General features: G+C 41.3%; 1 protein-coding gene across 2 annotated transcripts; it reads right to left on the bottom strand.

Annotated features, from left to right (window-relative positions):
- Positions 1 to 1884: 1884 nt before the first annotated feature.
- On the bottom strand, positions 1885 to 116931 carry IGF2BP3 (insulin like growth factor 2 mRNA binding protein 3). Of its 2 annotated transcripts, XM_034063376.1 has the most exons (16): positions 116715 to 116931; positions 115990 to 116211; positions 114670 to 114730; positions 91401 to 91449; positions 46090 to 46141; positions 45939 to 46002; positions 37831 to 38115; positions 35580 to 35714; positions 34905 to 35027; positions 32338 to 32473; positions 30371 to 30502; positions 14849 to 14968; positions 10707 to 10781; positions 6932 to 7063; positions 5533 to 5646; positions 1885 to 4600 (listed from the first exon to the last, which is right to left on the bottom strand). In XM_034063376.1, the coding sequence occupies exons 2-16, from the start codon at positions 116162 to 116164 to the stop codon at positions 4499 to 4501; spliced, it is 1755 nt and encodes a 584-aa protein (XP_033919267.1). In that variant the 5' UTR covers positions 116165 to 116211; positions 116715 to 116931; the 3' UTR covers positions 1885 to 4498. The 2 variants fall into 2 exon arrangements, with proteins under 2 accessions (XP_033919267.1, XP_033919271.1); XM_034063380.1 differs by lacking the exon at positions 116715 to 116931 and having other exon boundaries at positions 115990 to 116248.
- Positions 116932 to 121754: the final 4823 nt, after the last annotated feature.

Raw genomic sequence — 121754 nt, 5'->3', positions numbered from 1 at the left:
TTCCCTGGGAGCAGGCTAGGACTTTTACAGCTGTAAAGAGGTGGTAATCTAAGGCAAGACAAAGAAAAGTGAAATAAAATGAACTGAGGAGGCAAAACCCAGTAAAATAAAAAAGAACTGAATTTACTGCCGAAGCACATTGTGAAGAGGAACAGTCACTGGTTGGTATTAAACAATCAGAGCTGCGGGCTCAGGAAAAGAACTGCCTCATCCCACATTGAACAGAAGTGGTCATAATCTGTGCTGAGCTACTGCCATTCTTCAGCCAGGTTACCTGCCTGTCTAAGGGAGCCTTTGACATAGGATCTAGAAATTAAAGGTGCTTTAGATGGTCAGTACTGTGGAACATGAAACCCCTTTTGCAGGGGAAGCATTTGGGAATGGTTTCAGTTCTATGGGTCAGGTGATTTCTGTGTGAAATAAACAGAGCAGCTTGTCCAGTGAGTCTAAAGACTCATCATTCAGTCCTTTTTACAGAGATAGGTGCAGGTTTGACTCTGCAGGATACCTTGATGATGGGATGAACAGGAGAAATAGTTATCAGGGTGGAACTTAAGTAGTCATTTCACTGAATTCCTGCACTGCATTTCAGTAGCTTCGTTATCAAGCACTGTGTGTCCATCAGTTGACCTAACATCTGCTACATACAGCCCAGCTCGAGTGCTTACTCTATGGTTTTTCACATTCCTTTAGAAGTTCTATACCCTTGTACATCAAGACCATGCTGTCCTGCACAACATACATGCTTTGTTTAATGGAAACTAATACAAAGAGCGCATGCCTTTGGAATTGCAGCTTAGGAATAAAAGCTTTGGAAGGTTAGAAGCAAATAAAAGCATCATGATTAAGCAAATGCTTAAAACAGTCAGGGGTTTAGCTGTCACAAATGCACCAGTGATACAGAGGGAGGCATAACTTCTTATGTTGCTCAAATAGCAGGGATGCTGGTTCTGAGAAGATAGCTCTGTACTGGCATGGCAAATTGAGCCAAGAGTTCCCTGTGAAATGCAATACCCTATGCAGTGTCTTCTGCAGACATCATTTCTTCAATTCCCTCTTTCTGGTGGGTTGGCCCCCCAAAAATAGGTTGTGAAGACAAGTAGGAGGCTGCAAGAGTCTGGAAAACAAGTTTGGTTTTCCACTCCTTTTTCAAGACACAGAATTACATTATTCACAGCATTCCTTCATTCTCCAACCCCTCTCTGTCACTCTAAAGCAGTCACTTAAACATCTAGTTTCGTTTCTATTCCAAATGTTAAAGAGGATCTAAATGGAGAGGCCATACCACCTCACTGGCAAGCGGTGTATGTTTAGGCATGGTGGTAGGAGTGAGATACAGGCTGCCTGCCATCACATTTCCTTGCTAGTGGGACTAGTTCTGCCTATCCAGCTTTCCAGGGCCATGTTGACTACACAGCCTCATCAGGCTGAGGACACCAAAAGTAATCTGGGTAAAGCCCAGCCCCCAGAAATCACTGCAATTCAGATCTCAGTTCAAACCTGTTAAAGATTCCTTCTTGTTTGCCCTCGGTCAGGACGGTCAAGCACACATCCCTTCCACAGCGAATCAGCCTCAGGGAGCTGCATAAATCTGAAACCATCGACTAAGGTTGTACTACAAACTGTATGGCATTGTTGCATGGGAGGATGAAGATGAACTGGAAGTGACAGAAGTCACTGCTTGTATTAGGAAGTGCAAACATTGTAACCTGGCTGCTGGCTGCCCTGGCAGCTATGGAGTGAATACCTGTGAATGACTTCATCCTTATCCAGTTGTTATTACGGACAGAAAACCACCTTCAACCAAAGTACCACATAGACTGAGAACAGTCTGTCCCTATGCCTCATTAATTTAAAAAAACACCACACGACTTTATCTGATGATAGGAGTTAAACTCTTTATTCCATTCAGAGGCATCTGGCAAGTGGAGCTGCATTGGGGGGCACATTACAGATGAAAAATGATCCATACTTTGTGGATATTGAAATCATTTACAGTATTTACTTTCTAGCTATTCCCAAATACTCCATATTCCCAAGTTTCAGTTGAAAAGAAAAACATGATTTACCATATTAAGTCTAAAAATTTAACAAGAGATGACAGTATTTAAATCAGCAGATGTAAATGCAGCACCTATTTGTAAAGTAATTTTTCTGGAAAATCATGAAGTCAAATCCTTCTCAAATGTTATGAAAGGAACGTCGGACTGACTTAAGCCTCAACAGAAATTAAAACGCTATGACTTCTCATACTTCAGTAATTTTAAATTCATTGTAAGAACAAAAAACATTATCCTCCTAAAGGCTAGATGAAGGTCACTGTCAAAAAAGGAAAAAAAGAAACTCATTTCTCTTTGCTAAAACTACAACATAAGTTTGTGGTTTTTAAACCAATTAGTAAAGAAGAGATGCAGGAAAAAACCACTTCAGACCATTTTCAAAATTAGCTAATCTGTACAACAATGATCTTTGGGAAAATCATCTAGTCTATGTAGTAATGCCTCTATTTCAACATGAACCTAAGAGGTAGATAACAAAATGATGAAACAAATGTTTTTGCTCGTTGTGCCCCTCAAATCAGTGCAGCATGGTGATTCTGATCATCTCATGCACAAAAAACATCACAAAAAAAGGTTCAGAGGTAATAGCATGGCTCTGTCGACCACACACACAGGCGCGCGCGCGCACACTCACACACACACAGCAGTCTTTATGCACCATGTGTTGCCACATACTTAGTTTTTTTCTTTTTCTTAAACTGAGGTAGACTGAAGTTTATTGTAGAAACTTGAATGTGTCACTATTACCACAATCATCATTCAAATTACATTTGGAAATTCAAAAATTTGGTAACTTTCCTGTTATCCCTGCCTTTTGACATTTAGGTTTGTTGGGTTTTTTTTTCTTCTCCTCTAATGGTTGGTTGCAGAACGTGCATAAATCCTGCTGCATCTATTATAAGCCAGGCTAGAGAGGTGGTTGGTTTTGTTTGTTTTTTAACTTGTAATAGTTTTTAAAACCTTCAAAGTGGCTTAGTGTGGCCCATAACAGCGGCTGGATATGTAAACTTAGCCTTTCATTATCTTTCTATGTGATCAAACACTGTTTGACCTTCCCCCATCGTGGTAACTGAAAGCAGTATGATGTGATCTGCAGACAGCGGAGACCCTCCTGGCCCCAAATAGGCTCCGGCAGATCAAGTGTTCTATCAAACTGAAGATGAAGCTTGCTCTTTGAACAAAATGGCAAAGTCCAAATGGGCTGCAAATGGTTAAATGTAGCATTATTAGGTAGTGATGGTCAAAGGCACAAAGGGTTCATGCATTCAATCAAGTAGCATAAAAAAAAATTCAGCCTCTTGCAGCCTTCTAATTTTTTTCCCCCAACCCCAGCCTCTTGCCATCACTTCCTTGTCCTGTTCCCAATAAAGTACCGTCACAAACTTTTTCATCCCATCTTAAAAGAAAACTAAACGGCATTGCTGCTATCAGAATGTTGGCATCATTCACTAGCTTTTGAACATTCACTGAATTTTTTTTTTCTCCTTTAAACAAATGATGGTGTTGAAGCCCTCAGCAAACCTGAGGCCGTGTTTTTTTTACCCACCTTACTCCCGTCAGCCAGCAGCTAGAAGTGCTCTGCTATATTTTTCCCCGATAAGTCTGTAAGTACTCCTGGCTGGTGGCTGATCAAATTTTAGTCTTTTTTTTAAAAAAATAAAATGCTCAAGAACTATTAAGCTTTATAAAGTATACAAAATACCAAAAAAAAAAAAGCAAAAAAGGAACAATTTCTCATTGAGGTACTAAATGCCTGAGGTAGTTTAGTAAAAATGCATATTTATCTTTTTATGCCCTGGCCAACACCATTCAACACTTCCCTTAGGTTATTCATGGCAGTGTTATGTAAAAATGCAACCAAATTCTTTAAAAAATGCCACTTGTTTCAACGTTGGGACTAACACTTAAACTCTTGTCGATTCCCTTGCTCTAACCCTAGCCCACCCGCAATCCCACCCGCCAAATGTGGTTATTCCTTGACAACTGGACCTATAAGAGCAATGCCTTTTCTTTTTTGTTTGTTTTTCTTTTTTTTCTTTTCTTTTTTTTTTGTTGTGGTTTTTTTTGGGTTTTTTTTGTTTTTTTTTACTTTTTAAACCAGTGAACTCAGAAGAGAAAGCTTCATTAAACCAAGTTCTAAAATTGTTGGGGAATAATAAGAACAATAAAAAAGACTAACGAGTTTATGTTAAATTGTGAGAATAGAACAAAAGGGAAGTGAAGGGGTCCTTATTTTTAAAGCTGGGTTTCAAAAGTTTGAGAGAGCCTAAAGAATACATTCTCAGAGACAGCGTTCAACGGTTGCCTGGTCCTCGAACAGGTGATTGGCTTGGTGGATCTTCTGCATACAACTTCAACAGGTGCTCACCACCCGTCTCTCTGTCGCACAGTCTGTCTTTGGTCTGGCATCTGTCTCTGATGGGCCATTTCCTAAACCTTTATTTCCGTCTCGGCTGAGGCTGTCCACTTTGCAATGTTTTTTGCTGCTGCTGCTGCCTTCTTACCTGAGCCAGTATTTCCTGAATTTTTCTCTGAGCAAGCTGAAGGACAGAAAGAAGAAACAACCCATCATGATGCCATGCTGCAGTGACAGCTGTCTATAGCTGACTATAGATGGTACTGGGAGTAAGAAAATCTGAAATAACCAAGTTTCTCGTACTGACAAGATTGCTCATTAATTAAAATACACTTGGGTTAGTCATGATGCACAACTTAAGGTTTAATTGTTTTTCTTTTTCCACCTGGCACAACTACCTGTATGGTCAGTTTTCACATCTGTAATACAGAAAGCATGAACATAGGAAGGCGACTACCCACACCAAGATTATTGGAGCTACAGGCTACTTGCATTTTACTCCTTTGGGGATCCTAATGTTTTATAAAAACACCCATTGTTTTAACAGGGAGTGGACAATGGTTTTATACACCAGGGAATCCAGAAGGTCAGGCTAACAGGGCTTACCAGCCCCACCCCCCCATCTTCTTCCTGAACTACAAGTTACTTGTAGCAAAGTATCAAAAGGAATCAGTCTAAACTAAGAGTTAAGTGAGGGAAGAAATCTTGTGATCCTTTTCTTAATGATATTGAATCAACAGATTGGGTGATGTGGACAAATCACATGTACAGGCGCAGTCCTTGCCAGGTACTATGAGATGCCTTTTACCTCCCGTCTAAATTTCAGTCCCATCACAATCTCACTTTTCTTTTGCTTTAAAAGTTTTAGCAGTGCCAGAGCTTACATATATCAATAAGAGAATTTAAGAAGATTGTTTTACATATGTAACAGTGCGATATTGGTATAAAACTCTCACAAGCATGTGGGACGTTTATTGCAGCAAGACAACTACAGGAGCCTGGCAAGCAGTGCCTTCTGTATCATAAGAGTCTTCTGTCCCTTGGCTCTGAACATGGATAGGAAAGAAAGATCATGAAAACCTCAAGGCAGCACAAGTTCATTCCAGTTCCTCCTACCTGGCATGCATAGAAGTGACCAGTTATTTTCACAACCACCTGATCATTTTCATCAGGTGTCTGATCACGAGGGACTACAACTTCTGCACTTGTCAAGTTTTGAAGCTCATTTACCTATAAATAGATAGTAGAAAATTGTAAACAACCACCAAGCCTCAGAGATACTGCTGACCACAGAGACAACATCCTCTAAATGATGGTTTAAAAAAAGAAACCCCCTGACAGAAACCCTCTTTGTGCAGCAGTGTGCGCTTTGCAAGATGAGCCTTCTTGTGTCTCTAACATAAATTAGCACCCAGTTCTCTAGGTTTGTGGAAGTGTTTTAAAGACTAAATACAACACACAGAAGGTGTTAAATATACGACTTAAAAAAGCAAATAGATGCCACAGTGTTTACAGTTAAGTTTACAAGTTTAAGGTCAGCAAACTCATGCAGTGTGCAATGTAGGGAAGAAAAAAAAAGGCGAAGTATTTATATATTTTTCCTTGAAAAACCTTCACAAGATGGAGAACTCCAAACAGAGCACTGAGAAATATCCAGATTATTTTCAGTAGCCTGTCAGCTTCCACAGTGCTAAGGAGAGGTAAAGTTGGAGTCTTTGTCCTGGTTACACACGTTTTATTTGAGAAACATGTAGCATTCAATAAAAATGGTTCAGATAAAAAACTTTTCAGAGATGTTTGCCCTGAAGCCCTTTCACCACTGCAGGTAATGGAAGAGGCCATGTTGCCTCCTGGCACTTAACTTCAAGACCCCATTGCACTCAAGGATGGAGACCCAAGACTGAACCATTTCTTTGCAAATATCAGCCAGCTCCTAACTCACAACCATATGAGAATACTGCAGTACCAGCACGTTTTCAGGACTGATGCTATTTTATGCAATAAAGTAAGCCTAAGAAATGCCATCAATTAAGCTGAAGCAAAAATAGAGGTTTTTATAACACTGAGGTCTGAATATGTCTTGATTTCCTACCAATTATTTAGAAGTTATGCTCTCATTCAGCTGTGACCAGAAATGACATCTTTAGGCACAGTGGATTTGATCTTTATTTAATGAGATCAGTGAAGTCTTTCAGCTAAATCTGGCATAGGTTAAGGTTCACAGAAGCAGGTCTTGAGTGGAAACATTCACTCTAAACAGCAGAACTACATTTATATCAATAAAGCCCTGCAGATCTGACTCTGGCTATTGATTTTTGTTAAGAGTATTGGCAAGAGATTGGCTTCTTTTGACTCCTCGGTAGAAGAAAGGAAAGCTTACTAAGTACAGCAAAGAAAATAGTCCCTGCTTTAACTTAACTTCCTAGGATTAGGTATTAGTTAGCCTAATGTTTAAGACTTATAGATACACTGAAATAAGAAAAATAACATTGCAAGTATTATTTCAGCTACTTACTGTTTTGCCTCCTTTACCAATAACTCTACCAGCAGCGTAGGATGGCACTTTTATATGAGCCTCAAGTTTCACTTCTTCTTTAGGTCCAAAGAAATTTTCTTCTTTAAGTTTTCCATAGATTCTCCCTTGAGCCTGCAAAAGTGCTTTCAGTTAGAGAATGCGCTTACTGAAATCCAGTTAACTGCAAAAAACTCCACAGAAAGGAGAATTCTCAGTACACAGCCCTGGCAAAGTGTTTTCCCTAAAATAAAAATGCTATAACTATTTCTTTAAAAGAAGCCTTCCTACCAAACTAGGAAGCACCACTGCCCAGCCTTAAAGATTGGAGGATAAACCAGGGAATCATGGAGCAGTTTCACAACAATCATTATTATTCTGCTTTTCAAAAGAAACACAGATTTTAAAAGAAAGCATTGCTCTTCGGTTAAGAGTGGTGGAGAGAAAAACTGACTGAAGCAGTTCTCATTACACCCAGAAGCACAGAATGCAATTAATTGGCTCAGGAACCCATTCTTTTAAGGATGTTAAACTGGGAAAAAAAAGAGAAAAGCCACAACCCCCCTCCCGCCCCCAAAAAAGTCAAGGGATAAAGCCTCCAGTTACAGCAAACAGCTCACTTCAACAGTCCATTGCAACGCATTGTGTAAAAACAAACAAATCTGAGCTTGCTCAGTTTTCTAAAGTGAAAAATCAAACTGCCAAGATCTAAACAGTACCATGGGATCAGTATTACTCCGAGGAGCACACAGTTCCCTCTTCTGGGGAGCACACAAGTGACAGCAAGAAGAATATCCACTGAGACTAAGCTGATGAACCTTGCTGATTTTTAAACACATTTATATCTCTTATTCCCTGTCACTGATCAGTGAATAATCTGATAAATGTGATAAATGGTAACCAATCTTCTACTCTGCATCTTCTAGAGGGATCAAAAGAATATTTCGATTGAGATACTAAAGAGAGATGCTCTGAAAAGACTATAAGCCTAGGATCACAAAACCTTTTCAGTTCAGATTTTTTGTCACCTTCTTTAAATCATGCTCACCAGCCTATCACTGCATAGATGCTAAATCCAACCATTTTACAGGCCACTACTGTAATGAAATATGTACAGTCCGAGAAGATTGTATGATGTGATAATTATTTTACATAGTGCCAGTTTATTTTATCTTATTTGTAGCTCATCTCCTAAAAGCCTAAAATTCATACTGCTCTAGAATGGGTAAGATGAAAGACATTTTGTGACCTTAGAGCTGAAAGCAACTATGCAGAAAAGCCATACAAAAACTCAGTAGAACTAACACATTCTGGCACCATCAACAGCCCTAGAATCAGATTCCTGCTCCAGGAAGGCACTTCCAAAGGGTTTGCGAAGAGCAGATAAAATTACTGCTCCCAGCCATCATCTTGAGCTGGAGATTTTGGAACTACTTCCAAATTTGTTAGAGACAGACAGGAACCAGCATAGCTCTTTCATTTTAATAGCAACACTTTTTGTGTGCGTAACACCTTGACAACCTGCACAGGCTGGAGGGCTCAGTAGGAGAGGTACTGTAGGAAACATGTGTTACTACTGAATCACAGAACAAGGTGGGACGTTAACTTTTTTAAAGTCATAAATGTATTTTCAACATCCCAAATCTTTTGGCTCTTGAAAGAGTCATTAAGGAAAGGAAACAATCTAACTGAGCTGCAGCTCCTTCATAGTAAAATAGTGGCTGCAGTACATTGGCTAGACTAGACTCCACTTCGCTTGCAAGTGGTCCAAGCAACATGGTAATCTCTGAATACTGGTGTCACGGGTACACCGAAACTCTAGGGAGCACTGCAGCAGAGGCTGTAAACAGTGGCATATTCTCTTCCCATTGCCCTGCTAGTAATAGCACTGCATACCACAACATCCTCAGGCTACTGCAGCTGAGAAAGAAAGGGGTGCAGCCACTGCAGCTACCACAGGCATGAATCAGACAGCAGAATACAATTGTAGTAGGGAAAGGATGCCAAACTCACAGGCTCTGGGGATGACGCCACCTCTCCAAGTTACTTATCTGTGCAGCATCTATTCCCTCTTCAAGTTGTCATGCACCCATATTCTTGGTGCCTACCAAGCAATACCTTACACTCAAAGATCCTCCTTAAACAGAGTTTAAGCATGAATGAGGCTTGGCTCTGACTGTAAAGCATGCTTCACATTAACAGTGGTGATAAAAGAAAGGGCTGAATCTGCTTCTGTCCATCTAAGTCAGGAGTGCATTGCTCAGAGTCCCTACAGACTACAAGGACTGGAGCTGAAGAGGGTCTCAAGGTATAACCCTTCTTCACAAGATCCAGGAAGATCAGCTGTCCTAGTACACCAACTCTTCCTTGCAGGGAGAAGCCCAAGTGTAGAGAAGTGAACGACTGATGTGGTTTTCACCAACATATGGGCTGCAGAAAATGGAGGTTTTCTTCCTTGCATGATCTAGGTTGAGGAGAAAAGCTGGCAAAATAGCTCTGTGGACTTGAAATCTATCTTAGGAAAGACACCTGAGGTCAAGCCTTTGCCTACAGTAACAGTCAGGATAAGGGATAATAATTCTATTATAAATCTATATATGTTTATATATATAAATATATGTATTTATCTAAATACAGATTTATATATATTTATAGATTTATAATAGATTAATATATATCTTTATAGATTTATAATCTATTTTGTTCTATTACTCCTTGAGAGTAAATGCAGTGATACCTGATGGAAAGAAAAAGTAGCCAGGATCTGACCTTGTGCTGATCCTAGGTCACAAGAGCACCCCATATGTGGAACATATCATGTGGACAAGTCCACATGCACACAGGAAACCTCAGGGAGGCAGAACTTCTAAATTATGCTGTGGCTTCTCAAATGCAAATGGTAACTGAGCATTAATTCCATGTGTATCTAGTTCACAATTACCACTGCAAAATACCTGCCCTGGTACAGCTCCAAAACTAAAGGCATTAGTAAAACTGATTCTAGATATACCTGAAGTTTGTGCACCTCCTTCTTGCAAGATGTCCTGAAGCAAAAATATAAAGACAAAAAACAAGAACAGGCAAGAGAATGATGCTAGGACATGAACTCTCAAGTGACTTTCTACCTGCTCTGAGCCTTATCTGTGATGAAGCCACTGCTGCACTGCTTCACTGAGCTGTCTGCATCGTTCCTAAAGTGGTCAACTCCTTTTGGGGTAACTAGATTTATCCCTTGGCACTTAAGGGAAAAGGCCACTCCAGAACTCAATTTGAACACAAATGGGATAATCAGATTGAGCATCTCCTTGTAGTTGTAGTGGAAATACAATTAAAAACCTTGTATTTATCTGTAGAGCTACCCAAAAAGCATTTTCCATTTGGCACGCAACAGTAACCTGGTAAGACTCAGTCTCTCATCTTGTCAGCTTTGTTATTTCAATTAACTACACCAAACTGTATGTATTAAAACAGACTAGAAGGACTGAACTATTGTGCTTGCAAATAAAAGGGAAAAATGGGAATGTAATATGGCCATATTTTCATGCTAGACTTGATTCTAATGTACATGAAACTTGCACCAGGTTTCAGGTGACCAGAACAAGGCTTCTGATAGTACTGCATTACTCATTCATACAAGATACCTTTCAGCAAAAGGGAAGCAAAAATCAAGTGTTTATAAAATTCTTAATAAACTGGTGCTTGGAAACAAGTGGTTTGTTTTCAGTATTCCTTGCAGTCCAGAGGCCACTACACACTGACAAGTTTTTACATACTGTACCTTGAACTGAGCTTCTGGAGGTCCAGTGATGATAACCATTCTCAGCTTGGCATCTGGTCCTTCAGCAGGAGCAATCTGGAATAGATAAACATAGCTTTTGGTAGCTGTCTTTTGAAGGAATAGTTTAAAGCCACCTCCTCCCTGTTTCAGTCTCACATTCTGTTCAAGAGTGAAAAATTATTCGTTACAGCAGTAGCTTTACACTGCAGCCATGACAGGTTTGTTCTCTTTAAAGTGCATTAATTAGCCATAATGAAATACAGAGAAATTGGCTAAACCATAAGCAAATTTACTTCTGAAAATTAAAAGCATAGCTACTCATCCACATATGGCAAAACCTCACAAGCCATTTTCATGTGTCTATGAGTGGTGGTATATATGTAGCCTTCAAAAAGACGAATATGGTTGGTGGACCATGACTTTCATCCCTACCCACTAGCTTTAATAATCTAACAAGTTTAGTTCATTAGCAAAAGTTTGCAACCATACCCTTGAAAAAAGAAGATCATTTTCCTGTTGTAACTGATCAGATCCAACACTGAATCAGATCCCTCTGTTCTGGACAATGAGTTAGCAGTTTCTAAGTGGTTTCTATCTACAGATACTTGTGTGACCCATATTAAAATTAAGCTCCACCAGAGCTGAGACAGAGATGCCTGTAGGATCTTTAGCAGTTCATGTCACCACAAAAGTAATATCTGTGGATGCTGTTCTCGGACTTCAGTGGCATTAAATAAATCAAACTAGCCTCTGACATTTGGGATGAATCTTTTGTTTATCACAACTGACATTTCCATTGTTGCACCTAGTATTAAATAGCTGCTGTTAAATGAACAATATATTAAACACTACAGGATTTCATCTTAGCTGTTGGCATGGGGATATTATTCATATTTAACAGCTGTAGCTTATTTCAGACAAATTACCGGTCATCATGCATCATTTTCACTAAAGGCTTTTTTTCTAACAAAAATTTATGTAGTTATTCATATTGTACCCTCAGTTGCAGAAGACATTACATACTACTTATCTGGTTTGCGTATTTATTTTTCATATGATTTCTGCATTCCTGTTAGCTGTAACCTAAAAATACACGTTCATTTTGCAGTAGTACATTTATATGACATGAGGTTGTGGTAAGGGCAAGCACAGACTAAATCCCTTTTATTCTTTGAAACACAACTGTTTTAGAGGGGCAAAATGTCAAGGCACATCTAGAGGCAGCTGACTGAACACATCTCAGCCTGATAACTGCCATTCATGTAACGTGGACACTGTAGTTTGCCTCGTCGTCACCTCATATTTTCCTACTGAACACCAGTACCTGTATTGAAATTTTAGGACAAGTATTTTCCATCAAGCCTTAGTTACATCTTACATGTGTTAAAATGTTCTGGGATTTTTCTGGTTAGCTTTTATCTTAGAATGTCCTGTTCTCAGAAGCTGGAGTAAAACATAGCTGAAGGCTGTGAAAGAAACACGTACTGACTAACATTTCAACGTCTGAAGGGTCAGCATAAGAGACTTCAGTGTTAATTTTGTCTGTCTGCTCTTGGAAGGAGAAGTTATATACATACAAATAGCATCCAAGTGGTGCATTTTTAACTTCTGAGAGAAACAGTTTTACATTCCTAACCAGAAAAAAAAGCAGTCTTCCATATGTCAAAGCCACAAGCTGATAACTTCATACACCCAAAACACTCATTCCCAACTCCTCTGGAGACAGAAAGGGCTAATCTGAGAGTAATTTATAACCATGAAGATCCCAATGGTTCCCAACAGGTCCCAGCACTGTAGTATGGGGGGGCAGCAGGCAGCCCAGATATCTCTGGCCTGTCTCCTTTGCTGCAGCCCCACACCAAGCCTACATTACCAAGCAACCACCCCCTCCCAGCAAAGGGACACAACCTGAGCTCATCAGAAGCCACATGCACCTCTGAAATGATGGGCTGGGCACTGCAGACTTAACCAGAACCTCTGTGTATCTGCTTTTCATCTCATCTTACTTTGTGGCTAATGAGTTTCATCAGATCTACAAAGCTCAGCACATAGGGATGCAAAAAGTTTTCATCTGCAACAACCCAGAGCACTACTCAAAAGTTCAGTGTCATGCACAAAGACTTACTTCCTCCACAAAGTACGATTACTACAGTTTGGCAAGTTAAAAGTTACACAGGCAGCACTCCCTCCAACTCTTAGCTAAAAGTACATATTCCTTGAAGATCACAATTTATTCTTTTGTTTAAAAGTTATGATAAAGGGCAGGTGGTCATCAAGAGGGAAGTTGAGAAGTTTTTAATAAGTTACCACTAACTGTCATCTTTAACACTTTCACACAGAAGCAAGCACATTGCTCCATGTTGTTCTGTCAGATTACAAAGGAAGGTGCATTTTTATTTTTACTGCTAAGCATGCATGCAACTTCCCAATTTATAGCAAGCATGTGCATCTGTACAGTTCTGTTACATCTGCATAGTTCTGTTACAAGTGCATCTGTACAGTTCTGTTGACATTTAATCCTATTTCCACCAAAAGCTTCTTTACAATTCCTACTGAAGGAACAAAAGACAACCAGAGGTTTAGCAAACTTAAATGAATTTCAATTAATACAGATATGTTAAATGCACTGGGTAGGGGGGTGCCAGCCAGTAGAAGCAGCCTGAGGCCACTGTTAGCCAGGTGCATAAGAAGCACGGGAAACTCCCTTTCCACTAAACCATCTTCCAAAGACCAACTAAAGAACTAGTTCGGACAGGTTCTTGGAGGTCCAGGTTGTTTCACATTTCTCTCTCCACCTAGCAGTAGTACCTTTTATATGTCACTTAATCTATAGATACAGACTATGGGAAAGGAGAAAGGAAGATCGCACCTCCACGCAAGATAGGTTTGATGAAGAAAAATCAATACCACTTTCTTCTATTCCATTTTTTCCCATAAAATATGATTATTAGTGCTCTACTAATGTGAACCATCTGGGTAGTATAACTACTATGTAATGTACTGTTCAACAAAGGATGGAATTGGGCAACACGCCAGTTGGTTGACTGGCCAGTAAATGGATCGGCATCCTGCAAACCACACACAAGGCTCATTCATCAGGGTTCCCCAATTACTTAGCTCTGCACACTTAGATGAACACCTTCTAAGCCAAGCCTAGCCTCACTGGTTTCACCAAGGTCAACTCAGCATAGCCAGCTTCCAGCCCTCTACCCTCGACCTTTGGCAGATCCCTTCCATAGCACTCAATAAACAGGCCACATCTGAGCAGAAAGAGAACCGAGAAGAAAATGTTTCACGTTTTCCTGCTCAGGAAACAAATTAACTTTTTCTTTTTTAATTTAGGTCAAAGCATTATCTTACATCATAGAGCAGCAGAACTGGCTATTTACAAGAAAAAATCTCAAGCATCTACAGAAGATACTTGTAGTTACAATGACACTAGTAGCCGAAATCCAAGACCTTCCTACAATTGCAATAGGTACCGACTCCTATACACTGCCAAGGAGGATTTCACCAAATTTGCTAAAATTCAAACCTAAGCTTCCATTAGGTCAACTTCTGCAAACCTTCTTGTTCTTAGCTACACTAGAGCACCAACAGCTGGATGGTAAAGCATCAGGGTGCTGAGGTAAACATAATGATAAAGAACTGGCTGACCCCACGAGCTTGGGGTTCATGGGTGATATTAGAACATACACACTTCAACATGGAGCAAGCTGGGCTTCACAGCCCAGACCAGTCCATCTGGAAAAGAGCAAGAGCAGCCACAGCAGTAGGAGATTTCACCTGTGCTGCTGTTTGTAGAAGGGGAATTTGCCTCTCCAATTTTCACTTTACTGAATGCAAGAAGAAAGCCTTTAAGCAGTGCATCATTAAGATATAAGTCTGTTTCTAAGAAATCGAGACCACCAAAGTAGTTTTCTTTGCAGCTTATATTTCACACCTCAGGAGACGTTTGAAAACATGCTTCTAATTATCTTGTCTCAAAGAAGATTAAAAGATGATTTATAAACACATGTACCATTTATCATATCACATTCTAAGCACGGAGTGGGGGAGGACGTTCACGAAAACACGGCTTGTGCAAACTTGCGGAGAGTGTCACGTAGAATAAGACAGAAAGTTAGTCAGTGTAATAATACCTTAATGGATGCGCCTGCAAAACGAGAAAGTTGTTTGATGTGCTGTCCCTGCTTGCCAATAATAGCTCCAACTGCCAAGGCTGGGATGAACAGATGAACAGTCTCAGACTCAGGCTGTTGCTGTGGGGAAGAAAGAAATATGCAGTGAATGTTTTTGAACATTACGATTCAGGCTGACAGGAAAACGGGTACTGAACAGGCATGCATGGAAACAAGGGGGAAATCTTATGATGCTCTGTGATGTCTGATTATTAAGGGTATGGCTTTTCTGGGAATCACAAAATCCACAGAACATGAAAGAACAGTTTAAGCCAAAAGAGGATTCTTTCATCTTTTATGAAACAGTTGCAATTTTAACGCTTAGATCTTTAAAAACATTATTGAGGTGCTGCTTCTTTGCGAGGTTTTCATTCTTACCTCTCACTGGATGCTCTTCTCCATGCAAGACTCTGCCGATGAGGCTGCTATAAAGCAGAAGGGCTACAGCCTGAGCAGGCAAACTCTTTCTAGTTTTCCTAGTTATTTTTTTTAATTTTGGATTGTGCTGAGAGCAGCACAAAAACCCTCAGTTACATCTACACTACAATTTCCTTTGTGTGGGAGTGATCTGGAATGATAGCCAGCTTGAAAACTGCCAGCGATTCCTCCTGTGTAACATTATGCAACAGTTGGAGCCTTGGCAGCAGGCCTCAAGCAGGATAGTAAATTAAACATCAGATTAGGCGTTCTCAAAAGCAAAAGGACCCTAACATTGTACCCACTGTGTATCAGGCACCACTGCAACTTCCTATTGCTTTTAAGCAGACGCCCCAGCTGGAGAGCGCAACACAACACTTGAGATCCTCTGTACGTGCTACATAGCAGCAATCAGACCTCAGGGTTACATATGCCACAATAAGCCGCAACTATTCTACCAGAATAGCTCAGAATGAGCTCAGAAGAGCTCATCCTGGGCTAACAGATCACTGCTGAGTACCCAACTATGCCACTGTAACATCAATCCATCCACTCATGTAAGGGTTACTTCTCAAAAGCATTTCGCTCGAGCCCTTCTTTGAACTAGGACTCCCCCCATTTCAAGTATTTCTTCCTCCAAGTAGCCCTCTTACGTACTTTCAAAGAGGTATCTGAAGACAACACAGCCATCCTCATTCCTCCCTTTCTCAATGCCCACCATGCAGACCAGCCCAAGCATCACTGAGTGGAGCACATGGGACAAGCCATGCTCGCTGAGCTTTGCTTGCTTATATATTTTGGTAGGGATACAGACCCACATACAGAAGCTCACTGAAGCAGCTTTTTCAGTGATATTTTCAGGAAAAGATATGCTATACGCAACACAACAAAAAGCAGCTGCAATCCTAAAAGAAGCTCTCTCCACTTATTTTTAATTTCAGTAACTTCTTTTGGGGTGAAGCGAAGTCCTGATGCATTAACTGTAAACAAATCAGAACAAAATGCTTGTTTCCAAGTTTTACCACTTTATTTTTGGTAAACACAAGTCAACTGTTACCTCAGGGGAAACAAATTCCAGGCACAGCTCCATGTACCAGGTGAAGAAACCCCAAAATAGGATATTGAGAATAGAAACACATTCTGCTGGTTGCTTTAGGTGCTTTCAACAGTTACACAATTTACCCTGTGTTTTCACACATACAAGGCATCAGGATTCGCAGTCAGTTTAAGCTGGTTTAAGCCCACGTTTTCCCTGGATACAGGATGCAGCCCTCCACACCCACCTCCCCACTGCCCTTCTATGTGCTTTGTGGGCAGCAGAACTGCGGATCCAGCTGATTCTTAAGGTACACAGCGGGTCCGTGACCTGAATAACCAGAAAGCCGCACCAGCGGCAGTCCTGGAGCAAGGGAGGAAGCAATAACAATTAGGTCAGGGCACAGGAGCATCTTTCAATCTGCCTACAGATCAGCTTAAAACGATCCCAAAACTATGCCCTGAAACAATGTGTTTGTAATGAAAGATACCAGTCATTTCAGTGTGTTTAACCACTTTCCAGAAGATTACTCACTTTCTCCTCCTATTACAAACATCCTTTGAACACGCTCATAGTAAGCCCTTTTACATGTTCATTGTGAATCCATCAAGATTTCCAGTAATGTGGAAACGCTACTCTACGTACCTGGTTGTTGTCACCACTTCTGAGAACTGTTTCTAAACTGATACAAATTCATGAGGCATTTGGGCTTTTTTTCTGGACGTGTTACAAGGACCCATACTAAGACAGGTTAGCCACCCCTTGCTCATTCATCCCCTTGACCCCTATCTCCACCAACACTCCAGCTCCTGCAAAAAGCCACTGCCAAAGTCTTCCCTCCCAAGTGCAACTCCAGCCACTCTCTTCCAGTTAGGATTTGAGCTAACACACACAAACTCCCCAGCTAAGTTACATAACACTGCTACAAACAAAACATACAACTTGACTCAATTTTCAAGAATTTGCACAACTTCTACCTGAACCCACCTCCAGAAATTTCGCTACCATAGGAACGAATCAAACTTCATTATATTTTTTGCAGATAGTCCCTGCCTTCCCTCTGTTGCTCATCTGCCTGCAGCAGTTTTCCTCTCCTCTTACCAAAGCTTGATTTGAAGCCACTTTCTTGGCTAGATTCAATTCACCACTGAAATTCCTTTGTGCTGCCTCACCCTTAAACATGGAACATGGGCAGCAAAGGCAATGGAAGACAGAAGATGTACAATCAGCTCACTGTAGCCCTCTCTCCCCATCCCTCCTCACAGTTTTGACTTGTTGATGCATTTCAACTTCTTTTTTTCCTAAAGGACTTTATCATTATTTTGGGGAGAGGCTCTTTAATGTTAAACTTCTGTTCTGGAGTAATAGTAATCTGTGTTTATTAGGGAGCAGTGGAGAATCTGTTGATAGGGAACTGTGTCTACATTGTCATTTCTCAGGTTCTTGCCAGCAGAAGCACAGTGGCACGTGTAAATAACCAAATTGGAACTTGATGATCTTAAGGTCCTTTCCAACCCTAGCTATTCTGATTCTAAAATCTCCAGTATAACATCATGCAGGATTTAGAGAAATTACTTCAATTTCCTTACCCACAGTGATTTTTAACCACTCAAAACCCCACACTGTTGGATTTGTTTTAAAGCATGAACATCAAACACAACAGCTTTTTTTTTTTTCCCTTCTGGCAGAAATGAAGTCTAGCTAAAGCTTTTAAGAGAGTATAACAACACCAAGGTCGATTTATTATCTGTCCACCTTCTTACCCACAGTAATTTTAAAATCCTTTTGTATTTACTGGAAGACTGTCCTCCAAAAGAAACACATCAAAACATAATGCAATGACTACACCACCCATCAATCTTCCAGATGCTTCTGGGGATCTTAAGATGGAAGAAAATCAGCTATAATTTAATCTTCCCCATGCCATGCCACATAAGTCATAGAGCTTTCCAGGAACTTTGAGTATGAATTATATCAGAAATAGATTCCTAGATCTTAAACATATGCTAGATGTACTAAATTTAGGAAGCTGATTTCCCACTGTGAAATCTGAGCTTCAACGTTCAGTCCCATAACAAGGCCAAGTTTGCTTAACTTAAAATTTAAAAACTAAAATGTATATCTCTATATACGTATCTCTCCTGGAGAATATCTGTCTGTAATGACTCTAGAAAGCATCAGGCAATTCCTCTTTTTTGCTTCAAAATTTTAAAGGCCTTCATGGTATACTTACAAACTTCAATACTTTTTGGTCTAAATGTTGAAGAACTGGAGTTGTAAAGTTCATTAAGTCATAGAATTAATCAGTAATTTTGACAACAGTAAGGTTTCCTGTATATGGAGAATTCTGTGCAATTTTGCCCTCTTCCCCATTCACTTTATTTTCTCACCACATAATAGTTTATTCAAAACCAGCCCAGCCCTGGGAACTGACAGATACATGTGAAAAAATAAATCCATTAAATATGTAACCAAGGTTCTTCAAGATGGATGGTCCATACATCCACCACAATTCACAAGTAACTGTCTCAGAGGTCTGTGATACACACACCACCTCTTCTGCCCTAGCAATATTTGTGGGACAAGCTCAGGACTAGTCCACCCTAACACTGAGCAGGTCCAAAGGTCCAAACAACATAAGGCAAGCTACACACACTTCTGGGCCATGGAGCGAGAGGACTCTCTCCGGGGAGAGAAGTTGTGTCTCATGTAGCAGGGACACACAATTCAACACCAGGATGTTGACTCAGATGGAGAACTTATTTCTCAGAATTAAATAAAGGAAAACCAACGTCCAGAAACCAAAATTCAGAAACAAGATTTCTTAGTTCTAAGAAGCAGATTCCTGAAAAGCACAGTGGCCAGAAACAATTAATTCAGCTCATAAGCAGTCGATAATACTTGCTTTGTTTCTCCAAAAGTCAGTATGCTTTAGACACAAACAAGGCTTGATAAGCATTTTTCATCTATACTCAGCACATTTACCTAATAAAAACAATTTTAAATGCTGGTTTTGTTCATTAATTGGATTCCAATTTCGACCCAAATGTAGCCTGATGAAAATCAGAAAGTGAAAACTAATCAAAAATAAGAAAAAGACCACTCATTTTTTAACAGAAAATGGAAAAAATACATTAACCAAAGCAAATGGTAAACTGCCTACTTGTTTAAATATATTCACTATGTTAGCAAAGGGTAGCTGTGGTGGCACAGACTACACTAAGGCTTTCAGAAAGGTAACTAAAGTACGATGTAAAACTTGATAAGTCAACTTGAATCAGATTTCCTGCTTGCTCATTCAAATCAGGGTTGAAAACAGTGATCTAACACAGAGACGTAAATTAACCTACTCCATTGGATGAAGCTAAGCAACTGCTTCTGCACACCAGTAGCTCTAACATTTTAGTCTATTCCAACGGTTTTTCCTGTGGCAGCTTGGATACACCTCCTTCCATACCTCCTGCAAGTCCCTGAACACCAGCCATCTGTCCCTAGCCTAACATACCATGCCAAGGGTTTCTCTTTTAAATTCCCACCACCTCCATCCAAGACCTAGCCTCTTTTATTACTAAATCCTGTAACCACTGGCTGCTTCCCTATTACACTACTGGGCTCCCCTAGAGCCCCTGCGCTGCAGGTACCATCAGGATGGTTCCCTTCGCTCCAACTAGACTGCACAGCCCTACACAGAAGACTTTCCTAGGAGTATCACTTCTCTGCTGTCATCCCTACCCATGTTATAGTTTACTCTTTGCAAACTGGCTTAGCAGAGCAGTCATTTCTTAGTTTTCAGAGCCTCGGCTGTGGTGAGGCTCTTCCCCTCCTTGGGATATTGCCCCATGCCCTCCCCTACACAAGAGCTACTGGTCCACAGGAGAGCTACAAGCTGAGGACTTGCAGCCAAGAAAAAAATGCAGATTCACTCTTATTTCTGCAACTTTTGCTTGCAAAAGATCTGTAGAGCACCAACATGGTGCCCTTGGAATAAGCTTACTGTAACACTTCTGCCAAGGCCTGGCGCATCAGTCCTACAAACTGCTCAAAATCATACACAGGAAGGAGAGCTTTTTCCCTTACCCAGTAGGTCATCAGAAGGAAAAGCATTCCTCCTCATCTTGCACTTGCATAACAGCCAACGCACAGCCATGCAAGAATGAAGACTCAGAAAAATGAAGCTATGATTCTTCAGACGAGGATCGTGGGAGGTAAAAAAAAAGTAGGTCTGAAACCACCAGAGTTGGGGAAGTAGACACTGCATTTGGGAAATCATACTTAAAAATAAATAAATAACAATTTAACACCCACCCTCCCCCCCCCCAACCCAAAAAAAACCCCCAAAAAATCAACAAACACACAGACATAAAAGTTTTGCCTCCTCTGTTTTTCCCCAAGACAAACCCCTCTTTCTTTCATCTGATGTTGCTGCCTGATCAGTCCACAGCTTCCCCAGTCACTATGAGCGTGTGATCTCACCCACTGCAGGGCTGGTAAGGGGACATGTTTGTCATTTATGTCCCTCATATTAACTTCAGCATTAATCTCAGTCTTTTTCTGCAAGCCTGCCAACAGTACAATTTTTTTTCCAGTCATGTTTTTAAGTGTCTCCATAGACCCCTTGCTCCATCAAACGCATGTGGTTGGTAAATCCATGGCAACATTTGGGATAAGGCTGTAAATCTTTAAAAATACTGTACCCACTGAAGTAAATAGGATTTTGTGCCAGACATCAATGGGAACAGAATCAGATCTTTGCTGGTTTCTATGCCCATTATGCATCTCCAGTACATGTTTTCATTTACTCTAAATGCATTGCAAATGAATTACCTTAGAACAAGACATTTATTTTAAGTCACAAAGTCATGTTATCCATTTCTAGCCAGCATAATTTTTTTTAGCTGCGAGGGAAATAATTAAAAGCTATTTTAAGCCTTCATGGAACATTCTCAGCCAATGTTTGGCTACCATCTAGCCTAGTAGATTACTGGTGGTTCTTTGTTTTTAAACAGTAAACAAATCCACTGTGTAAAGTAAACACACAGCTAATAGATGACTGCATTAAATTCTCTTTTGCCATTATTCCCCTACCTAACTGCCAGGATCACCGTCACCAGGGCAAGGCAGAGTTACAGATGACTCACTTGGTCTTCAGAATACCCTAAGTTTTGCCAGGAAATGAGGTATCGTTTTATTCAAACCCCCTACCAGACCCAAAGCCAAAATTTAAACCACGTTTTTGCAATGCACTGTGAAGAATTATCCTGGCCTACAGCTATGCTAAATGCTCTTATTTATTTAGTAATGAAAACTTGCAGCAAGGGGAAACCAACTTTAAGCCAAGTATCCTTGAACACATTCCAGTAGGATTCAATGCATTAATAAAGAATAAGCTTTTGACACCAGTGAAAGAAATTCTAATGTATTCATTTTCCAATAGTGACACTAAAAGTTTAAGCCTTTGTTGGAAACAAGAGGCTCATTAAGGAAAACCTATTTAAAGTCTTGGTAGATACATCTGACATGATCAACAGTTTTACAACATCCTTGTAAATACCTCTTGGGGTCACAATCTTTTACATCAGCTAGATTAGTGCTGCCAGTGTAGGTTAAAGTGAAGCTTCACCTCCTCCCAGCCTCCAAGCTTTCTGGCTTTACTTAGAACTAATTTAAGCCCATGCTGTTAGAATTTTCCTGCCACATTCACTCCCTGAAAAGCCAGGACTATATACACAGAAGGTAACAGAGTTCTTTACTGCTCAATTTGATCATTCAAGAGTTAGGAAAACATAAATGAATAGCAGCAATGTGTATTTTTAACTTTCCTCCAGACACCCTGAAGCATCACCCGTTTTCCCATGCACAAGCTATATTGCCACCATCCACCCAGGGCTTCATCTTCATCCCAGATTGATGCAAGAAGCAGAGGGGTGGTGGGAAGGATTTCCAAGTACAACATGGAACTCCCCCACAGCAGCTTCAACATAACACTTGCAGCAGCCTTCTAGTGTGGCCAGGAGATCTTTGTGCCACCTCCTTCAGCCATCAAGATCCCTAAGCTGGTGGCTGATGAATGTCTGCTGTGTTCAGAGCAGAGCTGGCTCCCCCTCAGCCTGCAGGCATTACTGCTGCATGACCAAAGAAGCACTTCTGTCACTAGATGAACCAAGAGTATGAGCCTTTCTGAGGTAATCAGCTCATGGAAAAGCCATGCAGCTACACCTGTGATCCCCCCCCCCCCCCCCCCCCCCCCAACAGTCCTGGACACCCAGAAAGCACATTGTCCTGGAGGGAGCCCTTTGTCCAGCCACCTAAGCTGGTCCTCTCCCCTTGGTTGAAAACATAACAGATAACCCCTGTCTGCATTTCCAACCTGGGACTACTGCATTTCAACACCTGAAACTCAGACACAGCTGGTTATTACACAGTGGTCAGTACCTTATGTGAAATGTTACTAAAATCATCCCACTTAGTACTACGACTCACTTCACTTCTTGGCTCTCAACTTCAGTACTTTTCATCACCATTGTCTTCTACCTGGCAAGCCACAAGGATCTCCTCAGAGTACTAGAAGTCACTAACAGGACCGCACCTATCAGAAGTGTTTCCAACATGAAATCCTAAGCCAGGAATGAGGGGGTAGAAAACACAGAAGCAGAGAAGGAATATTTTCTGGCAGGTTGGTTATAAGGCATTTCACAAGCAGGAACAGGTCTGACATATTTCTGAACATGGCATGAACTTTTTGTTTTTGCAAAATCTGATTGGCCACAATGCCAAAAAATGCAATCTGCCACCTTTTATTCTGAATAGACAGCCAAAAGCAGGAATCAACATAAGGAACAGATTGTGAAACTACGTAAGCAAGAATTTTGCTGGTCATTCACAAGCAGTAAACATAGGTATTTGGTGTTGCAACACTGCAAACATATAGAAACATTTCTACTTCAAAAATCACAGCTGTGACACACCAGCCACATGGGTACTCCAAACTCTTAGAAGCTGCCCAGGAAATGTGTGGCTTTGAAAAGATACAGGTATTCATCAGTTCTGGTTTACAGAGGCACTGCTCAGATTCCTTGGCAGCTGCAAGGAAAACAGGTTGTGAAAACACAGAAAGGTCGCTTATTTTTCCATTATGTTTAATGAACAAACCAACCAGAGATGGAGCCAAGTACACCAGAATGAGGACTTGACCTATTTTTGTTTCTGGCCTGAAGGAGATCAGCACAGTCTAGTAAGTAAATATTATCTGGCACCTTAAGGAATTAAATTTCCTATTTACTTTAACATCCAGAAGATGCTGAGCCTGGTAATTAGAGTTTGGGAGTCTGCGATGTTCAAGGGAACACCAATTAAATCTTCTTCCCATGACAAGAATCTGGTAGCATGGTACCAACAAAAATTCTTCTCTCTTGTCCCAAGGAAGTATAAATATCACATGTACTCAAACCTGCAGCGAGGAAGAAGCCGTTTTCATTTTTAAAGTGTGCATTACTAGTCAGTGGGCGATCCTATTTGCATTCTGACAACCTCAGAACTGTGGAAAGAGCTATTAAGAATAACTGGAGGCTTCAACACCTCAGGAAAAAAGAACCATACCAACTGTAATCTTGCCAGATCTTTGTACATCACACAGTGCCAACTGCATTTCTGCTTCCCTCACTGGGGGCCAGTCCATCTCCAGAGGCAGAATAGTTTCTGATTACTCCGGATGTGGCTCCCTGCCAACACAGCATGGTAGGAGCAGAAGACTTTGAGGCAGTGGGAGGACCAACCTTTTTCTCCATGGGTCAGAACAATCCCACAATGTTATGTACCATGGAGCAAACATCTTAGCTATCAAAAAATACATCATTAATGATTTTAAGAAACTAAGCAGCAGGAAAGGTATATTCAAGGCATTGAGGTTAGAAGCTTCAAAAGAAGCCTAATTAGCTGGTAGTAGGTTTTTACAGTCAATGCTGTTGTCCTATAATGCTCTCATCAACATTGTGTGTGCTTGCACATGTATGGTTTTCATTTCATTGATATAAAACCATTTTGCACAAACACTGGCAAATCTTTCTTCACCCCACAAAACCACATCCTCTTTTGGCTGTAGGACAGCTACTCACAAAATCTACTGCTTAACAAGCTAGCCAAATTAGGGCAAAGCCACTTACAACTACACACGTTATAGGTATACATACATTGCTACCCTGAGTAGCTTAGGTGTAATAGTTGCAGGAGCTAATCCTTTCAAACCCAGACATCCAAAAGAGCCCAAAATGCCACTGATTAAGAGTCAATACCTGGAAACATAGGACAGTTTTTCCTCTTCCTTGTCTCAGGGCATCAAATGAAGGCCCTCAATGAACCAATTTTTCATTTTAAATTACTTTCCTTTCCTGCCAAAAGCACAGTACAGTTATTTCTTCTCTTACATCTATGTGATATTGAAGATCTCTTCTTTACTATTATTGTTTAAGAAAATTACTGGAGAATAAAGAAGGAATCTCTTTCTTGACCACATCTTTTAAGGAGGAAGTTTTCCATTGACATATTCCTCACCTGCAACAAAAAGCTTCAGGAGATGGCAAAAAGAATAAAGCAAAGCAACCTATCAGCCTAGTTGCCCAAGATGTTTTTTTGTGATCAGAAAAAGAGTGGCTTGATCTCTTGTTTTGTTTACTGTAGGAAACTACCTATCCCCCCCACACCCTTTCCCCTTCGCTTCCTAGAAGCTTATATGCACATCACATAACCTAAAAATTAATTGTGACACTCAAGAAAAGGTTAGAAAGAGTACTTTTTGAGGGTAGAGACTCAAGAAGCTACAACTGTTATGCAAAAGGACCAGTAGAGAAAGCAGTCCTACTGCAAGCACAGGCACATCTCTTAGCTAACTTTCATGCAGCAGTTCAGCCATCTCTTACAGGACCTTACAGATGCAGGAGTCCAACCAGCATCAACTCCTCTTGAGGAAGAAAAGTGTCTATACTTCTTACCTTCCTATACAATCCAGTATATGTGCCATGCAATAGATAGCAAGTGAATTAATTCTAGCACCCTGTTTCAGGACACTGAAGTGCAGGATGAGCTCCCCACAAGTTAGCCTACCCTTGGGATGCCAAATTTCTGACCCAAAGGCTACAAAAGCAATGCAGTCAGATTTACAACTAAACACACATATTTTCAATTATAAAAAGAGTGCTACCCACTTAACCCCAGTGGTTGAGCTAGGTGGTTTTATTGCATGACTGCACAGTCAAACTTTAAGACAAAGATTTCTCATTTGATTGGAGCTTTAAAATCTTCAGTGTTGCATGGGAACAAGCTTCTATTCTTGGGAGACAACTATGTGTATATTTTCCCCAGAGCTCAGAAGACAGAAGCAATGACTTCATCAAGACAGCTTTGAGCAGTAAAACACCACATCTGAAGCAGTTTGGCTGACATACTTTCCAAAACATTTTTTTGTGGTAACATCTCTTCTGGAAAACGTAAGCACTGGGCATATCTACTTCTGCAGAATCTTACTGTACTCGTACAAATCCCCATTCTTTGCGCAGGTGCTCAGGTCATGATGCTCATCCCGAGTGACAGTGGGCAGGCTAACAAAACTATCTGTGACTGTTTCAGAACTGCGACACACACAAGCATTTCAGTGCAGAGTTAAGTTTGCTCACACCAGGGCACATATTCATAAAAAAGCCCCATTAATTCCATCATATTACCAGGATCATAAGAGAATATCATGCCCATTTGACAGTAAAAAGACTTTTTAGCTCCTGATATTACTAACTGAGACATTTCTTAAGTCCTACATTTCCATTAAACCTTAAAATATTTCAATGATTCCCACATGTTCCCATTTGCTTGCATTTTAGGAGGCCAGAGAAAAGTATACAGATGTTGGTTTCTGCAAAAAGACAGGAAAATTGAGGAATCAAGACAATACGTGATTCCATTGCACCCATTTTAAATAGCTACGCAGAAGTGAGCGCTTTAAGCAGGCAAACAGAGCTTGAACTTTGCAAACAAATTATACAGATGCAGCATAAAGAATTATTACTAGTGATAGCTAAATATAAATAATTGAATGGCTAGCCTGCACTGGGTGCAGCACTCAGACTCTGTTAGCCACGTGCAGTGGATGCGCACACACGTTTATTATACCTGTACACAGACAAGGACAAAGCCAGTCTGTGCCTTCCTGTATAGACTCCACTGCCAGGACAAAGGGTAAAGCAACAATCAGGTTCTTAGTGAGACAGAAACTGAATCTCATTAGGTTAGATGAGAGGAGGTTCCACACAATAAGACATTGGTGTTACACACCATTGTGAAGCATCATGGAGATGGAACATTGAGAACAAAGTATCTCAGTCACATGGAAATTGTTCTTCTGAACATGACCCAGTCCAAGACATTAAACACAAACCAGCGTTTGATAACGTCACCATCTCCAAAGTTTGTGACACTAGACTATTTCTGTAGCAGCTGGATAACAGTGTTTATGCTCTTGTCAAAAACGACTTAAAAAGCATTGCACGAAGAGGGATAGGATGAAGCATCACAAAGCTCATGTTAACACAGCTAAGCTTATCTAATTACTCATTCCCAAGTTCCTGAATACTCCATTTTAGGAATACTTGGCTACGGCTGAATATATGAGTGTTCAGACCTGTCACTTCAAGCTCTAGCAATATAACAAAATCCTAGATCTGTTTACTACGCAGATTCTTCTCTTTCCACCCATATGAAAAAGCAGCCTCAGGAATGTGACAGACACTTGTTTCAATAACTCAGATGACACCTCAGTTTCTTTGGGAACAAGTCCTACAAGGTCACAGCAACACCTTGTCATGAGAAAATAGTACATATAAGGGATCAGGTCCATATGGAAACTCTTCTGCAAATGCAGAAATCTCACCCACCTACCTCTTCTGACCCAAAGGAGAGCCATTTTTGAGTTCATCCCCACAACAAGGTGAAGAAAGTGTTCATACAAAGATATTAAAACAACAGCTTCATAACCCTCAAGCACATCATAGTGGGGTCCCAGTGAGCACTGTATGGTTTGTAAGCATGCATTCATAAAAAGACTTCAATGACATTAGATGCCACGAGGCCCCTGTTAACAGTGCAGTTGAAATTGCCGAGGAACACACCTTTGCTCAGCTAAACAGGGGACAGGGAAGAGCCATTTGTGTCCAGCCCTGAGCAGAAGGCAGAATTTTCACTGGCAAAAATAAGCAAGATTCACTTCTTACACCCTGATGCCAGCAGCACTTTCAGAAAGGATTTCCAGCTGCCTGAAAGGGATATCCTCAGTGCCAGCTAACCAGTGCTCCCAAGCGTACAAGAACATCCACTCAAAACAAGCTCAAGGGACTTGAGTCACCCAAATGCTTTTGCCAGAACAAGGAACTTAGTAATTAATAGCTCATAGCTGAATGGACATAAAGTCTCCCTGTGATTTCTTTATTAATGCTTCTAAGACCTTCTTTCCCTGAAGCCTCTTTTACTTACACAGATTATTCTTTACTAATTTTGTTTTTAAATCCCTTATGAGCTCTCCTAGATCCCACCCTGCAGCTGCCTTCAGCCTTTCAAATTGTTTCCATTTCTTCTTCAAAATGTAGACAGCTCTTTTCTTTTGCTTTCTACTTCTACATGTCCCTATACCTTATCTAATCACTGTCTTAAAAATCCTTCTGGTAGAGGAAAAAAAGAATGATTAAGAGGCATAAAACTCAGACATTACAGAAACTAACTTCATGCACAAACACGATTTAAAAGTCTTTGTAAAATAGAGTGAAAAAAGAATAAACTATGGAAACTTTATTGTCTGGAAAATCACAGCCATTAAAAGATAAACTCATACTTCTGTTTCCTCTCCCCAGTGAGAGACAGCTACTCCAAGTAATCAGAGGGGCTGACTTGCCTGAAGCTCACAAAACCACCTGCTCTTTTTCCAACCAAGGTCAGAAGTAAGTAAGAAAAGGTGAGATAGTTTCAGTTGTCCATGCATGTATTTCAGAAGCCCTTAGTATCACATTTAGAGGCTGTTTTGGTACCAAGACAACCTCAAAAAAAAAAAAAAAGCTAAATTTTATCCCCCTTTTTTTGCATGTCAGCTTCTCATACTTCTAGACTATCTGCAGTGGTAGCTTATTCAGAGGACTGAGCATACAGGATGAACAGGAGCAAGAGACAGCTCAGACAGTGTGGTTCTTCCACCTGCAATGCTTCTACACTTTTACACAAGGACAGTAGTTTCCTGATGCCATTTTCCAGCTGTTGCCACTATCCTGTTTTCAGAAGCCACAAAACTGCCAGAGATCCTAGCAGGACAAAAAAAGGTGTAACTGGGGTGGGGGAAAAGGTGCACTAGCAACAGAGGGACAGACAGGAAGAAGTTTAAGTTACGGATTTAAATCTTATTTAACATGCACTGTTTAGGTGCATGTTTAAAGCAAAAGCAATAAAGAACCACAACAAAATGTGAAATGAAAATAAACCAAGTGAGGGACAGAACTGTAGGTTTGTAGTATAAATCTCAAGAACAGCAAAACAGTTCACACATCTGGAGTGAAAAAAAAAGAAAGAAAAAGCTAGACTTTTCATTACCACTAAAGAAAGTTAGATACTGTTAAGGAATCACCCCTAGTTTCTCTTAAAAAAAGAATAAATTGCGGCAACCCATTACTACAGATGACACTTTACACAATATAATTAAGCAAAAACCTGTATTTTTCAGACCGCTACTCTGAAATCAAAGTTCAGAGGGACTTTGAAGGAGAGAAAAACTGTCCTAAATAGAGGCACCCCTATTAGCAGTAAAATAACGGAGTATCAACATATTGCATTGTAGTTTTCATTCGAGCACTTTTTCCTGATAAAGCCGCTATTATACTCCATTTAGTTTACCATACATTCATAACACCCAACTTGTTCATTCCCACAAACAATGATGCGAGTGTGGATTTTTTCCTGTTCCTTGCAGTGACATTTTCTTGGCTGCTTCCTCTGGGAAAAATGGTTAGGCAACAACTACCCTTTAGTGCAATATATATGTAGACCCACTTGAGTTATCTGATAAAGTTCAGTGTGCTGTGCCGCATTTTTCACTTTTCTAGTTCATGAAGAGTCCCAGACTTAGCTCTCTAGATGTCACTGTTGAGCAAAGAAGGGGGCAAAGTCAGCCACGTCAGAGCTTGTAAAGCTCTGTCATCCACCTGCTACAAGTTCATTTTGAAAATTCATCTTCCATTGAGCTGCTAACACCCACCATAGCAAAGAGATGAAAAATTATCCTCTGTGTAATGAGGTTGTCTTTTCTTCAATAGCAGAGCACCACCTCTTTCCAGAAAGGCTCTGGAGCTTTCCAATACAATAACTATCTTTTACTCTTAGCAAAAGACCTAATTTATGATTACTAATCAGCACTTGATCTGAATAAGATCCTATTGAATTCTTTTCATGTATTTCTTAGAGAGTAATGTGACAAGTAAATCACAGGTTTCTGGAGATCAATCCAGGTAACTGAAATCCTATATATACAGCAATACTACACTCAACAGTGCTTGTACATTTATAAAACTACTACATCCAAACAGATTTTAGCTACAAAGAGATCCCTATTTTATGACAAGACCATTTTTTTTCCTTCCATATCAACAGGAATACTATTGCAGACTAACATTAATAGCAAATTCCAGCAATTTTTAAATTCGGTTTTATATGAGATTTTTCTGTAATAATTCAAATCCTCTAGAAAACAGGATCTAACACACTTTTCTAAGAATCACCCTTTTCTGGTTTCACTGAGCATTTCACTAAATGACCAACGAGTGCCTCTTCCCAATAGCAGCCACAGGAAATATTTCCTATGTACAAGCAGGAAGACCAACAACATTTAGAAAACTCACAACACAATTCCCAGATCTCTGGGGCAAAAATACAGCAAACTGAATAGTTTTGAACAGCAGCATTGTACGGATTAGTATCACCATCCACTAACCATCAAAAGTCAGAGATTCCCTTACCCCAAATGGTGGATATGAAGCAGCAGCAGCAGCAGAGGCAACACTCACTGCAGGAGGTGGTATTCCTGAAGAAGAAGGTGGGAACAGACCCAAGGCATTCAGATTTAATCCAGGAATTAAATGTGCTTGAAGCTGCAAAGGCAAAAGAGTTGTTTAAGATTTACAATCCTGGTTACTAATTTAATCAGGATTGTGGTTGGCACAGGCTATTAACCTCTTAAGAGATGTCAGTATGTTATTTAGAAAGAAGAAAGAAATTCATTTCCATTACCCCAAGGACTCTGCTTCAAACCCTGACACATGCACAGACCAGTAACTTTAAAAACACATAGTGGGAAAAGCAGCTGGGAATCACTTGATACAGTTTATCCAGTGAAAAACATTACAAACTTTACAGCAAGAAAATCTGGCAATAGTGGTATTTGCTTCCAGAGTGAACAAGATTATTAGATAAATAAGATAGTAATTTTGGCTTTATACTAAAAAAGACAGTCTGTAGAAACAGAAAGCCCATGCACACGTTCTGACTTCTCATACACTTGGGTGTATATGCCGCAGTAAAACCCCATTCTCCCTCCTATATATTTTTCCTCCCATGTCTTGCAAGAGATGAAGAGAGATAACCCCAACATTTACTGCAAAAGCATCAAGTATAAAGTTTATGTCTGTTGCTTGACCACACCTGAGAGAAGTGGCAGCATCATGCAGTAGGAAGCATTTGTGGTCCACGATACAAAATCTGTCAGTACCCCTTTCCACTTTTCCAGATTATTGTCCAATAAAATGACTATGATTCAGAAATACCTCAGCTAGAGACTGACACCATCTCAAGCCATCAGCATGAGCAAATCATGAGACACCAAAATATCCCCAAATTTCACCAGTTGAAAACCTACCCTAATAATCCCTACAAACTGAATTTTAACTCCATCCAGTAACAGAGGTAGCTTTCTGCTTACCACACCTTTGCCAAACAGAAGCTCACCTTGTGTTCCTGCTCACAATATGAAGCAAAAATATACCACTATAAAATACTTGTATTCTCGTGTGTAGTTTCTGTCCTGCAATGTGCTTATAAGATGAGAGGGAAGGAAAAGAAGCAAGGAGAATGTTCTCTGCAGCCAGCAGGAAAACCATGAAGAATGGCCATTTCTAGAAAATCAGAGATCACTGCAAACTGAAAACAGTGTTTCCAGTCTGAGTCTAGACCATAAGATGTGGACACACAAAAAGCTCCTCATGGCTTATCAAAAAATCTCAATCATTTCTCAATATGCATTAGTAACACTTTGGCAAACTAACAAGGTGTGGGTTTTTTATTATATAACCACCAATCATCTTTGAGTAACTAAATGCCTTTATCATCTATATCAAGAAAAACTTGAATAAAGCCTTCTTAAGTTACTTTTTCAAGAGCTGGAGATACCTTTCTTTATGCTGTTGTGCTTTGAAAATGAAGACACTGGGTGAAGACACAACATATGCAAATTAGAACACATAAACCACAACAGTGCATAAAACCACATTCCTTTTGGCTTTTGCAACAAGAAGTGAAATGCTCATTCATTTCCTCAATCTAAATTAATTTCTCAGTTCCCTTACTCAAAACAAATTAGAAAAAGCCTTCATTAACATTCATACATAAATAATAAAAACCCTCACCCAAGTGCCAGCAATTAATGCAAGATGCAACAGAGAGAGGCTGCAACAGAGAAGTTCTGTTGTGATACTAGGAAAGACTTTTCACCATGAGAGCAATGAGACAGGACACAGGCTGCCCAGAGAGACTATGGGCATTCTACCCATGGAGACGTTCAAGAGGGGACAAGTCCCTACATAGCCTCATTTAACTTTGAAGCAGGCCCTATACTGAGCAACTGACTGCTGGGCCAGGTGACCTCTCGAGGCCTCTCACACCTTTCCATGGCTCTAGCTCCAGAAAGGGCCCATGCCACAAGACAACTCACATTCATAGCAGCAATATCATTTTCATAGGACTCCCTGATTTTCTTCATAATTTCTTCCTCAGCCTTGGCACAAGTTTCAATACTGCCTTTAACTGTAATGGTCCTTTCCGGATTATAGAGTGTCAAGTCCTGCAATCTGCAAATGAAACAGAAGTACAGGTAATTAGCAAACAGCAGAGAGTAATCCAGGTTTATCATCTGAGGGTGGTGACCTCCAAGCATGTCATGTTTGCTCTCCAAAGAGCACAGTACCAATTCATAACAGGCCTCAGACAGTTCTCAGAGAATCTGGAGAAACTCTGTCCCCACAGCAAATGCAACAAAAAACACCACATTGAGGTTTGCCATCAGATGCTTGATATGTGCTTAGGTGCAACACAAGATGGAAACCATCACACTCTGCAAGAACATGAGCTACAGAGCAGTGCAGCACCCCTCAGCTTCGCTCTCCACACCAACCCTGCCAACAAAGGCAGGGCTTCAGACAGTTTTAGACATCCCAGAAATACACAGGAAACTTTCTTTTCTTGAGAAAAACTGTGAATCCCTGAAGGAAGGAGGGGGAAAAAAGCCCAACCCTCAGTGAAACTGCAGGAGAGCCTCCAAATCCTCCTAAGGGGAAAACCAAAAGCTGTGTGCAAGTTAACATTTGCTGCAAAACACTAGTGACTCCTCAGGGAAAGTGAAAGGGTCACCACAGTAAACTAGTTCTTTATTCAAACACTGGCCTACTATGGCAAAGTGGAAGAAACCGTCTGGGAAGCCATGGCATATCCATGTACTGAGGAAATGTGAGTTGAACGGGTGAGGACAAGAAGAAGAAAGGATAAAAGAAAGAAAACAGAGCAAAATGCAGGCAGAGCAGGGAGGCCCATGGCAGGAAGGAGAAAGAAAGAAGCATGCAAGGCTTGCTTTCTTGCACAGCAGGCAGCGTGGCAACCTGAGCATCTTAGTCAAGCAGCAGCAAGCATGAAATGCATCCACAAGGCAATCCTTAAGTTTCCACTGTGTGAGCACTGAGTTACTGCCTCAGGAAAGAAAGTGGTGGAAAACACCCCAAAGAAGAGAGGAAACACTTTCCCAAACCAGCTGCCTTTAACTTTATGAACAAGCTTACCAAAAAGCCTAAATGAAGAGATCAGGAGAAAGACTAATTAGACAAAACAGAATAAATGGGCACATATGCTCTCTTTTACACAGCAGTCAAACCAGGCAACTTAATGGGGCAATTCCAGGCATAGCATAAGTATAATCTTGATGCCATGATTTTAATGCAAATAAATCATTAACTTGCTAAATTAAAAATACTCCAAGTGTTTCTAGACAGTGTTATTTGTGTCATCATCAGTAAAGACAAGTGGGTTTCATGGAAGGAAGACCATTATCCCATTTATCCTGTACATTTCTCCCTCCCCCCCCCCCCCTTTTAAGAAAGGACATGAACAGTCTGTGTACTGTCTACAAACAAAATGTTTGTGCCAACACATTTAAGAAAGCATGCTGGTCTTACAAAACCTATTATTGAAACACTTATTTGGGTTCTTTTTCTCCAATTGATTCACTTTTCATCTGACTAATTCCATTATCATTTACATATCTTCAGAAATGTCTCAGCTTCTTCCACCCAGTTCAATTCCCTCTCTTTAAGGAACCTCATTCACTCTTAGCTTCCTTGCCTTCAAGACTCTTTCTGCAGTACACCTTTAGTCTCCTGCATGTACTCACAACGTCTTCCTAGATCTTCATCTGTCTTCCAAATTTTCTCTTTCCTACAGTTTATAAGCCTTATTCTCATCCTTTCTTGCTAAAACCTAAGTCCATGGTGGGTTCAGATGCTTGAAAGTTCACACCAGAGTACTCATTATTCAGAACAGGAGGTTCTCTGAAGACACTGCACCACAGTAAAACTACTATTAACAGCCAAGCTTCTACAGAGATGTTGATTTAATCAGTGAGGTGCAGATTTCCAGTGAAGGTGAAAACTCTTGTTTAATCTCAGCTAAATCTGAACAAGTCTCAGTTACCTTCACAAGCTTGGAGACCAAAAGCTGTTACTTTGAAGCTTACTAGTCAACCTATCCCCGTTTGGCTGCTAGTGGCCAAGAGGGACAGAACTGCTACTAAAATTACTCTCTGCAGTATTCATTTACTTTATTTCCTTCCCCTCGTCCAAAAATTTAATCTGTACCAGGAACTAAAACATCACTAGTTTCATTTTCACACATAGCTCAGAACTCATCCAGACTTATAGTTTCAAACACTCATCATTACATATGGTATAATATGTTAAAAACAACTGACACTTAAAATAGTCTAACACAGGCTCTACATAGCCTATGTTATTTTTAGGCTTGCTCTTGACTTAGTTTACAATGAAGACACACTGTTTACATTAAACGTAACTGAGCTTAAGTAACAGTTTAATCCACATTATAAAAAGGCCTCAGAAAGGCTGTTATCTCAGCCTTCAAAACATACATTTCTATAAGAACCCTGTACCTGAACGTATCAGAGCAGCATCGCTATCTGAGACATCTCACCAAAAGATTATGCCACCAAAAACTTACGGAGATATCGTGATTTTAGTATCTGTGTCCTGTTCAATTTTCTTCAGGTTTCTTCCTTCTTTGCCAATCAGTCTGCCAACAAAGTTGTTATGTGCCAATATCTTCAAGGGAATTTCTTCTGTACTGTAATGGAGGTTACATCCAGTGAGATTTTTGGAGACCAAGTTTTTCTGCATGTTATGGATAAATTTCATAGAATTGTCTACGACTCCCATCTACTTACACATGTTTATACTAAATGCAGAACGAGTCCAAGTGCAATGCACATTTCAGCACTATGATCTACAGCTTCATACCTGCTAAAGCTCAGACTGAAGTAGCAAGAGCTGTTGGGAAGGAAGAAATATATCTTAAAGCTTTCAGTGAGCACTCACAACTTGTTATACTGACTCTGATTAAAAGCTATTAGTTGCTCAAGAAACTTCAGTATTTGCTCTAGTTCACCTTAAAATCACAGCCAGGCTATGGCTGAAAACATTGATGTATTCTGGGACTAATTAAACAAGTAGACTGTCCTAAAGAAGAAAAGTCTTGGTTCCTTTCTTTACCTACTCAAATGTGGATAACAGCAACAAAAATTCACTTGTTAATGGTTTTTAAAGACTACTTCTTTAAATAGAGTCAACAAGAATTCAGAATTTTTAATGCTTCCACCATGAAATGCCTTTTACTCACAATTTAGTATCTTGAGCTTCCTTTTGCATGATCTCCATAATAATTTTACAAGCCGTTGAGCAGCCTTCAGGAGTTGAGTGGATGGTAATTGGTTTCTCAGCAGCACCTGCATTCTCTTTACGATGAATATCAATTCTAGAAAGAAAAGCACTAACTATAACCATGTACTATACATTAAGCCTTGCATATTTTCAACTCTCATAAAGCTAATTAATTTTGAGCTAACACTGACGACATGTAAGTGGCTTAATTCTGTAAAGTATACAACCAAAACCTCTCAAATGCTTTTTGTGTGTGTGTATGTTATAAAGAGCCTGTCCTACCCTGATTTTACCAGCTAAACCCCATCTTTGTGGATACTGGGATCTGTTTTTCTCATCAAACTCCCCTCAAGTTGTTCAGGGGAGCTGTTAGACAATCTACTGTAAACCAGTGAAGACAAAATTTCATCAAGCTTTCCCAATACTCCTCCAGCCCTGTCACTGAGTGTGCAGCTACAGGACAGTCAGGCTTTGTTCCACCTTGTCTTTTCTAATGACCACAGCAGCAGTTTCCTAGCATTTCTCTGCTAGCAAGTAGCATTGTAGAGCTTGCATTCATCCTCAAGATTACTTTCCTATGCTTTAAACTGAAAGTTTGTCCTGACATTACCTTTTACTAACTCCACTTTAAAACTACAAGCTTCAGTGTACATTATCATTTATGTATCTCTAGGAATTTTGCAATAACTAATTAGGATCACATCAAGATAATGCCTTGGATATTATTTGTCCTCTGCCAATAACTTGGGTCACATACTCTTCCTACTTCTGCTTTTTGCTTCCTCCCCTCTCCCCCAAATAAATAGCTGTTTCCAAACTGAAACAGCCATGCTGTTTTTCAATAAACCCTTTTATTTTTTTTCCAGTTCTTTTTGATATTGAAAATTTACTTTGGTTTACAATGCAGCATTTTCTAAGAAGCCTATGGCAATCCTTGGTGCAACTGAAATTAGATGACATTTCTTTTTTATCCCCAAACCAATGAAAACATCATTCTTGAAGTCAGAAAACCGTAAAGTTTGCAGTCTGCAATTATTGCCTCTCAATCCAGCCTTCTTGTAAGAGATAAAAACTTTCCTTATGCTGGTCTTTCAGGATTTTTATAGTCCAGGAATTAGATGGTTTAGATCTCACCTAAAAAATTAGTTACCCATAGGCAAACTACAGCCAAGTCTTGTCAGGACACCACAAAGCTCTTAAACCTGTGTTATTAAACACAGCAAATAGTCTCCTGGGTTACAACACACTAATGAGAGGTTGGGAGTAGCATCATGATGATAATCCTGGAGTTGGGGGCAGAAGGGGGGGAGCCTGCTTGCTGGGAGGGTGGGAGTGTAATTAGAGAGGACTCCCTTATCCTCATTAACTGCTCTCAAAACTGTAGCCACTCCACCCTCATACACCTCATTTCTAGGTCCTGCCTGTTGTAACTAGAGCCAGAGGCTCATACAGGGTGTACTGCTGAAGACAGCATCTTTCATTCTCTGCTTGTAGGGGTACCCTAGAAGTATTCTTTGAATATGGTCCCCACCTCCCACTAAGCCCTTCCTTGTGGGTAGGGATTTAACATGCACTGAAAATCTCCTCCAGCATCTCTAGATCCTAGTGCTCTAAGCTTCTTAGGTCACTTGGCAGCTTGCTTTTTGCCTCCCATACATTTTCTTACTCTGTGTTTTGACGTGGTCTGCAGCTTGATAGCACCAAGTGTATTCACCAGAAGTACATGCAGATGAGGTATAAGGGGCAGTGAGAGGAGATAAAGAGGTTATCCCCCCCAACTAAAACATGTATAAGACCTCAGAATGCCCTAAATTAAACTAAAGATAGAACACTTAAAAGACTTGGATGCATCACCACACTGACTGTATGTCCCACAGACCAACATATTACAGCTCTTTCACTTCCACTTTTTGAGCAAGAATCTTATTAGTACATCTGTAAGCAAACTCCCTGGCCTCAAGCACCATCCTATTAGCACTGCCTAATTTCATGGTTTTTAAAAAAAGGAAGAAACAAGTCAGATAGGATGTGAGCATAAGTTAAGGACAGAAGCCAGTCCTTAAATAAACCTTGCCAGAGATTTTCTATCCACTGCTATTTTAATTTGTTCTCTGACCACACAGGTTATGAAGTTTTACAAGTTTCCCTTTACATGGAAGATGAGGACACAGTCTTAAATCTTACAATTACAGTTCTGTGAAATTACTTACTTGGACTGAGTCTGTTTTGTAATGTTCCTGATTGTCGCTCCTTCTTTCCCGATAATGGCTCCTACAAACTGCGTGGGAACCAGCATCCGCAGAGGAACGTCTGACTGTGGTTTCTGCCTTGTGGTTGCACTGGGTGACCCTTGCCTCGGAGGACCCCGCTGTCCAAATCCACGTCTTCCTTGGGGATGCTGTTGCGGGGGTTGCTGGGCTGCCATTTCATCAGGGATGTATGCAACTTTCAAGGAATAGTTTTCAAGCTGAAACCCGTTCAGTTTTTCTATTGCTCTGTTTATTTACAAAGGGGAGGAGAGGAAAAAAAAATAAGCCACAATCACACGCAGGGTCTTATAAGTGATAAGTCATTCAGATAGAGACTTCTGCTCTAAATCACATGACAAAGCTAAGAACTGGCTCCAAGATTAAAAGTTATATCTAAAATTCTTCAGTGAAGATTTTGATTAAAAAAAAAAAAGAAAAAAAAGTAGTGTAAGTCACCATATTAAGGACTGCAAGTTAGTTCTTGCTCTCTCTGGGCTTCTGTGCACTTAAAAGCTTTAGCTGGTGCAACCCTATCAGCAAAACCTCACAGGAGACAGAGCTTATACACTCAAAAGCATTCTTTTGCCCGATTTAATTTAAACCAGTTTCCCAAATAGAATTAAATCTGCACCAGAGGGAAAACTTTTGAGCTGCTATCACAGCACCTTCATTAGGGTTTTTGCCAGCATAGCTATTTGGCGGGAGCTTTTGCAATAACTGACGTAGCTATGACAGGACAAGAAAAAAAAAGATATGAAAACCACCTCCTGCTTCATTCTCAGCAGCAAAGAAAGTGCTCAGAGCTCTTCAATGGCATTTGAGATGCCATTTAGCAAACTATGACAGCACCTTGCAACTTAGCAGCTAGTCATGTTGTAAGCAGGTTTGATAGTTAATCAGGAAATTAAAGCCAACATGCCCAATTAAACTCTCCACAAATGCAAAGGTGTTAGAAGGCATTTAAATGGTGTTTCAAGTTATCTTGTGATTTTAGGCAATGCAGAGCCCTCATAAATATCACAGAGAGCTACTGCCCAAATGCACACCATGGTCTGTCACACTGAAGAGCTATCTGGTCTCTCAGCATTCCCTTTGCCCGACCCTCTTTCTGACCAAGGCGGGGTTAAGTCTGAAAGTCAAGCTGACCTGCTGGTCATCTCCTCTTGTCTGAAGGAGCACAACTTTAAACTTAAAATTTCTGGAAGGTAGAAGACTCTACTCACAAAGTAGAGTCTATGATTAAAGAGCCAGGAAACAGCAGGAATAACTGAGCTACATGTAGCACACTGGTAAGCTAGTGGTATAAAATTAAGAAGTTTGCACAAGAAAGGCATTTCAAGTTCCATTGTAGAAGGCATTATTATTCAGATTATTAGTGATACATCAATATCATCAAAACACACATTGATTTGGGGTAGTTTATAAATGCTAGGCTTAATCTTGGACCAAAGATTACTGATAGTAATGTTAAAGATGTTAAATAGATGTTAAACAAAATCTAAATTAAAAACAGGAGTGAGAGGGAGGAGGTTTCCATCTTTCATTAAGAACCTATCAACATTTTCATTACAAAGCTCCAATAACCATATGCTCTGCAGCAAGGCCTCTGAAATTCAGGAACTTAACTCAGTACCTCGTTGGGGGGACACACATTTGCAGGTGGTTACTGTCAGTTTAGCAAACATGGCCCTCATCAACACTTTTACTCCTACCTCTACTGCAGAGATAAAGGATCACACTAGCCAATCACTTCAATTTTCAAGGGTAGCCAGTGACAAGTATTATTCATCTCCCAAGTGTCCCATCTGGCAGTCTGGGTCTCAAGCAGCTGTCAAAGCCAAGCAGCAGCTTTACAGGTAAGAAGTAGTATATGGTACAAGATAGCACATCCCTCAACTCCCAGGGGTTGGACCAGTGTTCTCTAAATATTCCAGTCGGAGAGTAAAAAGCTTATGAGAAAACAAGCAATTTGTGTATTTGAAGCGGTGTTTAATAAGGACTAATAATAAATAAGGCCCAAGGCAACACCAATGGACAATAAGGAAAGCAAAATATTGAATACCTGATCACTGCTCATTAAATACTTCTGTTCACCAAATGAGACACAGGCCCTTTGGGAACAGGGCAAGAGTGTAATTGCTCCCATAACAGAAAAATGTCTTACAGCATATGGCAAAAGAGAGCTGGATTAAAATTTGCTGAGGCTATTTCAGAGCTGACATTTTCTAACTTTTACTCCATGGACTTTGAAGAGCATTTTATTTTACAGAAAGTAATGCTTACAAAACAGCAATGGCAGTGAGCAGCCAGACTTGTGAAACTTGTGTTCTTATGGGTTTGTCTCTCAAGTGTTAGTTTCTGCAGAGATTTCTAATGCTTGAAAGGCATTTCGCTGAAGATTCTCTCCACGGATATCCTTATCTTGGAAAGGGCTCTGGAGCCTTTTTATGCAGCCTGAACATACTAAGTTCTTGTGGTTGCAAATAACTGAGACCTCTATTTCTGGGTTGAGTTTTACTGAAATCAGCCAAAAAGCTGAACTGCTGCCAAGGAAGGAAATGGCACCACCAGACAATGCAGTTGCACAAGCCCTGTTTCTTTTGGAACCAAACCTCAAGATGTTGGAAAGATGAGCACCAACAGTTTTGTGAACATGCTGGTAGGCTCTGGCTTGACATCCATCCCAACTCATTCCCTTCCATGCATTCATTTGACAAGTTCAGACATTGCTTCTTTCCCAAAATGCTTCAGTCTCCTCCGACTTAAAAATGTCTTAGATCAGAATCCCAGCACTAACACAAAACCTTATATTAAATCAGTGCACAAGATTTCTCACTCTTCCTTAAAAGTGATAGGGGAAGATAAGGCTTTTTGTTTGCAACCAACCTATGTACCGATCACAGTTTCACACCACATATAGGAACAGCTGGCACAGGTGTATAGATACATAGATACATACACCATACCTTTCCTGGAAAAAGGTTGGAATTGTTCTATTTAAGAACAATTTAGGAATTGCTAAGCTGTTCTATATGATTATAAGTACCCTAAATTCAAAGCCAACTGAGAATTTTGCCGTTGTGGAAAATCAATTATTTCAGCAAGGAAAAATCCCTGGCCACCAAAGCCGTATGATAACAGAAAAATAACAGTATGAGATGGACTGGTTTAGGGAAAGTGTTTGAAGGCAAATCTGCTTTAGAGTTCACTGCTCTAGTTAGATACTAGAGATACTACAGTATAGTACTATCACTTGTCTAGGTATTTCTAGAGGAAACTAACAATTCACCCTCTGAGCCAGAGTTCTCCATGTCTTATAGGCTGAACCTAAGAGGAAAGCAAATGACTGGTTCCACACAGCACTAGTGGTACCGGTTTCAGTCAAAGCTATCATCACTCTTCCAATCCACCAAATACATGTTAAATCCAGCTCCTTTTGTGAAGCATATACTCGGCATTGGCACGCCACAGCAACACCACCTCTGCCTTTCTGCAAACCTCTCTGCCTTCCCAAACAGGGCTGGAGTCTCCCTCCATGGTCACGAGTTGGTAAGGGCTGTGCAGGTTACCCCTGTCAGAGGGCACTATTGGTACCTACTGAAACAACCCACAAACCATCTTTTACACTAGGGCTAAAAACCTCAGTCACTTAATGAGGTCAAAGATGGAGAAACTAAAAATCCAAATTCAACAAGGACTGCAGCAGCTACTGCCTATGCTCTGCTAAAATGTATAGTAGTCTGGTTTATGTTCACATGATGCCTGCTTAGAAGAGGATCACTACATAAAAATTAAGCCTTTAAACAAGTATTTTCGAAATCAGTCACCCCATCAAAGTGACATCTCACTAACGTCCTCTCCCAGCTCCCTGTGAGAGGATGTTTGCCCAGCCTTCCCCTTTGGATGCTAGTGGAGGTTAAACATCTTAGATAAATGAATATAGTAAAAGCACCAAGTCTTGTGCTGGAAATCATTCATCCATTGATAGTGTAATGACACTAAGCACTAGATGGAGAACATATTTCACTCCCACATGCAGCTTGTACATACACCACCTTTCTTTTTTCCTCCCTGAACAGATACATTTGCATACTGAGAAGACAGATATACACAGTAATTTTTCTTTGGCATAGTAACGTTTCTGTACATTAAATAAAAACATTCATTAATATTAAAATAATGAAATTAAAGTTTCATTACTATTTCTGAAAATAAAAAAAAATAGCTTATAACCATACACCACTGAATTTTCAGTACTATCGTTCCTATGGCAACATTAGCCCTGACCCACAATGGTATGTGAAAGTATTAGTTGCATGAACTCTTATTCATCACGGATACATGTTGTGTGCACACAGCTTTGTGTTTCATTGAAAGGGTGGGGGGAAAGGAATACTTTCTTTTTGCAAGTATTTTAATTACAAGGTGACCACTAGTGTGTTAACACTCAAAGTAATGCACATACCCTGAGCTCCTTATGTTCGTTTAAAATACACCACTAGTTATGAGATACAACCAACACACACACCTTGTTCCTGAGCTAAAAAACAAAAACCAAACACACAGACCCATACTAAGCCAATATACACCCAGTCCATGTATATGTGATGCCAGCCTTGCATAAACTTTCCCTTCCAAAATCTTGGGTGGGGCTAAATCCTGTAGCAAGCACTACACCTACACAATGAACATTCTGGGGAGGGAAAGAGAAGGTGGTGTAACTTCTGAACACAACAGCTATAACTGAGGTGGCAGCATGTCACAAGGACAGCATCAGCACATCCTGTTGGTTGCAGTTAGGGATCAATATTGGGAAAAGTGGGGGTGCGCTTTGGCAAGCAGGTCCCGAGTTTCCTCAGTAGCTACACATAGCTGCTTGTGTGTTCAAACCAAACCATGGGCTCCAGGCTCAGCTGCTTCTCCTCTGAACTTTTCTCTTCCAAATATTCCATAACTCACCATGACATTCAGTAATTGCATATGCCATACCAAGATGCACATGCTTTGTAAGGCCCTCTCCATCTTCTGGGAAGGACAGCAGCAGACATAGTTTCTGAGTTGGAACAACTCCCTCATCCTCCCAGGTGCCTCCAGGAGAGAACAGGAGGAATGGGATCACTGCACTGGCTGGCGGACCCAGCCTTCTTCTCACTGTGCATAGTCCCAGAGAGCAAAGGATGGTTTTCCCAGGCCTGTGCATGGCTCTGTGCTTGCTGTACCTCTCTCCACAAACCTACCAGCCATGCTGGCTCCCCTCCTCGGCCTCAAAAGAAGCAGCACCCTGCTTTTTCTGCCAAAACAACCTCATGCCTGTGCAGCTAGAAAAGAGAGGCAACACTGTGACAGGTCAATGTCACTGACCTTCATTCTAGCTACAAGCCAATAATTGTCTTAGATTTTGGGTGCTACATGCTCCGTCCAAGACATGCTTCTCAAAAGGACTGCAGCATTCTTTGCCAGTTTCAGTTTCCAAGTTGATTTTGAATGCAGCCCTGTACTCAATATGCAGCAACTGCAGTTCCAGCCTAGAGATAAAAGCACACCTCTGCCACAACAATTAGACTTGCAAGACAGCTCACTTTCCCAGCTGGGTGGAACCTAAAGTTCTGTTCAAAAGTAACATCCTCCAAGCAATGCATACCACACTTGTTTAGAACTGCTTATCAAAACTATCTCCAGATTGTGCTTAAACACCTTCACCACACAGCACTGCTGGTACACCAACAGGCACAGCAATGCCATACAGTCTATTCAGCAGGAAAGTAGCCAAAACTTTGCCTGTTTCATCAGCCAGCACTAACTGTGAGGTATGTGTCACAGAAAGTGCACAAAAGACATAATTATAACTGGGAACCCACTGTGTGTGATAGCACAGACACCTTCATGACACAGTGGCTTGCTCCAAAAGTCACGGCTAAAAGCATCAGTTACCCTAAACAGCTAAATTTCAAAATGCAAAGCTTGTTATCAGCTGTTGATTCTCAACAATTCTAAACAGCTTTTGACATAGTCAGCTCTTGCTACTCTTTGCACTGCATAGGGTAATCAACACTGCCTTTTATCAGCTATAAGCTATTGCATACCAGTCCCCTTCCACGGCCACTGCTGTATGCCACAGCCAGTTCCACAAAGGAAAGCTAGGTCATGGCTGGAAAAGCCATTCACGTGAAACACCCACCACAGTCACTATGGAAATACACACGTGCACAGGTCCTGTAGTGACGCTCCATTGCAATTCCTCTTTTTTTCCTAGAAAAACCTCTATTCTGCCACTTTTTTACTTAGGGGTTTCTAAATGGTTGCAAGGCTGCATCCTGAACCCAGACAATCTGTACAGAAAATGGTCTCGTCCCCTTAGAAAACTGTGTCCATATCAAACCATTCACAATAGCAAATCAAGGCTCCTCAACTTGCCCTACCTGTTCCAAGGCAAACAAACTCTATGTCATCATTCAGCCTGTATCACTTCAGGTCCTCCTCCAACAATTCATGCTGGATGCTAATTCACCTGCTTCAGATTAAAGATGTTTTCAGTTATTGTCACAAAATTCTGCTTTGTGTGAGAAATCACATCTCAGACACTTCTGCAAAAATCTTAGCTTATCTCAGCATTTCCTCAGGATTGACCTTAATAATTAACAAGTAGAGTTTGAAGATAAACTGTACAATGTTGGTTTTGACTTTAGAAGGGACTGCACAAGTCCAGGAACCCACACCACAGATGACAGACAGCTCAAAAATACACATCATGCTTCTTTCCATAGTATTTTAGGTACTTCCTTCTTACACTTTCAAAGAAGGAACTGGCACATGGAGCATTAATTTTTAACACTGCCACCACAGGTTTCTTTAGACCTAAAAATTCAACATTTGTAATTACTGAACAACAGAATTAAAACCAAAAGAACCTGAAGAACCTGTTGAATGATTCTGGTTTTGAAAAAAGTTAAATGGTGAATTCAGACCAAGATTGCTTCCTTCAGCTCTAGTGTACACAGGAGACACCACTGACACAAGTTTCCCATCACATTTGTTTAGAATACTCTAACAAGTAACCTAACACTTTGAAAGATTAAATACATGTGTTGCATCCAAGTTACACAGAAGTCATAATTACTTAATTATATGTACAAATATAATTTCATTTGTAATTTTAAATTAATGTATACCATAAGTATACTCTGCATCTTAACTGCTGATCTCAGTTAACCACAAGGTGGCAGAAACTTCAAAGATAAAAAGATCATTATAGGCTCCTCGGTGGGCTTGGTTTTCTTTAATATGCTACAACTAGAAAAATGGGGAAGAAATGTTTGTGTCACCAGATTTAAAACTAAGGAGCACACAAGTCCTTTTTCTACCTGTGGTGGAAAATAAAAATTAAACCTATAGCATAACATATAACATGGAGGTTTGAAGGAAAGTGATATGCAGCCACTAATAAAGCATGATGGTTTTCAATTTTAATATCTAGATTGAAAGTTATTGATTACTAAAGATATAAGCAAGCATAAAATATGTGGCCCAAAGTTAAAAAACCCAAATAAATTATTTTAGGTTTCAGATTATGAACTTTTTTGTGTTTGGAAACAGCACTAAATTTTCTAATTAAAAAAAAATATTTCTTAAGGGAATATTGTAGCAAAATAGCAAACAAATAGGGGAAGAATACAGCTGCTAACCAGATATACACAGAACAACAAAGTAAAAGAGCATCACAAAGCTTTTTAAAACATAGCTAAGAATCATCAAGCAATAACTCCCATCATCTGTCATTGGCAAATCACTAACTTTCTGCCCTTTCCCATCAAACATTTTTACCCAAATTTTCACTTGTCAAAGTTATTATTTTTAATCAAAGTGTAGGAAAAGTTAATAATAAAATATAACAACTAAGGATAAAGCACACAAGGGCTGGCAAGGGGAAGACTAAGAGACTGTCTTCAAAGTTAATGCTTACATGATCATTTTATCAATCACAAATGAGAAGGGAAGTTGTATATAAAATCACAACAGATGAATCACAAAATGCAAGTCAGACAACAGTAACAAATACATTAAAAACTTACTGTCTAGCCTGGTCCTTATTGCCATATGTTACATTTACAACTGCAGTCTCCGTGTCAGTGTTCACTAGAGAGAAAAATGCAACAAAAAGAGGTTCAGTGTATGCTCACTTCCCACTCCAAATTTAAAAGCAGTTTGAGAGTAGAGCCATACCTTGCTCACAGTTCTCCACTGTTCCATACTGAGCTAACAAACTGTCCAGCACCTATGAAGAGGTAGAAGAAATGACAGGTTTCAATTTCAGAACAGATTAACAAACAACAGCCTATAAAACTAGTAAAATATGTAATAATCTTATTAGAATATAAAGCATTAAAGGCATCTACTCCAATAAGGAAGAAATGTCAACTACTTTGGGAAGAACAAGCACATGTTGCTTTTTTTCTTCCTCACATCAGACAATCTGCATGTAAAACCTCATGAATGTGAAAATATAGAATGTAATTCCAAGAAGTCACATGGCACTGCAAGTCACAAACTGAAAATAAACTTCCAAGTCACCTATCCTCACAGTGGGCTAAAGTAGAGGCAGGAAGAATCAGAGAAGAGCAAATCTGGAGTAAAACCTTTCCATGCATCCCAAGCACATATGTGTAACTTTGCTGCTGTTTGGATTTGTCTTTTTTTTCCCTGCCCAGTATAAAAATGTCATTCTCTTACTAAGAGGCAGTTTGTCTATATAGAGAAGTTAACCAGAATAACCGGTACATAAAGAGCTGTTCTGTGATTATTTTAACAGTTTTCCCAAAGACCTATTCCAGAGAAACCACTTGCACAACAGTCTTTTCATCGTTATTAGAAAGAAGCAATTTGTCCTTTGGCAAAAAGGTAGAGAGGAAGGGGTAGAACCATATGATATAGGACAAAAGAAATCCAAATAAAGTGATTTGGCATATGTTGGTTTATTCTAGTCAAATAGAGGATGAAGGGGCAAGAGACAATGAGACTTTTAGGAAAACCCAACTGCCAGAATATTACAGTAAAAACAATACCCACAGTTGTATCTTCCTAAATTCCCACTGTATATAATTTATTTTCTTCCTGGTAAGAAGTAATGTGACAGTGGCAGTAGCTTGCACAGAACACAAGTACATCATTGTGGTTTACTGCATCCTAAATGTTTCGTCTCAAGAATTAAAATGATGCTGGAAAAGTTCACTATTTACACCAAGAAGTGAAAAAGTAAACGTGCAATATCTTCTGTGACCAACGTGTCATTCTTCACTTTGGTCAGTCTCTTAGGACAAAATGTCAGTACAAAATGGAAGAACCCCTTTTGGGAAAGGAACAAAACAGGGAAGCAGGGATAGAAAGAAAGCAGTAGGCATAAAAACACATCTGTGAATCTTCTCACTGCAGTACAACCCCATTTGGTATAACCAACAACTGTGTGTGTACAAAACCCCAGTCCCTAAAAATGTAAAATTCAGAGTCTACATCCTCATGAGATTAAGAATTCAAAATTATAATTTATTACTGCACCATACACTTTTACTACAATATAAAAGACATTTTTAAGATAGATTGCAGTTTATATGCCCAAACTTAATGACAACTTCCACCAGTATAATTTCCAATCTTTACCACCTACTAAAATGGAAATTGCACAGATATTTCAAAGGTAACGTTTCAAACCAGGTATTTAAAAGACAAAGCACTTCACTACTACTTCCAACTGCAGAATTTCCATATCTTTCTTGTACAGGGTCTAATAAGTTTTGTTGGCAACTGTTTTGTTTTCACAGACAAGTTGTTAATTGTCCTCTCCTTCTACAAATAAAGATTAGCCTGCTCAGAGTTTGCCTTTTCAATCCCCTAAAAACTAAATTTTTCTGCCATAGCCCAGGTCTGAAAATTTGAAACTATCTAAAGTAAAAATTGCCCTGAAATCTCCTAAATATTCCCAAAGCAGGGATGCTCCGGGGGATTCAAGTAAATTAAAAGGCTGTGGAAGAGCCTTTCAAGACAATTGAATGTTGGCACAGACTAGTAGGAGAGTTGTAAGGTCTTGCAGGGTCTGCAGCCGTACTTCCAACACAAGCCAGGAGAGTCACTGCATGCAATTAGAGGAAAGCCTTCTTCCATAGACAGCTTAAGTGGTAATTGTGCCTCCACTGAAACCAGCGGGTGAGCAGAATCTCAGGTGGGGGTCAGGGTTCTAAAACACAAAAAGCAAAGTAAGTTCCTGGCTTAGAGCTCATTCTGAGATGTTTACTTGAAATAAGATACTAAAGAGTTCATTAGTCTGATAAAGTAATTTCTTTGTCCCTACAGTATTTCAACACCCTAACACAGCAGATCGTACTACAATGTGAGCTACAGTGTTTAGTTAGTTTAGACAAATTTTTGTTACTTTCCAACCGTGCAGATCACCAGCTCATGCCACTCTACCCTAAAGAGGCACAATAGTTGTTCAGTATCACAGAATTCCATTGCCATCCTTAATCATACAGGAAAAGACCAAAACTGGAATGCCAGAGTTACCACAAAACTCTGCTACATAATTATTTACTAATATTTTGTAAGCTATTTCCATATCAAATTTATATTCTAAGCTAAGCACACCTTTGCATTAAGACATACATGTTATTGTCATGAGCTTCAAGAAACTAAATGCTTTAAAGCTAAAGCCATTAAAGTTTTTAAAGATACTATCTTTTCTCAAAAAACTACTACTTTCAGCATGTTTCTGATCAGTCATCAGAAACCTCTCAATCAACTAGTCTTGCATCTGCTCCAAGAAGCCCAAGAGCCAAGAAGGTCCTTTGCTGTTAATACCAAAGAATAGCTCAGAATGGCACACAGAACATCCCACCCATCTTCACCAGTTTTCCACTCACTCTACTCCTTACCCCTCTTCTGAGCCACATCAGTCAGAGACACTGTACATATGGGCTTTAATCCAAGTGATTTGAGTTCCCATATTCTTAAAAGAGTTGCTTTACTGAACAGATTTATGAGAAGTTTCTGTAAACATTTGGAGTATTCTTTAACCAAAATGAGAAAAAATCCTCTTAGGTTAAAGACACTTGTTCTCCACAGCACTGTTCTTACTGGAGGCTTGTATTTTCATCACTATCATTCTTAAGCAGCAAGGTTTCAAGCGTGATCAATCACACAATTAGCCTTTTAACCAGGCTGTATTTAAAACATACTAGTAAAGTTTCAGCAGCAGTTGGGATATATGCATGTGCGGAGCAAGCTTCATGGGTGAGAACACTTTCAAGTGACCCAGCTGATTCAGCTGGGAGAAGTCATTACAACTGTCTTAGAAGCCAGACCCTCTATTGTAACTTACTTTCAAAACACACTACTGAACTCCTGCATGTGTTTCTTGCTTCACTTGTATTTACTGCAATAGCCAGTTTCTATTCACATCCTTAGTTTTTTCCTATTTCTCTTCACACTCTCTTTCCCTTCTCCCCATTTTTTTCCTCTCTAGCCCAAAGCCTCTAGCTCTGCTGCAAAACAAACATGTTTTGTTTAAGCTGCTCTTCCGTAACACTCTTCATGTACAGCCTTGTTGGGCAATCAGAACAAAATTCAAAGCCAAGTTGGTGGTGCAGCAGCAATTCTGATGAGCAGCTGAAAAGAAAAGTTTATTTGTACAAATATTTAATCTAAGCTGGAAAAAAAAAGTCTTTCCTTTTCTTGAGCTCTCCTTCTAGCAGTTGTCTAAATTGGGTCTCCTGCTCTTGTTATAGCACAGATGTCTCTCTCACAAAAAGCTGCAGTCTTATACTGTGGACTTTCATTCATCAAGCTCTAAAAGCCAATTCTGACTTCATTATAAACAGCATTACCCTACACCAAGCCCCACAAATTGAGGCTGCTTTACAAGGAAAAAAGAAACAAGGAAACGTTACTCTTCAGTAGAGCCAAGAGCTCAAAGCACACATTAAAATATCCCAATTCTCATACAGATTTCACAGGTTTAGAAGTAACACCTTTGAACAAAGCAGAGCAGTTGCTTTCTGCACTTTCAGAACAGACTATTTCATACACATCATCTTATGGTGCTGTAGGATTTCTGCCCTACGCCATAAGCAAATTAGTCTCAAGACATCTGGTCCATAAGCACAGTTTTCCATATTGTTTCTCTCTCACACATGCACTTAGCGATGGGAGCTTCGCAGTAGTGCTGTAGAACCTGAAGTTATTTTCTCTACTCATGTAGAGCAAATCCACTAGACCATCACCCTTGTTTCCATGACTCCTGCCACATTGATTAGGAGTTAAAATTAGACAACACAACAGAAATCACAAATAGCAGAGGCAAAGAGACAGGAGGATTAGGATAAATCAGTAGAACATCACGTGGAATTTTTTGGCTGCAAAGACCTTGAGCATCCTGGGTAATTTAACAAAAAGGGGTGGAGGGGGAGTGAGGCAACAATATGAGGAAAGAAGAAGTTATTAGTTCAAGTGGCTTTTTGATTTGAAAGAGGAAAGATGGGTTAAGAGAAAACAAAAGAGACAAGTAAGGAAAGGAGGGGACATCACTCCAGATAACAAGCCTGGCTGAAACCATTAATATGATCTACACAGTTCAAGTACTCTGTTGCTATAATTAAGTCCACAAGCAAAAGACAATATTCAATTATTTATATTAATATATATGACTGGCCTGGTGTGACACCCAGTGTGCAGTGCAGCACAAGCAGAGCTGCCATTTTGCAACTTCCATGTGTGAAACAGGACCTCCAAAGCCACCACTATTCTTGCAGCCCCACCAGCTGCCAGCAATTGATGATACCAAAAAGGGTCTTTGAAGCACCTTCAGTTTGGCCTAATCTTTTCATTGGTAGAAAGCCCATCCCCAACAATGGGCCCAGCTAGCATGGTTGTACAAAAAATTCAACATGACAAAGGCCCTAATAAATGCCCAAGGAAGCAGTTATTTTTGGACAATGCAATGGGATAACGCTGCATCACCTGTGTAGAGATCAGGTGAGCCTGGCCCCAGGTCACCCAGCACACCTCCCAGGCTGGGCAGCCTGTCTGGACCACTGCCACCAGTCAGAACTCAGACATGGCAACTTCACCCATTTTCACCAAAAAAGGTCAGAACATGCTGGTGCCTTGTAAAGGCAGAGCAGCATGGACATGGAGCACCCAAATCACCACATGGTCTGCCAGGACACAGTTATTCCTCCAAAACCTTGTGAAGAATAGGCAAAGCCACTTTGCGATGGCTCAATACACTGCAGCATATGGTGATGGTGTTTTTCATCTTGTAGGCCCTCCAATACCCAGTTTACTGTCTCACGAAACCATGACCATAGTCTGGAAGAATCAGAAAAATAAGTCTGGAAGCTGCTGAAGTCATTGTTTGCACACACCAGAAAGGCAGCGCCTGAAAACAATAACTCTGGCTTATTTACCACATCCCATACAAACCCTGGAGTGAATTCTTCTCCTGGGAACTTACAGTTACATCCAAATGTTCAAAACTATTAATAAGTTTACCCTATAATACAATTCTGTTTAGGTGGCATTACCAGGGTTTTAAGAATGTAAATCTGAACCACAGAGAACAAAGACAAAATTGACAAAGGAACTACTAATTGAGTGACCAATTTGGACACCAAGGGCTTGATTTTCCACAGCACTCAGCACGTCTGTGTGTTCAAAGAGCATCTTCAAAGTCACTTCTGGTAGCAAGAACACAGCACTTCTGCAAGAGGGACCTGAGGCTCATCACGAGACAAACCAAAGTCAAGGCACACTCTAAGTAACCGATAGCAACTTCTGCTTTAACAGTGTGCTCAGCACCAGAGACCAAGAGATGCAGAATTCAGTTTGCCATGGCAGCATTCAATTCCTCTAGTCAAAGGAGTTTGTCTTCCTGAAAGTCCTCAACTTGATGCACAATTAAGGAAGTGTGCCATGAGTAACAGGAGCACAACTCTTACCGACAAGTAATCTCCACTCCACTGTTACTTGACAGCAGAGCCATCCTCCTGCCTGAGCCAGCATCCCTCCTACAGTGCCAAGAACAAACACTAGGTCCCTATTTACCTTGTTCTCATCATGGAACATCTGAAACACTCAAAAAATAAGTCGATTATTTGCACTAAAGAAGAGATAACTTGGACTGTTTCAACTCCAGTGTTTCAAGTTAAGCAAAAGTTATAAAGCAAATGATGATAGGTCTCAGTTAGAACATCCCATGCAACCATAACTACAACTATTTTAAGTAACTCCACATACCACATGTGTTCAAAGGTATTTCCAGATAATACTGCTGGACCATTTATATACATATTTATATATTTTATATTTATATGTATATAATTACACACACCACATATATAGAATAAAAAGGTAAGGGAAAAAGAGGACTAAATGCTTTAAAACCATATTAGTATTCAAGAAAAACATTTAAAAGGTTTTGCCTTAAATCTGCTAAATCAAAGAAATCACATAAAGTATAATTAGCATAATTTACAGAAGGAAGAAGGTTAGCTTCTAAAGAAAACAGTTTAGAGGAATCCAATAAGTGTAAGCAACATGGTAAACCACTACAGATGAAGATCAGCATCAGGACTTTCTTTCCTTCAAGCAGAAATTCATACAATGGAAGATGAAAAAAGTCACTGACAGTATTCTAATGAAGCTCTGAAATTAGAAGAAATAGCAAAAGAAAAAGAAATTTTTGGGTTACAAAGTTAGCCCAGGTACTCAATACAGCAAGCAAAAAGCTCTTGTCTGCTTTCGTGTTACCACATTACACCCTAAACAGGAAAGAATCTCTTCAGTGTGTGATTGGGAGGAAAGATTAATGCACATTACACTGAGGAAGTATGGGATGAAAAAAAAAAAAAAATCTTCATATCAAGGCTGACAAATAGCATTAAGTGATCTCTAAGGTTAAAAAAATAAAAAGGAAAAAGTATTTGAAATGTTTAGGAAAAGGGGGGGAAAAAAAACCCAAAAAAACAACAAACCACTCATTAGGTGCATGGGTGGCCTCCTTCACAAAGAGATTAAAGGGAGCAGGATAATTCAGTTTGGAAAGGATCGAAAGGGAATATGATACAGGTATTATGAAATAACGAATCATGTAGAGATGGCCAAATTGGCAGCTTCGATTCACCCTTCATCTAAATTAAATGAAAACAAGTTTGAAAACACAGAAATAAGTATTTATGCAACACTATCTGAATGTAATTAAGCACTGCAAAATATCTCCTACAATACTGCATTAATCTCCCCTCTCACCATGCTAAAGGTGTAGCTCCAAGAGCAGTTTCAGATAATGTCTGAGTTTAAGAATCAGGTTAGCACTAATGTAAGCACTCCTGGTGCAGTACCCATCCTGATTTCCACAGAACTAAAAAGCACTGTCATGCAGATGGGCCCTTAAAGGCAGCAACTGCTGTTTAATGCAGCTGATCCCTGTTCCCAGGATCTCCTTGTGGGCACTGATGGGGCCCCCTTCCTCCTCCTTGGGCAGACGGGCTACCAGAACATTTCTGCGGCTCGGCGTGAGGGAAGGATCACATGCCGGGCTGGCAGATGGGTGTTGTGAAACGTAGTAGGAAGCAGCAGCAACACTTAGCTCGTGTTCATCTGCCTCCTCTCGCATTGAGGCAGCCAGTTTAAGTGGAAACACTCTCCACTGCTTCCACAATCCCATTTGTAGTTTGCCAAAGGGAAGTTAAAAAAAAAGAGCAAGCCATAAAATCATTACTATCCAGTGAGCATCCATTGCCCAACTTTGATTAAATGATAGACTACACAAAAGCAAGGGAGCCAGCAAAGTTTTAAAGAATGTTTGGAAAATACAGAGGGATGAAGAATGGATTTTCTGCTTCACTCACAACACTGTATTAAAATGTAACTGGTGTTTTATTGGCAGTTTTGACACCTTCCTATGGAGGCATCCAGCCCTGGTCTCCATCAGGAAGACTGCTGCTCAGCCACACGGTGCAAGCTGCAATGTCCTGCTCGGTGACATGAAAACCAGAAAGGAAACAGTTACTTTTTTCCTCTCCCCCTTGATCTCTCAGTCTTCCCAACTTTGCTAGCTCTATATCATTACCAGAAATGTCTTCTTTTCAATTGAAAGGTTTGTCAGGGAGAATTGTATTTCTCCTCTACACTTTACTCTTGTCTCTGTGTATGTGTGCACATGTGTGTGCAAATGACACTTTCAAAACCTGTTTTCTGTAGTTAATAAAGTCTTGAAGCCGCTTCATTACTGCTCTACGAGGCTGGTGCTCATCCGATATTTTTAGTTTCAGCATAATAATAGATCCTTCATTTTAAAAAATGCCTTCTGTAAAGTTGGAAACCTGCAACTGTAATGGAAATCTGTCAGACTAAAAATCAATTTTTGAATCATCTTTTAGAACAGGTCAATAATTACAAGTTCCAAGAAATTTCTCAACAAGAGCACAGGGATAGTTCCATGAAGAAGCCACACACATGAAAAATTTTCCTTCTAGTACAGGTATGCTAGTGCATTGTAGAAACAGAGCCAAGTCAGTGCTTGATACCACTTGGTTCCCAGGGAAAATTTTCCTGGGACAATTGTCCCATATTCTAACATTAAGCATTTCCACTAGATCTGCTTGTAACTATTGAAAAAGTATAGAAGGAATCATAGAGGAAAATCCTGTAAAGTGGATTTGGTTCATAGATTAATACAGATAAAAATAAAGTATATTAGTACTGAGATGGAGATCACATCTGAGACTCTTCCTCTATTGTGTGCAAGACACAAGATGACAAGCTTTCAGGAAGAAGATAAGTCCTTAACAACCACTTCATGAATATCTTCGATCTCATCATAACCAGGAAAAAACTATAAAAAGCTTGAATCATTTTACTCGAGTTATATTCATAGGATTTCCCTTCCCCCTTTTTAAATTGGTCATCTACCAATTTAAAAGCCAAGATGCCTTGGCTTCCCAGCAGCCCTACTGAGGGACAGCACTGCTGTGGACCAGACATGTAAGGGAAGGTTTGTCCTCTAAACAGCTAGTCTCTGAGCCTACTGAAGGGAAGGAATTGTTATCTGCATTTATGGAGGCTTACAGATACATGGGCTGGGATGCTGGATATCCTCATACAAAACTTTTTCTCAAGCATGTCATCTGCCTCACCTCCCCAGTTATTTTGCTGACATGGCAAAACTCCTGCACCAGAATGCAGATCAGCAGGTTCATAACATATGGAGCAGTTCAGTCACTTTAGTTGTAACAGCTATAATCAAAGTTGCTAAAGTCATCCCAACAGCTGGAGAGTTTTTCTTAGTCTACCCCTCCTGTTTTGTGTGGCTATTTTCATGGAGAGGCAAGGAATAAGGACAACCTTATCTAGTCCCTGCTGTAGGAATTAGGCAGTGAAAGAAGTAGAGGAGGCTAACGTGGGGCTCAAGAATTCAAACCTGGGGTCAGACAAAAAATGAGTTGTATACACTTTAGAGCAAGATCATCACCTTCAAGTATCTGAGTTACTCTGAGCTGCAGAATTGGGTTAAAATAAAATCTACAGTAGAAGTCTCTACTGTGCTAGCTAGTGCAGATGAGAGCTTTGCAAACAACAACAATTAGTGCCATCAAAGTCTTCCAGCTGCACTAACATGAACCTTGGAACAAAGGGGTTTTGAGTGCAGAAAATTTCAGTGGTAAGACATTATCTAGCAGCAACCTAACCATTCAGATAAGTCATAAAAGTATACATATTTTTAACACTCAAAACCAAGGTATTACCCCCCCCCCCGAAGTTAAAGAGACTATCATGAAATTCTTTTAAACACATATATACCAAGAGCTATGAGATTTCCAAGTCTAGCTTAAATTATGCCAGCATTATATCCAACGCATGCATTAATCTGAGAGGTAAGGTTTAAGAGGATGTTTACAAAAAAACACAAACTTTTGAATGTAATTATCTAAACTAGAAATAAAGATTGCAAAAGATGCACTATGCTAATACCATTTGACCTATATACCCAAACAAAACAATTCAGAGCATGACTGCTGAGTGCTAGCTGACAGCTTGCAGACTATAAATTGCTTTTAAGTGTCATTCGATTGCTCCTTCAAAATTGACAAGTAAGATGACTGGAACAATTCAAGAGGAACAGCCATAGTTAAATCAGTTAACTACGCCTAACCTAGTTCAAGAATGATCTTTGCTTCCATCTACTTGCATTCGGAGCCTCCTACAAAGAAAGAGAGGTAAAGGAGTTTCCCCGTTCACAACCTTGCAGAGTGCAAGCTCTCCAGGTCTGAAGTTTATTGCAGGGAAAACAAAAGAGGTGTAGTCAAAACCAGCAAGTTTACACTGTTCCACTCATTTTGCAGTAACTGATACTCTAGGGGCACAGACCTGAAAACTGAAATACCCATAATCCTCACAAATACTGGAATGCATAGAGGAAAGTAGAAGTACCAGCTAACACAGGTGATACATGGTTTCTTGCTCTTTTATTCAAAGATAATTGCTTGCCCTGGAACATAGTTAATTGCCTGCTACTTCTCAGGCTTATTTATGAAAATCACGAGAAATCAAATACAACACAGCAGAAGTCTGCTGCCCCAATGAGGTCTGCTCACTCCAATGGCCCCACAGGAAAGTTTGCACCTAAGTCTTTGCCTTATATTTTAAGTTTTCAGTTCAACTAAATCAGCTCAGTCCAAGACATCAGGATTTAGCAGCTTAAAAAGCCATTGGAGCTGTCCTTTGCAAGGATCACTCTTGCACAAGCATCTGAACAATGTGGTAACTCCAGATACTAGACTGATGAACTTAATTTCTAAGCACACAACTAAGCACTTATTTTCCAGAAACCTAGATACACAATTTTAATGCAGCTTCTTTCTTGTTCTTCCTAAAACAGGCACTGCAAGTATTTGGAGAAGTGGCTCCAGCCTTGTTTCACTGCTGCTCTATAAGTAGCTGCATAAGCTACCCCCTACTAACAGTACTTTAACTGTCTACAACAATATTCCCCTGAACATGAATCAAAAACATCTGTAGTAGCAATAAATTAAGAGTAAAGGCAAACAATAGTACAGGGCACTGTAGTTGTATGCCATTTACCAGTTTCACATATACTGTACAATAAACTATCTCCTCTTGTCAAAACAACTCATTCTCCTTAAAATGCTTAAAATTTAAATTTTTTGACATTTAAAAAGGCAGCACTGTTTAAAATAAGGGAAGTGGGAGTGTAAATCCCCGCTATACGCCTGTATGAATGTACGCTTCATTCTGATTTTTCACTGATTCATAGCAAAACACTCAGCCTGACAGAAGGGGAACTAGATTTTTAGGCACAGAGGGAAAGAGTACTTCAGTGCTTTGCTATTGACATGGGAAGAAAGAGGAGGTGGTGTAAGAGGAACTGAAATCTTGGTTATTCGTCTGCTGAATGTTTAGGGAGTCACAGTGCTTAAATCCCTGCTCATGGCATCTGGATGAGAATGCAACATGCTATTCAGGGCTAAGCATAGCAAGGAGATGCAGAGAGCAGTAGTAGAGGACTGCTAGAGCAAGGGAAAAACTGTTTTCAAAACATTAGTAGCATACACCTCTTGCATTAAACAGCAGCTCTGTATAACAAAAGCAGCAACAAACCCGGGTGGCCCTTGCCTCAAAGAGCTTGCAATGTGTAGGCAATGAGTGCAACAGCTACATAGGGAAGTATTATGGGTGGGGGGAGAAGGGTGAAACGGGAAACACAAACATCCACCTGACCTTTTGATTCAGAGGTTGTCCTCAGCCAGCCTGGTCCGCTCCAGAAGCCTGAAGGCCCTTCCTTACTACCTAGCCATAGAAATGAATAGGCTGCCTGCTGCTGAAGGGGATGGAGGTGAACAGTCAGGCAGCAGCAGCCAGGAGAGGTTTTACAGGGAACCAGATCTACATCATTTAGGAAAGGATATCCAGCAAGTTACCAGCTACTGTGGAAGTAATACTTCCTAGGTGGGGCTTTCAGACTATGAGGGGCATCATGAAAGTGTTCTCCAAAAACCCGTAACAGCAGAGCTTAGGGACAAACTGCATCAGAAGGAGGAAGGGAGCAGATAGGAAGATCAGGATCTCAGGTCAGTGATCACGTAAGAGCAGTTACTGAGTGTAAAGGAACATAAAAGTGATAGAGCTGAGGAGCCGCAGAAGCCTCAGAAACCAACTAATATACACTTCTCATATAAACCACGTACTGTCACACACACACCAGTGCTCAGTTTCAGGGAGATAGAAACAGCTCAGCATACAGAAGCAGCAACATACAAGGAGCCCTGAAGCCAGAAAGCATAAGACACAAAATAGTGATGATGATTTTCATTGCCCAGATACTCCAGAGGAGGGAGGAGAGAAAAAGAAACATGAAGCATGACAGATGAGACCCCCTAACAAAGCATGGCAGAGCTCTGCTCAGTACAGATACTCCAAGATGCTCTTCAGACGAGAGCTGACTGAATAAAGATGGGCCTGTTGCACATGTTCTACTATAAAGACAGGGTTTTAAATTATGAATAACAACCAAAAGGCGCATACAGTGCGATATTCCAGAGAAGACAAGTCGTATTTAAAATGCCAAGAAAAACACAGAAACGCAAACCACCTTCTCCCTCCATGAAGCTAGAAGCAAATTTCCCAATAGCCAACAAAAATGCATCAGGAGCTAAATAAAATATGGACACTGGGTGTGAAGAATAGGCATTTGCACTAACACAGCACCTTTCTGCAGGCTAGCTGCTACTAGGAGGAATAAGAGAAGAAGAAGCAGCTGCGGACATCCCATTTCCAGATGCTTTTCTTACTTTAAAAATGTCCCAGTGCTTTGAAGACCTTTTTACCAACATGTTTTAAGGTCTTTGGCTTTAACTGGATTTGAGAGGTTCAGGCTGAGAGGCTGCCATATTGTTCCCTCCAGGACATCACAACGTCCCTGGCAGCAGGGCTGACAACACTAGAAGAGCTGCTGCCAGCCACAGAGGCTGGCTTCGAAACCTGAACACCCTTGGCTAGAATTTAAAGCCTAAACACTCTGTACCACCCCAAAAATACATGAAAGCATTTGGCCATTCTTCCACATAGCAACAAGAAAATTACTTTTCCCTCTGCTTACCCGAGAGCATGCTTAACTTGCAAACTAGCATAAATAGTAAGCCCAGCTATGGCAGAAAAAAAAATTACGGGATGGGGTAACATGGCCGAGTGTGCTGCAGCAGCCTGTGGAAAGCAATACCCCATGAGGTCTGGCAGCAGATCAAGGGCAGTCACTTCAGTTGCTTTTCAGATTATATAGCTTTGTGAAATTATTTTGGTAATATTCAGCCTTCTAAAAACCTCTCTATGGAAAGCGTTCTTTTCTAGTCCCTTATTGTTGAGCTCTTACCCACCAGTGCACAATGTGCTACTGTAGTTGTGCTGGCTACCATGCCAGCAGAGCAGTAGTGGTACACGCTGTTGAACCAATGAGACCAGCCCAGAACATGAGGAATGTCTCCCTTTCCAGCCTCCTCTTTAATTTTAGCGCGAGCACAGCTCTGCTGCCAGGGCAGGCCATGCCAGGCTAATATTTGATTTGTAAACAGACACTCCAACATGCTCATCTTAGCTGCAGGCTCCAAGTTATCTGCTGTTACTCTCAACTGGCATGCAGGAAGACTCCTGCATGTAACCTTATCTGCAACGGTGAGCTTTCACAAGAAAGAGGCAGATAGTTAAATATATTTTAATGATTATATTAGCTTTTCCTAGAAGACAAGGGACAAAACAACCTTGACAGCCCCTTTGTCACCCTCCAGCTCATGTTATGGAAGGAGTTCAGGAACCAAAGGGCAATTAAGGCAGACACGTTTTGCCTCTGCACACTACAACATGCATAGGGTGTGTCCTCTATGTTTAATAAAGGCTCTGATGCTTTCCAATATAATAAAGGAATAGCCCCAGGGTCAACGCTCTGAAAATAGGAATAGACGGTGACAAAGAGGCATATCAACTTCGTGCCTTGTATTGTCTGCCACCAGTACTACGCAGGGCACCCCTTAACCTCTATCAGTAGTGGCTACCGCAGAGCAAGTCCTGAAGTGCAAACCAGGCGCTACCACAGATAAACTTCACTTTTAAAAATTAGCCTGGGCCCTGGTTTTTCTGGCAGCCATTTGGATGCACAGTCTCTAATATCCAGTTTCAGTCAACTGGAGTCTTCTGAGGTTAAACTTATAAAAAGGGTTCATCTTATGTTCATTTCTGTTTGCCCAGAGACAAACATTTCATTTTTTTCCCTTGACCGTTTAATAAGCATCACTACAGGAATGGACACACACAAAAATGGCAGCAATCTATTTCCAGACTGGAAAAAGACCAGCCTTCTGGACTGATGGACCAACTGCTCCACTCTGGCAATCATTCCCTTGAACAAATCTCAATACTAACTGTAGTAGGGTTTTTTTGTTGGTTGACATTTTTTGTTTGCTTGTTTGTTTTCCTTCTGTGAGTCTTGCCTAAAACTTAAGGACACAAGCTTTTTCTTCAGTACTTTTACAAGAACAGAGGCTATCTCTTGCAGGGATCCAAGATATCCAAGCAATGATGAGCAGCTCAAAGGTAGCAATGGACTTTTGAGGGAGCAGAGGAAGAAATAGGAGATCACTCCCCTTTTCTAATTTCTGCCATACTTAAGTAAAACACCCCACAGTTAGCTCAGTAAGTCCTCCCCCCCACCTCCCTAATATCTAACTAGAGAATAAATGCTCGCATGCCACTGATAGGGAACTTAAGTCTCTGAACAATGACGCCTGTATGAGATTATATTCATCACTGTTTGGGCTGCACTAAAACTACCATTAAAAGCTTCAGTGCTTGTGGTATTTTGATACCTTCAGACAAGAAATCAGGAAACTGTAATTCAAGAGATCTCTGTCCAAATTCTGGGAAAAGGAAGTCTGATGTATCTGCATTTTGACTACATCTATGACAACATGTTACTAAATTATCAGTCCTTAATTTCAAAAACAAACAAAAAAAAAGTGCCAGCAAATAATCATTACCCAGTTCCTCTCATCCGCTTCGCATTAAGGTGTGGACACCAATGCCTTCAGCTAGATACTCACCACAAAGTGAATGCTAAAAACAGGCTTTAACAAGAATAATACGAAGACAGTGGTTTGCTCACCTCCAATTGTACCATATAAGAATGAAAACAGAAATACTTCACAATTGCAAATATCTTTGTCACATTAACCATGTTAGTACATTCTTCCTGGAAAGCTCTTAGAAAAACATTCAGGCTGGTTTCTGCCGCTGACAGACATAAGTCTTAGAAAATCTATCCTTCAGATGATTTAAAAGATTTGCTCACAAAGATGGTCCAGCTCACTATTTCCTTTCATGCTCCTGCATAGGTCTTCTCTGCCACAGCTACAAACGTGGATTACAGATGCTTGTGCTTGAGTATGTGCAGCTGACCACTACTTGAAAGTTTAAATACCTTTTTCTTTCACATATATTTCTGTGTACATATGCATGACAACATATTATACATAGTCATTCATATCCCTCCTACTTGCAGGATAGCAGGACTCGGAGCATGGAAGAGCAAGCTGATATGAGAAGCTGCTTCGGGCCTAAAAATATAGGTTGTGGGATGTGTGCAGAGCACACATCTCAAAGAACTCTGCGTAGCATTAGCTTAAGATGAATAATGTTCACTTCACTCACGATTGGCTCATTTAAAAAGTGACATCTCAAAGGCTGGTAGGACATATGGAACTTTGTTTACTGAATTCAGCATCTTGTCATAGGCTTAAACTATTTGATAAATACAGCTCAAGCTGGCCTCCTAAAGATATTCAAATGAAACACTCCTCAGCCAAAGTGACAAGAACTTACATCAGTAGTTGAGAGCAGGTCTACCAGGAAAAGTTTTGCAATATGACAGAAACACCAAGAACAGCTAATTTAGAAACAGATATACAGTACCTCCATACACTGGCAAGCTTCATGTGCATCTTTCCCTGAGACACGCAAACCCTGTACCTCGAGACCTGAACCCTGTACTTTGTATATGTACACACCCTGTACGTGTGTTCCCTTATCCTAATATTGCGGCACCTGTGGTGTTTCCCCACACACACTACTTCAAAGAGGCCAATGTCAATAGGAACACACTGAAAGTTCCATGCAAAGAGCACTGACTTACAGAAGGTCATTAAAAGCACTTGAACTTTATCTGCTGGAACTTGAGTCAATCCAAGCACTAGTGTTCATGCCCCAGTAAGGCTGCAGCTGGAAGACCAGGTCTAGAACTTGTCCTGTGACAGCCACAGCTACCTGGTTTCAGAACCAAGGCTGGTCTGATGAATTAGATCCTTGACTGAAGTTGGTTTTGGCTTTTGATGCATCCCCCAAATTCTGAAAACAGACAGCTACATGAATCACCAGAGCTATTCAAATGCCAAACAAGCCATTTTACCCAGCATAAGGTGCAATCAGCTACACCTCAGTAATTTCAAGCCAATTGAATCTGTACCTCTGGAGTTTTTTTAAAGTATGAAAAACTTTTAGACACTCACTACTAGAGATACCTTTCCCATATTGCTGCTGGTTTTATACTTAATATTTACTTAATAATATTTCTACCATTTCACTTGTCTACAACAGATACTAAAACATTTTATGCACTTGAAGACTTCCATCTTCACAGAAGACAGTGGAAAAACTTAATGACCTCAGGTCTCCCTGGGATGTCACGTTTTAGTTGGGTTTTACTTCCCCTGCTGGAGATACCATCAAAGTGGTCTGCATACTTTTCAAAAAGGCACAAGAACAGCAAACTCAGGGCCACAGAGAGACTCCGCTAAAGAGACTAATGTGACAGGGCTAGCTGAGAGGAGGATGTTCATCTTGAAGGAGGGGGCAGTGTGATGTAAAGGGAAATACCTACAGCCATTCTACTCAGCACTGGGAAAATATCATCTGCTAAAACCCTTGTCTCTACAAATATTATTTGATATATCAGTAACCGGTTTAAAGTAAGCCTATATCCATCAAATCCTTGAATAAATTTCACTTTAAAATTATCCAAGATACTTCAAAAAGTGAACGTTTAGACTCTGCACTTCATCATTCTCTATTGCTTTAGAAACAGTACTAAGGTGTTTGCAAGCCCCTTAGCTTCATTCCCAATTTGAGCCAACTATGAAGTGTAAGTTATGCAGCATTAAAAGACAAAGAGGCACATAAAACAAACCATGATTTGTTAATATAAATCTGTATGTGAGCACAGGCTCAAAACATAACCATCCATCTACTACACAGTTCATATACTGGGGAAGCAAACATATATATGAATGCAGAAGCTGTGTGAACACTTGCAGTTAAAACACAAAGCATGTGAGGGAAAGAGCAATGTTTCAAGAGGACACTCTTTAGTTTCTCAAAATCTACTTTCTATTATGCTCATAAATGGAGATGAGAAGCATTGTAAAAAGAGTATCAAGTAGGTATGCAATGTTTTGAAGAAAAAGGGAAAAACAAAGCTCTACATCTAGAGAATGCTAAGGTTACATGGAGCTTATCACACCTGTAGATAGTAAAGGAAAGTGAAGGTTTGGATTAGGGGTCTGGAGGTCAGCTTTTTCTTTTTTGCATTTCAATTTTTTTGCCATCAATTTTTTAAAAAAGTATGGTCAATATATTATTAATATATTTATATATTTAAATATAAATATGTAACCATATAGTATACAAATATGAGCAATGGGAATTGACCATAAAAAACTTAGTACTTGGAGCACTATGTAAGAGCAAGTGACAACATGAGAACACCTTTCCAATGCCATGAATACAACAGAAACAACTTGAGTTTGTAAGAGGTGCACCATGTTACATTAGCAGGGACCAGAAAATATCTTGTGTTTTAACTGTAATTAGCTTTGAAATACAAAGTTATTATTAAATCTGCTTTAGAAACTTCAGGGAATACTTGCATTTCCAGCTTTAAGGCTACGAAAAGCTTAAACTGTAATATATAAGCACACATCACCAGTCCCTAAGATGTTTCCTGCCTAGTAAGCTCATAGCACTAGCTGTACATTTGTCCTTTATTTGTTACACCATGAGGAAAGAGCAGACATAGGTCACTACAAACCATTCTATTAAACACTCATTTTCTAGCCATCAGGGAGAAGACAAATGGTTCAAGTTCTGAAGTTACCAACTGCAAACTTAACTAGAACCATAATTACAAAATTCTGACTACTAAATTATGCATGGAGAGGGTGAAATATTATGTTTTCTCATCTAAAATACAATCACCTCTTCACACTGGCCAATAATAATAAGATCTAAATAAATGGTCCATTGTGTGCGCTTCTAAACTACTCCATGCAAATTTAAGTTTTGCTATAACAGTGGTTACAAACCACCAAACTATCAGATCAAAAAAATGCATAGTTTTCCAACTTGGATGTCAAAGTTAAATTCCTTAATCCAAAGCAAGTCAGCAGAAGAACTCAGAACCCCTGCCCTTCTCAGCAGAAACAGCAACTATTCCAGATCCTCAACAGTCGGTCTTACTTATTTGGCTCTATTGGTATTCTTTTCCCCCTCTCAAGTATCAGCTGCTAGATAAAGAAAGCTGCTCTCTACTATGTACTACCAAGAGAATTGTATCTGTGTAACCTTTAAATATGCGGGCAACTACACAAACACCACTCGTACTCAGCTCTGAGCCTAATAATGAACAGGCAGTTGTAAATCTGGTATGAAGCAGACCACGTGAGGATATGGCCATCTGTATAATGACTGCAATGCACATTACTGGTGTAGCGTGTAATGTTCTTCACTCATTAAAAACACCAGCACAAAACCATATATGTGAAGCACATGCCTGTTTACAACAATAACTTCCCCAGAAAAGCTAGGAAGACCGCAAAGCTGGCGACAAGAAACAGCAGTTGAGCCTCTCACAGCTGTGTGAAGTGTCATGAAAATGAGCTCTTGCCCTGCGATGTCTGTCCATGCCGAGGAGGCTACAAGCACAAACCACGAGAGCTAAAACAGACCTCAAGGTTTCCCACACAGCATCTCCTGGTCACTATACCAGGCAGGTAGGGCTTCATTTTGCCCACACACCTCAGAGCAAAGTGGCCAGAAGGCACACGAGCAGCAAGAAGGGAGAGGCTGCCTTGCAACAGGGAGTGAGGAGGGAGGAAAGACAGAGGCAGGAGCCAATCATGTGCCTACAGCTCCAGTCTCCTCCACCGCAGGTCCACACCACAGCTCTGGTCAAGCCCGCGGTGGCCGATGCCAAGAGCCATGGCAGATGTGACCTGAGGGCAAGCAGCTGGAGGGGGCAGCTGGCCCCAGGTCTTACCAAGTGAGCCCCGCCACTGCTTACGAAGCAGCTCTGCAGCCACCCCAGCAAGGGTGTCAATCTGTTGGCTCCCAACAGAGGAAGCCCTTTTGTTCATAGATTTATTTTTTTAAAGCTGTATTTCTTCTCCTTTTGGATTGTCACTTATGAGCTGTGAAAAAGTGCAGCAAAATATATATTTTCATGCTCCACGAGTCACGTTCTTCCTCTTTTCTTTGTCCCAGCCATACGCCATTTCTGTATCCAATTCAAAAATACCAAAACAGGGACATGCATTTCCCTCCTACAACAGGGTTTTCAGAATTATTCATGATTTAGAAATGCACAGCTTAATTTGGACTGTTTTACAGCCTGGTCTCTGTCTTTTAATGCTGTGTAACTTGTACTTTATAGTGGCTCAAGCTGCGAAGGAAACTAAGCACAGCTTGCAAGCTCCTCAATTCTGCTTCTAAAGCAATAGAGAATGATGAAGTACAGAGACTAAACATTCATTTTCTCAAGGATCTTGGATTATTTTAAAGTGAAATTCACTCAAGAGTTTGATTGATATAAGTGTTAAGGAATCCTGTGCAACACTAACGTTTGGTATTAGGCAGGATACAGTGCCAGCACTGACAGCTATTTTGTTTGCAAGGGCAGTCAGTTTGGAATAAGCCAGATTATATTTGCAGAGACAAATCTCTTCAAAAGCTGTTTCTCAGCACTGAACCTGCAATGGCTCTTCCCTCTCCCTGTCAGGTCTTTCCCCCAACAGCACTGCTTGCTCACCATGTGCCACCACTGGAAGAAACACACAAACTGCTTTGAAGGTATCTGTAGCACAGGAGTGAGAGCCCTCCAGAGCCCACAAAACATGACCTCCAAGAAACAACTGAAAGACTTGCTGCGTACCAGCTACAAAAGAGAAGCCCGAGGGAAGCTTCAAGTCTGTGGATGTATATGGAGGGAGTAGAGAGGGGTGGGGGGCACAGAAAATTCCTTTACATCAGTAGTGGATCTGCTGAGCAGTAAACAGGCTACAAATAAACCAGGGGAACAGGAGGCTGAACAGTGGGGGCAATGTGAGGAGGCTGTAAGAACCACTGCTTCAGAAAGCAACAGCGCCAACCGAGAAAAACAAAGCCCTGTGCAAACCAGCACTTGCTTTTGTCTCCCCATGCTTTCACATCCTGGTCCTGGCCCATGGACAATGTCCCTCAGCCTGCCCCCTCACCACACATCAGGTTTCTACTGCCCTCAAGGTTTCATGGTTGCTAGACCACTGTGCTTCCTCTCCCCACAAGTTGGGGGTGACCAGAGTCCTCACTCAGCATTTTGTAGTGGCCATCCCAGATAGCAGCAGACTGGGCCACAGCCCCAGTGCTCTCTCCTCTCTATGCATGTGCCCTCCGGACACCATGTCACAGGCCCCAGGGGATGATATGGGGCAAAACCACCCCAAAAACACCTATTCCTTTTGGGAAGCAGCGATAACTTTCTTAAAAGCCACATAGACTCTTGTGTGTTCTTACCATAAAGGTAAAACCAGGAGCAAAGGAAGCAAGGAAGGAAGGAAGCCACATAAAGCCTGCAGCTAGTTAAAATAAATCTCTCTCCTCCTCCCCTTCCCCTAGGCCTCACGCACCCTTTCGGCTCTGAGCACAGCAAGCTACCTCTCCAGTTCTCTTACACAGGCTTTGTACGTAAATCAGTCCTGGGCTGTGCTTTGATGGATCCCTTCCTGTGTGACCAAGAGAAACACTATTTGGTAACACAGCAAACTGCATGGGCCCAAAGGCAGATTCTGAGCAACACCTCTGAGGGACATACAGCAACCTTCACGTGATACCTGCAGTGTAACACCAGTAAAAAGAGAGCATGAAATGCTTTCACAGGCTTAACTAGTTCACCTTTCTTCCAAAAAGCTATGGCAAAAGCACAGTCACAAAACGAGACAAGCTAATATAAGTGATTATTCTTCTAATGAGGTCTCAACTGCATCTGAAGTAGTTTCAGTAACAGTGACAATAGCCAGCATCAAAGACAGCAATATGATTTCACGAGTGGAAAAGCAGGACTTGAAAATGCTCAGAAAGACACCACTATGACAAAGGAAGAGTGGAGATGCTGTAAAAGGACCAGAACTTACCTCTGCACTCTCTTAGTAAGATTAGAAAAAGTTACTGAGAGCATTATGAACAGATACACCACCTGACCATATACTGAAGAAATGGATTTGAGAGCAGAACGTATTAGAGTCAAATATGAAAACCAAGCCCAGAACATCTCTGATCTGAGTATTTACTCATTTTCAGAATAAAGTGTGCCCATTCAAATGATTGCTTAAACAGGAGAGTGTCTTTTCAGACAGCTAGGAAGCCTGTGAATTTGTAGCCATGTCAAACTGCCCTATTTTTAGCATTCTGTGTCAAGGGCACATGCCTAGAAAGCGCTTTCACTGCTTCAGCAGTTTACAGGAAAAACAAGGTAGGCAAGCACATGCTGATTTACAGCGAGATGAGCCTGAATCTGTGTGTGAATAATCACATGAGACCGTTTTGGTTTTACCAGGTGACTCACTGGGGCAGCGTCACTGCTCCTGACACGGCCCCGGAGCGCAATGCTGCTCTGATAGTATCGGAAGGAAACGGCTGCATAGCACCCCAAATCCTGAAGCAGCATTAAGTGGGCTGTGGCCGGACAAACTGAAAGTAAATGGACTGAATCAACTTCCCTCAAGTGAACAGTAGTTCAGATAGGCAAGAATAATAAAGGATCTAAAAAGAAATTGAAAATATATAGAAAGCCACTGTGAAAAGCCCTGCATCCCCCACTTGGTTTCTATTTTAGGGTCACATAGGACTAGTTCTCAGGCTTTTTGGTACCTCTAGCTTCATCTGCTCAAAAAAATAAAACCCCAGAAAAATCTTTCATCTGTGGATGAAAGCCTGTACGGTCATCTAAAGGAAGCAAGAAGTTTTATAGTCTTGGCCACCATTTGTAGTGTTATTCAATACTTCCAAAACTAGACCACAGTGCATAATACTGTGAAGTCATGTATTACCTGGTAGCTCTTTTTGTTAATAAAAAGTTACCAAACAACAAAGGCTTTACCAATACATTTAATGCTTAACCTTCTACTTTCAAGTAATATCTATACACCCACAACCCTCTGTAATCACTCTCCCAGGCAAGTTTGCTGCATTTTTCACCAGCAACCATTCTTTATTTGAAATATTATTTGAATAGTTTCAAGCTATTCTTTACTGCACAACACTGGGTGACTCACTAAGTATCCTTACATGTACCTAATAAGCTATGCAGTGAGGCAGACAACAAGAACTAAAAGATTCAGAAGGCTACCATGAAAGTATGGAAAACTTGATTCAATTTTCCTCCATTCTAGTGGCAAATGGGTACCAGAAGAGCCATGCTTCAGCCACCTACAAGCAGCTAAACAAATGTTTTGGCCAGAGGCAAGGTCAGCTAGCTAAACACCAGTTGAATCTGAGAACTAGCAAAAGGGTATGCCATATATAAATGGACAGAACAACTATGGAGCACTAAGCTGCCTGAAATATGATGATAAACACCATGATAAATATAAGATTTTAATAGGACAAAAATACAAGCTGAAAAAGCAGCATTCTAAGGTTACAAAAAGTTTCTGTACCCAAAAGTTGGTTTGCTACTTAAAGTTATGTCAGTACATATTCCAGCAAGAAATCTTACAATTTACTCAGCATATGGGGTTTGCAGCATCCTCAGCACGTTTGCAAGGAATAGAAATACCAGACCAGGTAATAATTAATTGCCCATTATATACTCTGCTCATTCTTGACACAGATCAAGTTAGTAATGATCAAGATTGGTCTGCCAAGTGTTCACCAGTCCTAATGGAAGAAGTTGTTCAGTTGTTACAAAGACTGAAGTCAGAATTAGTCAGTTTACTTGACTTTTTTACTTGTAGAAACTCCCCACAGCTACACTGAATTCCTCTTTTTCTTTTTTCCACTAGTTTGAGATACTAGGTTAAGTTTTAAGGAAACTTTACACAGGACTTTTGAGAATATGTTTAGATTTTTTTTCCTTTTAAACTTCAGTAGATAATGAATCATTTAAGTGTTGTGCGCTGACCAATGTGGTCTCCAAACTACAGATACTCCAACGGCAGGTTCCCACAACAGATACATCCAGTACTATACATACAAAGATCAGGAAAGAAGACAGGGTCAACCAGCAAACAGGCTGGAAGGCAGGAATGGATAGTACAAAACGTGGACATGACATGTCTCTAAAGGTTACCAGTATGACTGTGTTGCTTAACAGCTTTGTGTAGCCTTGTCAGCTGTGACTTACCTGCATACTGTGCTGTTCAGGGACAGCACAGGAAACAGTGTGTAAAATTACTGTTGCCAGCAAAGCAAGCAAACATGCACAACTGGGGGGAAGGAGAAGGAAGAGTGAGGAGATATTTGCATCTTGTTTTTGGCTACATTACTAAATAAGCTGCTGAGCAACATAAATCCCATTAGTTTTCCATAGGAACAGATGTTTGCCTAACAACACCTCAGTTTCAACACTTGGTGGTAAAGAACACATTACACAACACACTGTAAAGGAATAAAGGAAAACAGAATAAAACAAAAACCAGTTCAGTTCCAAGTTATTTCTGTGCCCATTTAAACTGAGATGCAGGCCTAATCCCTATGCTACAGCTTCTCTCCCAATACTCAAATGTAATTGTACTCCTGTGCCATTACGCAGGTGATCTGCACATGCCATAGGTCACATTATAAAAAACTAGTCCAGCATAGCTGCTTTGTGAGCATGGCTGCAGCCTCGAGAGTCCAACTTCAGCTTCTTGGCTGTCCTACTGCTGAAAAAACACCTGATAAATCCCATAGTCCAGGGGCAAGGGACACCAGTAATCTGCCCTCCAAGCCCAAGCAGCTACTTATTGCATTGCTCCATGTTGACCTGAAAACCTTGATCTCTAGTACTGAATGTGGCACTTCTCCCCTCACCTTTCCCAATCACTCAAAGAACAAATGGTCTCACCCTGGGCCACCTTTAGCCCTCAGTTCCAACCTCACAGCTACATCCTGCCAGCAGCAGAGCACCTGCCAGCACCTCTGGTCCCCCCAGCTCTGCCCCTCTGGGACCTGCTTGAGAGGGGGAGTGCACATGGGAGCCAAGCTGGTCAGTGCTGCACTCCACTGGGAAGGGGACCAAGGAGAACCAGTGAGATTCAGGAAAGAGAAGCAGCAGCAAAAGTGAAAAGCAGAAGGAAAAAAACCAAAAAAAGGCAGAAATAGATGTACAGGTGTATAAAACTGAATCACAGTCATGCACACGGCTGGTTTTATTCCACTTTGCCTCAAACTATTGTAAATCAAATCCTTAATTCTAAATTAATTTGCCTAGAAAAACAAAGCACGTATTGACTTAAAGGGGCTACCTGTCTTAACATAAAATGCACCAACTTCTCAGTGGCATCTGTGAAAGCGTTTCTAATCTAACATCAGTAGAACATTACATGGTGTTATACAAGGCAAGTATTTTATTTTAGAACTTCAGTTAATACTCTGAATCTTCACTGGATGTGTTCTGAAAATATGGCATTTTTTCAGATGAGCAGAGGGTCTGACAGAAGGTTCACCCAAAACCGTTTACATTTTTTAGATAATGAAAAAGCACTATGGATTTCAAAACCTCATTATACACACATGAAGAGGCAAGGCTGAGAAAAGCAGACTGGTTTAGAACCTCCCACGAGTCACTGAATTTGGAGTTCCTGTTACTTTAAGCCCAGCCTAAATGGCTATTTTTAGAATTAAGTTCTGCTAATTGGAAGATGTGAAGGCAACAACTTCCCTAAGAGGCTCATTGCTTGAGTGCAGAACCCAGCCTCCAGTAAGTTTTTCCTGCAACTCCCTACACAGACAAGCCTTTGTAGAAGAATGGACAGGTAGTGATGCTTCTATGAAGTTTAAATACTTTAATTTTTAATTCCTATATTGATGCAAGATTTAGATGGTATGCACACTGTTTTGAAGTCCAATACTTTCAAGTGCCAAATAAAACAGTGATTTATACAGCTAATCATAAAAAGAAGCCTCACTGAAGAGCTGGTATTACAGCAATGTAAGATGCAGAGCTTTAACTCTTCTCAAGCTTAATGACAGTGAACTTTCTTTTCTTGTTAAGATTACTACCAATATTATAGGCGAAGGCTTTGCCTGCGTATAGAGAAATTGGTCAGCCAAAGCTGAAACATAAAGGAAAGGAAAACTTTGTGTTAAATCAGGCAAGCCAATAACCTCATTCACTGAGATGACACACAAGTTGGAATTATACTGGCTTTTAGTCATGACTTCAATACACTAACAGGATGTGATCTAGTACTGCAAATAAAGGTTCCCATAATTTTAAACCCAGCTTCATTCTAGCCCTTCCTTTAAGCTGTATGTATGCCCATTCTTTACTTTCCCCGACATCACATTTCCCAGTTCGCTGACACTGCATTAAAGGCAAAGAGAAAGCCAGCAAGGGGCAAGGTGGGGAAATCTCAGTTACACCATAGAAAAGGGTTAGAAGGATTCCACTGAAAGTAACTCCCAAAGTAACTTAAAAAAACCCCTACACCACACAAAAATAGCTCTCACACAAACAACCAAGGTTTTTTTACTCTACTGCTTTTAAACCATTAATGAGTCATCTCTTAAATCACCAGCTACATTTATAAGGAATTATTCACACAGTAAACCAGACTTCATAAAATGAAACTGTACACATTTCCAATACAAACTGTTTTTCCCCCCTTAAAACTAATTAGAGCCACACAGGAATCCACTGATTTAAATTACTATTATTTTTTTTAAGATTTGCTCAGTAATGACAATTTTGAAGTACATTTACTGTAGAGGTTTTGTTTCACCACACAGCAAAAACCTAACGTCTCCTACTTAGCCTACACAAAATTTTCCTCTTCACCAGAAGGGCTTTCCACCAAAATAAATGAGACCAAGAGAGATCGTGGTGTAGCAGAAGAACATAAAAAGCAATTAGTGGTAAAGCTTTTTGTAGGTTATGTCATTTCATATTCTTTCCACGCCTTCATGGGGCAGCAAAGACTTCGTTAGACCAAACTCCAAAGCAAAGACCGACTCCTGCAATCACTGCCCACTTTGATTAGTCTTAATCTTGGTGGAAGCACAGCAATTTTCACTGATTGCTTGTTTGAGGGACACATGATTTGCGCAATGTTTATTTTGGGCTGTCGCTGAGGGCGGGGTGTAGCCAAATGGGCACTCTCCCAATCCAGATCACACAAAATACAGCATTCGCACTCTAGGAACATCTCAGCCTCAGCCAAACCCAAACTCAGGGAGCCTGCCCGTGCCGGCATGGGTTGCACGCCTCAAGACCCACCCAGAGGACTCCTGAAAGATAGAAACCACATCTGTACACCCTGGCAAGCCCCACCAACTGCCACACAGCCCAGAGAAAACAGGCAAGGATGACGTGGACCACCCTTGTAACGAAGCATTCACAGGTTACGAAGCAAGGAGAGCAGGTATCTCTTGAGTATTGTAGAAGAAGCTATGAAGAGCTGCAACACACAAAGTGAACTCTTCATGAGCAACAGGGGATACTGCCAAGAATCTCTAAATGCACAACACGCTTCAGAAATATTGAAGATTTCCTCACCTACACCATATGAGAAAGCCAACCAACAAATACCTTTACAGAGTCTTGCCTCCACACACAACCCCAGATTCCAGTAAAACCACTGAAATCTCATCACCTTCTTACAAGACACATGTTCAAGGGTAAATGCCCTGCTCATTGACTTTTTGATTATTCCAAAACAGATCTAATGTGGATCACACTACTTCATTGCAAGCTGTATGAACCATAGCATTTGCAGCCTACAGAGTGCTGGCTCTGTGGGTTGTGTATTTTGGTGATAGCGCACGTACTCACAGTACTTGGTGATCATTTTGATGAAGTAACCATCAGAAGTAAAAGCTAAATTTAACACTCGTGTTCACTCCAGCATTACTGTATATATCCTATATCCCAAGGAAACAGGGAGGATGAAGCTATGTTTTAGTTTCCCACAGTTCCTCTCCAGTTTGTACATCTTCTTGCTCGCAGGAGTGAGTTCTTATCCCTGATAAGCAGCCAAACCCATCACAGCTCAACAGATACACATCAGAGGAGACAACAGCTACAATAGTATGGGGCAGCAGAAAGGAAAGACAACCACATTAATGACCCCTTATAGCTGCAGCTGGAGTCAAGCAGCAGGATTTCCTTAGGCAGCATTGCTACATCTGGATCGCTCTGAGAAGGAAATGAAAAGCAACACTTCTGTAAGATATGCTGTCAGATATGCCAAAGCCACAAAAGCAAGCAAGAGGCAGCTATGATGTGTATTAAAATGCTAGCAAAAATAAAGGAGAATTTAATGTACATTAACACATTAGTTACTTCTGTTCAGGTGCTCACCATACCCCGGCAAGCATCACAACACACTGATCGCTAGAAATTAGTTACAATCCACTGATGGGTAGGTAAGCAACAGCACATGCCATAGGGTGAGAAAAACAGTTTTATGAACACATTAAGGCATGGTAGACTTCGAAAAGCATAAGGAAAGCATTGCTTGTGCTTTTACTGAGCAGACAGGTAATCTGCACAACTGCAAGAAATCCCTCTAGAATTTAATTCCAAAGGCAGCTTGCTGAATAATGCAACCCACAATCAGGTCTGTAGGAAGCATTTGTAGTGCTGATAATTTTTATTATACTCCCCCTCCCCACCCCCGAATTCCAACTGACATTCTTGTAAAACCGTAGACAGTATCACTATGATTTGATGGTAATGGACAGGGAATTAGGAGCTGTAAGCTTACTTATGGTCACTTCTCCATTTTATATTCAATTTTGTAAATTTTTGAATTCTTAATGCTCCACAGACAACTGGTGGAGGCCAAGTACTATACAGGTTACAGCTTTATTCACAAAGAAGCAACAACATATCAATTCTTCATTATTTAGGATCCTGTGTGCATCTGATATACATGCTGACATTTATCAAAGACATAAAGATTCCTGCTGTGGGTGAGCAGAGAATATAAAGCCTTTGTATTAATATCAGCTCCTTTGACCAGCCCACTATAAAACTTGCTTGCAGGTCTACTTACACAAAAAGGCTTTTTTTACATTTAGAAACTTAATTCCAGTTTTCCATAAAATTAAATAGAATCAGGAATTTTAGCTGAATTCACAAAAAGCATCCACATAGTTGCTAGTAAAATAGTCTATTAAGTCTAGAGTTAAGTTTGCAACATTGTCCATAAATATTTCTAATGCCTACAACAGACTATAGTGTTGCTATAACTTTAAGTCCTGCTCTTAATAAGAAAAGAGACCAAAAGGATCTGAAAAAAATATGGAATACTCACAATTCTATAGTTCAGCTACTAATTGCTCATACTCCCAAAAATAAATAGGTTTAAGATTTCACACCCCTTTGCTATATACATCTTCAAACACTGCTGGTTGGTAACTGTCTCTGTATCCTCCAGCTTTCTGCTATCAGATTATTTGGAAAGCACAACACCTTTGGCATCAGGATATCACAAAAACTGAAAAATACACACACAGAGATCCAAAGCTCTTTAGTTCAAGCTCATAAAACATCTCCCTCATACCAATGTGACTGGACGCTCGTCTCTGGCAAAGAGGATGAGGATAAGAGATGACCTCTGCCTCCACCCCTTCCCTGGTCTTTGATAGAAGCAAGAGCCTCAGGAAAGCTGCATGTCCTACAAATCCTGGAGGGCTCTCCAGCATCTAGGAAATACAGCATGAAGATGTTACCATGTAGCTGCTGTGATTTAGAGAATGTGGTGGGGCAGGGATGGGGGAAGGAAGAGAGCTGCTTCCTCCAACAGAAAGTTGAAATAAAAGCAAGATGGGAATTATAAAGCACTCTTATTTGCCAAAAAGGACAGGACCTTGGCTCACAAGCTGGGAGTTTTATTTGGGGACAGTAAGCCTTCAAGTATGAAGCCTCACCAAATAGTCTGAGTCAGTTTGAAAGTCTAGAAACCATAGTTGGCATTGCCTGCTTATAAAACAGCATGCAACAGGACTGCATGCATCAACCTACACTTTCTGTTCTACTAACATCAACATAAGGAAGGTTAGAAAACAAGTAAGCTAATGGAAGCTCATTATTTGGCTCACTTTCGCTCAGCTCTGAGAAACAAAATGAACTGGGGTATAAGAAATAGTTTGCAAGGAGGAAGGCAGGGGCTTCAAACAAGAATAATTAATGGAGAAGCACAACTGTTTTGTTTCTGATATTGTAATGAAAAAGCTTATGAGCAGGTTTAAAGACAAGCACAGAAGGGGGAGAGGAGGGGTTTGTCTGTGGAGGGGATGGTGCTGTTTTTTAACTTTTCTTTGCAGACAAAACTTGGGATTCATCTCAGGGTAAAATTGTATTTTGCTGATCTATCGAAATACCCCTGAACTGTTCATCTGGCATCAGGTTACAGCCTGAGAAGATCTATTTAAAAGTGGGGGGTTTTTTTAAGTGTAAGCAACTGTGCATGAGATGCTGGAACTCAACTTCAGACTTCAATTTTCAATCTTTTTATAATCCACATTTTTCTTTTGCCAAGTTTAAGATGTCAAAAAGAAAAGCAGAACTAATACATACTATCTATAATTAACTTGTTAGTCACAATTTGAATGTGATGGTATCACTGTTCTGAAACCTATTATTAAAGTGATCCCTCCCTTGATTATCAACTTACCATTGCCTGGATGAGAGAAGACTCATGTGGAAGCAAATTGGTACCTTTATTTGCTTCAATTAGACCACAAAAGATAAATACTTGGGAAATAAATTTTTAGAAGCTTTTAAAAAAAAGTAAAACTCTTCACTTTTACAGGTGAAGAACATCTGCCATGACCCCAAGGGGCAACCGTGAACCAAGCCAACATGCTGCAGCAGTCAGCAGGGGTTTTTAAGGGGTTTCCCTGCACAAGCACACAGGTAGCCAGCAGAAGAGGCAGCAGTGCCCACTCTCACACTTTACATACTAGCTGTATCATTACTCACTGAAAATTTCCCATTGAGACTGAAGGCAGCCTTTTCCTGTCACTTGCAAAATGGAAGTTTCCATTGACCATAACCCAACCACCTGAATTTGATCAGGGGTAAGAAGGCTGGAGAGACCATATTTTCTACTGTATACACACTAGGAAGTAGTCACAGTGCTGCTGTTGATCACTTCTGGTTGCACTTACTTCCACTAGAACAACAAATCCAAAGAGCAAAAGTGTCAAATGCTACTGGAGCTCAAAGATTTGTCATTCCACTAGTTAAAATGCAGTCTACAATCTGTTCACTCCCCACAAGCATTTTGTTGTATTGATACAGAAACCGGCATATAACTTCCACTCCACCCTTTCACACAACCTGTGCCATCTGCTTCTCTGAAAAGGCAAATTTGCTTCAAGTCAGAAGTGCCACAGTTTTCCCATTTATGTATCTGACCCAGTGGTGTTCTTGTTCACTAAAAATATTTTTTAAAGCACTTAAAAATACTTGTGAGATATACATATGCTGCAGAAGCTCAGACCTGTGACTACACTAACAGGGTAATGCATATGGTGACCCTTCCTGGCACAGGGCACTGTGAGGGATAGCTTTCAGGAACAGCAGCAGTGATCTCCAACAGGCACCCCAAGCGCTGCTGTGGTCTACTGTGAGAGAAACCTGCTGCCCCTCAGCCCAGGGCATCTTCCACCTTGCAGAAGCCTGGTGTCAGCTCCAAACAGCTTTGCATCAGCAGCCTGGCATTGCCAGCAGCAAGTTTTCAGGTTCACCACTACCCCAGCAAAGAAAGCCCATATGGCCAGACAGACCTGACAAGCTCCCTCCCCAGTCTCAAGGCCAGAAGGTCTCCTCTGCACTTGTGAGGCTCCCATCAACTACTAAAACATCTGATCCCGCTGCAGCAAAATTGCAAAAGACAGCATTGCACCTTCTTTGTCAAGACAACAGACACTTAGCAAGTTACATGTAGGGCAGTGCTTTTAATCCACAGAGCTCAAAATCTAATACACAGAAGAATTGGCAGCAATGAAGAGCAGTCAACACAGTCCAAGAATACTGGAGGTTGTGGCTCTAAGACTTCTTACAGGGGTCCCAATGTCCCAGTGCTTGGTTCACCTCTGTGAAGCTGCATTAAGGCACTGTCTAAATGGTGGAGAAACTAATAGCAGTTTCACAGTGGAAATGCAAACAATCAAACAGAAGGGTGGGCACTAAACAGGTTGGTTCTGGCAAATCAGTGGGAACTGTTGACATGATCTCAGAAATCAGGTATTCCTAACGTATGAAGAAAATAAGTTGCTCCTGTCTTCACTTTTGTAACAGACAGCAACTTCCCAAAAGGATGGAGGAAAGGGTTGCCTGCAGAATTTAAAGAGCAAAGCACAAATAGCAGTTGCAAGCACATCACTGCCTCACATAACCCCGGGAAGCTGCAAGACCACAGTTTGACAAGCTGAAACAAAGTACCCCATAGCTTATAGCTATTTTGTAAATAAACCCACACTTCCATGTTGAAGCAGGTTAACATATTTCATTAGTCAGATAAGGACACTACTTAGAGAGATCTCTTACATTTCATAAAGACAGAAATTACTTTCCTAACCAATGGCCACATGAAACAATTGCCAACACGTGCATTTTTGCAATGTCCAAAGGTATCACTGGACATTGGCTTAGACTAGAAGTTAAGTCCATAGAAGGAATGGACACTTGTCACCAATGCTTCTGAGCTAGCAAAAGCTCAGGTTCTCTTCTAATATATTTTGTAGTCCTTCTACCTTCCTCTTGGATCCCTCAATGAATTTCACAGCTGGTGAGCTGTGGACCTCAGATCTGAGGACCAGTTGTAATGGGTATGCACAGCATAGCTAGAAGAAGTTCATATATATATGGACAGCCACCTGTATACATTCCTAAAGGTATATGTAGTCATTGTAGCTTGCTGAAGATAACAGGGTCAGAAGAGTCCCAATCACTAATCAAGCATTAATTCCTTCTGCAGTCCCAGACATGAAACTACTTCAATTCTTCAGCATCCCCCCACTACACCATTTCTTCTAATAGGTGTTTTAAAAAAATGGGACATCATCAGGAACACATGCCTCCTGGGTGTGAAACCCAAACCCTCTGGTGGATGACAATGCACACTAATTACTCAGTGTTAGCAAGAGGCTGATATGAAGGGGCAATAAGTTTCCTATAAAGATGCAGTCACTGAAACACTGAAGCTATCTCAGCTTGCAATAGTAACATAAGCCAGCAACCACTTGGGGTGCAATAACCAATACCCACAAACTAAAGTTAGGCAGCATGGCATCAGCTCATTATCCCTGCAAGAATGACACAGGTCCACAGAATGCCCATAACTCTAAAGAAAAAAGAGTCCTGTAGTTGGGACCTAATGAGCATCACTTCAGTGCAAGCTCACATGAATGGCTCCTGTGGATTTCTACATGTTCAGATGGAGAAATAGTTGACCAGAAAACAACATGCCAAGAAAAGGAAGTCAGCATGTGAAAGTTTCCCAGACCAAAAACCTGCTGAATCTACACAAGGACACTAGCACACACTAGCATCAACAGAAAACTCATAACTCAGACCACATCCAAAAGGGTGACAGCTGTTATATGCAGTCAGATGAAGGCTACAGATTTAATTATACATCCAGTGCAACAAAGGACTAAGGAACACCTACCACTGGCATATCATTATAACCCTCCACTTCAGAGTACACAGTTGAGGCTGGCCTCCTGCTTGTTGCTCACACCAGATACTAGAGATCAGTAAGGACACTATGCAAGCAAATAAATGAAAGTGCTGCATGTATAGCTATCTACTACTCACAAGCAACAACTTGATTCTATTACTAAGAGCAATCAAAAATCCAACACCCAATAAAAGGTGTCCCAAGAAACGATTTGGATTAATTTCTAACATGCATTCCATTCCCTATTAGGCTTTCTAACAAGGCAGCTGTTTGCAAGGATAGCTTTACTGTACCTTCCCTCCCCTCAAAGTTAATGGTGGGCTATAGTTTTCAGAGTGATTTCCTGTTTGCATTATACTCTAAAAATCCTGCCCATTTGCTCCACTAAAAGGCATGTGCTTGGAAGTGGTTTTGATGACTTTCAGTCACAACACATCCCCCCCCCCCCCTTTGATTGCCACAGCATCCAAAGCATCCGAAAATAAGACAGCTATTTCAAGTTACATTCCCTTCGTTCCCTGCCCACATGTACTTGGCTACCAATTTGGGGCACAGGATCAGAGGGAGCCTCAGGCTTTGGAATAACACAAACACTTAAAATAGGAAATATATTAACACAACTTCATTTCCCTTCCCCCTGCTCAGCAGATTTGACTGTTAGTGTTCACCTACATCTTAAAGATCTCCTACATATTCTACATGTCCTCACTGTTGCCTTCCAAGCCTCTTCCCAGCAGCCAGTACCTGACCTACCACAGCATCCAAACTCCTGGAGTGAGCCGTAGCTGCTGGATGAAATGGAAGCATGCAGATGCAGATTGCACTGTCATCTGCATTCCCATAAGCCTGCAGCATTTCACCTTGCTTGGTACAACAGCTTCACTGCTTGCCTTATCTATCCTGCTCCTTCTGTGGGAGATTCCGCAACTGAGCTCAAGTTATTCTTTGTCCACACACACCCAACAACTCAAGATTTTCCCATAGCACTAGATGAAAGCAAGTAGAAGCTGTGAGAAGAGACACAGATTGGGCAACAGTCTTGAATGGCCAAGACTGCAGTCAGAATGGTCCCTTTGGAGGGGAACACAGCAGCAATGAAGCAACATGCTTGTACAAATAGCAATACAGTAGAAGGCTTGTAGCAGCAAAGCAGCCCCACAGCGTTTGCAACAGTCTCAGCAGTTTTGCTCAGAGAGGTGGCTCAAGAGCTGCTTTCTACTTGTTCACTGAACAAGGCAAAAGAATCCCACATGTTTAAGTACAAGTGCGAGGAGAGATTGCTGACTACATTGCTTTATAGAAAAATCAACTGGGCAGGAACTAGCTTGCCCATTGAAAATAAGGACATTTGGTTTCCGTCCCTCCACACAAGAGCCTGTTGCATAAAGTTAGATCAACATGTGGTACACATATGATTCAAATGTAACATTTCCTGGCAACCAGGAGCAAGTCCAGAGGAGGATCTGCACTGCTGATAATGTCGATTTTTCCCATGGCTGTCATTAAAAAAAGTCTGCTGATCTCTTGAGATATGAGCAACAAACCCCATTCCACTGGTTTTACTGCAGCACCTTTTAGCTTAGGGGGGCACACAGCACTCAGGCTGGAGAAGCAAAATCCAAGACATGCACTAATGTCTCTTACAGCAACTACATTCAGAAAGTGAAATAAACTAAAATGACTGACGTATCTGGTGCAAACTCAGTCCCTCAACTCCAATCACTCAGTAGAATGTCCAAAAATGGGAGAAAGATATTCAAAGGATGGGAAGCTGCTTCCATACTAAAATCACTAAGCAGGCTACGGCTCTTCATCCTGGAGGAGAAGTGACTGAGGAATAGAAGTCCTTAAAATAATAAGGGAAACAGGGAGAAAGAAGTAATGGGCAGCCTATTATTCACTATTCCCTCCAACACAGAAGCTGCGAGGCAGGTCCAAGTTCAAAGCATGGGAGAGGAGGTGGTTCTTCCTGCAACATGCCCTAAGCCCATGCAACTCTTCACTTTGCTGTACTGTGGATGCTGGAGTTTGCATTGGCTCAAGAGCATGTTCACAGAAATTCTGCATACATTTCTCAAGCACAAAGGCACCGTTTCTGGGTCAGTAGGTTACAGGGCTGCAAAATGCTGAAAGCCAGGACACTGACTTTATATATAGTGAGCTATCACTATATCCTTGCCCTTATTCTTGCACCCCTCCTGAGACACAGCAAGAGGGATACAGGGTTATACATAAGCCTTTTTTATGGCCCAGTATTGCTGGTTTTACATTCTTTATGCACAAATTAAATTAAGAATGGAAGCATTGAAGCCACTTGAAGCTAACATTTTTCTACTCCTTTGGCTACCATGAGTAAGAGCTGCTAACATTTCTCCTATTATTGCCTGAGGAACAACTTATTAATGCATTTCCTCCAATTCTTTTCAAATGATACAAGTGGTAAGACTGAAGAGGCAATCCCTGGTGGTAGCATGTTCTTTCAAGGCAGGTAACAACACTTGAATGCCATCTTTGTTTACAAAAGTATGCAGCTTTACCAGCACTTCATGCATGCTAACAAAAAGGTACCACCATCTAATTTCATCAGGAATTTTTTGGGCTGCACTCCCAGCATTTAAGACCAGCACTTTCAGAGAAGACCCAACACCAGTAAGAACTACTGGTTCCTCATGTCACAGAGAAAAACTAAAGTGAGCAAGGTTTAAAGATTTCAGGCAGCGTGAATAAATAATTAGGAAAGACTAAGTTCTCATGCAAGAGACACGGAAAAGCTATGTCAATAGCTTTAACAAGACATTTTTCTTACCAAAAAGGTGTATTCTTTCATAGGTCAAAAACATAATTCATGACTTTCATTACAACTTGCTAAACTGAGATTGCATTCAAAATTGAAAGAGTTTTTAGAAGCTACAATTTTCACCAAGTAGTCCCATGGCATTTGTTTGTTGTGTTATTAGAGTACCAGTGAGAAACAAGATGAAGTGATTACATGTGAAATTAAGAAAGCAGATGCTTATTTGACTTTGGGACTTCAATCACAGGTACAGACTGCATCCAGTTTTGGGACCTTCAGTACAAGACAGACACTGAGAACCTGGAATCAGTTTAGTGAAGGGCCGCCCAAGATGGCTGGGGACTGAAGTACCCCTCCTGTGAGGAGATGTTGAGCCCAGAAAGGCTTTGAGGGAAGCATAGCACCAGCCTGCCCCAGAGGTCATTGAGAAGATAGAGCCAAGCTCTTCCCAGAGGTGCAGGGCAGAAGTAGAAGAAACAATTGGCATAAGTTGACACAACAGATGTCCTCACCAGATAGAAGGAAAACAAGTCTCACTAATAATTAATCCTTAGAACTGGTGAACCAAAGAGTTTGCACAAACTGTATTCCTAGAGGTTTCCAAGACTGGAAAAAAACCTTACGCAATGTGGTCTGAATTCAATACAGACCTTGCTTTGAGCAAAATTGTTGGGCTATAAACCACCTGAGATCCCTTCCAGCTCAAATGGTTTTGTAGTTCTATGAAAGGACACGTCCCAAAGCTGGACAAAGAGGTTGCACTATTATTAATGTGACTCCTTAAGTAAAAATTATAGCTGAAGGGTGCAAGACTTTGGCAACTGAGCCCTTGACCAAAGGTCTTCACAGACACTGTGTGACACTTGCAGAGGTTGCCCAGAGAAGCCGTGACTGCCCGTCCCTGGCAGTGTTCAAGTCCAGGTCGGACACAGGGGGCTTGGAGCAACCTGCTCTAGTGGAAGGTGCCCTTGCCCATTGGAGGAAGTTGAAAATAGATGATCTTTAAGGTCCCTTCTAACCCAAACCATCCTACAATACCTTTCTGGAATTGCAAATAAAAAGTAAGATTTGGTGGCTGGTTTCCTCAAAAAGTGTTTTGAAACAATCACACTTTATACGTGCTAATATTTCTCAAATTCTGGAGTCACTGCTAGTGACAGGGTAAACAAGTAACCATATTATTCCAGGCTTGTGAGCAACACATTGTCCTAACAGTGCCAAGCAACCCATGGTGACAGTGCCTAAATTCTTGCACACTAACTGCTGTTTTAAGTATTAGAACATCTCTGAAAAGTTAAGACATCGCAAGTTGTGCTTTTCTTTAACCTAGAAGATCAAAACTAGCCAAGAAAACAGATCTTTTTTTCTTCCTCTCAAAAACAGGACAATGGAACAAATTTGGATGGGGGAAAAGTTTGGATCAAACAGTTGCACTGATAAGTCACACTGAATCATTCTTTTTTTCCCCTCTATGTCTCCAAAGACATAAAGCTTTTATATGTCTTAGTAGGAATGGTTGCATTTAACACTTAAAACTCATTGGTTTTCTGTGCTTCCACATTAGAGCCCATTGCAGCCAAAAGCAGCTCATAATCCATCACAGGAGATCTACACAATGAATCACAAAGCTGTGTGACTCATCTAAGACAGCAGACTAAAAGTCTCAGTTCCAAGTAGATACTTCCCTGCACTCCTTGTCCTGCCCCCTCCACAGCAGGGTTAACCAACAGCTCACAAACCATGACCCAAAGTCACTGCTCAGCATGTTCAGAGAAGCCAGCAGCTATCCCAGCTTGCTTAATATTCTGGTCAAAAAGCTCTGGCACTTCAGCACCTTCTGAAGAAGTTGCTCAGCCAGTCTTTCTGCCTCTGCCATATGAGTCAAAGCGGCTGTCTGAACAACCACCAAACACCACATCTCCTGCAGCATGAGCCCAAAATCTTCTGCATCGTATTCTTTCAACTTACCACCTTGGCCACCTGAAGGAAAGAGGAGAAACTTTCATGCCTCTAAACAATGTTAATCAAGCTAGCTCTGACCTGGTGAGCTTTCTGATTTCTTTGAAGGAGTACTAACATTATATTAGTTCTTGTGGTTGGAAGACCACCTTCTGTATCTTCCAGGTACTGAACAGAACCTTGACATCACCTCTAACTTCCCTATTTCTTACTTAAGCTACTGCAATACAAGTTTCCTAAGGAAAAAGTTATGTTAACTAATGCAATGAGACTTTTCTAAGCCTACAACTATAATAAAGGCACAGAAAAGTTCCTTCAATGGGGGCATCTGGGATATTAACTCTTAAATGGAGGCAGACTTTTGATAAAAACATCACTATCAACTACTTTTAATATGATCCTGACTTAAGTAAAAAATACTGTAGCTCAATTCTCATGGAAAAATTACTTTTCCCTTTAGATTTTCCCTTTGTTTATAACAACTGTAAGATGATTATCAGCACCCACTGTAGCCAACACACTCAGATGAACAAATCATTTCAAGTGAGAAATGTGCTTATTGTATGTTTATCCAAGGACCTTCACTCCCACACTCCATATTTTAAACACCTGCAAAAGGTGTTTATTACCTCACATATACCTGTAAATATCACCCCCTATAATTAAGCCAGGCAATTAAAATCCCAACATAACCCAGAGTATGTTGTCTTAAGTGCAAAATTGGGTGGTCTGCCATAGACACGGTCACTTTTCTGTATCAGATTGCCTCACCTGCTGCAAGGCCCAGCTACACAATGGGAAATGCATGCAGCTCAGGCAAAATAGTTCATTTGGATCTTGGGGCCCAGGTCAGATGGCAGAAAGAAAAGATCATCCTTTCTTTTCCCATTGGCAGGAGAGGAGCAAAGGCACCTCCTATGTTCCCTGGGTATAGAACCAAGACCAGGAAGAGGCAGTGCTGTCCAAAGGCTCTGCATTGCCCCAGGGACTGCTCTATCCTGTAATTAGGAATCAAAACAAGCAGGTGATCAACATTCACCCTTTGTCTGATGTGCATAGTTCTTGCTAAATCTATCTGGTTTCTCATTATAGCAGAATTAACAGTCTTTGTGTGGGGGATAACTCTCTTTAGAAGGTTTTTATCACTGTCCCGCACAACAGACTCATAAGGTAAACACAACCAACACTACAATAGCAGGCAAGAAGTTGACTTTGTCATCAGTACCAGGTATAGTCACTACCAGCTTACTGTCAAACTGGTAAGCTTTATTTCACAGGGTTTGCAGGGACCAGCTCATTTAGTGTTGTATCAGGTTTTTGTTTATTAAAATTGAAGACGGCATAAGGCTGAAATGGAGTTGCAAATATACCAGAGGACAAGACAAGAGCTCAAAGTGATATTCAACTAGAGAAAGTACTCTGGAGAAGGCTCAAGGGATGTTCCCAGGTAAAAGACTTAAGAACAATTAATTGCCTAGAAACAAGAACCCTCAGAAGAGGCTGACAGAACTTAAAACTCTCTCCTTAACCCTCCCTAAAAATTGGAGGTCTTCAAATAAGTAAAAGACTGCTGCAGAGAACAGACTAACCTGTTCTACATTCTCCTGCTGAGTAGGACAAACAGTAATTGGTAAAAAGTACAACTTAGTGTCTGATGTAGCACACTGAAAAGGAAAGAGAAAGCAAAGATCCCTACTAGATGTTCCTATGCTTAGCAGGCAGTAGCAGATAATTTGTGTGCACTTAGCATTCCGCTTGCATTTTTATAGCGATACATTATTTTTATAGCTTTACATTAAATTAGGATTCTTGGAGGAGTCTTGAGGTGAAAGATCATATTTCAATACACTTTAAACAAACCCCTTTAATGTTCATTCTTCTTCCTTTTCGGATTCTTTTAATTGTAGCTCCGCTCATTCCTGCATCTCCCCTTTACGTCTTGCTTTATATGAGAAATATCTGCTCTGTATAATCCTAATTTATCCTTAATTGCAATAGTCTCATTTTTTCTTTTCCTTTCTTAAAACCTAGAAGCTCCCCACCTGTCCTCTTCATATCTTTGGTGTTCTATAATAAGTTGCATCCTAAGCAGGTACCATTCAGCAAGATTAGTTTTTACACTGCATCTCTAGATTGAAAACCAGCCAACAAACAACCCACCCCACAGAGCCTAGCTGTTCAAAGAAGAACACAAGCTACTACAGATCCTCAGGACAAAGAGTTATGTGCACTGTAAGAATATTTACTTACATTTACTCACAATCAAAATCAGTCTCAATTCTTTTGAGGAAACTGGAGGTTGACTTACAAATTACACAGATGGATGGAGATGGCTCAAACCTTTCTTGCATTAACAAATCTCAATGAAGAACCTGCAGTTTCAATGCAACTCTGATCCAGAAATCCTTTTTCATTACTACTTCTGCTTGGAGAATCTAAAACATCAGAGGTCTCAGCATAACTATGAGACTTCATTTTCATTTCCTTGAAAAAGTGAGGAAAAGCAAACCCTATTTAGTAACATCCTTTTTCCCTTTGGAAGAGCTAAATCAGACCTCCCTTCCCACACATTTCTGTCCCCGAAAGCAACCTGCAAGTCTCACAGCAAAGCTAGGAATACACATTCACAATGTTTTTCTTGCTTCTCTACTCACTCAACTGGTTCACACTTCACAGGCTGGGCTTTTAGTCTACCTTTTTTGTTACAAAGTTCATCAACACTGTATCTGTTTATCTGCTCCATAAAAACGATAAGGAAATAAGCCCACAGAAGATAAGTAGGAACCCTTTAACAGCTACCTTCCTGCTGAGCCAGCAAGGGCTGTTTCTGGCACCATCTGTGTCCTGAAAGTCTGTTCTCTTGCACTTTATTCACTAAACAGGGTAAAAATATTTGGAAAGAAAAATGTCTTGAAGCATCTTCTACACTGGGGAAGCTGGTTTTCAAATGTTTTAAAAGAAAATAAAGGTGACATTTCACATAACAATTCCTTCTCAGAAGAAGTCTACTTGGATCCCCACCATATTGAATCTCAAACAAACTCCAAGTACTTCAGTTTTAAATCACCACACGCAGACCTCCTAGAAGGCATATCATTTTGTCTTGCAAATACACCTCCAGTCCTGAATACTCACAAGCAAAGTGAGAGATTACTTGCTGTTACAAATTAGGAGTCAAAACAGTATGTTACAGACTGCAGTTCAGGAAAGAGTAAGAGCTATTTACTGTTCTGCAGAGACCATAGTCTGGGTGTTTGTTTCCAATGAGAAGGAGATGAGACTGATATGTGTGAAGAATGGGAGAAGGTGGTGTGCTAAATCCTTCACTTGTCACGAATCTTAGCATCAATCTGGACTTTGTATTTGATGAGTAAAGAGAGTAAAAGGGAGGAGGGGCAATGATACTCACCTACTATCACTAAGAAGAGGTCCACTAGTTGTTTGAAGGTTTGCTTCACCAAAAACTTTATAACAATTTAAACATTTGTTTAAAAAATAAAATCTGGTCATGCACATATCATCCTTTGTGTTACTAAAAAAATAACCTCTATAAGCAATTTATATGTAAGCAGAATAAAAGGAAGATGGATTCCAGAAGTGATGACACTTTTATGGAGTATGGGCACTGATCCAGAGTCCTCAAACCCAGACAGTCCAGTGAGAGTAAGGGAAAAAGAAAAATGCAAGTGACCTCTTGGATGAGTAGAGAACGTGACCCTGGATAAGCCCCCTACCAGTCCAGACTCCAATGTCAGTCTGAGTCAAGTCTTAAATTTTCATAGTTCAAAGAAAGATGCTGCCTTCCCTCCACCCCCAGTTTCTCCTAGCTGGGCAAAGAGTACAAGAGTACCAACCCACACACACAGAAACATTGCAGAACCTTGCCAAAAATCTTCTTGTGAAGTTCAAATTAATTACCAGGCAAGTTCTGTACAAACTTAACCTTGAATGCCTTGGAATACATTAGAATTTTATCTTTCACAGCTGCACTTTAAAGGTGAGCTCTTCAGGATAGCAACCCTGTAGGGTTCTTACAATGTAGTAACTTGTATATTAAGTAACATATTAATAAGTATATATTAATATGCTTATTATAGCAGGTCATCATCTGCCTTTCTTCTACCACTTAATCCTGAATATGATCTAAAAGTGGTTATCTCACCTTTTTTGCGTATACCATAATGGGCTAAGTACAGAGGGAACTCCTACGTTACCTGGCGGAAACAGCTACAAGTCCAGCTGCTACAACTAGTTCTAAGAGTCAGTATTTTGTTCAGTAACTTCAACCTATGCAAAGGAGAAAAGTCATTGGAACATTTTCCTCAAAATGCCAGCCAGAAAAGTGAAGAGTTACTTTGGATTTGTGAACTTGGTTTATGAAAAGTCTTATTAATAAACGCTTGTTACTCTGGCCTTTTACACCCAGTTTTCCAAGCTATATGGATTAACTATAGGTCAAGCGTCCTACCTCATGATTCTTCAGGATACCCAGTTTCTTCCAAGTGGAAGTCAAGCTCTCCTTAACATTAATATTTCCTCTCTTCCATGCTACTTAAGACTCTAGATTTTTCTAAATAGATGCACATGCCTCTTAGAAAGATAAGAAGGTATACCAGTGAAACAGTTCCAAGGTTTTCACAGGAAATTCATTAGTCTGGAATTTCACGACTCTTAAGAGCCAGCTTCCATCCACACAGAAACCAAAGCATCTATATCGACAACAAGACACCTTCTTCAGCTGATGTATCACAGAACATTCTTAATTCAGATTAAGCTTCAGTTTATTCCCTGAATATTTTGCTGGTTTTGAAAATATTCTCTGGGGTCCTCAGGAGTGGGAACTGCTGCCAAACCCTGCTCTACTTCATGCTACAAGCACTGCAGTTACATTCCTATAGTACCAGCATCCCTTCTGCTCTTCCAGACTGGCTTTCTCCAATGCCAATGACATGCATTTGAGAACATCATGAATGCCTTCCTTATTACAAGAGATTTTGTGGGTGATGTGTTGTAAGCCAAGGACCATCTCTGCTGGGTGTGGGTATGCACAGAGATGCTCCCTGGGTCAGAGTCCCATGTGGTCCAGGACTTACAGGTACTGTATGACACGCTGGCAACAAGAACAGCTGTAAGGCACTGAACTAGAGACATGTACATTGACTTTCAGGAGCATACCTGTACGTTTCCCATGTAAAATGCTTTCTATAAAGAACAAAATTAAAACAATTACTTAAACAGAACTTAAAAAAACCAGCCCCACATTTCCAAAGAATGAGAAGATAAGCCTTCCTAATGACAGTTATACTACAAAAAAAAATCATAACATAAATCTTTGTTCTGTTCTTTTCACATGTCCCTATGTCACTGTAAAAATAAAAGTGTTGCAGGGTGTATGTGTTTTGTGTTTCAATAGCAGGTATACATGAGGGTTGAGAGACTGAACTAACCTAGAGACATATTTCATCAGTTGTGTTTGGTTTGGTTTTAAGGATTTCACACCCATTAGAAGTCAGTCTTGATTCAAGCAATTAACAAAGGAGTGATGAGGCAAGCAGATTGGCACAGAGGGACTATAAGACACAGTCTGAGTAAAATTGCTCCAACTGCCACACATGTACATGTATACACTATCCCCTCAGAAAACTTTATGCAAGAACACTGATTCAACAGAACTCCCTCTCTATATGCATAAACTTTTAAACAACTTGTTGCAGGAAAGGCTTGTTTTAAGGAGGAATCATCTGAAACTTTCTTACAAAGCTCAAAGGAAGTTTTTGCAAGGTCTTTTAGCACTGGAAAAGAACAAAAAAGAAGATACCAGAGCCCAAGGTAATCTCAATGTGAGACAATTCCCTGGTTAAATGAATCACCAGTTGCTGTATATATGTTGTCATCAGCACTCTTTTGAGAGCATATAGAACTTACCTGCTTAGTGCAGAAGTAGCAGATGAACAGCACTTACTAAGGAAAACTTTAGGAAGTTTGTGGACAAACTGTGCTTGGCAAGCAGCCCTGATGTTGCAAGAGAATGCAAAAGTACTGTAGAGGTTATTTTGGGGCCTCTAAATTCTGTGCCTGACAAAGGGTCAGGTCCATACAAGCAGCTTGAGGATACCTAGACAAGGCTGAGATGATGCTAATGGGGAAAATTTTAACACTTCCTGGGGAAATTTAGGAAGGTACAGTGCTTTAAAAAGGTAGAGCAGAAAGAACATCTGTCTGAGACCAGATGTCACCACGGACACTACAACAATGGAGAAGCAGAGGGAAATAGCTTAAAAATCAAGAAGCAGATGAGAAACAGGGTAGATACCTATGGCATATAAGCAGTACGAGCTACATACATGTAAGGAGGGACAAGCATGTTGATGCATTTTTATGTACTTTGCTCAACAGGGCTTGGCTTACATCTGTGTTTATTCATTTTTCTGAATCATATGCTTCTGCTCTGATACTATTCCTACACAAAACCCTTAAGGTTTGTACCAAAATATAAGTTAATCCTCAAATTAGTCACCCTCAACCATTTCTATTACTACAGTTGCCAAAAGCTTGACAAAGAAAGAGCAGTTCTGAATCTGAAGTACAAGGTGAATATGGTTCAACTGAGGGGAGCACACGGCTCAGGAAGTGGAGAAGAAACTCTTATACCGACAGCACATGCCAGAAGGGCAGATTGAAGCAATGAGACATGGTGTGTGCTGCTATCTTAAAGAAACCCTGCAGATGACAGCCTAGGGTGGACAGAGCAATGCCTCCATTTTTCTCCAAAGCAAGGAAGCAATCAGGGAGGGCAAACAAAGAAGTAGCTACAAATGGAAAGGCAGACCAAAAAGGCAGACCAAACTTGCTAAGAGAACAATGCTACCAGAGCTTTAACCTCAAACCCTCCATCCTCTAATCTCCCTCAGACAAAAGGATGACTTACCACTAGTAAAACATGAAAACATTTTTAACACATACAAGGCAAAAAAAGCAATAAAGAAAGCAGATCTGTTCTTACAGGAGAAGCACTATCTGTGGAGTGTTAACAGCAAGTATACAATATATTAGTGAGCAAGTAACTGCAAGTGCATGAGCAAATAATTTGCCATCCCACCACCACTTTGAAGAAACAAGGAAAAATGAACAAAAACTTATCAACATTATCAGCATTAAATTTCTGGGTTTGTAAAGTGTTGGCCAAGTATTTAAATATGAGCTTGTATCAAGTTTACTGAACTCATACACCAGCAAGGTCCGAAACAGGCAAGCTTTCAGTCAAAGAGAGTGACTGCATCAGGAAGTTAGCATTCACCAAAGAATCCATTTCAACATTTTTTATGGTTAACTCGGAGAGCAGAAATGAAGGCAGTTATCTGAATTGCTTAGAAGGCTCTATTGTTTCCTCTTCCAAAGGATTTTTCCCCAGAACAGAATGGGTGGTGTGTGCAAAGCAAGTGAAAGGTGGGGGAAGGGGAAGAGTCTTGTGGATAAAGAGAGAAACAGAAACAGTTTTAGCACAGATACCAGTTTTTAAAGTAGCTTCCTACCTCCCACTGCAAGTGAGGCGGGATATTTCTGATCTGAAGCTTCCGACTCCTGCAGATAAATTAAAGAAAATAGTTTTTAAAAAAAAAATCAGAAAGAAAACATTACTGCAAGAAAGACTATACACAGTGTCATACATTCAGCATCTGCCCTACTCAAAGGGGCAAAACCAAATACACAACTCAAGAAAAAAAACCCAGCAGATCGCTGGGGGGAATGTTAGGTCAAAACCATTTCGAGCCCAAAGAGCTGTTACAGAAATACTTGTTACATGTTTGACAGCTGTTACATTTCAGGAGGTCTCCACTTTTCTTGGACTATTTCTATTTCAGCTTTAAGGCCTTCAGTATCTAATTCTCCACGTTATAAATGGGTGTGATAATCCCATGTATTTGTGCTGGATTCCCCTCTACACACTTAAGAATTTGTTTTTTAATTCTTTCTTTCTTTATCTTTTTTTTTTAATTTGCCAAGAAGGTATTTCAGGATTCCACATCCCTTCAAGGAAGAGAATGTAAATTTGAATACATACATTCACTTTGATATTAAGATATTCGTTAGCCTAATGGTGGACTGTTTCCTAACATGTAGTTGGCTGTTTTCTCCATCTCTGATTAGGAGGAAGGAGTAAGAATCGGTAAATTCATTGCCTTTTCACCCCAAATTTACACCAGTCTTCACTTATCTAGTAAACAAAACATTCACTTTGAAGTGCTATTGCAAAGCCTGTCAGCATGCTGGCTGCCTTCACAGCCAAGTCCTTTGTCTCCTCCCTTCCCCCAAAGTGAGAGAACAAATAAATGCCAGAGATGCCACAAACCCCTTGGGATTCACAGGAATGTGTAGATTAGTGCAGTTTCAGATGGGCTCAGGTAGGGCATGCTGTTTGGGTCAGCCTAGCTACCCAGGGTAGATCTGGGGAAGGGAGAAGGGACAACATAGTGCAGTCTACCTTAGGTCTCAACTACATTTTGGTTTACCAAAGCGACTAAGTGCCTTGTGTTCAAACACTTAGTTTTACTCAGTGTTTTAATTGCTCAATACTGACCTCTCACAGAAAAACACTTGGCGTTTTAGGAACTTGTTATAGCAGAATTTTGTTAAACCTACACAGACCAGCAAAATCTTGCAACAAAACAAGTTCCAGAGATGCTCCCATCTACCAATAAAATCAAAAACTTTCATTTCCCCCCATCAGATCCATTTAGAATACACTCCTTTCGCTCACACCACCACCAACCACCCACACAGGCCTGCACTGAGTATTTTACATCTCGATATGCTCTTGTCTAGGCTTTATCTGCTGCCCAGCCAGGGCTCCCAACACAAAGCCACCTTGCCCACACTTCTCCTCACATGGAGCCCCAATGCTGCGGTGACCACAAAATCAAGTGATTAGTGCATTTTCTCCCAAAAAGATGAGCAGGTCTCAGTCGTGCAGCATTTCTCAGCTGTTTTCACTCCCTCTCAAGCAAGAGCCAATTTCAGCATCTGATCATTTAAATAGGCGGAGAAGGGAGAAGGAAAACCCAAGCTGCACACAGCTCCCTTTAAGCTTTCATTTCCAATAAAGCAAAGAAAGTGTCAGGAGCTGCTTCACCGTAACAGGGAAGGGGGGGAATTTCCTTGAAGTCTGCAAAGATTTCCTCTTCAACTGCAATCTCAGCTGGTGATGCTGGTACAAAACAATCACCCTAAAGTAGTGATATACTGCTCCAAAATATCAAAGTAATCTCACACAACAACCTGAAACTTGAAAGCGGCATCCTGAAGTAGAACATAAAAGGGGATGTTCCTTCAATATTAAAAATACTGTGAAGTTTTAATGCAGAAAAATCCCAAACCACAGAATTGGCAGCCAATATGCTATTCAATGTGCTTCAAACTGTGTCGTGCCATTAGTCTTTCACACTTGTAGATTAAAATTAAAACGCATTAATTTCTTAGCAAGGAATGCCACTCACAGAAGGATCTGAGCACACAACAGCCCGGCCAGCCCACCAACAGGTCTCACCCTAGCTCCATACAAAGCTAGGCAACAAATGCTCACACTGAGCAAAGTGGATTCACTGCTGAAGAGGAGAGATGGAAAAGTCCTTTCCAGAAGCATACATACAAGTTTCATACACAAAACTGGCACTTCACATTTCATTTCTGAAGGAAAACCTACACATCTTTTCCTTTATTGTCCAGCACCTACAAAATGGACCAAAATAAAAAGCATTTACTCAACAGTACATAATACAAGGTTTGGAGTTGTTCATTTTATTTCCAACCTGACTTCGAGGGACTGAAAAGTTTGATGCAACTTAAAAAACTTGTGCCAGCTAACATTTGAAGCACAGAAATAACTTGAACATCCTGAAAGGTAGGAGGAAGAGGAAGGGAGAGGAGCAAGGAAGAAATGCCACCTTGAAATTACCAGTTCCTCTACCGCATTCATAGAGCCAAAGGAAATGGCAAGCCAAGTACAAAAAGGGTGCAGTCCCTCTGTGCACCTCAATTTATGGCAATAGTGAGACACCTATTGTACAAAAGTGAAAGGTCACTTCAAAACAACAAGAACAGCAATATCAACCATTTAATCTGAAACCATTTACACCTTTGTCAGTTGCTTGGCTGCGCTGCCAGTAATTTTAACTTGGCACCCAATGCACATGTCTGAAGTCTGGTGTTTATTGATGCATGTGAAAAAGTAATCATTTGTTTCTTTTACATTATTGATGTATTACAGTCAGCAATGAAAAAAATTAATAAAGCTTTGCACGGGCAAGGGAGGAATCATGCATAACCAGCATAAGATGAAAGATCTCTAGCACCTTAGAGACATCTCCATTTCAGTTGCTATGAGCTCCTATTAATATATATATATATTTCTTTAAACTACCTAAAAATACACCAAGCTTGTAACCCATTTCCTCCTCTGAACTTCTCCCCACACACAAAATGACCAGATAGGAATGACAAAGATAGGTTTGTGTTCCCAGTACCAGCACGAGCACTGAGCTAGCAACGAGCAGAGGGAATCCCCCATGAGCTGCGATAACCTGCGCAGCTCCAGCTCAGATACACTGCTCCTGCCTGTCCTCCTGCACTTCGCAGCCCCGTGCAGCTCCTCTCTGCGGGACGGCATTACGGATTTGCAGTCACCTCTACTGCGTGCACGTGAGCAGCACAGAATCAGCTCTCGACTTCCGCAAGAAAAATCCCTAATCAAAAGCAGATATATAGCAAAGAGTAAGGGACGAAGCTGAGTCTGACCGAGTTTACCAGAGCAGCAACAGCTTCCATGAGGATGGGCTCCGATATCAGGAAGTGTTTTTGCACAGGGACAAAATCCTGCACAATAGGTAGGGAAAGGGAAGAAAAAAGCATGAGAGCATCTTCCCTGAAATACTCTCCCATCTCAGACAAAGATAGCTCTTACAGGGTGCTTTCCATCTTCCTCATAACCTATTTTTCTCAGCAAAGTATAGTATACTGGAAGCTCCTATAGCTGTCGCATCCCAGGCAACATAAATCTACAGAAGATTTTGGTTTATTTTGTCGTGAAATAATCTTAACATTTGTTACTTTATAACTACTTGCAGTCATACCAAGTGTGTAAGACAAGAAGCTGTCCTGTCAAAGTCAAATTCCACAAAGGTATTTTAATAGTTTTATTTAATATCTAGCTCACTTAGTATATATATAGCATTCCTTAGTGAAACACTGCCGACGTATCTTGTGACTCATGTAAGCCTTGTATATGCACTTTTTTCCAGTTTAAGCATATTTTCTAATTAACTTCTTCCATTCTAAATAGGCATGCACATCACCTGAAGAAAAAAGCCTGGGCAAACTATGCTTGTGTACTGTACCGTATGGAAGTTTTTGAAAGCTACCTACAGTTCACAGCATTTGAACAGGTATTACCACCTGTTTCTCTTCTTCAAAGATACCCAAAACACCTTTTATTGCTAAGAAGAAAACAGACTTCTCTGGTTTCTGTAAAAGGTTAGTCCATAAGAAATTTTTGGCAATTTACTTTTCTTACAAGGAATTACATGCATTCTAATTCTTCTTTTTAGATACTATGCAGGCAACTGGATTCAGCTGCTTCAAGCCACTGCTGATGACCATACATCAGCATACTTATTTTGGGGGTGTTGAGATATGGAGCCTTGTGTTTGGGGGACCTGAATATCTCTGCAAGACTGAAAGCAAGTAAACAAAACTACATCATTGTGCCCCTTCACAAGGAAAGCAGTGTATTTGTGCTACCTGTGCGTGCAGAGGCAGAAAGAGCAAAGTACCATAAAGATGGACAATGTACCAAAAACCATCTCAGTGATCTCTGAAATGTAAAGCTCTCTATGTAAATACAGATAACATAGGCACAAGGACACCCAGTGTTCCCAACCAACAAGAATCTCCACATATATGAAAATACTAAACATGTCTTAGAGAAAAGGTGGTGGGAGGAGGGAACTAAAAAAACCCACAATTTTAGCTTTCTTGCTTTTATATGTACTCTTTGCTTCTCTCTCGGCTGTCCTTATATACATCACTATTTTCCTTCAACCTATCAAAATCCTCTAAACATGTCTCAAGAATAGTCCACTTTGCAACCCTGCATTAAATAATATCTCACTATATGCTTTCACTTGCTGATACGATCTCACTGTATGTTTTATGTGACATTTAGCAAAGGCAAATCATACAAGAACAGCACCTCTCCTTAAGGGGCAACAATTGTAAAAACCAGGAGATAGACAGTTACAAAGCAAATAGCTATAAAGTATCATGCTTTCGCTCCCAGTTCAAAACCTGTTGTGTATGTCATGTTGTATCTCATAGGTGTGTCAGAATTGGACTCTTCCAGAAGGGAGCGCACACAAATATCAAAGCAATTCCACACTGTCATTGTAGCCAAACTCTTACCAGACCCTTCTCCCCATGGTTCCTTCCTCTCCCCAGGGACCTGCTGCCTGCTGCTCCTTAATTCCCATTTCTCAACAATAACACCATGTAATAGTCTCTTATTTCAGCAGCCATATAAGCTGCACAGTGTTAATGCCTTAAACCCTCACAGCACGTACCTACTCTTTTTAAACAAGTGTCGATGAAAAAAAAAAACCAAAACTAAACATGTTTGAAAGGCGATCAAGTGAACATCAACAATGTTAGTCCATTCAATTGTTTGAATTCAATACCGATGGGATAGAAAGTAAATGCTCTACCCTTTCCCGCTCTTCAGAACATGCAAAGAGCAAGCGCTTATTCATCTCATCTGTTCTATGTAGGCACTGCTATACTAGTTACCTGGAAAAACTCTTGGCACCTCACACCAACAGACACAGAGCATGCCAATACTCAAGTGCTGTTAGTCCCCAGTACCACCTCCAAATTCATGGTCCTCTGGCTGCAACAGCTACGCTTGATGCCCCTGCAAACCCACTCGCCTCAACAACCCCTTTTCTTCCTGAGCTGCATGAAGATAAAAGCTGTCATTTCTCAAGCCAACTTCACTGACAACACAAACTTTACATAGACAGCTGGAGATGAAATATTAAGAAGAAAAAAACAACACCCACACCCACCACACAGCAGAAAACCTGCTATGGACTGTGGCTAATGCCATACAATAAAAGAAAACTTCTGTATAAGAGAGTTCTGACATGAACAGCCATAGAGACAAAGTTAGTGACTCCTATAGGCAAAGTGAAAACTGAATTTATAAGGGAAGGGGAAAAGGTGCCTTATTGTTTAGTCTGCAGCCAGCAAAACAAATACAGGCAAGAAAAACCAAACATGAAAAGCTACCCCCACACACAGACTTTATTAGTTTCTCCCCCTCAGGTTGCTTCAGATACTGATGCTTGATCACACCAGAGTGAATCAGTGTTTTTAAGGCTCTTTAGGGAGTGGAAGTAGGTTTACAGAACAAAATAATAATCCTTAACTCTCAACTCACATTAGTGTAGTTGGGGAAAAAAAGAGGCAGCCTTTTTAGTTACAAAGTGAGGGAGGAGGGTTCTCGTTCTTTTCATTGCAAATGAAGGCAATGATACAGATTAAGCCACTGAAGCAGCTTGTCCTGTAAGAGGTGCTGCAGGCTCTGCCTGCCGCCTGAGTTCACACTGAAACTCTGTGGGTTTAAGCAATTCTTTTGGTCTTTGCAAGTTGTTCACATTTGATTCCTGAAAACATTTTAACAGTAGTAAATCCATCCAAATAACTCTTAAGCAATGTGCATTCTAAGCCATCTTTTTATATACATAAGATTTTATGTCTATACACACAGTTATATATATATATCTCGATTTGTTCATTCCTAACGTTTTTGATAAATACAAAAGCAAAGGGTCACACTCCCTACTTACAAAGAAGCTATACAGAATTTCAGTTCAAAACCCACTCAAGTTCAGTAAAGTGTCAAACAGGTTTTTATATCACTTCTATTAAAAGGTAATTGATTTCTAGTGCTGTATATTATGAAGTACACTAATAACAGCTACTGTATTTTATCAGATTGTGAACCTGAAAGTTCGCCTTGAAGAACTTACTTTACAATAGAAAGGAAAATGGCTTCATATACTGACTTGTTAGAAAACACTACTTCTTATTTTTACACACTGATCTGGACAGCAAAATACTTGAAGAGGAAATGTTACTGCTCCAGTTTCAGACTCAATTCAGAAACTCAGGCAAAGCTTGTCTAAGCCACAGGCAAACTGCAGCAGTACTCTTCTTTGTGTTGCCTCATTATTTGATCCCAGACCTGGATTTAAAAGCACTCTGTACTACCACTCAGAGTAAGGATTTTCCACAAAATTTAAACAAAAGAAATTTTTTTCCTCAAAGCTCATGCAAGACATAATGGTTGGCTCCTAACTACGCTTTTCCCCTTTCATCTCACACATACAACCCACCAAAGTAGCCGCTTTGGAGAGCTGTATTATCTCAGCATTCAAGATGATAATCTAGCTCTTGGATTACCTCACAGAACCCTCTGAGCTGATGATCAAATTTCCTACCAGTGCCTGTGAAACATCAGATTTGCTTACTACTACTTTCCACTAGGACAAACAATCAGAAAGCTGTCCATGGGGCCAGTACACCACGCAGCTGCTCTCCCTAAGCCACCAGCCAAACCATGAGGTGCAGGGCTACGGACTCCTTGCAGGATAAACTCAAATACCCCAAAAGCAACTGGATATCTGTGGACAAGATATGACAGCTCAAGAAACACGACCAGAAGATCCAGGTTACATCATTACAAGATAGGTAAATCAACCAATATAAGTTTGGCTTTCACCTATAACCATTTGCTTCAGGATTTCAGTCTGACAATTCTTCACATCACTAATTAGACTAAAAGCTTATATTCATTATTTGCAAATTCCCTGGAGTGGTCCATAAATACATGTTAAAAAGAAAGAAAATTCTAAAGATTCTGCCATTACCATATTAATGTTGAATTTCTCATCTTTAAAAAAAAACCCTTTCATTTTCCAGGTGTTATTAATAAGAAAAGGCTGTTAAGATTTTTAAATCTTTTTAATTAAAGAATCAAACACTGCTTTAAATTTGATGGGAAGTTCCAGTATCCTTTAGGAAAATGGGCTTTCATCTACCTTTGCGGCTTCTGACATTTCAGACCTTTCCTCTTCCTCCATATGAAACTCATTGGAGAAACTGAAATTACTTACTGGGGGGAGAAGGAAGAGAGCAGGTCATCCTGGTTTTGGTTGGGGAGGGGTATTTGTTGGTTGTTGGGTTTGGTTTGTTTGTTTTTTTTTTTGGGGGGGGGGTGTTTTAGGAGTTTGTGTTGGGTTTTTTTACCCCATTTGTTGCAGAGTTGGAGTTTTGCTGGGTTTTCTTCCCCTCCAAATGCCAGTTTCTTTCCCTTCTCCTCAGAGTACGGGTCTGTACCCCTTAATTATACTACTGAGCTGATTTTATTGACCAAGCATTTTAGAGCTGTGGTGGTCACTTGCTGTTTATTCTCTTAACCCAGCACTAGCTGGCAATTAACTGGTATGTGGATAAAACAGTGAAAACACTCAGGAGGAAAATGAAAAACAGAAAATAACATCTTTAAATGCAAAAGTGCTTATAAACATGCAGGCAAAAATGTCTACTTAAAAACCTAACCAGTATGAAGCAGTAGTCCCCTAAGGATGGGACACAATGCTTATCTTTCATCTGTCTCCTCCCCACCCTTCCTTTCCTTCAGCCACCAAAATAGCCAAAGGCTTCTTCTCTCCCTGTCACTGGCTTTCCTAGTGACCACAAGGGCTGCCAGTTAGTTGAAGCAATCAGTATTTCCACTATGGACTGTGAAGCCTTACGTCAATTATCAGAAGTAGCTCTAAACCAAAACCCACACACTATGTCCCTACAATACATGGCCATGTGAGGAGCTGAGGAGCTCAACATACGGAAATAAAAAGGATTTCAACAAGATACTTTCTTCCACAAAGCAGCTGCTGCCTAAACCCTCACAAATGCTTTTATTTCACATGTCTTCCCTACTACCATTACACCACATGAGAGTGCACATCAGTTAGAAACCTGATGGAAATACGTGCCACAGCTATCATATACAATGTAGAAGTTCTGGCAGCTGTTTTTATAGGGGAGGTACAGCACCAGATCAGATCTTGCCTTAACAATAGCTCAGTGATTTACTCTTCTCAAACTGAAGCATCTAAATCTCAGATTGAAATATCTACACAAAAGTAGCAGCATTCATAGACTAATTCAGTGGCCACCATGCTGTTGAGACCAGCTCTTTCAACCATGAGCCTTCTTTGCAGAGAACACCAGAAATGCTTTTCAGACTCCTTATGCCACAGATATCAACAGGGAGTCTGACCCATATTGGTTACTTTCAGGTCAGGTTTAAGTGAAACTAAAGTTGAACATACTCAGTTCAACTTCACTGAGTGCTCCAGTCAAATTCAGTTCTGATTTGGGGGGTAGAGGGAAAGCAAAATAAGGCTTGAAGTAAAATAACTGGAGTTCCTCCACCTATACACTTAAACAACATAATTGGGATACCTCTGTTACAGAGGCTTAGAGAGCAGGGAACCTCTATTTACTACTTTTTTTTGCTATTAAGTACACAATTTAAACCTTTGAGGTTGAGAACAAGCTACTTTAGAGCTTAAACTGAGCTCAGCATTAGGGTAGTTCAGGGACTCATCCCCGTGCATACTTCTCAGCTGCCTTGCTGTTTCACCACACACACAGACTTTTAAAAGAAAAACCTCTTTGGTGCCTTTTCGAGTCAGCTTTACCAAAGAATGGCACAAATTAGTGTCCAGTTCCTAAAACAATCTCAGTAAGAGAGGATTCCTGAGGGGTTTGGGAAGTGGAAACACACTGAAACGCTCATGATGCTGAAAGCACCATCTAACTTCAAAAAGCTTATGTGCTATAACTAGAACTAGTGGGAAATCCTGCTTAGTCTTATTTTAAGTACATATGTAAACTTCAGCAAACAGGCAGGCTTGCTAGCATTTTCAAATCTCTTTTATGATATAGAAGGATATTAACAGGGGCAAACCACTTCAGCAACTGTCTATATAATGGTATGTATGAATAAAATCTTAGGGCTTAAAAGAACAAAATAAACTAAAAGCACAATTAATGAGCACAAAGTAAATCAACACTTCCAAAAATACAGCCACATATTTCATGCTTTTCCAGTGTTTAAAACCACTCTTAGAGAATGCAGTGCATGTGTGTGTCTGTGTACATGCACATGCATGCACATCTTTTACTCTGCATTCAACCTGGCCAAAACTTCTATTTATATTACTTTTTTTTTCCACAAATACATGTATTACTTAGCTTTGCAAGAGGACAGCTTTAGACTGACATGATAATTAGGCATTGAAGAGATACACTGTGCTCATCATCTGATGTTCTGACAAAGCCTAATGAAGACCTGCAGGTAACCTGCTCACATGGATAAGGGGTTTTTAAATAATAATTTTTTAAAAGAATCTATTTCCTCATTACTACTTCCCACCCTTCAAGCTCAAAACAAACCAAGAGTTTAAAAAATACTGGCAAGATAAATACCTTCTTTTAAATCTTCTAAGACCACACAAACTGGAATAGAGTAAAACACCAGTTTCACAACAGAAGAAATGTCAAATTTACCATATATTTCCTCCTTTTCTTGCTTTAAAAGAAGTTCATGCATCTCAAAGGATTTAGTACAATAAGCCTTATTGACACAAGATTAAAGAAAAAACATAAGGAATTTTTTCAAGTCTAAATTGATGCACACGATAGCTAAGACACAGCACAGATACCAATTCTCACTTTGATGCTCTAGTAATTATTTTACTAGCACACTTTGTTGAACTAATTGAATACCAAGAAGAAGAAGTAGCACGTAAGTGCTGGCCCTCACTAAGGGTAATTCCACATGGTCTTAAACAGATTAGGTGACTTAAAGCAGAGGAGACATAACACCTCTACCAGGAGTCCTAAAACCTGTGGGGTTTGCACTATTACCACCAAATAATTTTCCTTCCTTTCTCTTGCCCTGTCAAAACCCAAAAGTCGTAGAAAGTGACCACTGTTCTGTTTGGCTTTCTATGCTGAATGTCATCAAATACAGAATTTAAAAGGCCATTTCTTTTTCTATACTTAAACTACTTGCAAAGAGAAACAAATCATTGCCATTTCTTTTAAGCAATTTTCCTCTGAAGAGTTCTCCCTAAAAAATTAAATCCTATTCACCTACACAGAAATTGTGTGGACAGAACAGCACCAAATAAAATTATTTCATAGCTGTACTTACAGCAAAAAGTTCCAAGTTACTTAGAAAAACTCCTTACTCCCCCCTCAAATAATTTTATCCCCTCAAAGTGTAGAAGGCATCATCTTTCAGTCGGGATATAGAGCTAAATAATTATACACTTTCCACACACACACAATATTTTCTACATTAAGTTTTGATCTAATGACAAGTTACTGGAAAATGTTTAGCATCTTTTAAGTAGTTTATAAAGTAATAACAACCATGCAAAGCTTTCTGTTATCTACAAAGCTTATTTTCTCCTTCTTTATAGAGCAATAATTTTGCTCCGGGTAAGTACATCTACACTAGTAAATCCACATTCATAGTAAACATTTTGTGTCAGCATAGTTAGAGCATCACAGCTTGGGCATAAAGAGTCTTATGCAATTTTTTATATTTACTTAATAGAAATATTGTCAGTTTTATCTTCCATTAAACTTAATTTTTATCAATTACTAAAACTTCTGTGCTTCACCATAGCAGCTTTGATTAGTGCACCCTGGCTTACTTAATACAATATATATTAAAGCAGTTCCTGAGCTTTCAGACCAGATCTTAGTGAAAGCCTTAGAGCATTGTTTCATTCTGCTCAACTGGAAAAGTCAACTAAAATTCAGTTGTTCACAAGTTTTAAATTATGCAACATTTCAATTTTACAGTTTTTTTCTAAGGCAAGTTATGTTTAAAATCCCTTGTATAAGGGGTATAAGAATATTTTCTTTAATAAACCTTTACAGTTAATATTTAATCATTTCCCCCGCTTTCATAATCCTGTAAAAGCACTGCCATGACTTTAAGAAATAACATATAAAGCAATTATAGGATAGCCACTATCACCTCTTAAATAACTCCATCATTTTTCATTTCCTTTTCCACAGAAAACATAGAAGATAGTGCATGTTTTAAAGATGATCACAGCAAACATTGACTTTTTCACTGTCACTATAGATTTAAATACTGTTAAGATCAGAGAACAATAAAATAGTTTACATTTCTGCACTGAGAAACCACACTCTTTACACAGGATAGCATTTACACTATTTTAAGTCACTTAACATTAAACTGAGCAAAGCTGTAAATTAAGATCAGTTTTAAACTAACAGAAAACCAGTTAATTCATAAGTGTAACTTACAAGTTAATCATTAATGTCAAGGTTATTTTCATTTGTTAACTTGTAGTTTCCAAAGGCAAAGAATTTGCTAAATATTTAAGTCAAAATTAGGAACAAAGTTCATGTGAACAATGATGATAATTTTGACCAAGTTTAATAAATTATTTAGCAGTTAATTACTTCATATTTAGTGTGTATACAGATCTGCAAGCTTATTATAACACCAAGGCAGTAATTACTTTCTCATCTTTACAGTCACACAATACTGATTTATTAACAGAGATACCTAAATTAGGTGGTACTTGCCCCTACTGGTAGATCAAGCTGGTTGTCCTCAAGACCATAGCTTCGCATATTTTTAATATGCCTTTCAAAGCTTTGACATTCAGCTGCATACAGATATGCCCAACAATTGAGGATTTAATAACATTTTAAAGGAATAAAGAGTGGGAAAAAGCTAAAAAGACAAAATTACAAAAAAAATAAAATAAAACAGCATAAGGAAGACTATGATGTTACAAGATAAATATTCAACAGCAGAAAGAAATCATCCTTTAGGGGTTAGTGATTGTTTTTTGCCAACACTACTGTTTGCATGTCATCTTCATTCGTCTCCCCCACCATCACTCCCCAAAAATTCGTCTCATTTCAAACCTTGTTGGCACTAGCTTCGTGCCTAGTATTGTACTACACAGTAAGAGACAACTACCAGTAACAACCAGAACTGGAGCTACCAAAAGCCTCATGACAAAGCAATAGCTCCTTCTCTCTCCTCCCCCAAACCTCAAAGACATGCTTTAATAGTTCATAACCACAGGCACATTATCCACAGAGTGCAAGGAAAGTTCACAAAGCTGGATGTTAGAGGGAATAGAAACAGGTCAAGGCACCTGCTCAGCCCCTCAAAACCACACAAAGTTCTCCTTGTTGAGCCCAAGAACCATCAGGTCAGACATGCACCACAGCCATCTCCAGAAGACTGCCACTTCTCAAACACCATTTCACCCTCAGGAACTTGCAGGACTTCATCCTGATGAAACATGACTAAGCTTTGGTCAGACTTTTCCATGCCTTGCCTTTTTTTCCTTTCTTTATTCCCACCCCCCCTTTTTTCCCCCCTTAAAGGGTACCACCCAGAATGATACATCCAGTGACACAAGTCAGAACTATGTCAAAGAGTGGTTTTCCGTAATACAGACCTATGTATGATTTCCACCAGCACTCTATAGCTAAAAAGTTAAGACAGCCTGAACTTGCATTTGAAAAGCCATTTTGAAGGGCTGCAGCACACAACACAGCACTGCTATACAGTGGGAGACTGACGTAACCACACGTGCAATGCTGGATCTGTACTGTCGTTCATGCATTCAGAAGTAGCATTTTCATGTTAAGATGCTGAACTTAAACATATGCAAAACCAGCAACAGTCACAATAAGTGAACTGTGTGGATCAGGTGATGTGAACGAAAGGGCCAGGAAGAAAAGCAATGTACATAAGCTTATTATTTGCCACAGAGGCAGGCAAAAGCCAATCACAGAGAGTAAATGCTTCAGTAAAATCACAAAATTGCTAGTGAAACACAAAGCTAAAGCAATCATTAGCTCCATCTAAAAGCTTGTTTGGTTCTATAAATTATAATGATAAATCTTCTAAATCTTTTCCCAAGATTACTTCCAAGGAGTGATGAGCAACTTCAACTTTATATGGGATAAGCATATGCTACGTACCTGAAAATATGGGTTTTGCTCATGATTTGAGTTTAATTGAACAACTGTCACCAAGCCCAGTTGTACAAAGGTGTGTACTCCACAAACTTCAGCAAAAGTTCAGTTTTATGTCAAATGCAGAATTTCAGGTACATTTACATGTCACCAATCACTTCTTAAGAAAGCAGCCAGGATAGGAGGAGTAGAAATCACATTATTATGAAGAATTCCCTCCCAACTGCATAACAGAAAATGAAAACTTCTAGAGAGGTGTAGAACTCGTTCTATCCAAACACATTGTTAAGGCAAACAAAACAAGCAGCAATCCAAAGCAAGGTAACAAATAGAATGGGACTTCACCATTTGCTACTAGAACTCAGACCATCACTAAGAAACAAACTCTGTATTTCAGAAATGGTGACCTACATTCTGATGATGAAAATTTAGTGTGGGGTGTTGGGGTTACTGGGGGTAGGGTTTCTTAAGAAAAATAGTTTAATAGAATGAGCATTCTGGTACCTCTTTGAAAGAAACAGTATTAGCAGTGTAAGATCTTGCACCACTGCTACTGAGCACCAGCATTAAACTCTGAAGAGAAACCTAATGATGACTACAGGGCATTTAAAAAAAATCTCTGCTTTGAATTTAGGAACTGTCCATTTCTCCTGTATTTTGCACAGGTTACTAGAAACAGCTTAAATACCTGCGCTATACCCAGGATCCTCCAATTCTTTCATTAAGTGTTACTAAATCTACAAGACCACATGTTAAACTACACGCTTACCATGTCTTAGTACTTACTTGAAATTGAACGGAAGCCTGAATTTGTAGACAGTTTTAAACACCCATCATCCTTGGAAGCCTCACATTTCTTAAAAAGATCCTACACTAAAAATGTCAGTGGAGATGCAGAGTTCATACAATCAGGTAACAAGTATTGAGATATTCCAGCACTTCGGTTACAGTCAAAAGGAGTATCTCCCAGTTGGCAAAGGCAGATTTTAGCTCTGTTACACTGCCGCCCACCACCACCTAGAGCTTACTTAAATAACCAAACTTCTACTAACACAAAGCTCCTGGTATAAAAACTATTGTTGCCAATCAACACCAGCTCCCACTGTGACCAATACCACTGAAAGACACTCAGTACCAAATCCCTCTCACTTGAGCCTGGTGAAAAGTTCCCTCTACACGCCAGTTTTCCATAAAGAAAGATGTGGTTCATTTAGGGATCCAGTTCCCTGGGTAGGAAAGATCTCTCTGATCTTTAGAGGACAGCAGTACACATCTGTAATAAACCAGTGCCTCGCTGGCAAGGCTAACCTGTGCACATTGGTATACAATTACCAAGCTCATTTAAAATATTACTTCAGAATATTCCAAGACACAAAGTAATACACTTCATAATTTTTCCCAACCATTAGCTGCTTAAGGTTGCCACAAAATTTTCACTGGAAAAGCATATAAAGCGTGTTTATCAGAATTCTAATTCATATTAGAAGAAAAATAAGACATGCTTTACATTATAGGCATAGCCTATTATCTTGGATTAAGCTGCTACCTAAATTCCTCGAACATCCTACAGGTTACACCTCATTATGTTTTTCAAGTACTAAAGTGATGTTGTTTTGAAATTTGTACTCTAAGACGTGAGAAGAAAAAAAAAATGAATTCTTCTTCCATGATAACCAGGAATCTATCATCACATAAAGAACCTCCCCTACATGTATAAATCAAATAATGCACCCTATCACTGAAAACAGATTTCCTACAGATCTGTTCTTCAACTGTTTTAAAAATATTGGGTTTTTTTTAAGCAAAGTCCCTTTTATCCTTTGCCTTTGTCCATCAATACATGCATTTTCTCTGTCTAAGCTAGAGCAGTTCTGCAAACTCCGTTTCCCAAGAGCCTCCCCTCAGCACATCGAGGACTTCTTCCGAGGGCAAGGGAAAAGGGGCCGAGAGCTCCCAGGGTCGGGCCCCAGGATGAAAGCTGTGTGAAGTGACTGCATAGTACAACTCACTCGAGGCTGGGTTTGTTTTTAACCCCCTCCTTTTCATGGCTAGCCCTCCTGCCCTGCTTATTCCCAGGAAATTAGAACCTCATCTTGACCTACACATACTAGATATTTAACAGGTAATACTAAATCCAAACACAATAAGGTTTTTACTTCATCCCTAACCACTATTTAACATCAGGTTTCAGGGAAATAAGTGTTTGTGAACCAAACTAATAACTTAAGATTATTTTTTTCTCCCCCTCTCCAACAGAAATTTTTGTTCACAGACTGGATTTTCCTCTATCAGGAATTTTGATTTCTGCACTACAATATTTAAGGCTCCATTAAGTTCAAGCAAGACCCATTTTTGAGGAAAACCCTAGAGGACCTGTACATTTAGCATTAGAAAATTAAATTATTTACCAAAAATCGATAAAACACTGCTATTTTCAAAGGGGAAAATTGCACTGGACACGTGGTGTAGACTACATATTTTAAAATGGCGTTCCTAAAGTTCAGCTGAGCATGAAAGTTAATCTTTCAGAAGTGAACATTCAGCCCCGGTTGTGTTCAAGTGTATTAGTACCAGCAAAAAAAACACCAACTTTTCTATTTTTATAAATTCCCCAGATATTTTTAGCTGGTCTTTTCTTAAACTACAAAATATTTTTATGGTAATATAATATTTTTAAATGTGTGTGTATATATATATATATACACATACACCACCGGCTCATATACACATTCTCTTCACTACACTCTCACCATTATTTCTCAATAGACTACAGCCACAAAATTATCAAGATACCCCAAAAATTAAAGTCGAGTAATGCCCTTTCCAGGTGAAGACTTTTCATTTCAAAACAGTTTTGCTTCATTACTTAAACTCATAACCAAGATGAGTCAAATCCCTCTTTGGCACATTGTTGTGTCCACTCCTATCCAAATTTTAACTTTACTAGAAACACCAAATGCCTCATTTTACCTTGCAAAGGCAGTTTTTCATCCAGATTTGCAAAAGGATGGGTTTAGTTGATGTTAATTCCATTGCAACATGAAAAGGCAGGCAATAGGAGAGGCACGTTACTATTAAGGTTACGTTGCACAGAAGATAGCTTTTATACTATAGGTTTCTCTTGTGCCAGCTGCTGTGATAATACACTTAAGCAAAATAACATTCATTTAATATAATTTAGTATCATTAATTTAGCATAATTTTCCGATTCAAAATTTCAATGGACTTACAGAAAAAAAAAAGAAAAAAAATGAAAAACACTACCTTTTTCAGCCTCACTCTTATTGCCATTACACGTAGATTTAACATTTACCATAATATTGATTCTCGTAATACACTATTTGCTCAGTATCCTACTACAAACATAAAGGTTTTCTTCCTGGTTAAATGTATGCATCCTTCAATATACACTCACAAAACAATACTACAGATCTGGAAAAAAGCAAAACTAGGAGAGAATTTTTCCTTAATTACCTAAAAATTGCCAAAAGCACAGGACCTCCTGCTCCTATACAGAAACTTTCAAAACCAAATTACTTATTTGAGGTGATGAGAAGGAGCAACTGCCACTGAAGCACCCACACAGATAAATGTGGCCAGAGAGGTTGAGTAACACCAGTAAGCAGTGGGCTTACTGATCTCCCCAGCAAAACCCACACCTGGGCATACAGGTTGATTTTTAGATGACACATTCAGAAGTAGCATTTTCTTTATTTGGACTGTAAATGCAATACTCATAAGACAGCAAAGAGGCAGGATGGAAAGACAGACACTTGACATGCTCAGGGTAAAAAAAAAATAGAAACCTCAGACTAAAACCATAAAATAATGCACAAGTATTTCTAGTGACAATGTCACATTTCGAGATGAAATAAGGAAAACTTACAGTTTTCTTAGCTTTCAACAGTAATTAGCATATAAGTCAACATATAATTCTATACTCTGCATCATTTGAGATAAATTGGACTGACGTGCAGATAAACATTTTGCATATGAAAACAAAATGAGAGAACACACATTAAAAAGAGAACCATACTGAAGCATACTGAAGCGCTCTGTAACTACATAAAACACCTCAATATTGGTAAATGCATAAATCCTATTCAAACTTTTGCACCTTCCCCTCTCCCTCTATAAAACATAAGAAGTTATACATGGACCTTTTCACATTTAATTTTTGTATCCATCTCCATCTATTTACTGATGCCACATAAATTTGACTCTGAAATTATAAGGAAAAAGAAAAGAAATCCCACAACAATATTGCCTTGTGCCTGTCTCCCTGCATGTCCATGCGAGGACAAAATCACCACAAAAGTGTCTTCGATTGTGCTCCATGGCACTATGTATTTATTACCAAAATCCGAAGGTGATAAAATCCTAAAAACTAAAATGACATCAAGGAGAAGAGCAGGTTTAAGGAGCAAAGAATCTTTTTTGTGAGGTTCCCTGAAAGGATAACCCTGTGTCTGTGGTTAAGTGTTAGGTGTACTTTAATTCTGCCTGGGTGCATCTCTTGACCATTATGGGAAGCTTCACATTTTCTGCTAGGTAGCTAAATCCCAGGCCATTTAAGATATTTTGGGGTCAAAACTAAGCATGTGAAGTCCATGCAGTTGCTAACCAGAAGTCTTAAAAGTACTCCAGCACTGCAAAGTCCTATGCTCTGCACTTAAAACAGCAACTGAAGTGAACACAGCCCCATTTCACAAAAATATCACCTTCAAGGTCTCAAAATGTTGAGCATGTTATTACCCCATGAGGGGGGGTGAAAGCAAGGGAGAAATTAGAAAATGTAAACGTTTCCCGATTATTTTTTGCTACCCTCAAATGACACTTCCAAACATTTATTTTTATATTCCACCTCTTCAGAATTTACCATATCCATGCACAATTTAAGATCTGCTGCAAGTATGTTCTCAGGGTACCTTCTATATTGCTACCTAATGGGGCAGTAGCAAAGGGAGAGCAGTACCAACCTTTCAGGACATGCATTTAGAGAGCTCTCTCATACACTCCAGCTTACCTTTAAATACTGCAAGAAGGGATTTTTTCAATTACTATTATTAATGATCAGTGTGAGGAGTCTTAAAGATTAAACATCCAACAACATAACATTTAACACAGTTAGCGAAGAATTATCTGTTGTTGCCATACTGACTTGTCTATGTAGGAATTGCAACTATCCACATTTGTTTCTACTCTTATTGTAAGCTTTCAAAGGTTTAAATAAATATATATATATATACACATTAATTTTCTGTTCACATCTGCAAAAATAAATGTGGAAACAGAAAATAAGTACCCAAAATCACTATGCAGAAAGTGTGGCTCTTCACTCTCAAAAACTCTAGTTTGGGCCCAGGCATGGTCCTCCACCTCTTTCTGCAGCAAAGAGCACAAGTATGGCCTGTAAATGACACATTTTCTATCCTATCTTCTTACATTCAGCATGTTTCTCCCTGCTTGATATTTACAGAAGTAAAACTAAAAATCAATGCTACTAAATTACTTTTTTTAATAACTGTGGGCATTGTCGCCACAATACATACTTCAGCCTCACAAAGACATTTCCCACCGCCTTGTGCGCACAAGGTACGAACCCTCATTATACTGAAAATTAGCAACACAATCCAATGCCTATCCCAACAGCCAGGGAACAGAGGTGGTTGTGTGAGGGGTTTTGGGGTTGTTTTGCTAAAATTAGCCTTGAGATACTTCGGCATTAAAGGTGAAGCTCAGCTGTTAGATCATTGCACTCCCCATAGCACAGCTGATACAGAGACACCATTACTGACAAGGTGCACCTTCGCTACCCTTTTCTGCTCTTCTCCCAGAAATCCCCCAGAGGAAACATAGCATACTTATTCTCTCAATAAAGAGCCCTCGAGGTAGGGGGAAACAAAAAATTAACCTTCTAATTGGAAAACCACCTCATCATTACTACAATTGATGTGTCATGAGTATTTTGGGCACCTGAAGGCCATGGAGCAGACATAGTGGATGAGGTCCAGGTGGGAAGCCCACGGGGAGAAGGGAGATAGGGCCAAGCTACACCAGGCACACTCCCAGGTGCCCAGAGTTAGAGTTAGCGCCTGCCCTCCCCCCTCATCACACACAAGTGACATCAGGGCCATTTGAATAATCAGATTGCAGCTACATCGCCTTGTGAGATACCAGCTGCTCTTGGGCTGCAACGAGGTAGTACCCAAAGCCTTGCACCACAAGTTCCATGGGCAAGGGTGCACATACCCTAAGGGCTGCTGCTGTCCTCCTCCTGCATTACTGCTCTGCGAGAAGAAAACCCATCTAAGCAGCGCAGATTGTCACTAACAGTGCCCTGCCTTCTCTAGCAGCAGAATTATCACAATGCCTTCCCCAACTTTTGCATAAAGTGACCTAAACCTTTAAATATTCTAATAGCCTTCCTCCACACCGAGGGGTCTGAATGCAGAAACGCTGCATTCCTTTGGCATTCCCTTGAGATTTCTATAGTAAGTCAGGAATCTACTCCGAGCTTATTAAATACTTTGCACCTCCCCCAAAATAATTCTCCACCCTTCCATCAAGGAAACCTTGACCAGGCCCCTTCTTTCAACCGCAGCCCCGTATCCCCTTGTCTGTTTTTAAATGCTTCCAATGGGGAGGGAAGGCAGAAAGCCACACACACAGCTCTCTCCTTCCTTCCACAGCAGGTAGGAAGGTAATTTTGCAAACCTGGGTGTGCCCACTTCAAATCTGGAGATCCAGCAAGGGTTGGAATGCAGTGACTACTGGGCCGAAGTATTTCAGCCTGAGTAACAGGCTAGGCACACTCCACCATCTTCTGGATTCAACTCAACTTTATGGCAACCCTAGCTGACACCACCTCTTGACCTTCCTTTCTGTGACAAGGAAATGGATTACCAAACCCTTACCCTTTCCTCCCATGTACCTCAGCAGCCTCTGGAGGATGATACTCACAGACTACCTTGGTGAGCTACAACATACACACTCCACTAACAAAAAATAACATATCTATATATAAATATATGGGTTTATATATATATATATATATATATATAAAAACCTATTTAAGGAGGTTGCAAGGAAGGGAGCTGGGACTCTCCACGGAGCAGCCTCGCAGCAGTAGAGGTCAATACAACGTATTGAATAATTTCAGCACGCTACACAACAACTTTTGCTCTTATGAAGTAATAAGTTGACCAAATTATTACTCGTGTGCACATACTGAAAGACAGACTTGACGCACCCACTTTTGCTTTACTAATGGCGTCACATCTCTGACCGTGTCTCACACATTGAGTGCACAGGGCTCCATGGGAAGCGCTTCCTGGCCCTGCAGTGTGCAAGCACTCTGGGTGGGCCTCATGAGCAAACCCCCCCTCCCCGCCTGCATCTACACCTTCCCCTGGTGCAAAGAGATACAAAGACTTCAAATAAGTTACTTTAGAAACACCTTAATAACCACTTTCACCAAAATACTCAACATTTGCAAACTGTTACCAAACAACTCTCAATACACACCCAGCGAGCAATGTTACAGACAGGAGGAAAAAACCTTCGAGCTCTTGACACCACCACCCCTCCCTCCCCAAAAAATAAAGTAAAACCAAAAACCAGGACAACAGAAAAGTGTTGCCCATCTATGAAAGGAATGAGAGTGTCACTTTTACATATGGAGGCCACTGAATGAATTTTAAGTGGTTTTCTATATTTGATTTTGGGAGAGGGGGAACGGAAACAAAGAGGAAGGAAGTGCAGTTCTGAGAAATGCAATTTAATTTTCTGTTAAACAGCAGTATAAGTCTGAAATCTATCTAATGCATTCCAACATGATACTGCACAATGAAGCAGTGTTTTAACAAATAAGGGCTTTGGGAGAAGCGATAGGGGTACGCTGATACAATTACATTTATGGTTTTTAAAATGTGCCTATATGTAGGCAACTCCTGCCTGGGAAAGTGCTTAAGTTCAGTGCAGAATTCTTCTCAACAAGTTACAGACAGATGCATGTTTCTGATAACTGTTATCCACAGACAAATAGGAAGATATGCTACCCAGTATGAAGAATGGACTTGTACACCATTTCAGCTGACAGGACAGGAAAATACTTCTAAACACATTAAATGAACACACACATATATATACATATATGTAAAAGTTGGGAGGGTCAGCAGTGATTTTAAATTTACCTTTATCTGAATGAAATTAATTTGTTTTCAACATCATAAATAGAATACTACTTGTGTAAGCTTAAAATAAATAAATTTATTATCATACTTTTTACAGAGACTAATGAGAAATTACCAATTCTTATATGACCCATGGAGTTTTATTCTTAAATCTAAAAATATATCCCACCTACAACAGAATTCTTATATACAAAAGGTCTGAAATATAGGGTACTGTAAATCAGAGCAATATACCTTGCATATTAAATAAGAGCACACACAGCACATTAATTTCCAATTAAAAGTATCAAATAAATAGCATCACATAGATTAACATGGTATATATTGATCCAGGAAGGAGTTTCCCACCACACTTAACTAGAGCAAAAATCCTCCACTTTCTCAAGAGGAGCTTCCTTTTAACACTAAATAGTGATTAAAGTTCTAAATCTCAAAATACCAAGATACAATGCCCATAAAGACAGCCAATTCACCTCTTCAAGTCAACTATTTTAAAAAACACCATACTTTTAAAAATAGCCCTGAAATAGTAGAAGCCCCTTCTAACAAAGTTACAGACAGACATACTTCCCAGATTGAATAATGGAGTACAGGAACAAGCACGTGGAAAGTTTGATCTATTTTGTTTTACCCTTTAGTGCATGCCAGGTTTTCTATAATCTAAATATTTGTGAAAGCAGCAGGCTGAATTGCTATAGGCAGCATAAAAATACTACCCTGCTTTATTGCAAGTATTGCTCCTTTATATGAGGCCCAACAAAATTACTGCCTTACAAAAATTAAACATACGTTTAGAAATTAAGGATGCATAAATCCTGCCCTTATTGGGAAGAAGTCATTCTCCTGCTGCTCCTATAGACCAGCTCAAAACAGTGGTGAAAAAATTCTCTCAAATACAGATGAGACTTCTACTACGTGCCTATAAAATGCTGCAGACTCCAACATGGCAGGGCCAAAAAAAATATGTATATCAGTATATTTACAAGATGCTTTTTGCTGCTGGAGCAAAGTTGATGTGCTTGCCCGTTACACAGTTCACAACACCACATTTCATTTCCTCATAATACCCAGATTTTAACCCTCCTCACGGAACTTTAAATTTTAAAATCTTCACAATCATCATTTGCCATCAGCCCATAATAACTCGCTTCTCCCACAAAAATGCCCCTTCTTTCCCCCACCCCCCCCCACCCCACCCTGTAATAAATTAAATACTACCACTGCTGCTCAGCCAAGAGACTACATTAGAAATACATGGGGTGATTCTAAAAAACCTCTAGGACAGCACAGAGTGCACGCCTGTGGGTTTAAGAAAGCGCTCCATTTATCTACAGGGAAAAGAAACACAAACCTAAGCATTTTTCACATTGCTTCTCACTGGGTAACGGAGGGCAAGGGGGAACCAAGAGAAGGGGTATAAAAAGAAATAAATTACCTTTGTCTTTTAGGGACTGAATGTTCAACTTCTATGAGTTTCCCATGGAGCTCCACTTTACCTGCAGAGATAAACGGAAAGGCGAAAATAGCTAAGCGCGGCTGTGTGTCCTACGAGTCCCCATCTCCCGGCGCGGCTTTGCAGGGGTGCAAAGCAGGAAGCGGGAGCGCAACACGTTAGCCCATTCATCGGCGACGGAGGCACCGGCGGAGCGGGGACCCGGCACAGCCCCGGGAAGGCGGCAGAGCCCGGTACCGAGCCGGGGCTCCCTTGAGCAGGGCCCCTTCCTCCGCCACAGCCCCGAGCTCGGAGCGACGCGCGAAAAGCCGTGTGCGGGAGCCAGGGGTGGCTCGGGAGAGCCGCCCCGTCCCGGGGAGGGAGACCGGGGGTTCCGCCGCCCCTCGCGCGGCCGCCGGGCCTCCAACTTCGGGCGGATTTCTGCGCGGAAGCGAGCGGGAAGGGAGCCGAAAGGAGGCACGGAGCGCAGCCCGAGCCCATCTTTTCCAGGGAAGCTTCGCCGGCAGAGCTCGGCAAAGCCGCTTCACGCGGAGAAAGAAATATATTTCTATAGATTTCAATTCTTTTTTTAAGCACACAAAAACAGGATGTCGGGGCCAGGAGCCGGCGCGCTGCTGGAGGCGGTGATGGGTGCGTGAGAGCAGCGAAGAGAAACCGAAATAAATAGCAGTGCAGCAAAGGGGAGAACAGGCAGGGCTCCCCCCAGTCCCAAGTTTGGGGCAATTGGGCTGCTCGCCCCCGGCCCTGCGGCCTGCACCGAGCAGCGGGGAACCCCAGCCCGCTGCGGGGGAGGCGGCCCCTGCGAGGGTCTGCGGGGGGGGTCCGCCTGCGCCTAAGGCGGGGTGTGCAGCGCTGCCCCGCGGAGCGCAGCCTGCTTCCCGTCACTGCACTCCCTCGTATCCCCCCACCTCAGCGCAGCGAGGGCCCCCGGCCGGGCAGGGCTGGCAGCGGGGTCTGGAAAAACATGGGAACCGCCGAGCCGCGGGTCCGGGCTCCCGCCCCTCCCCGGCCCCGCTCCCCTGCCACGCCGGGCCGGCCCCTCCCGGGGGGCCGCCGCCGCCGCGCAAAGCCTCCTCGGCGAGGCCGGGCGGCCCTGGCCGCGATAGGGAAACAACAGCTCTCACCTCACCTGGGGGCTGGGGAGCAGGGGGGAGGGAACCCCTGTTCCCCAGCCTTTCCCCCCATACCCTCCACCCCAAGACCGGCGGCGCGGCCCAGTCTCCGCGGCCGCGGAGGAGCGCGGGAGGCTGGAGCCGTCGGGGCTGCGGGAAAGAGGAGGGGGGAGTTGAAGGGGCTGCTCACCTGAAAGTGCCTCGATGGCCTTCATGGCCCAGCTCTCATCGGGGCAGTCCACGAAAGCGTACCCCGTCTTCACCAGGAACTGGCCCGAGAAGGGGATCTTGGAGTCCTTAAAGAGACTTTCCAGGTCGAGGGGGCTGACGTTCTCGCCGAGGTTGCCGATGTAGAGCTTGTTCATCTTCCTGGCGGCTCGGGGAGGCGCGCACCGCGGGCTGCAACCCTCGTCTTGCGAGAGGAGGTGGGGAGGAAGGGAAAAATAAAACAAAATGCGATGGAGGAAGGAGAGAGAGAGAGAGAGAGAGGACAGGGGAGGGGAGGGAAAAAAAAATCAGATCTGCAGCTTGTGTCCCTCCCTCTCTCTCTCAAGGGGTAAAAAAAAAAAAAAAAAAAAAAAAAAAAAAGGACAAAAAAAAAAAAAGCTTTGCCAAACGGGAGCCCTAAGTGCCTGCCGTGCTACCCGGGCGCATGGGGGGCGCGGGGGAAACACCCAGCGCCGCGGCCGCGGATGGCGGGCTGAGGAGAGGAGGAGGAGGAGGGGAGGGGAAAGGAAAGGAGAAAAAAAACTACTTTTTTTGTCTTGCCCCCGAGCCCCTTTGGCAGCAGCAGGCGGACTATGGAAATGTCACACTACGTGCATGCAGGCGCCGCCTTCCCTGGGTGAAAAAAGGGGGGAGAGAGAAGGGGAGGGGGGAGGGAGGGAGGGAAGGAGGGAGAGAGAAAAAAATTACTTGAATATTCCGTCTTTTTTGAATGAGCCACGTGTTCAAACTACAAATCAACTTCTCACGTGAGGAATCCCAGCTCTTCAATTAGCGAGTGGATGGGGCGCGCACACACTCACTCACGAAGGAGGAGGAGGAGGGCCGGGGTGAAGGACGGGGAGGAGGGGTGGGGGGAGGCTGGACAGGACAGGACAAGTTTAGAGAGGGCCGGAGGGCGGGGGAAGGGGAAACCGGAGTTGGGTGGGCTCCGGTCTGCGCCGCCTCTGCCCTTCCGCCGGGGGAGTCCGCTCCGCGCGCCCCCGCCGCCCAAAAACGGCTAGGCGGGAGCACCTCCCCCCGAGTGAGCGGGTGTGAGCCCGCGGAGGGAGGGGAAAAGGCACCGCAATGCCCGCCCCCCCTCCGCCCCCCCCCCGCCCCACTCCGCTCCGCTCCTCCCCGCCGTGCCAGGCGGTGGGGATTGTTCATCGGGGTCGTGCCTGGGCGATCCCGCTCCCCGGCACCGGGGGTCGGCGGGGGGGAGGGGGAGGAAGGAGAGGAGGGGGAAGGAAAGCGAAGAGGGGGTGCGGTGTGGGGGGAGGGAGAGCGGGGCTTCGCTCCCGCGCACGGCAGCCGCGGCTGCGTGCTGGGGGACTGCGCGGGGCGGGGGGTCTCTGTCAGCCCCGGAGGAGCCCCACATGGTAACGTGCCCGCATTGCCCCTTGATCTGAGCCCTACGGAAAGGAGGAGAAAGGGGGAGTGGGGGGGGGGGGTAAAAATGCAAAAGACAAAGGGGTGATGGAGAGTTAGGGGATGATGAAGGAGGGGGGAAAGTCCTGGGGAGAGGGAGATGCGGCCCGGCCCGGGGAGGGGCGGGGGGACCACGCTCCATCTGGGAAATGGTGGACGGCGCGGGGGAAAACGCGAAGGCACCGTTGCCCCCGGCTGGTAACGGCACACAAAGGGATTTGGCGACCCCCCTCCTCCCCAACTCCCCCACCCCCCGGCCCAGTCTAAGGAACCATTCATAATTCTCCACATTGGTACAGATACAATGGTGGGCTTGTGGGGGAGGGGTTTGGGGGTGTGGAGCCTTTCCAGTGCAAACAAAACGTTGCCTGAAGATGAAGAAAGGATACGGAAATGAAAGCCAGCACTGTGTTTAATATAGCGATCTAGCAGGTTTTGTTTAATAATTCAACGCACTTTAGCCGAAGGTTTCATTTATTCCGTGGTAGGCTCCTTGCGGTACGTTTTAATAGGTATATCCATGGAAAATGGTTAAATGCTTTTATTAGAGAGCAGTGAATGGATTTCCACATGTCCTGGAAATCCGTCGTAAAGACGAAAGCTTCATAGTTTTGTGCCTAACTTGGGACAAATATAGAATTAAAGAGGGGGAATTTAAACCTCCTCAGAAGCCGGGGAAGGGGCAAGGGTCTGCCTCCCGCCCGCCAGCCGCAGCAGCTGGGCTGGGAAGGGGGTACAGGGGCAGGGAGCTGGGGGAAGTGGCTGAGGATTTCGCCTGTGGTGGTATGATGCAAGGAGACATGTCTCACCATGAGGGCTGGAGCCCCGGACCATTGTGGAATGAGCAGGGGCTGGGGGAATGTTGGAATAAGTTGGAAATACGGCCCTTTTGTGGTGTGCAGCCGAGCGCTTGGCTTACCAGGGAGAAAAAAACACCACAAAACCTCTCATATTTGTGATTTCAACCCAATGTTTAATCTCAGTGTCATTTTAATGAACTTTTAATTGTTAGCTTGTGATAGAGGAAACCGAGTGGTTTGTGTTCCGCTCATCAGAATTTAATCACAACTTCCATTTTGTAGAAAATTAGCAAATAATTGTCTTGGGGATAGAAAGAAATTTGTAATTTTTTTCCACCTACAACATTAACCTGCTTCTGACTTTTCGATGCTGGATGTGGCACTTTTCCTAAATGAATTTGTATTTCACAACCCCGTCTTGTGCAGTCTGGCTAAAATAAACTATTGCCCGTCCAAGTTAAAAAAAGCCCCCCCCCCCCCCAAATGACTGGATTCTGAGTTAAACTTGCAAAAGGAATTAGTCACCGTTCTTGCAGATTAATTGCAGTCTTTAGAAATATGATTTGTACCGAATCTATAAGGCAGTCTGCATTATAGATTCAGTACTCTTTTCTCCATGGTTGGGCTATAACATTATCTGGTATTTTTTTCTGAAAATCTTTAAGCAGGGTGCATGTATTTAATTTAATATTTTAGTTTGATAATCTGTTTTGCTGGGAGATTTTTTAATCTTTAATTTTTTTTAAGAAACTAAGATTGTGAGTTCATGATAACGATGTGCATCAGTTGCCCAATAACATCATAAACTGCTTTGTAATCAGATGATTGGAAATATAACCCTTCCTTATTAGCAATCCCTTTTTATTATTGTTATTTTTTGATACTCTGAAAACATCTTGCTAATAAGGTGAAATATTTTCCGTAAGGCTCAATAATGTATAGCTTTGTTTGTCAAGAAGCGTGGGTTGGTTGGTTAGTGGTTTCAGGAGTAAACCCAAACCTGGAATGCCAAAACAGGCAAATCAACAACAAAAACTTGCTCCTGCTGCCTGACAAACCCCCACTTTCCAGTGCAGACGGGCACGGTCCAGGTCAGCTGGGCACTCCCAAATGCTAACGTTATGGGGAATATAGCTCTATGATTTAAGATACAATTCATTTTGGCAGTCAGAGATCAAATGCGTGAGCACGCAGCAGAGCATTCTCACCGTGAATGTCTTTTTTCGAGCCATGTCTCTGTAAGAAAAGGCATTATTTAAAAAAAATAATAAAAAAAATCCTCTGTATTTCCGATGTTTACGTTTGTTGCCCACACAGCCAGAGGAGAAGTTAAAATACTTACATAAATATTCTACACTAGGGAGCAAAGCCAACCTTTAATTAGCGAGGGCTTTTACGACAGTCTGCCATTTGGAATTAAAGCTCAACCATGTGCTTCGTCCCACCTCCGGGACGAGACACCGGCAGCCTCCGCCGGCCCCGTCCCACGGGCACGGGTGGGCAGGGCGCTCCCTCCCTGCTCCCGAGCCCACACCCCAGCCCTCCGCTCCCGCCGGGTCGGCGCCCCCTTGTCCCGCCGGCGGCAGCCTCAACATTCACCGTTAAACGCTTTTTCAGGGGTGTTTTTTGTTGTACCAGGGCGGGCTCCAGCCCGAGTCTGCGGCTCAGGACCGGTGGGCAGCGAGGTCCGGGCAGCCACCGCGGGGCGCAGGGGCGGCGGGCTCCTGCCGCGGGGCCTAACGGCTGCCGGGCCCACGGCCTCCGCCCCTCCGGCCCTGCCTCCTCCTCCCGGCGCCGCGGGTGCGGAGCCGCCGCTGAAGGCGGGGCGGAATCTCCCCGCTCGCCGACGGGACCGGACGGGACAAAGGTGCTGGACACGCGGCGGCCGCACCCCCCCCCCCACCGCTCCCGTCCCGTCCCATCCCCGCGCCGCAGCCGTGAGGCGCCGCCAGCGCCGGGGGGCGCGGAGCCGCCCCGCGCGCCCAGCCGCGGGCAGCCATAGTAACTCGTAGTAAGCGGCGCGGGCCGTGGCGCGGCGCCGGCTCCCATTGGCTGCGCCCTGCGCCTACCAGCGCCGCCCGTCACCGCGGCGCGGCCGCCCATTGGCTTCCGCGCCGGCCCCTGCGGCGCGTGGCGCGAAAGCGGCGGCGGTGGCCGCGCGGCGGGGGCGGTGCGCGGTGAGGCGAGGGGCGGCGGCGGGCGGGGGGCGCGGCGGCACCGGCCGGGGCACGGACGGGACGGGAGACCCGGGCCGCTCCCTCCCTCCTGCCCTGCCGGAGCGGGCCGGGGCTGTGTCAGGGGTAAGTGGGTGCCACGCCGCAGAGGTGCGGGTTCTGCCGGCGCCCTGCTCAGCTGCGGAGCTCGGCCGCCTCTCCTCGCCGCAGCCGTGCCCGGCAGAGCGGCAAACAAAGGAGCGGCGGGGCGAGGCCGCCTTACGGGGGAGCGCGGCCGGCGCCGCGGGATGCCCGGACCGGGGAGCAGCGGGGCGGCAGCGGCGGCGGGTGTCCGTGATCGGGGCGGCCCCGAGTGCTGGAGCAGTGCTACCGGCGAGCCCGGGCGCGCACCGCCAGCTCGTACGGGCTGTGCGGGAGGCGGCTGCTGCGGCGGCTCGGTTCGGCGGCTGGTTGTGCTCCTGGAGCCGGGAGCAGGTTCTTCCCGGCTCGGTGTTAGCGGTGAGGCTGCCCGGGGCCGCGCAGGGAGCCGGCTGCAGCACAGGAGCCGCTCCCCGCCCGCCGCGCTTGGAAGTTTTGATGGCAAAATTCCGCACAAACACCGGTGAATTGTCGAGCGGGAGCGCGGCGGGTGGCTGTGCCGGTGGGAAACGAAACGAATCAGTGGCACGGCTGCACCGGGAGGGGTAGGGCTCGGGGTAAAACCTTGCCGGCAGCGCTGATCTAGTGTTTTCCAATAAAAAAGAATCACACGGAGGTTAGCTGTCTGTGCTGTTTTGCTTACCGGAAATTTGCAGGAATTCTTCATTTCTTGATGCGGGGTTATCACAATCTTATTGTATTAAAATAATACAAACGATTCCTAGATCAGTATTCCGGTACATAAAACACTGTGGCTATGGCTTAGACCGAGTGTCGATCCAAAAGCAAGTGTGTTAATTTTGCTCCGTTTCGTCCAGGGATCTCTTTATTCAAGCACCGATTGTTCACTTGATCTATTTTCAGCTTTCAAACGTTTGCAAACAGATCCTGCAAAACAAAACAAAAAAAAAACGTTCGGGGACATTTAAATGACGAGGAAATGGCTCACAGTCTTTTCTGAACCTATATCTACATAAACTTTTCATCAGTGCTCCCTGTGCTTGGCACAGCTGGATTTAAAATGGGGACTTTCAAACCTGGACTTATCGTATTTCAGTTTGATATCTGAAACCTGAGATCTTCGCAATTGTGGTGGAAAGGGAATGTAGAGAATATATAAATATATCATGTGTAATGCAGCCGGGCAAATTCAGAAGTTTATTTGATCAAGTGACAGGAAGAATTGCCAACATGGCTTCCTCTAGCTA

The sequence above is a fragment of the Melopsittacus undulatus genome, chromosome 1 (assembly GCF_012275295.1).
Source record: "Melopsittacus undulatus isolate bMelUnd1 chromosome 1, bMelUnd1.mat.Z, whole genome shotgun sequence".
Lineage (NCBI taxonomy): Eukaryota > Metazoa > Chordata > Aves > Psittaciformes > Psittaculidae > Melopsittacus > Melopsittacus undulatus.
Note: the sequence above shows the minus strand (reverse complement) of the source record. Positions and strands in the feature narration are given on the sequence as shown.

Bases quoted from the DNA above. Each gene is read 5' to 3' on its own strand.
- IGF2BP3 (XM_034063376.1), bottom strand. From the start codon at position 116,164: ATGAACAAGCTCTACATCGGCAACCTCGGCGAGAACGTCAGCCCCCTC. The intron at 91,450-114,669 runs GTAATTTATTTC...ATTTATCTGCAG, and splicing joins TCAGTCCCTAAAAGACAAAG to GAGTCGGAAGCTTCAGATCA. The intron at 4,601-5,532 runs GTAGGAGGAACT...TCTGTCCTTCAG, and splicing joins GTCACTTCTATGCATGCCAG to CTTGCTCAGAGAAAAATTCA.